The 144,179-nt window shown below is 39.8% G+C and overlaps 2 protein-coding genes across 5 annotated transcripts in view; both read right to left on the bottom strand.

The window, feature by feature from the left end:
* The window catches only part of ARHGAP15 (Rho GTPase activating protein 15), a 322,265-nt gene extending 255,272 nt beyond the window's left edge, over positions 1-66,993 (bottom strand). Inside the window, exons 1-7 of the mRNA XM_039702307.1 lie at positions 66,764-66,993; positions 66,250-66,310; positions 49,377-49,556; positions 19,419-19,493; positions 16,256-16,317; positions 14,894-14,981; positions 8,287-8,376 (exon numbers count right to left, since the gene is read on the bottom strand). Of these exons, the coding sequence (XP_039558241.1) occupies positions 8,287-8,376; positions 14,894-14,981; positions 16,256-16,317; positions 19,419-19,493; positions 49,377-49,556; positions 66,250-66,273 (519 nt within the window). The 5' untranslated portion in view covers positions 66,274-66,310; positions 66,764-66,993. The remainder of the gene's footprint in view (positions 1-8,286; positions 8,377-14,893; positions 14,982-16,255; positions 16,318-19,418; positions 19,494-49,376; positions 49,557-66,249; positions 66,311-66,763) is intronic.
* Positions 66,994-80,978: 13,985 nt separating this feature from the next.
* KYNU (kynureninase) lies at positions 80,979-142,354 on the bottom strand. 4 transcript variants are annotated; one of them, XM_039702188.1, is made up of 14 exons: positions 142,011-142,354; positions 134,359-134,548; positions 128,975-129,095; positions 121,941-122,023; positions 116,202-116,263; positions 114,807-114,878; positions 113,224-113,298; positions 111,758-111,904; positions 105,438-105,536; positions 104,596-104,669; positions 87,964-88,016; positions 86,430-86,515; positions 82,524-82,754; positions 80,979-81,304 (listed from the first exon to the last, which is right to left on the bottom strand). In XM_039702188.1, exons 2-14 carry the CDS (start codon positions 134,525-134,527, stop codon positions 81,152-81,154), a joined length of 1,425 nt encoding a protein of 474 aa, XP_039558122.1. In that variant the 5' UTR covers positions 134,528-134,548; positions 142,011-142,354; the 3' UTR covers positions 80,979-81,151. The 4 variants fall into 4 exon arrangements, with proteins under 4 accessions (XP_039558122.1, XP_039558112.1, XP_039558102.1 ...); XM_039702178.1 differs by lacking the exon at positions 142,011-142,354 and adding an exon at positions 139,505-139,567; XM_039702168.1 differs by lacking the exon at positions 142,011-142,354 and adding an exon at positions 138,736-138,862.
* Between the last annotated feature and the right edge of the window lie 1,825 nt (positions 142,355-144,179).

Raw genomic sequence — 144,179 nt, 5'->3', positions numbered from 1 at the left:
TCCCTGCCCACCTTCCCTCTCCACATTCCTACCCACATCCACTGCCCACTTCCCACTTCCACTGCTTGCATCCCTGCCCACAACACTGTTCATAACCCCTGCCAGCATCCCTGCCCACCTTCCCTGCCTACATCCACTGCCCACATCCTCTGCCTGCATCCCTGCCCACCTTTTCCCTGTCTACATCCACTGCCCTCATCGCTGTTCACATCCCTGCCTACCTCCCCTGTCCACATTCTTATCCACATCCACTGCCCACTTCCATTGCTTGCATCCCTCCCCACTTCCACTGTCTGCGTGCTCTGCCCATCTTCCCTGCCTACACCACTGTTCACACCTCTGCCTGCATCCCTGCCCACTTGCACTGCCTGTATCCCTGCCTACACCACTGTTCACATCCCTGCCTGCATCCCTGCCCACATCCAATGCCCACATCGCTGTTCATATCCCCTGCCCACATCCACTGCCCTCATCCCCTGGTGCATCCCTGCCTACATCTCCACCCACCTTCCCTGCCCACATCCAATGCCCACATCGCTGTCCATACCCCTGCCCACCTTCCCTGTCTGCATCCACTGCCCTCATCCCCTGGGATGCATCCCTGGTGCATCACCCTGGTGCATCCCTGCCTGCATCCCTGCCCGCCCGTGCGCTGCCCACGAGATGGCAGCAATATGTTTATGAATAATGCAGCAGAGGCTGCAGCCCCATTTCGCATGTGGGAGCTGCAAAGCGCCGCTCGCTCCTTCAGCTGCAAAACAAAATAACACCGCCCGAGCCCCCTCCTCCCCTCCCCAACCGCACAACCCTCTGTGAATTGGGCCAAAAAAAAAAAAAAAAAAAAAGGGGAAAAAAAATAAGCTGCTCTTTTGTCACACTGCCCGGGCTGCTTTCTCATGTGGGGTCAGCGTTTTCCAAAGCACAAGGTGCTTCCTCTGCTCTCACAGATTTCTCCAGGTCCTTGTGCTCAGCCGTGCTTCTGTCCCTGACAAAATTATGTCACACGCACATTAAGCATTAACTGCTGCTATGTTTTATTCCTGCAGCACAGAAAATGCCTGTGGCTTGAAATAAATATTTTCTTTTCTGATGGACAAATAACATCTGCACTGGTGAAAGCTGCAAGCGTGGCTGTCACAGGCTAAGTGATTCAGATAATTTCTTGAGAAGCACATGTGTATGAGCACACACAGGCACTCGTACCTATCACAGGCACTCACGTATCAGCACTTGGATTTGCCAAAAGATGGGCTCTTAAAAAGCATAGTGAGCTATTATAACCATCACTTTCAGCAGACAGACTTCTACACACACATTATGTCAGACTGGGGGAACACAGATCATGAGTTTTTAAAATCAGCTTGCTTTCATGGAAAATTAGGCTTTTCAATTGGATTTTGGAGTTGTCCAGCATTTAGCAAAGCCATGGGCTGCAGTGGGTACCACACAGAGGTGATGTGCAGTGCACGGACAGCAGCAGCACAGCACCCTGTGCAGGGCAGCTTCTGCTCCAGCCAGGCTTTCAAGACTTTCCAAAATCTCCATGAGTTGTTGAAGTTACACTTTTCAAGAGATATTTTTTGTCTTGAATTTTTTTTAGGACAATAATGGAAAAAAAAAAAAAAAAAAAGTAGTACCTGCCCAGGTAAGATCATCTTTAGCTACGAAACAGCCAAAGTTTTTTGAGAACTTGGACTCTTATTTCATGAAGCCAACTATAACAAAATATTGCTTATCAGGAGCGGACCTTACTATTGCTGAAAAGTAACAACTTTTTCACATAATTAAAAAAGTGGTAATTAGGATTTCAATTTTCTTCTTTTAATAATGATAACAACAAAATACTAATGTTCTGCTAGTGTTGCCACAAAATACACAAGGCCTTTTTGACATAACTGAGGGGTTTGTTTAACCCCAAAGCAGACTCAGCAAGGGAGAGAAACAGATTAACTATAATTTTGTGGCACCTCTAACTTAACTGCTTGGTTTGTCCTTTTTATGAATAAAGTTGCTGTTCCTTGAAATCCTTGAAATCCCATTAGGTTAAATTGATAGAGAAGTTCCTTCAAATTCCATTACAGAGACTCAGTTTCCCAAACTTTTTAAATGCACAGAGTTGTCATTTGAGTGCCCTCCTGTTGATCACTTCTCTATTTCCAAATTGATTATAGCTTGAATATTGAAATATCAAAATATTGAAATGTTTTTGTATATGTTACAGAAAAGTTTTTTTTTCATTTTTGTTAAGGTTTCCTATGCAAATGAAGCCGAATTCCTTACAGTTTGTGTAAAGCTTTGCTTGTATCACAGAGGTAATGACATCTGTCCCTCTTTCTGTCACTTTTTTTTGAGAGAAACAGGCTTTATTAATGATATTCCTTAGAACATGAATCACATCAAGAATTTCTGTGTCCATCACTGAGTAATTACTGAGCAATCTGAATTCCAGTTAATTTTCCATATGTTCTTTGGGCTAACATGAGTAAAATCAGATTGAAGAGAGAGACACTGGTGAGAAAAGCCTGACCATTTCTCACCCAACACTTCTGAAACAAAGGTGGAACTGTATATTCCAGAGTGCTCCAGTTACCAGGCTCTTGCTTATTCTCAATTAGATAAATATCTTTTCTCAGCTGATTTTTCTGCCTGTTCAGATTTTTACTAACCAGGAACACCTCCCTGGGTCCCAAGAGCAGCTACTGTCAACACAGGTGATGTGGTTACTGTTAAATCTGCCTTTTCCATACGTAAAAAATAAATTCAAAGACAATAAATAAAATTACCAAGGATATCTAAAGGTCTCTCTTCATCATCACCTTAAAATATTATATTAAAGCCTTTAGAAGACAAAGTGACTTCTTAATTTTATAAAGTTTAAAATGCGTATTGTGTGAAATTTCCTATTTCCTGCAAAACTTTCCTCACAATCAAAGCTGGTTTTCCTCTTTCACTATGTGCTATCACTCTTACTTTTCTGTTTTGATCACCAAAAAAATGCATTAAAACTTACAAGATCTTCAAAATGAAAGAAATTAAGAAAAGGACAACTGAATACATGAAAAAAAAAATCATTCATGGGTTTTGTTGGAATTAGGTTACAACAGAAAATAGTAGATATGTTGAGAAGTCAGAAGATTAACTGCATTCATGGATTACTGAATACTGATTACTGGTTTTACTGAATATTTTGGGAGGAGCTTTGTCAGTAAGGTCATTAAAAAGCCAGTTAGAAGAGAGAGCTAGAACCATAATTGTGAGGCTGTTCCACATTGCTGTGTTCAAGATCTCCCATTTACAACAATAAAAAGAGTATTTATGTAAAATCAGAGAATGGTTTGGATGGAAGGGACCTTAACTGGCATCGTTCCATGGGCAGGGGCACCTTCCACTCCCACCCCTATCCAACCTGACCTTGGACACTTCCAAGGATCCAGAGGCAGCCACAGCTTCTGTGAGCAACCTGTGCCAGGGCCTCCCCACCCTCATAAGGAAAAATTATTTCCCAATATCCCATCTAAATCTGCCCTCTGGCAATGGGAAACAACTTCCCTTTGTCCTGGAACTCCAGGTGCTCAAAGTGCAGGTCCCACCTCCCTCAAACTGCTGGCCACGCTTCTTTTTGAAGATGAAAACCATTTCTTGGTTTTGTGTTTAAAAAAAAAAAAGTAATTTTAAGTTTGTTTTGTTAAGAACCTCTTTCTGACACCACCTAACAACTGTGATGTGGCCAAGTCTTTTAATTAGGCAACAGCATATTCAGGTCTCTGGGATAAAAATTAAACCTCATCCACAGCAGTGAGGTCCAGAAGTGGACAAAATGGTGTTTTAAGATCACAAGACATCCATCAAATGCATAGCAGATTAAAAAACAGCAAAGGGTCCTGCACAACTTGGATTTGAAATCAAGAGCCCTCTCAGGCTCAGGAAATGGGACTAACTCTGGGATAGGTTTTGGGTGGGAACAGGCTCCAGCTGCTGATAAGGACCACCACAAGCCTGTAAGGTGGCTTTTTTAGATTTCCCTCCTCTGTGCAGCACTTATGTTCAAAAACACACAAAGAAACCCAAACACCAATCCCAACCCAAGCCCCTCCACGTCGCGCTCTCAGTGCTTCCTCTAGAGAGATCGTGGAAACAAAAATGATCCCTCCCATGGCAAAAAGCAGCAACTTAAACCATTCCTGGGAGGCATCCAGACACTATCCTGATCCTGTAGTATGTAGAACAAAATAGCTTATCATTCAGATTACTCGCTTGGACAAAGCTGGAGAGCTTCAAGGACAAGGGAGTTACCCAGGATCAACGCCATAAATGTTATTATATATGAAACAGCTGCAAGATAAATTCTTTCATATTACACATAGGTGCAGATGTACTTTCAGCTGTCTTGCTGGTGGAGCAGTGTAAGGCTTATAGAGCTTTCTCAGTTTGTAAAATAGTCTTAGTTGTGTAGGATTGAGTAACCCCTTACAGCTGCGGTGCATTGAAACAAAAAACGGTATCACACCACATCTGTGGCAAGAGCCCAGCCATAGAACTCCAGAAATTCCTCATATGAAACCTTCCTAAAAGTGAACTTGGTGAACGGGGTAAAATTATGACTAAAGAAACCAAAAAGTGCCTGTTAGTTAAATGAACTGCGCTATTAAGAGAACAAAGACGCTTCATCGATTTATAAATATGCTGCTGGCGACCTTTTTTGTGCTTTTCACCTCTCTCCTAGATTTCCTCTTCTTTTTTGAATTATCTGAGAGAAATCTCCCAAAACCTCTTCAAGGAAATAGTGTACAACCACAGGACTTTGTGCTAATGAACCCCCAGAATTAAAAATCCAGAGGTCAAGAGCACATCTTCCATGGAGTCTGGGCTGAATTTCAAATTAAAAAGCTGTTTGACATAGAGAAGAGGTTCAGTAAAACAGGGGGAAGAATAAGACCCAGTTGAAAAGTTTACTAAAAGTAGGAAATTCGGCATATTGGGAAAAAAAAAATCTGCAAACTAGCCTAGTTACTGGTGTTTCCAACACCATATCAACACTGACTGAAAAGCAGCCCATTAAGTTAGTTTCTTTTTTGATAACTCACATCAAAACACACCTACCCAATATCAAACTAAGCCAAAAAAAGGCAAGAGGAGAACAACAAAGTGACACAGGGGCTGTTTCTGTTCCAGTTGCTGACTGACAACACTGCCATCCCTTAACATGGTTTTATTTAGTTATTACAACCATCTTTCTGTAAATGACACTTAGGATTATTTAAGATTATGTTGTAATCCTTTTAATCCTCAGTGCTTTAAATTTCAGGCTAAACACCAAAGAGCAAACTAGCACTTAGCAGAAATATTTAAAGCATGTGATTTAAACATAAATCTTCTTTTATTCAGCACTCCTCCGATGAAGACCTAGTGCATCACATCACTCAGCCAGCAAGAACAAACAGTACCGTGTCTCACTGCAAGCTGCTACCTTACCCCACACCATGGGAAGCTGTTTCTAACCAGGTCTTTTCCTTGGTGCCAGCTACACCATCAATTAAATAAATGAAAGGAAACCAGGAGGTTATAGTCTATGAGATGTGCATATTTTCAGTTACTGTTGAGGAAAAAAAAATACCCCTACATAATGTGTTCATCAAGAACAGAAATAGATTGCATGCACAAATTGGATAGTGTGAGACAGATCAGACTTATCCTGTTAAAAAGGGAGTAGCTCAATTAAAATGAGAGGAGTAACACTGCTGAAAACATCATGATCAAGACCAGAAACCCAAATCTTCCTGCCTGAATATCATTCACTTGCAGTTCCCTCTTTTTTTCTCCGTGCATCGATCACATTTCCAATTAGTTTTTCTTTATGATACTCCTATGCTCCATCTTCTTGCTGCTATCCATTAACTGTCATCTGCTTAGATTTTAAATCCAAGATTTCCTTCTTTTTCTTCAACCCAAAATTTCAATAGTCTTTTTCCATTTATGATCTATAATTCATGAACTCAAATTGAGTACCCTGACTAAATCAAACTCAAAATTCTGCACCTACTCCTCACATAACACATTAGCACAAAGCAACCACGGAATGAGAAAAGAAGGTTTTATTAGAAGGTAATGAAACAAAACACCAACTATGTTTTGATGGGCTTTGAAGATATAATTATACTTATTTCTGATAATTTCAGAGTTAAGCAGTTAATGTATTTAATCAAATAGCAATGCAATGCATCTATATTTAGGTTGAAAAAAAATAAAGAAAGCATTAAAGAAAGACACCCATGATGTTTTCATTAGAACAAACCTATGAATAAGTAGACACACACTATCAATTTTATTCCCACCCACGAGGAATAAGTAGATCAGAAGTGTTTCCTGAAATATTCAGCTCCCAGGTACAAACTGACCTCTCTGCTTTCGAACTGGCCTTGGATTCCCTCCAGACTATCTCACAAATCCTCGCTCCCTCTCCAGTCCCCTTCCCACTCTATCTGCTCATGTAGCACCAGTCTTGTTCAGTCCCTTCCTCTCCCAAAATGTCACCACTACTGGTGCCAAAGCCTTCTCCTCTTTCGCTCTTACCATCTGGCACAATCTTCTTGTAGCTCTCTGTCTAAACAATGCTCCATCCCTCTTCAAAATGTGTCTTAACATATGTCCTTCCTCCCATGCTTTTACTTCTTAATGTCTCTCCCACTCACTTATTGGCTTGATGAAGACACATTTTAATGGGTTCAAACAGTAGTGCATGAGTTTCCTTTCTCACATTATTCTGATTCAGTTACACCTCACACGAACAGAAGTGAGAAGAAAATGCACTGCGGAGCCTTCGTAACACCAGTTTGGTAAATCAATAACAGAGCTTCGTTTGTCTTTACTTTGGAAATGTATTAGCTCAAATGAATCACCGCCCTGAAACGCGTTTCCAAACAGGAATTTTGCTTATTGCAAAATGAGAAATAAACCCTAGAAGCTCAGAAGACCTGTCAGTGTGCTCAGGGGGTTACAGGAGTGAAGGCTAAGGTTATACTTAATCACATTCCAAGTGAAAAAGCTGAAGATTGACAGCAAAAACCAAAATATTTATTCTAAAAATACCTAGGAAATGACAAAGCCCCAAGTGTTGTCTCAAGACAACCTGAAAGATGTGGGGGGTATAGAAGCATAAGTCTCGCTGTCTCAGAAAAGAGGAACATTTCTAAATATTGCATGTGCTTTAGAAAGATGTCTAGAAAAATAAACCTTGAAAAAACCTCTGTAACACCCAGTTGACCCAAAGAGATTTCTTTTTAAAAAGCCATGTAGAGGCCCTTAGGGGTTTTTTTATGTGTAGTGGGTTTTTTTTCCTTCCATCCCAGACCCAGACACAGTTGGTTCCTCCAGCATGTTTCATTGGTCATGATGCCAAAGGACTCTCTGGTAACTAACAGGATCTTGACCCTGACATGTTCCTTTCTGCATCTCTCCCCACTTTATTGCTTGTATTATACCATTTTAAATGTTAGAACTCTGGGAAACAACTTGGCTCATAGAGAATAATATTTTGATGTGGCTTGATGCAACATTTAGTGAAACAGAAAAAGACAACAAATCCTTTCTACTGATATTCATGGGAGCTGGATTATGTCCAAAACCTGAAGATGTTGCAATAAACTATTTTAGCCCCTAGATCCTGGAATGTTAACCTTGCAGTAATGCTTTTCCCCTCCTTTCATCTTCTTGGGCCTTGATCCTCCCTTTCAATTCAATGGGATTTGGACGAAGGAATTAAATAATATTATTTTCCATCAATGAAGAATAGTCCTGTGAGAAATACATGTCCCTCTCTGCTGGCCCTGACAGAGGCAAGCTTTTAAAATCCTCCCCTCCCCTTGCAGAAGTGAACCTGGGTCATCACCGTCTGAGGACCCTGAGCAGCAATAAAAATAAACAGAGAAACCGCACTGCGCTGGAGCCGTGCTTGTATAAGCAGTTTGAAGAAGTTGTGTTTATGGAAGTCCTCTAGGTCAAGATTCTAGGCCTGAACCCAAAGCAATTACCTACTAAGTTTTAAAAACAAATTGAATATAGAGCATTAATCAATAAATCAACAGGTTCTCAAGTGTTTAGGAGACTCAGTCATCAGAAATCCTTCTCTTAGAAAAATAGTAAACCGATGCTGGATAAAGTGTTACACTCCTTTACTGGTAAGAAAAATGCTGTATTAAATCAGGATCTAGTTATTAAAACTAAGGAAATAAAGCCTACCTCTTCACAGAGTTCAGACTCAAATGAGCAGTGGAATGCTTTGCCCCTTACCTGAAAGACATTCTTTCTGCTGGATTTCTCTGAGGTCCACTCTATGCGAGCACCACACAAATCCACACACTCAGGTTTATATCCCGGCTTCTGGAAAGGAAAAGAAAAAAAAATCAACATGAATATGGCCTGACTTCTCACAAATGGGGACAGTTATCAGATAAAACAAGAATAGATCACGTTAAAGTGACAGGTTGTTGTAGCACAGCTGCTGATATTACTGAAAAGAGCTCATTATATGCCCTGGTATTGTTAAATAACCACTCTTGGGGTGTCTTAGTTCAGAAACAAGGTTCTTATATTAGAACATAATCTTAAAAACAATTAAATGGTTTAAAAAACAGTCTGGTGTAACATATAGTAGATCAAAACACAGATGCAGACACATGGACCAGCTATTTTCAATGCTTACTTTGCCAAACCTCTTGAAGAGTCATTGAGTTTAAAGGAAAAAATTTTGTGGGTTTTCCAAATGCAAATTTAAACTGATGCAACTGGAAAGGACAGAAATTGGACAAGAACATACATCGTATCTCTAAGACAAGCTATCTCCTTTCTCCAAACAAATTATCATTTCCTGCTCCTAAAAAAAGAAGAAAAGGCTTCGAGGGCATGTGTGACACCCAGAAAGAGCTCAGCACAAGGGCTGATACTTCTCAGTGTCAGTCCACGCATCCTGGAGTGACACAGCTCTGCCTCCCCTGCTCCTCCATATGGATGCAAGGAATTCAAAGAGCAGATTTGTTTGCCTGTATCATTTACGTTGCTGGGAGTTGGTGTAAAGCACAATAATCCTCATTTGCCATCGAAGCTCCTTCTCCAGGGACTCTGCTTGTGCAGCAGTTCTGGCAAAGCCTGTGTAGTTCAGAGTAGGCTTTGTAGATTGGGTTGCTGCACATCCTACTCAACAGTAAAAATACTACTGTTAAAGTAAAAAGCACCACTAACTGCCTTTTGGGGTAGGTGATGGAGTGATAGCCACATAATTTAATTAATCAGCCTGATGCAGCTGTTTTCTCTGCTGCTCTTAAGCCGTAGTTACCCTAAAAATGTCATTATTGATACAAAAAACAGACTTTATAGAGTTAAGAATGGCCAGTCCAGCACCAGCCACAGATTCAGCTTTCCAAAAACTACTCGCTGGATTTCTCTGATGTTGTTATTAAAGGCTAAAATATGTGTGTTCTCCAGGATGCCTTTGAGATGGGAGGAAGAGAACCTATTTAGGTTAAAAGAAGCAAAGAGATCCTGGTCAAGTGATTTGCAGGCATAGTGTCTGGAAGTTTTCAGTACTGGGATTGTAATTATATTCTCCATTTGCCAAACCATAAAACCACAGTGGTTAAGCTCCACTGAAACTGACAGTCCTGTGTGCCTTCGTTCCTTTCTTCTTATTATTATTAATTTTTTTTTAATAGAAGAAATATACTCTTCAAAACAGAAGGATGTTCTTGTGGTTAAACCACTGGAAGAAAAGAACTTGGATTTCTTTTTCCCCACCTTTGCCTCAAATTTCCTGCCTGGCCTCTGACAAGAGCTTAGTCTTTTCAAATTTTTAATAGCAGATCAAAACTGCAGCATTGAGACTTGATTTTGCAAAAAATGTTGGGAAATTTAGTCAGCTAATATTTGCATGGCAAAAATTATGAAGTTGGGAAAAAAACCCCCAAGCACTAATATATTAATGCAAAAATATATTCAAACTGTGGAGGAAATGAATGAGTTCTCAATATTCCAATACTTTTATAAATAGGGTTATGAGGCTCAGATCATCTCCAGGACTCCATGCAATGCACCACACAGGCAGGTCTGCAACTCATCAGGAACACACAAGACAGGCTTCTCAAAGTGGGCAATCTTGCTTTCTCTGAAAAAAAGATTACCCTCATGGGTAGTTTGAGTTGGAAAATACTTTCACAAAGAGGGGCAGCTGTATTCCACCAGCAGAAAGAGTTGCGAAATTTTGGAAACGCATTATGAGATTAAAAGAAGAGATTAACATGCAGACAAAGAAACAAAAATAGTTTTTTGATAATGAACATTACAGGGCTACAGAGCATTTTCCTCAGGAAAACTGGAACACTGAAGGGAGAAAAAAAACAATGAAGCCTAGAGAGTTGTTGCAGGAAGATGGAACAGTGAACTCAGTAGTATCTCTAATTTCTATTATTGTACAAAAATATATGCAACAGCAGAAGCTGGACCCTTCTGTGCACCCAGTGAACACAGAGTGCAATCTTGCTGCTGTTGCAGTATTCTGGAGTTTGTTTACAGCTCTGATTTTGTAATAAGCAGAAGAAAAGTACAAGCATGTGCATGTCCCTCTCCAGAAAGGATGGGATGCAGGCTTGTGGTGTAGGGAAGATGAACAGGCTTCTGCTATGTGCAATAATTATTTGGGTCAGTCTCTTTCTCTAGAGGAAATAAATATGAATTGAGCAACCTGGTCTAGTGGAAGGTTTCCCTCCTCACAGCAGGGGAGTGGAACAAAATTATCTTTAAGGTCCCTTCCAACCCAAACTCTATGATTCTATGAAAACTTATCCTTTGGAGAATTTATCAGTTTTGACCACAATATGTCTAAGAACTCATCAGTATGGCATAAAAGATGAAGCTTCTGATGAAAACTTCATGCTAAATCATTCACAGAATTCCCAGAATCACCAGGTTAGAAGAGACCTTCAGGATCATCCAGTCCAACCCAACCCCAACACCTCACCTAAACCCTGGCACCCAGTGCCACATCCAGGCTTTGTTAAACACACCCAGGGATGGGGACTCCACCACCTCCCTGGGCAGCCATTCCAGAACTCTTTATCACCCTTTCTATGAAATATTTTTCCTAATATCCAACCTGTATTTCCCTTGATGCAGCCTGACTCTGTGTCCTCTGGTTCTGCCAGTGCTGCCTGGAGAAGGATCCCAGCCCCAGCTGAGCACAGGCATCTTTCAGGAGTTGTGGAGAGTGGTAAGGTCACCCCTGAGTCTCCTTTTCTCCAGGCTGAGCATCCCCAGCTCCCTTTTCAGAGTCATTGAGCCTGAAACTGCCCATCATTCTTCTGCTGCACACCTGGGGAGCACCCACTGAAATCCAACAGAACTCCAGAAAATGTACAAGGAAATTCATTTTGGCCTAAACATTTCCCTGCTGCAGAGTTCGCTTCCCAGGTTATGCAACACTCAGAGACCCTGGGAGAGAGCGAGTTAAGGTGACTGGGAAGCCTGAGCTCTCCATGTCCTTGCTTTGTGCTCTGCAGTCAGAGCAATTATGTTATATCAATGTTGTTGCAGGGGGTTATGCTGTAAATTGATACAAGTGTCTGCTAAGATGAAATCTTCCTAAACATGAATATGGATTTCAGCAGCATTTTCACTCACTAAATTACTTTGCAGATGGGCTAATAACCTGAGGTTAAAATAACCTCTGTTGAATAAACTATCTGAGGGAATAAACTGACTACATTTTCTTGGTCAGAAAGACCAACTGATGATAGAATTAAATGCTGGTAAGGAAGAATGGAGATGTGATTCATTTAGACCACAGTGCCCTTAATTTAAAATAAAGAGCTAGTCAAATTCATAAGAATGGTTAAAAAAAACCCAAACAAACAAACCAAAAAAAAAGTGCACTAAAGCCAGGACCATAAAAAAAAAAAAAAAACCAAGGCAGCAGCAAAAGCTAATGATTTAGCTACATGGGATGCAAACTTGAATTTTCAGTAGTATTTGTAAACAATCTCATTTTCTGAATCTCTCCTCTGTGTGCTTTAATTGCTGTGCTCTATTACTTCCAATAACTCCAGATTTTGTCACCAACTTCACCAGAATGCAAAGCAATGGATCCCAGTCCTCTCCATGCAAAGCAAGAGCAAAGTGGCCACAGTGAGTCCTGCACTTACAGTCATACACAGGAACACCAAAACCTTTTAGATATTGCCAGTTCTTTGATTAAAACATTAGTAAAGATTTAGACAAATAGTTTTAGATCACCTCTAAATGCTATTTAGTTCCACTGTCATGAAAAGAGGTATTAGAGGTGCTCTCATTTCCCTCTCTCCTGCTGCCTTTGTTTTGTGAGGTATCATTCCTCTTTTAATGATGCTGTCTTAGTCCAAAATTTTACTCAAAGTACAGTATTTAATAATTAATAATTAATGAATTAATATCTTTAGAATACAAAGGGACTTTAATATTCTTGTTAAGTCACATCATTTTCCTGTTAACAATAAAAATGCTTTGTAATAATTCATACTATCATGGATGAACATAGCTTCTCTTACATTATTTAATTAATGGTTGAGCTCCCCCATTTCCAAAGTAAACAAAAACTGGGAAAATAAAATAAAATCAGAAAACAAATGGCTTTTAATGAATCTTTTTTTTTGTATTAGTCCCTTTCCACTATCAAAATTATATCTGGTTAAGTGGTTTGCAAAGGAAATAAGCACTGCATTTACTTTATCAGATGAGATAAGCATGGCAGTTTAGCTTTTTTTGACATGCAAAACTTGAGTTTAGGAAATTGAGTTATAAGATTATGAACACTGACAGCTCTTGTTGTTTTCAAGCTTTACCCAATTTGTTTATTTACTGTTGCATTTAAGTTTTATGCAACAGACAGCAAATGTAACTTCAACAGATTTTTCTCACCTAGTGAACGTTAAGTTCACAGCCCCAATGTTTAAATCTAGCATGGAATAAAACAAACAAAAAAAAATTTTTTTGCCCTCCCTATAATGAGAAAAATACAGGTTCAATATGTGTATTTTCTTCCTAACACAGGAGATTTTATCTCACTGATAAAATGAGCACTGGTGGTGACTGAGGCTTCAGGGAAAGGGACTGACCTCTCAGAAGGTCCCGTTTCATAACCCACCATCACTTTTTTAGTTAAACTGTTTGAGATCTGGGCCAAAAATCCCATTCTCCAGGCAGGTCTGGTTTTGTATACAAATCTCTAAAGAGCTAATAGGGATTTTAACCATGCTGAGGAGTCTCAGAGCAAAATCAAGCCTCCTGTGTGTTAAATTTCCACCAGTTCATCTATCCCCTGAAATTTGGGTAATGACTTGCAAAGAGAGGGAAGAGGTAGAAGACAGAGGTGCAAGACAGTATAAGAATAGTTCTAATAAGCTTTCCACCAGTTCATTTATCCCCTGAAATTTGGGTAATGACTTGCAAAGGGAGGGAAGAGGTAGAACACAGAAGTGCAAGATAGTAAATTATAGGAATAGTTCTAAGTTCACCTTAGACATTTTTCTTTTTCTTAATAACATAAAAATCAACTTCAAGAAAAACAGGTGATTCTGAAAATAATAATAATTCAAGCTTTTCTGTTTTCATGGCTGCAGAGAAATTGTATTTTCCAGCTGGACTAGCATAATCACAAGCAGAAAGTTCCAGATTTCACCCTTTATTTATTTGTATTATTTCATATCTTAGTTCTGGGGTCCTTTTTCTACAAAGCTCAAAAAATGTAAGGCATGAAAAGGTGCTCTTCAAGGCTGATTTTATGACAGGTGGCATTGATAGATCTAGGATTTATAGAAGAATGGTTTGCATCACCTGCCACAGGGAAAAATAACTTATTGTTTGTGACTCCTGCCAAAGAGAGCACCTTTGCGGCCACCCATCAAGCCAATGAGATTTGGCAGGTTCGATCAGGCCTTGAGAGCCTTTCACAACAGGGCTTTGTCAAACCTGTCCCTTCATTGCCCACAGTGTCACAGAGCCACCAAATTTCCCTTCTGCTGCCCACGCTGAGGTTTGGCTGTGCCCAGCACTGAGGGGACCGCTCGCACAGCGGACCTGTCACTTGTCCCCAGACGGAGATTGGTGGCCTTTCCTTGGGGCACAATAAAAAGGTACTGCAAATTTCACTTTGTAGTAACTACAGGCTACAGAAATTGCATTAGCTGCATTAGATGGAGTCGTAGAAATATTCAGGAAGGTTAGCGGGATATGGTGGATGTCACATTTATACTGCGATAAAAAATCACTTTGCTAACTTATAATGTTTTCTGCTTTGGTAACACCCTATATTAAGGTGCCGCTTATAAATAATTTATTATTATTTATTAATGTATAAACCACTTTATAGGATGGTAGATAACAACTTAAATTCATGTATTAAAGATGCACATGCATGGTTTAATACAATTTACGCCTCACAATATCCTTTGCAACAGATTCTCATCGCATCATCTGTTCAGCATTTATTACTAATGCATTTTATAACATACTTTATAATACATTATTTGAGGAAGTAGCTGCATTTAGTGATCATTTTCATAAATAAGAATAAAGCATTTATAAGTGGCACCTTAATTTAAAGTGTTACCTTCACATTACTGGGTAGTCACTCACCATTTGTCTCACTTTGCAATTACTCTCGAAATGCACCTCTTAATAAAGGACATGCTGTGTCCTATTTCTTCACATACACTACATCTGATTAAGAGTCTATCAAGGCATTTTTCCTTCAGCTGCTTTCAAACCTTTGAAGTTGCCAGCTCAGTCTAAATTTGTCTTCTGTAAACACCAAACTTTTTTCTATTGAAATAACAGTTGCCAGGAGACTGAGGATATTGGATGGTTGATTGCCTACCAGGTTGGCCATCGCCGGCTGCTTGGACTCTTTGTAGAATTCCATCTTCCGAGCAGTAAGAACAATCCAGGAGGTGGACCAATTTTTCCTTGCAGGAGGTAAAAGATATTTCATTTGTAGACTTGGCTTTTAATTATTAAAACATAATACATATTAATATGTATATGTCAGAAACAAAAATGGTCTAAAGTCAACACTGTCAACAAACTTCCATCAACACTGATGGAATTGCATCACCCTAATCATACCCAAAATGTAACCTATCAAAGCTTGAAGGGCTTCTCTCTCCTCATTCACATTTTGAAGCCCATTTGTGTTTCTTTTTTGCCATGGTGTCAAATGAAAACAGTGGGATTATTCACACATGCTCAAAGTTCACAAGAAGAGGACTCTGAAATAGCTGGTGCCCTTCTGGTACCTAATACTTAAAATAAAACTGAGAAGGAAAAATGTTGATCTGACTAGACAGAGCTCATTAACAGGTCTATTTTGAAAGGTCCCAAATGCTGTCTCCTTTTGCCTAAATTAAAAGTTTACACAAGTGCAAGGAAGATAAGAACAATATCTGAGCAAGGTTTGAGTAACCATTAAATATCAAGAGTTCACGGTGCAGCCCTAGAGAGCTGACAAACTGCTGGGGATAGGGAGAAGTAAAAATACACATAGATATGTGAAAGAATGACCCCTGATAGGGAAAAACATAATATTCAACTCAGAGGAAAATGCTATTATATATGTTATCTATAACAGGTTTCAAACCACTACATAACCATAAACCTGATCTGATAAAAAGCTATTTTTAGATCAACAGCTCAGGTTTAACTTTTGAATTTAGGGGTCATAACATCTGATATTTACAGGAAAATTCATAAACCCACTATTGATCTGCTTCACATGGTGAATATGAATCTATTGGTATGCACTACTTCAGATCTTCATAATTTTTCTGTATTTTTTCTTTCCATTTAAAAGAGGTCCTGCAAGTGTACAAAGGTGTAAGTGGTCAAGTGTGCTATGTGCAGATTTAAACAAACTTTCCTATGAGTTGGATAGGCTGGATGAGTATGGATTACCAAGGGACTCAATGGTAATACACCTTGGAATATATCTTAAATCCAGTACCACTTTATACCAAACGACCCCAGTTATGGATAGAATGGGTCACCCACAGCTCCTCTGGGCAACCTTTGCCAGGGCCTCACCTCCCTCACAGGCAAGAATTTCTTCCTAATATCCCATCTGACCCTGCTCTCTGTCAGTTTGAAGCCATTCCCCCTTTGCCTGTCATTCCAGTCCCTTGTCCAAAGTCCCTCTCCAGCTCTCTTGAATCCCCTTTGGCTCTGTCACACTCCCACGTTATACCTTAATTTCTTGCCACCATCTGCTATTTTTGCTTTTAGAAGATATCCTTCCTTTGCCACTACCTGCAAGAAAGGAAGAAGGAAAGTCATAACCACATTATTTCTTGAGCTGAATAAAACTACTTAATACATACATAGGAGTCTGCATCCAGATTCTCTAGTGTGGGGGATCTTACCACTAATTCTCAGTTTAATCACCTCGTTTTTCTGGTATGTTCCATTCTTTTGAATATTTGCAAACAATATTCAAACAACACTTAAAGTCAACTACTGCACAAAATTAACCACAATAAAAATCCAATAAAGTTTTATTTTATTCAATTGATTTAGAAAAAAATTATGTAAGTGTGGGCAAAGTTTCTAGCTATGAGTAAAAGAGGATTTTAAATGCATTGCAGGTAAATTATGTTAAAAATATAATTTTATATATTGTGTTTCATTGCTAGCTGTGAGGGACACAGCACACTACACCATGCTTGAGTTTTGGTGTATTAGAAGCAAGACCTAGGCTTGATTTTTTTTTCTTTTTTTTTGCATTTCAATTCATGCTCTTACACCTCTCTGAACACCTTCCTTAAGCCAGACCCTTTGCAGACCCTTGGCTGAAACATCCTATTTTTCAGCTGCGATAGGAGTTATTCTTGTCTATATAAATTTATATTTAAAAGCTAAAACCCAAAGAAATCAAGATGACTGTTTTTCAGCCAAACCCAACAAACTTCCATCTCATCAGGTCTCATCAACTAAGGATGTCTCAACTGTGTCACTAATGAGAAAAAGAAACAAAATTGTGATTAAGAGCAAGTCTGGTTTTGCTTTCAAACACTACTGAGCCAGTGCCCGACTTGGATATTAGAAACTCCACATGGTCTTTGTAGTAAATTGCATCACAAGGCAATTTCATAACAATTTCAATAGAATTTTGCTGTCTGCAAAGCCATTAAATAGCAATAAAACATGCTTTAAGAGGCAATATAAGGATTTTTAAATCAAACATGTCTGTTATTTTGACTGTACAAAACAGCATTATTTTAACAGCGTAGTATATTTCACAATTTCCTCAGATTTTGGCGGTGGTTGATATACGACATGTAAAGACATATATACTGTGTAGATATCTGTTTGTACCTGTGGAAAGGCCTGTAGGCCCTTGGACAGTGATTTAAGTGACATTTTCAAATGGGTACAGGAGGATCAGCGTGTGCTTTGTCTGTAATTTGTACTTATCTCATGTAAATTCCTGTCATGCATATCATTACCACAGAAAACCCAGAGAGAAAGTGTGCAGGGATTATTGTGCAGAGTTATGTCACTATTTATCTAGTGATGGATGGGTGAACTAGCAGAGCTAAAATAAGATTTAATCCTCATCTCCACCTACTTCTCCATTTTTTCCCCCCCTTACACTGTATTTTTCTTCCCCTTCTAACCTTCCTTTTTTGTGGTATAAAACTTCTGGTCATTGGCCAGGGCCAGAGATGCCAAACATCATATGAGAAAAGTTATTATTTTTAATATTTCTATCCATCTGGAAACAGACACTGGGAGGAGCATTGGCTAACCATTCAAGCTGTTGATTGCTTCTCTGAATCAGATCCCAAATCTCATGTTTTCAAAGTTTACAAACCACTTTCCCAAACTGCTATCTTAACCAATCCATTGGTTGAAAAATATTATTTTTCAACATCAGATCCGAATCACCTTTTTTGTCAATCTTGGGAAGTTAAGAACTGGATGTGCTTCCAGATGAAAATGTTGCTGCTCAGTCATATTTTCCTTATAATTGTCTTCAGCTAGGATATCAAATTCACTAACAAATATTGGGTATATAAAATATCCTGACTTAAATTACATAGCTCAAATCCACCATTTGCTATAAATTAAATGGCTCGAAATTGAACAGTAAAAAACTACAAGAGCTGCAGTTATCATGAGCCCTCTCAATGCTAAGAAAACTCCTTTCACATGCATTGCTTTAATTAAATTAGTACAGGTGCTGTACTTAAAATTAGCATGGCCTCCTGTAATTGATAACGTGCACAGTTTTCTCTGTAATTAATATAAAGGGCATGCATGGAATTATGGAAAAACTACCACAAAGTAAAATAAAAATATATCTAGGATGACCCCAATATTTTTATAATTTTTTTGGGGGGTGCTGCATTCCCCTTGTTTAACATCCGTTAATATCCCCCTTTTCTATGCTACTTTTTTCCAAGAAAACCCTTCTAGGACAGCTCAGGATCAACTTTCCATACTTCTACAAATGGATGATATTGGATTGAAAAGAATTCCAAATATATCCTAATGATACATTCTGATTCTGTCTCAATAAATATCATCATCTGTTGTTAAGCTGCTGCCCTTCCTGCACCTTTTCAACATGTGGAAGGTTGATAAAATGACCCAAAATGCCCTGAAGAATTAGCATAGAAATAAGAAAATGTAATTATTTTGTGGAGTTTGTGTTGATTTATTTTTAAATTGTTTTTAGAAGAATAGTACAGATGAAAGTACATAGTGTAAATATTTGAGTTTCTAAATAAGAAATAAAAAAATACTCTCATTGTCATGGGCTAATATTGTTAGAAACTATAAGAAAACATAATTATCACTGTGTCACAGGTTTCATAATTTTCTTGAGTAGGATTCAAACGTCCTGAATGTACCTAATCCTGAAAAGTTTGTGTAAGTAACAGTACTGCTGATACCAAACTTTCTTTAATTAATCTGTATTTGCATATTCATTTTATTTTAGCAGAAAAACATCTGTTTCTCATTCCCTCTAGATTCTTATAATGTCAAGAATTTATTGTTTTTAATTTCATTATAATATTTCTTATACAAATGAATAATAATATTAAAAACACCTTAATAAGGGCAAAGAGAGGTCAAAGACTTCATCATAATCCTTTATGCCAAATATTAACACAGATGAAACCTCAGTCAAGTACAACAGAATCAACAGCAAAGTCAAATCATATAAATGACTTTTCACCTTCTAAAATTCTTCTTTTTATTGATTAATCAAAGTCCCTCACATCCCTTAACATCTTGAGGCATCCAAATCCTCACATATTCATTCCTTAGTAAAGCAAGTGCAAAATTTACATTATCAATAAATAACCAGAGTGATTTATCAGCTCCACAGAGCAATTCCTTACCGTGGGATCCTGGGTGCTGATGATGTCTGTAAACGTCAAGTTGTGCTGGGAAAGATTTCTTCTGTGACGGTTTAGCTGAAAAAGAAGAAGAAATATTTACGTTCAGACAGGATTCAAACACATCCAGGTAAAGGTGGACCCACACATTTAATTACAGGGCACACACAGGGTGGAGGTTTGGGGTTTCTTTCTGGTGTTCCTCTGAGCCCTGGGTATTTAAAATGTACAGATGATACACTCTGGTATAAAACTCTGTTATAAATGTGTTTCTTTGTGATGTCATATTGGAAAATTTACCCAAAAATTAATCAGCTGATAATAATAACCTAAATTATGTGGGGCTTTTTCTCATTAGGAACCTCAAAAATGGTTTAACTGCTTAGGTGCTCTTAAACCCATTTTAGAGAAATAGGAAAGCTGTGATTTTAACTTGAAGGCCACAAAAAGCAAAACAATGAAGAAACCAGAAAACAATTGGGCACAAGCACACAAAAATCCAACAAGTTTAAACTGCTTTAAAGGCTGTTTCTAAAGTCTCCATGATTGAAAGGTTACAGCAATACTGGACTCTGACTCTACAATTGCTCCCAAATACTGAGTCCTTGATTTCCTCCAATTCTCCCTTTTCTTTGAGGAAGACAATGTAATCAACTGAGACTTAATTCTGAAAAATTATTGCTTTATTCCAGAAACTATTAAAACAAAAGTTACTTCACAAATCACGCATTTGGCAGAGCTCAATAGCATTTTACTTCCTTGAAAATCTGCAACAAAGAACAGATCACTCAAACGTATGCAAGTGTATGTGAATACATATATACACACACACAAAACTTTTACTGTTTAAATTCAGTATCAACCAAAAAATATATAATTATGAGCTGAGATCCTGTAAAATTTAGTGATTATTTCCTCTTTTAGCTGAAGCCACAAAGCAAACAACAAAATATAGTCTCAACTAGTTTCCACTGTATTCATCATAATGCATTCTCTTTTCCCCTATTAAAAGAGAGTTAACCAAAAGTCATAATGTATTCTGTTTATATTCAAGTGTCTGAATATAGAAAATGTTCTTAATTAATCCAGAGGGCCATGCTCAAAAAACAGTTAAACATATTATGATCCCATATTTTTTCTCCACACATTGCTTTCATGTTTATTTGTAAGCACTAAGGTTTTTAAGCCTTGAAATCTATATCCTAGATATTGCTCTACTCTCCTAGTCAGAGCTAATGAGCTTAATGAATTACCAGTTCTAAATTTAATACAAACATTTCAAAGAAAGAGATAAAACATTCTTCACAATTCAAAAGTTTCTCTGACCTATTTATGAAGAATATCACTTAACAATTTCATTAAGGGTGAGTAACAGCTGGTGACATGGCTGTGTCCTAAAGTGTTTTTCTCTCTTAATATTCTGCATCTTAAGCAATCGAGCTTTCATAAGAAATACTTTAGTTAGTGGCAGTCCCTCCTTTGGGGAGAAAAAAAATGTCAGACCACATTTTCTGTATTTTGCAATCTTGTTTTCAGGAGTGTCATGTTCCTGTTTTATTAGCATGTAGGGTAAACAAGAATGATTTGCTGATGCTATTGAGAGAACTTCTAAGATTACAGTCCTTCTATTTAGATTTTGGACGGAGCTTAATATTAATGCAGGCAGAGACGTGTATATAAATTCAAAATAAATTAATTCCATTTATCTTTTTCTTTATCTTTACTGTTAGACAACTCTGAAGGTTCTGTAGTGCCTGAGACATATAGCTAAACTATTCAGGTCTAGATCACAGGAACTCTTTCTCACCCAGATCCCCCACATCCTAATTATTCCTCAACATACAACAGAGTGAATTGCCTGGCGATGACTTCTCAAATATATTCTTCATGCATCCAAATTCAATAACAAGGCACACCACCACTCCACAGTGCCTGCTTTAGCATTCAGCTGCTCTCTCCAGGAGCCCCACAGGGCTGTTGGGGGCCCTGTGTGCAACTTTGTGAAGTGTGGAGCACCGAGCTGAGCTCTCGGCCGCTCTCTGGTTCAGCGAGCAGAGCATTTGCAAAATAAATGCTCACGTTTGATACTTGCTAGAAAATAATTTATCCAGAGAATTTATCCTAAATCCATTCACATCAGAATGAAGAAATGAGTAAAAAGTCCTCTTTTTGCAGGCCTAGAAAATTATTGGGGTGGTGTAATTAAGGACACTATTCAAGATTTCCAGGAAATAGGAAACAACTAAGGAAAATAAAATTCCAGGTGTGGATGCTATTATGTCCTTTAAGAAACCTCTTTATGTATGCAATGAAGAAATACTAGGGAAAACTGCATGAAGGCAAGGAAAAGAGTAAAACTCTTACACAATTATTTAATTGATACTTTTGCTAGAAAGGTGTTTCTTTTTGGTAGCCTACTAATATGCAATCTCATGCAAAGAAAGTCTTCAAGCTCCAAAGTCTGAACCTAATTACAATTATACAACCAAATCCACAATTATGTAGGCCAAGATCCAGCTCTTCTGGAAAAAGACTCCAAATATTTTGTTCACAAGTGAAATTAATGGAAACTTAATAAAGTTCTTTCTGTTTTCTACCAGCCTTTTGGTTTAGAAATAGAACTTCAAAGAAAATTAATCAAAACTACTTGAAAAAAAGAAACAGTATCATCAGAGCAAATACATTCTTTGAGACTGATATGATAAATTTCCAACAGGGCTGATGGAAATTTGGTCTTAAATATATTTTACAAATATGAGTGAATAGGTTAGTTGTATCACTTCTCCTAAGATAAATCCAGTTGAAAGTTAAAATGTTTTCAGCAGAACCTGGGTGACAGCAGTCAAGATGGCCATGTTTCAATATACTCACAATTTTCAGTGAAGTACCAAAGTATTCAAAGGGAGGTGTAGGCTCTGTTATTTTCATTCTTTCATTCAGCTTTTAATAGATAGAGCATAAAAGAGAGGGGTTGAGCATTTTTTCCTCCATAGTTCCATTTGATTACCATAATAAACTCAAGAAAAACCTAAATAATATCTGTCACAAGTCCTCTACCTCACCTCCTAGGGTACGATGAAAGGCAGAGATTTACAGGAGAAGTTTGTGAGATCCCTTTTTGGGAAAGGCAGCTTATCAGCAGTTTTCTGATTTGATGAACATTCTTCAGTCAGCAACAATGTCACCTGCAGCACTAAAAATCCACTCTGCGAGCGCTGGCAAGTCTGTGGGCAAGTCTGGTTTTGTTAAATTCAGCCTGAGCTGCCCCCCCTTCCCTTAGCTAAAGGGGATCCATCTCCTACCAGAGTTATTTCAGCATCTAAGCACTAATCCGTCATCATCCTTCCCACAAAGGCAAAGCCTCCACTCCGTGTGCCTGGTACCCCAGTGTGAAGGGACAACCATCTGACAGCTGCTGTTTGAACAGGGAGGTAAAACACAGGAACCTGATGTTTCATTTAATTTCTCTCTGTGTTCCCGTTTGTTCTTTAAATTCTCCCTCTTTTTCTGGGGATTCATCATGGCTAAGTCAGCACTACTCTTCACAGAGTGTGGCACTGATTTAAAAAGAAAGTTGGAGGATCCATTTGCTTTTTTTTTTTTTTATTTCCCATTACAGGCATATTTCTAACCTAATTCATCTCGTCTATGAGAAGCAGCAGACTTCTTTTTGATTTCCACCAAACCTAACAAAACCAACCGGCATTACTCAAAATGCGGCTCCAGTGCAAAGCACAGACAATTAATTATTTCCTGAAATGTCATTCTGAATTCACTTGTATCCCTAAGTAATTAAGATAATTGTATGACCTTTCTAGGTGGCTTTCGAGATTGTCAAGTAAGTTATTCACCACAGATTATTTATCCACAAACATCACCTACAAGTAGCCTGGGAAAACCATGGTTTTCTCAAACAAGCAGCACCTGGTCCAACAGAGCTCTGCTTTGGATGGGAAACCCTAAACTGGCATCTACCTGCTGTTTTTCTCCATCATTCACAGTATTACTGTGCCAAGGAGATGGTTCTCATGGAGGGTTTGATAGATTTCTACCAAAACCCCTTCATGCTGTTCATGGTTTGACCTTTCTTTTTAGGGCTCTAACTGTTGTTTTGTTTCATCCTGCCGACACTGCAACCATGTATGTGGAGATTCCTTTATAATTATCAAAAAAAAGAGAGAAATCCCCTACTGTTGAGCCCTACTGCTGCCCGATGCTCTGCTCTGGATCCAATCCAGCAAAGCACTCTGCAGTGGCTTTAAGTGTTTTTCTGGATCAGGGCCAGAACACTCCATTCTTTACAGGATCGAACTTACTGGTGGCAGCTTGAAAGTTTTGCAATAAAAGTACAAACTAGTCACATAAACTTTTGTGGAAACCATTCCCTCAACAGAGAAGGAGGGGTGACACCTGATTTAGTGATGTCTGTGGTCATTTCATCCCCAGTCACTCCCAAACTGCAGTGACAGCTCATAATCGCTCAGATAAAGAAACTTAACAGAAATGTATTGTAGCATTTCTTAATGGCCACATCCCTTGAAAGACACCTATGTAAAGGCAATGGCAAGGAGAATCCTGTAACATCTCACTCACTGCCATGCTCTAAGTGACTTCTTGGGCAGTATGGCAAGTCCATCGTTATCTACAGAAATTATTTGGAAACAGCTGAGCTATGATATGATTTCATGTCAGCTGTGAAAGGCACTGAGGAAATCCCACAGGCCTCCCCACTCAGAGATGCCCCTTTGTCATTTTCAAGGGCATTTCATGACACGAAAATTGTGAGAGCCTTCAAAGTGACAGAGGGCAGGGTTAGATTATAGGTCAGGAAGAAATCCTCCCCTCACCCAAGGATGGTGAGACCCTGGCATGGGGTGCCCAGAAAAGCTGTGGCTGCCCCATCCCTGGAAGTGTCCAAGGCCAGGTTGGACAGGGCTTGGAGCCACCTGGGATAGTGGAAGGTGTAAGGAATTTCTGTCCATTATCAAGAAGTAGAGGATGTCAAGAAACAGCATCAATTTTCCCATTCCTCCCTCACACTGCTGAAGATGCTCCCAGTGCAACCAAACGGTGCCATTTCTCAGTGAAAGACCCCTTCCAGCCCTGGGGAAAGCTCCATGTCCCAGTGGGATCCCTGCCCACAGCCACTGGCACTCCTGCCTTGCTCTGGAGCTCTCCTAATACCATCCTCCTGAGGATTACATTAGAACCATATAGTTTATGGGTTTTTTCCCCCGCTTCCTTGTCTCAAAGAAGTTTCTTCAGGAAAAAAGGTAATGAGACTAAAGGCAGTATAATATGATATTAAGTCTCATCACCTTTATGCCAAGTCTTGCAAGAGAGAGAGAGACACAAATTGCAGTTTCAGTCCTGCCCCCACCAGCCCAGATTTGCTCCTCACCCTCCATCCCCAGGCTCCTGAAAACTCATTACCATGCAGGTGACCAAACGCTTTGCTCAGGAGCAGGAACTTGCATGGATGGAGCTTTTGTGTGCTGGCTACAGACCAGATAATCTCTCCATGCATCATTTAATAAGAAAACCACTTCACAGTCCTCACAGGCCTACATTACATATGACATACTCTCAGCAGAATCTGCAGCCTGAAATCGGCGGAGGGAAGAGAAAAAGCAGCAAGCAGGATTGTGCTGCCTTCGCCCTGTGCGCCTCCCTTTGAGCACACTGCCCTCTACACTCAGCTCACTTCTCCAGAGCCTCTGAAAATAATGATAATGGTTTTGCTTCCCTTGACCCCTTGCTCCCTTATAAATCAGAATCCTATAGACCTTTCCCACAGTGCGAGGGTCCTCCTTTGTATCCGAGCCTGTGAAGGTGGGTATTTTTTATCAAGGCAATATAACCACCTGGGCGTGCTGCTCCCTGGCTTCAGGACTTGCTGTAGACGAGCACCACGGTGCCTCTGCTGGGGGAGTATCTCCATTTATCTTCATTCATGAAAGAAGAGCAAAATAATTACTCAGATCCTAGTTTAAATTTCAGCCCAGTATTAAGATGAGCTCATTCTCTGTGATCAGAGAATCATTAATCACGAGTTTGATTACCATGCAGGGCCTGTTTGAAACTATGTTGCCTTCTTTCCCCAAATTATTGAAGGGGTGTTCTAAATTTGAGGTATCCAGTTTAGGCTAATATTTCAGTGCAAGAATTAGCCTTCCCTGGTACTTTTCTCCGTTAATGGCTTGTTGTTTCCCATGAGCAGATTTTTCCCTAGAGTGGGAGCCCTTTTGTTCCTCTCTAGTCACTCAAATGGCCTTTGAAATTTGTCCAATTGATCCTTGCTTTGAGGGAGTCCCAGCTGATGTAGCTGGCTTCATTTTTAGCATTTTCAGGAGCAGTAGAAGTGCCAAAAGCCTATGTAGAAGAAGAGACAGCTACAAAAGGTCCTTACCACCCATATGTGTTCAAGGAATCCTAGGGCTGCTCTAAATTCGACTGCGGGTCACTTGGATTCGTGTACCTTGGGATCCAACCATCACAAAGGAACCAACAGCTGTGCTGCCTCTAATCCGCAGGATTTCCAACTGGAAATCAAACTGGAACCCGGTCTCTATGCTTCAATATGCTTTAATTGCATTAAATACAATCCTCATTGATTCTAGCAAAGAACATTAAAAGTGGGACTCCTGATGTATTTCTATTTGCCTTTTCTGTTACAGCCTGTAATATGCAACAAAATGCAGAAAGGTACACACTGTGACAGCATTCATCCAGCCATACATAAAAAGGTATATTATGAAATCTAATGTATTGATAAGTTTCCTATTCTGATTTTTCTATTCATCACACAGCCATTACTTTTGGTTCACTGTGATATTTTAATATATTTATCTAAATTATTGCAGATGATTTGGTAAAATTACAGATGAGTAGTGCAGCAATGGTAGATAAAATATGGAGTAAAAACAGCAGGAATAAAAATGCAATAACTATCAGAGCTTCACTGTTCTTTGCCTCTGACATCTACGTCTGCAAAACTGCTCTTTGATGTTATGGGTATAAAAGGTAAAAATCAAAGCTAATACAGACATAGAGTAATGATAGATTATCTTTTCATGTCCCCTCTGGATCTTAGAAAAATAAAGACAATAAATGTGAGAACTCAGCTGTGACAGCAAACTGTGTCAGCAACTCTGACCTGAAATTGCACCCCAGAACTGTAGTCTCAGGGTAAAAGGAAAGCAAAAAAATATCATTAAAACTTACTAAGTAAATGTGCAAAAACATCTACAAGAATTTCCTTTACAAAATCACATCCAGCACATACACTACAATCAAAATTCTCTGAACAGCTCTCTCCTGAAAGGACTGTCTTACAGAAAAGCGTAATTAACATTGATGTCACACTCCTGCAAGTCATCCATTGCTGTTTGCCATATAAATAGCCTTGTAGAAAATAATATTAATATTCCTAGACAAATGCTCAGTCCTCTCTAGTGGACCCCACATTAGCACACTGCTTTATCCTGCCTACCTAATTCCTTCTTTCAGATTTAAACAAGCCAAAAACTCACCTTATGCTACTGCAGAAGCAATTTTTATTTTTTGAAGGTTAATCCAACTCAGCAGGATTTAGGGATGGCACTTTTGCTTGGTCGTAGGCATGTTGGCTCAGGCCAGACAGCTGTTTGGACATTCTCCACTGGGAATCTTGCCCTCAACACCCACAGTTGATGCACATACATGGTCTACTGGCTGCCTACTTCCATGCCCATCTGTTCAGATGGCATGGTGCCCACTCACAAGTTCGCTGGATCCTTGCCCTTAGTGTGTAGATGCCAGGCAATGATGGGCTTAGATGGGCAGCCTGCAAAATACTGAAAGTGATCATTTTTTTCCTGTAGGAAGTCCTTCCTCTGCAATAGCACTGAAGCATGGGCACCACATGCTACCCTACACTTAATAACACCTGTGGACATATATGTGCCAGGAATGGAAAGGGAGGGGGGGGGGAATGTGCTTGGGGGGGAAATACAAAGTGGAATGAGACAAAAAAATTGCAAGGATTCCTGTGTAAGAATATATTCTCCATTGCCCTGGCAGTGGAGGGACACCCAGGGTAACTGGGAACAAGGAGGCTCAAACATCAGAGCAGCACAGCCGTGGCCACACTGTCCAGAGCCCAGCCTGGTTTACCCTGATTCCCACTTCTGATACCCAACTTCCTTCACCACTACCTTGGGTACTGCACACCACTCACTACACACTCAAAGAGTATAAAAACCAAAACCAAATCCTACCAAAACCAGTGTGAACTACACCCAGACCTGTCTAAACTTCAACACACATTCCATATACACCACACAGCAAAAAATATTCCATGGGAAGCCATGGCACCAGTAAAGGTAGATAGGAAATAAGTCATTTTAACAAAGGTCCATTTTAACTTGTGTCATTGCCCTTTAGAAAAATAACTGAGAAAATCCTATTTGGTAACAAGAGATTATTTCACATAATTTAGTAGATAAGAAAAGTTTCTCTTTTTTTTTTCCAAGTCCAAAAATCAACCTTATTACAGCTATATTAGGACAAAGCAGCAATTTAAATTAAAATATAATTTTCTTCCCTTGTTCAATTAACAGCAAATCAATATACAGCAAAAATTTTATTGCTTGGAATAAGATACTCAAAAAATTAGTACTTTGTTAAACTATTCCAAAAGGATACATTTTATTTACATTTTTATTGAAATTATTTGTACTTTGTGCCTATAAATCCCCAGGGGTCCACAGGCCATCCATTCTTTAGTTGCTCATGCATTGTTTGGGAGTCTTTAGAAAAGTCGTAGAGACTCTGATTAGATAAATTAAACCTTTAGAAGAAGGAGGGAGGGGGAAATCAAAGGGTGCTCAAGCAGAGAATATTTCCATTGTAGTCTTTCAGGAATCCTCCTTCCTACCAACACTGTGGTGACCAAACTATCAATCTTACAAACATGCATGGAAAAATTAAGAAACCGAGTAACGAGTACCCATGAAACACATTGATAAAATTATTCCAACAAGTGGGTTTTTTTCTCTTTTTTCTTCCCCTTCCCGAGTGCACCCCAACAAGGCTCCAACAATGCTCCAACAATTTTGGGTGCATGCGAGCAGGCTGGAAAGAGAGATGAATCTACAAGGCTGGATCTGCAGCCTGGCTCAGGGCTCTCATGGAGTCAGCAGTGTGCTGAGCTTGGAGGCACACTTAAGCTGTGTCTAACTTAGTGTTTACTCTGGGGTGACTGGATCTGAGCGCTCTGTCCCTACCCCAGAGAATTGTTTGCTGTGCGGAGACATCAGTCTTGTCTTTGAGCATGCTCCACTGAGTCACTCATGTGTGGCTGCTTGATCTGTTTGGGTCTGGACATATTGTCAAATCCTTGTGTCCAAGTTCCATGGGAGCAGTGCCGAAAAAGTCCTGGCTTCAGAATGGAATTAGATTTATACAGAACACAAGCCAAAATAGTCGCTATGAACATCCGGTGACAAAAATCAAAGAATCGTAATAAAAGTGGTTTGCTTTGACTCTCAAGCTTAGTTCAACTTCTTTAATCTAAAGGGAAAAAAAAAAACACTAAGACCAACTCCTTTCTAGCTTTTAGGCTCTTGATTCCAGGCAAAGCAGAGGCGAAACATTGGCTTTTACAATGCAAAGCCCTTTGTTTTCCTCTGCGCAGAAATTCTCACAAAGAACCTTTTTGTGTGATTGAAAGGAGTATCTTCTAACACAGGTCACGGCTGACAGCCCCATAGCTAAATCTTATTAAAAACTGTTCAGAGACCAAAATTAGAGACTGTAATACAGAACCACTTGGATACCTGTCAGATTGATAATATCTAGATGACCATCTAGCTTGCCACCTGCTCTCCCTTCCCTTTGCACTAATAACCTGAATAAGCTTGTGAATACTTTTTCCCCAGTCCTGTTGGCTCATATTAGTCTTTCATACCATCAAGACCTGCAATCTCTTAAAAAAGTCAGTTTTGCTTATTAGAATTGTTCAGAGGAGCAAATTACAGATTGCAGCACAAGAAAGGATGAAGCAAAGTTTTCAAACAGATTTTCCCAGGTGCCATTACAAGCATTAACACGAAAGAAAGAGTAATCAAGATAATAACTGATCTACTTCAAGTAGCTTTTTAAGCAAATGACTAATTTTGCAAAGGTCAATTAGCAGGATGACTCCTTCCTATTAGATCTGACACCACAATATCGAGCTAGGAAAAGAATGAAAATATTTAAAAGCCTAACTTTTCTCCCCTCTTCCTTGGAGATTTCTCAGTTTTATATTTAATCACAACCTTGCAGCAAACCAGGTAGGACAGCAGTGATTGCTAGTGCTGCTACGCAGCCATGGGATTCTCCACTTACAATGTGCCTTCATTTCACACAAAATTAATATCCTAGCATTTTTACCACAACCTGCTGACACAGTAAAACTATGGTAATGTAAAGGTTAGGGCTTGGTTAGGGTTTTTTCAAATACCAAAGTTAGTTCTTCAAATTTGTATCAGACTTCAGGACTCATGAGGAGATTCTTTGTCATACACATTCCCCCCAAAAAAAAAAGTACAATCTATTTGTGTCTTGGCAAAATTAGAACTACAGTTGCAAAACTCTATTCTTCATATTGCTTAAGTGCTATTTCATTATTTTCCCTTCAGAGACATAGAGACATTTCAAAAAATCTACTCCCAGACGTGGGCCATGTCCTGAAGAGAACACTGGGGACAGGGAATTTTCCTGATCCACACTGAACCTCCTGGTATTACTCCTGTGGCATCACACTGACAGCAAACCACATAATGCTAACACAGCAGATAAAGAAAGGAAGAAATGGAATTATCCTGTTTGAAACTTCTGAAGCGTCTAGACAGACTGAAAATTGCCCCTAATTCGATTTTCCTAATTCTGTTCTAATATTAAAAAGTCACCTATTTTTCAAAATGTTTTAAAAAATACTCTCAGCAATACAGACATCATTCACTGCCATCCAAGATGTGGGCAGTGTACAAAGGCAGCACTTACCCCAGAGAAGTAATTCACCTTTTTAAAAACCCCAAAATTATACATCTATATAATTAATTCAAAAACCTCAACCAACCATCCAGCAACTCAAGAAAACAAATGAACCAAACATTGTTAGAAGCTTTGGTTGCACACAAAACCAGGACTTTAACTTCATATTTCCGTGCATATATCAGGTTGTACATATATTTATACCACACTCTCAGCAAAGTCACCAATATACATCGTGTAATGCAGGGAAAAAGGTTTTGATTTATCACTTCTGTGCTTGGTTTCTTCCTCTTTCAGCCCCAGCTCAACAGAGGCTTTCAAACAGCACCTGCCACCAGATCGCTTTGCTTCTCCACCCCACGACATGGATGAGGAATCAAGATGGCACCACTTACAAAAATGTTTATATAAATATTTTATCCAAACTATGCTGGACTTAGCATATGCTGGATATTTCTCTCTGAAATCTCCCTGGAAGGGACACATTTCTTGGTTGAAGGCATGAAAACACAATGAATTTACCAATTCTCTTGGTAGTTTCCCACTAGTCTTTTGCAAAATGTGCTGTAATTCTCATTTTATTTTGGGGGGGTTCCAACTTCCTGACATTTCATCTTGTATACCCATTTCCCACTACATTAGAGAACTCTGGTGCCCAATGTTGTCCAATAACGTAGGAAAGAGAGAAATAATTTGCCTTTCAATTTCTTTCAATAATTTAAACATGCAGAAGTCTGTAGGTCCTTCATCGTCAAGACAATTTTCCTAACCTCACTTTTGTTGTTGTTGTTTTTTCCTCTTCCTTGCAGAATCTTAATTATTTTAGAATCACTATTCTGACTTTCTACTCATCAGTACCACTGATATGAACATTTGCCATCTCCCTGCTTCATTTTCACTCACAATGGTCAGCTCAAACTTCTTGACCCCAAAACACCCACAAAAGCAAAATCACAGAACACAGTTCCTAATTCTGGGTGCAGCATGGCTTGTTTCCCATATATACATACATTTGGATAAATTAAAATGCACTTTCAGCCATTAAGCCATCCAGATCACTCTCCACGAGTGCCTTTACCCAGACCTATTTGCCAGTCCATCAATCTTTGCTTTATTTTCAAATGTTATTAGAACTGTTCTATTTACTTCCATATCATGGATAAAAAGAGTGATTAGTGTCAAGCTTAATACTAGTCCCTGGAGAACAACTCTAAAAATTCACCCAGTTGATGATGATTCCCCAGGGACTACTTTCCAAAACGTGTAAATTAATCAGTTCTTAATCCATTTAATGTGTGCTTCACTGATACAGCACATAACTAATATTTAATCAGAATGTCACATACTATTAAGCCGAGTGACTTAAAAACTTTCACTGCACAAGTATGGCTCCTTTTCCAACCAGACTTACATCAAAAAATAATCCATTTGGTTGCATTTTTAAAATTTGTTAATTTTTTTTCATTTATTATGATTGACATCAATGATATTCCTATTTTTTAATTGAACCCTGGAACACTTTTCCATTAATTGACCCAATACTCTTACAGGATAATTTGACTGTGAAATTTTCCAAGTCATGCCATTTTCCCTTTCTGACTACTGGCATAATGATTGTCCCCTTTATTAATTTTCTAATTTCCATGACAACTAAATATTTACAATTTAAATGAACAGACCACCGCAGAAAACTATGCAAGGTTGTAGTAAGACATTTATTTAGGTTTCCTAAATTTTTGCCAGATATTGCTAGTTTCTTCTGAAATGAACATTCAACAGGCTTTGAGACATCAATAGGATACAAAGTTCATCATCACTTTCTCAGAATCAAACCATGTGATTTTAGGAAAACACCAAACAACAACCACAAAACCCCACAAATATTTATTCATTATTCTGGCTTTTCCTGCATCACTCTTCTAAGCCTCATCATCTTAGCAGTGAGTCTGTAGCAGCACAGAATTAAGCTCTTAAAAATAGAGATAAAACAAGTTATCAAAATTATTCCTGTGCACGGAGTTCAGAACTTAAAGATTTTGGAAACCTTCAGGACTCAGGGAATGCCCCCCTTTTGTCCAGCAATGCAGGGATTGCAGAATTTCTCTCAGGGTACAATACCTGGGCTGAAGTTGGTTGTAGGGAAGGTTTTATACACATTTTAACATTTGGCTGCTTTCCACTGTGTAAAGGACCTGTCTTTGCCTGTAACAAGTGCCATCACAAAAACCAGTCAATTAGCCAATATAGCCCAGTTTGTCACTGCCTAGATTCAGTAACTACAGATTTATAAACTGCTGAATGCACAGTACACCTGATAGAACAAAACTATCTGGACTCTACAGCTTCCACATGCTAAAATAATGAAGTTGATTTTACAGTACCCTGTGTTTTATACAATCACCTCTTTTTCTATGAGGAAAAATCAAAAATGGATATTTTTGATTTGCCAAATGAAAAATGGGATATTTTCTCTCATTTATACAGGTGCACATACAACCAGGAATGCAGAGGCATTCCTGCGTACTGGGTCACACTGATTTTTTAAACATCTTGCAGGTTTATGCATGTGTGTGGTTACAGTGGAGCATAAGGGAAGATAAATCCACCTAAATTATAATTCCTTCAGTCACTTATTACACATTGCCATAGAAACGAATTCGCAAACTATTTTCCATGTGGCTCTAAAAGTATCCAAATTCATCTTAAAACGTTTTACTGTCGGTATACAAAGGGCCATTCACTTCCCAGCTCAAATACCCAAAATACTGTAAATGGAGTCTGACCTAAATAAATGCTGCTCCAGATCTGAAGATCATCAGATCCATTACACAAAGCCATTCAGGCACAGACAGAGTGGTGGTTGCAAATGTTCAGATAGATTAGCATAAAGGCACATGTATCTCTAATAGGTTAATAAGTACAACCAGTGGGAAGTGAAAATGGTTGTTTGCCTATAGACTACTGTGAGAGTTCATCATTTATGGGGGGAGTGCACACAGAAACGTGTGACAGTGATTTCTCTTCCCCCGCTCCGCAAAACGCCATTATTTTAATAATTATTGACAGATTAGGAAGTAGCCAAATGGCGTGGATGGAATTTTCTTGAAATGGTTTGGAACTGCTTTGCAAGTGATATTTTGCAAGCCTAACACCCCCTGTTTTGTAGGTCACACGGATATCCACAGACTGTGGATACTGAAGGCGCTTGTCCTTCAGCCTTCTGCCTCACCACATGATTGAGCATCCATATACCTTACAACCATACACCCTGTCGAGTGTTATTCTCTTACATATCACAATTTACCTCGCTTCCTCCACTCAAACATGCAACCAAGCTGAGCAACAAGCTGCTTCAGCTGCCATGTCATTTCAGTTTTTACACATCTTCTCTTTTTATGTGTGCTCTACATCTCCGTGATGTCTCATCTCCCCGTTCCACTGCCATAGGCTACGAGTCAGGAACAAAGCTCAGGCTCAATGTCAAACAGAGTGAAAATGGGAAAATATCATAGAAGAGAAAATTAATGGGCACAAACACAGCTCTGAAACTTCCACCCTTGTGGGCTTTGCAACTTCCCATCATTTCTTGGCAAAATATGAAGGAGAAGGGAGTAATGGTACTTCTACAGAAAATGTCTCAAAAAGGTATTTAGCTAAGGAAAATATAAAGTTATGCTTGCATATTAAAAAGTAAATAGTCTTGTAAATGCGCAATCAGGCCCTTTAATTTGAAAAAATAATTTATTTCCACTTTCCATAATTTTCCTGCTGTCCCTCTTTCCTTGCTTGACCACCATGGTTTACAGAGGTTCATGTTTCCAAAAATGCCTCAGTAATAAAGAGTCCCAAGTCTGACACACAGGAACAGACCCTGAGGCTGGAATCATGGCTCCTCTGCATGAACTGAGGTCTTGCTCTCATTTCAAACAGGGAAATTTCAAGGAGAAACACACACGAAATCTCTCTTGTCAACAGGTTTGCTAGTTATGTCTTTAAAACAAATATGGTGCCTTTCAACTTTTCTCACTGGGTTTTTTTTCTATAATAAAATTTTTGGTTATCAGGGAAATTATGATGTTTTCAACCCACATCATAAAAATCAAAATTAACCACATACCCCACAAATCCCAGTACTCTAGAAATGGTTGATCCTACCCACATGGACATGGCTGGCAAGTTCCATTGTATGGAATCAAGGTCTTGGATATCATTAGATATTTGGCGACTGTGAAATCTAACTCATGGCCTAAGACTTTTTAAAAAATATAGATTGTATTTTTCTGAAAAAAACAAACAAACAAAAAAAAACAACCAAAAAAACAGAAATCCCAGGTTGCAATAATGCAAAGGAAAAATGGGATGCTTCAGTTTTACTCTTTCTGAAAAAAACAAACAAACAAACAAAAAAAAAACCAAAAAAACCAGAAATCCCAGGGTGCAATAATGCAGAGGAAAAATGGGATGCTTCAGTTTTACTTTTAAATGGTAGAATTATCTTGCTCTAGAAAATATAGTATTGTTTAGAAACCTGTATCTCTCACCCCCAAATGAGCTATTTTTTTTTAATAGCACTCCTGTTTTTGTCAGTAGCCAAAATCCAATTCAAACACAAATGATAGTATGTCAAATATTAACATTGGTATTTATCTGGATCCAGGTACTTGATTTATCAGCTAAATTATTTATCCAAGAGGTAACACCATACTTCATGTAACCCCATTTCATATTATGTGCAAACCTTACCTGAATATATTATGTGCAACCTTAATAAACCTTTTCACTTTTCAATTTCAGTCCTTCATTTTTTCACTGTTTGAAACATATAATTTATTTTTTGTACTAACATGCCATAACTGAGCTTATTGCAAACTGTATACATACTTGTTAATATCTTTCAGATGAGCAAATCAGAGTCAAAAACTAAAATGTCTTTTTTTTTGGGTGGGGGGTGAATTCATTCATGATGCATTTTCAGTCTGTTTATTAAGTAATCATATCTGGGTACAAGTGTCAACACAATTTACGTTTTGAATAATGTGAAGCAGATAACCTCAATTAACAAGTAATTAGAGTCATTTTCCTATTAAGCAGTTTCCCTAATTGTTTTTGAAACCTGGAACTAAAATTGTAATAAATAATAAGAGGCCAAAACATGTCCGTGCATTAGTTTAATCCAGGCTCTTCCAGTGGAGCCTGGGAAAAAAATCAGCAGAAATAAGGGCTGACTCCTCATGAGATATTGAGAAAAGAGGGAAATATTTTGTAGCTGTGGACTCTTCATAGTGTACTCTTCAGTTGGTTTTTTTGGTTTTTGTTTTTTAATTGATATTATTTCCTTTCCCTCTCTTTTTTCACCCCCATGATTTCATATATGAACTTTTAACACATGGGATATTTGATTTAATCATTGCTGTGGACTGACTTGAGCCCATCAGGGAAAAGCCACTCCCCAGTGAACACAGAGGGTGTGATCTCAGCTGAACTACATTTTATAGTAATACAAATTAATTTGATCCCTTGCATCCTACCTTGTGAGCACACCATGACTCTCTCTATGTAAAATAATAAATATCAACCTGTTTCTTAACACAAATAGAACAATTTGTGTATTTGCTGCTGGTCACAAAAAAAATGTTCATTATTTGAATACCAGTCTTTAAATTGATACCTGTCATATCTCAAGTTCAAGAAATAAGCTTAGAGAACATAAAAATTCCACATGTATTTCTCTGCTCACACCGCATGGTCTCATGGAAAACACCTAGGCTGCACTCTGTCGCAACCAAAAATGGGGGAAAATAATTTTCTAGCTGAAAACAAGAAAAGATCCAGCAGCTGCTCCTCACCCAGAGCCAAAATAAATAAGTGAACTAAAAACTAACAGAAAAGCTACACAGAAATCTCAGGGAAAAAAAAAATGAAAAAGGGAAAAGAGCAGGTGCAATAGTATGGGGCTGCCCCATTCCTGGACTTGTCCAAGACCAGGTTAGATGCAGCTCTGAGCAACCTGGTCTGGTGGAAGGTGTCCCAGCCCATGGCAGGGGATGGAACTGGATGAGCTGTATTGTCCCTTCCAGCCCAAACCATTCCCTGGTTTTATGATTCTATTCTCTTCACCCACAAACTCCAGCCTAAGCCAGAGCCTCCTGACCTGCATTAACATTCAACACAATTTCAGCTGCTAGGAGATGCCATTTTCACCTGAAGGAGAGGAAAGAGATGGAATTCTTACAGCCCATGAAGGAAGCAAGCTCCTCAAAAAGGCTCTTGGCACATTTCTAACTAGACTTCACCCTCCACCCCACAAACACTTGGCTGTTGGCTTTAAGTCTACAGGAAATTTTGCCAGCCTTGGAAGAGTACAAGATTTCTATTTACTCCATTTTTTACAAAATTTCAATAAAGCAGCAAATCAAAACCAGACCCCTCAAAATAAAAATTAAACACCCTAGGAAGACAGCCTGAGAAATTCCAGGAAAAAACTGGCAGCTACAGAAGGACATGATCTGTCCAGAAGGAATACAAACATTTAAATAACTTGCTGGAAATTAGACTTTGTGAAAAATACCATTGATTCCTTTCAAGTCATTTTATTAAAAGGTCTATTAATGCTTGGCTTGCACTTTGTGGCCATGAGAGATGTTGGAGCAAAGAGCTATCAAAGGTGGCTATCAAAGTTGGGTTTTTTCCATTTAACTTTCTCTAACTATTAAGCTGCTCATTTTGTGGAGACAATCATTAGTGTCTTTAATGTGAAACAAAGCTTCTGGATAAGAGCTGCTAGCTGAAGATCAATATGAAAGATATCATTTCAGTTACAGCTTTAATAACTGTAACAATAGGGAGCCTGGCATTGCAGGCTTTATGCATTAATGTAATTTAGAATCTACCAGGTACAAATCTTATCAAACATTAGCAGTGGCTGCGTTGGGATTTTCTAGGTAAGAAAACTGTGTGATAAATGGGAAGTATTTGAAAGGTAAACTTTCATGTAATCAGGCTCATCTGCCATAAAAACATGAAAGAATTTACATGAAGAAAGTGAAATAAATAAACCAAAACAGCTTCTGGAAAAAGGATGGACATTTTTAAGGAGCTAGTGGTTCATGTGCTCAGAGTGCACTAGAATGTCTCTCTTGTTTATACCAACACAAATATGATCCACAAAACTGGAATTTCAGCCAAATTCAGTGCAACTAAAGACTTTATGCAAACCACCATACACAGAAAAACAAACCTACCTGGATGTACAGTCAGCTAAACCCCAAAACCAACGAGGAGCTTTTCCCCTGGCTGCCAATAAAGCACCAGCACCAGAGACCAGGAGCACAACCCTTCCTCCAACCACAATTTACAGCTCCACCCAGAAAATTTGCATTTCCCACCCCATTTCTTCCCACCCACCTGTCTCCAAATCTCTCTGCTCCCTGCTTGCTCCATGCTTTTCACAATGGGCCCAGTTGCCCCAACCTTTTCCAGGTTTTTGATATTTGCATGGTGGTGTCATCCTTAGTCTGCTGCAACAGTTTATCTACAACCATGTTATTTCTTTTCACAACTCTTCAATTTCTTGATTAAAATTAAATTTAAAAAAACAAAATGCAAAACTCAACACACCACCAAAGGGAAAAAAAAAGAAGAAAAGAAAATCAGGCCTGAAAATGTTAAACCACAAATTTTGGATCCTCCCAGCAAAGTTGTTCTTAAAACCTGACGCAACCAATTGGCAGTTCTTTAAACAATTTGTTTAACTTCTGTCCAAATGTCTTCAGGTTTTAGTGCTTACAGGTGGCTACTTTAGATTTACACTTTAATTTTGAGAAAGATCTAAACTGGGAACACTGAATTTTCGGTTTATCATTTGCTGATAAAAAATGGAAAGCTCAAAGTTAAAGTAGCCAACTACTGGAAAGAGTTGGCACCTGGCATTTTAATTTTTAAACAATGGGGGGGGGGGGTTTGGAATGATGTTATAAAGTAAGAGTCTGACTTCAGGACCACAATCAAGAAGAATGAGCTCTTAAAGATGACAGAATCACTGATGGGAATCTCAGTTGGTCCAAAATCCAGGTTTGGTCCAAATAAATAAACAAAAGTTTGGATGCTTGTCTGGGTTTTCTACCTGCCTTGGGGCTAGAGATGTCATGAGAACAGATTCTCTCATCACAGCTGCAGCACTTCCAGTCCTGGCCCTGGATGGAATATCCAGGAGAACAATCTTTCTTACAGAGCTCTGGGGCAGGGGAGGGGAATAAGGGAAAATAGGATGAGGATTTCACAGTCTTTCCAATTTGATTCCAAAACTGAGGTAAGATCCAGAGATTAGAAAGGAAAACACATTTTTTACTCTACTTGGGTTTTGGCTGTAGTCTTCAATGCTACTTTTTACTGCAACTGGCAGAGTGTGTGGCAGCTCAGAGTCAATAATCACAAAAAAGAAAGGTGCAACTGCTTCTAAAGTTTAGGCATATTCAGTACTGTCCTAAAATAACAAACATAACTTAGTTGTATTGTTCTATGACATGTAAGTGAAAAAAAAAGATTTTTTTTTTTCAAAGGCTGTATATTGAGAAATTAAGCTCCTTCTTCCACTCAAGGTGCTGGGTTCTGGGCCCTTTGAAGAGGGAGGTTCCAATCCAGCTGTGTGTCTATGCAGGCACACAACTAGAATCATGGATGATAAAGACCTATTTCCATTAAGGCTATGAATCACACCAAACAGGAAATCAAACAGAAAATAAAATATTACCATGTTAACATGACAGGATCAGATCCTGAAAAAAAAAATAAAATAAAGAAAGGTTGACTTCAAAGGAAATTTGATCTGATTTAGGGCAGGAGAATTCTGCTGTCAACTATTTGTCTAAGAATAGGCACATTGCCTAACAAGGACACTCTTGTCTGTTTTAAAACCCCTTCTCATCGCATTAAACAACATTTATTAAGCGTGTGCATACACAGTGAAATAGCACATGTATTTAGGGCATGCACAAAGTAATTCGATCCCCATTTCATCTCATTGGTACTGCAAATGTTTCACTGCAGTAATAAAACAGACAAAAAAAATAAAACCTAAAAAAACCCCTGGTTCTTTACCTCTGCTGTCATGTTGCATTGGGTCACTCGGTGCCACATGATGTGATATCATGTAGCTCAATGCAAGGAGACACATGTCCCTTCTCATTGGAAATTTAAAGAAATGGAGCTTACTTTTCCCCTTTGGGAAGCTATGCAGGTCAGGTGCCCAAGACTAGCTATGGGAAGTTTGATATAATCTCAGTTTCAGTACCTACATATTTCAAATCTGACGGCATTTTTGAAAGGAAATGTGTTAGATGCCACAATTCAGCTGTAACACAGTATTTAATAAAGATAGCGTAAAAGGAATATAATTCCACAGCTTATGTTCCCTGTCACGGTGTGCACTGACACAGATTTCCAGAGAGACTCCTTTAAACAACACTTTTTAAGCATACTTTTTGAAATATACAGCATGGAACACAAAGGCCCTCAGAGAAACCTAACGCTGCTGAAAGCACAGGGGTATAGAATCAAGGGAAGAGAACTGATTAATGATGAAGCCAAAATAAGGTTTTTTTGGATGAAAAATAGTGAAACAGTTAAGCACAGAGAATATAGATAAGGCAAATGTACAGGACCTGGGGCCAAGTTCTCCTCTCAGTTACACTAGCATAATTGTGGAATAATTCTGTTTTAATTAATAGAGTTAATATGATGAGAATGGAATTATCTACATAAAGAGCATGATTGAAACGTTACAGTTGAACCAGCTTTGAGGCAGCCTCTTTAATGCATGGAAAAGAAATACACATTCTCCACAGTCCCACTTTACAGGTAGAGAAACAGAAAAAAGTACTAAAAAATCCCTTTGGCTGGCAAATGTCCAGGCTGGGACCAGGGAAAAATGACAAATTCCAGTCCAGCTCCTTCTCCACTTGGTTTTTGTAATGAATAAATCAAACTGAAGGCTGTCTTGGAAGCCAAGTGAAATATTATGTGTATAAAATTATCTTGCTAACATCATGGCGTGTTACTGTCTTATTCCTGAATAAAAAAGATGCAGCTTTATACTGTGTTGGTCTGTTTAGCATCATGATGGCAACTTCAGTGTCATTAATGTGTCTTTGTATTTGGATGCCACTTCTTAGAGGATAAAACAGTCAAAAAAGAGATTTTATGAAATAAAATTTTCCTGCTGGTAAAAAGCACAAGGATATATTGGTATGGACTCTGAAATGATGGTAATACAAAAGCACTGAGATGAATGTTATTTGAATCAGATGTTAAGGTAGAGAAAACAATATTATTTGGAGGGTTGTTTCAAACCTCATGTCCAAGTTTTCTTAGTCTGCTGCATTGACTTACCAGGACAACTCAAAGCCACACTCTGCAGAGATTTGGAGCAAGGAAGTTTTGAGCTACAAACTCCTGATTCAACTCCATGATGGTTCCTTGGGTTTGAACAAGATAAGGTGAGGGAGAGGAACATTTAGAGTTCGCCTCATCTCCCCATTTTCACCCATTTCTGATGGAAAGAATGAAGAGAGGTGTCTGTTACTCCTTTTTCCTTCTAAGTTCCTGTTGGTTCCACAGCCCCAGTCCCCAGCTGTCAGTGAGAAATGAGAGCCTCAGTCTGCCCTTAACAAGTGCTCTGCCCTTAAACAAGACATCACATTTTATATGATGTGGACCAAAATTTATATTAGCACGAATTTCCACTGCTCTTCTATAGATTATAATAAATCGATAATTACTAATCCAGAAACTCCCATTTACACCTTTTCTTTCCTGTGTTCTGTGAAGAACTACCAACACTATCTTAGAAGATATTTTTTGAGTGTTTCTCTGTGTACTTTCCTATCAGTGTCTTGATGTTAACAAATGAGGGTGGGAGTGAGAGAGTGGCCAAATATCTTGAAGGGTGAGTTCAGGGTTCCTAGTGCTGCCTCAAGCTCTCACAAGGTCCTGCCCTGAGCAGTGACACCCCAAAGCCCCAGATCCTTGAGAAGAACCAGCACTGCCATCTCATGTCTCCACACTGCCAGCATCAGACACTAAAAAGGCTGCTAAGAGATTAAAAGAAAATATGGAACAAAAGAAGTCAAGCATGAGTTTTAGATGGTAAATTAAATAATATTTTCATAACCAAGTTTTCACTTTTTCCCCCTCAAGACATACATTACAACAGAGAGAAGTGTCTCATCTGAAAAGAAAAAAACACTCTTTAATTTTTTTACCCTTTTTTAGATGTCCTATCAGCTTAAAAATATTTTTATATGTATCTACACCAAGCTTTCTATGAAACTAAAAGGGATTTGTAGACTTTGAGGAATGCATTGATCTTCTCACAAACCACCCAAATTGTAGAAAACTCTATTAATGATAAAGAAAATGTTGCATATTTTCACTAGATGTTAGGAAAACAACGGGGTGGGGGGAGGTATTTGTAAGGAGGATGCAAAACTTCCTAACAGAGATGCAATGCTTCGTAACAGAGCATTCAGTTAGGAGGGTATTTTAATATTGAACATCCTTTCAAAGAATTCCATTTTCAAGCAGCGCATGATGGGAACGCCAATGTTTTAGAGACAGCTGATCCTCCAGCTAGCATGTCCCCAATTTTTAAAGGGGAAAAAAAAAATAAAAAGGGGAAGGGGAAGGAAAGGGGGGCTGGAAGGGCGTTTGGCACGGGGTTGTGGGTCCGTGGCATCAGCTGCTCCAGCTGCAATCCCTGGTGCTGCTCTGCCCCCTGGTGCTGCCGCGGCCGCAGAGCATCCCCCGCCGAGCATCCCCCGCTGTCACTTCTCACTTCTCCGCCAAGTTCAAGGTCAGTGCCTAGCTATTTTCAGCTCATCTCTTCTTGATCCATGCAGAGAAATGACAAGGTAACGTGATTTGGGGTCAGCTGTATTACAGGAACCGTTACATAAACGGAGAAAGTGGAAATCAATCCCGGCTGACAGTGTCTTCGGGATAATCAGCGCTCACTCCATGCCGCTGTCAGCTCTCCTGCATCAAACACCATGTTACTTCTGTCACATCTCCTTAACAAAACCAGAGTCTCACTTTTGGCAAAGTAAATAAATATTTCACTTGGGCTTGCATTTAATTCATTGTTTGGAGAACTTTAACACTTTGGACTTGCAAAGAGTCCCCATTTGGAGGAGAAAAGACAGCTTACCCTGTCACGTCCATTATTGCTTGCAAAGGGCACTGGCAAAGATACAGTGGACTCTTATGAAACACCCCATTCCTCATATTTTGTGCTTGATTTCTTTAAGCAGACGATTGTCCTCCAAATCTCCGTCACCGAGCGGACCTCGGCTTCCCAAAGTGCTTCACCTAACCCACGGTCACCCCGGCCCCAGCCCCATCACAGCTCTTCCCCCTAACGTTCTAGGACACCTTCCCTCAATTTGTCTGATTATTATTGCTTTATCTGAGCCATTTCCTCCCCTAAGCAGACATCTTCCCTAACGCAGAATTATGAACATATCATTTCACAAGATGCGCCGCGTTAGCCGCGTCTCGGTGACAGCACATGGTGCGTCGGTTTAGGGGGAGAGCAGCGATTCCATCCCACCCACCTTGTGCTCCCATGGAACTGCCAAGCCCGCCGAGCTCCGCCGAGGAACAATTTGCCATAATATTAGTTGTCAGTAAATTCAAAGACGGAGCTCCTAAAGCTATAAAATGGATTAGAAGCAATTTAAAAAAGAATTAACAAACTAGAGTAAGAGTATACTGTCAACAAACAAATGCTTCATCATAGCACTGTAATTTGGAATTTTAATTACCCCTCTGCTTCTGTAACAAAACAATGTCTGAACTGGCAGCCATTTGAATCTCTCACAGGTCATTGAGCATTCTAGTTAATTACTCTATGAATAGCCTGTTTTTCTCCCCTCTGGAAACACGTTTCTAATGGCAGTCAAGGTCTGACAAATGTGTCATCTACATAATTAGCTAGGAAGCAACACAAAACATTAAACATGCTTTGTGCCGACAACTATCAAAACATTTCATTTGTTGTCAATTATTCATTACTTTGTAGGTTCTGAAGGGGTTGTTATTATGAAAATAAGTCCAGATGCTAACAAGGTTAGAGTTTTTTATTCAAATTAGTAATCAGAGGACTAACTTTAAAAAATGTGTCTTGTGTACGTTTATGGCAGCGTTCAATCAGCACTAAATTATAAACGAATTTAGCTAAGTTCAAGTGAAAATAGCCATGGCAGAGCACATACACTAATTTGTGGAGTTGCAGCTCTCTTTGAAGTTTTAGGATCTAAGCTGAAGTAGCAAACTTTCAGAACCTTTGGCAAGACTAATTTGTGCTTGGTAAATAGAGTAAAGATTTTCACAGCGTGAGATAATGTAAGATTGAAAAAAAAAAAAAAGGAAAAAAAAATGGAGGTTTTTGAACCTTTTTTCTACCCTTCTGTCACACTGAGTAAAAGTCAAAATCAGCAATTCTGACCCCTATAATATCTTGTCTGAACTTCGGTTTGGCTTAACAAGGAAGCCAAACCAGTTACATTCACCACTCCCTTAATAGAGCTGAAATGAATTTATCCTTGCTTTCAAGAAGAAATAGGTGCTGGTTATTTCCTTTTTCTATGATCTCATTATGATGCTGCCTGTCAAGCAACACAGCTGAAATTGTACAGTGAAACTGTGGGGAGGAGAAATAAATGGGGAGTTGAACAATAAAATTAACTTCTTCCTTTTTAGCCAGGATTATTTCAGCTGAAGTGCTATGATGTAAATATACAATAAAGAATAACTTCTCACAGGGCATATTTAAGAAAATAGAAATGAAAAAAATGTTATTCACAAAAGCAAAAGGCTTGTTTTGAACCTGAAAACACAGGTTCACACAAAATATTGGTCCTGTAAAAAGGTTGGGAGGCAAATCTGAGAAAAATCACTTATTAAAGGTCAGCTGAGCCCTAAAATGGGCTCATGCATTAATATTCCACTTTCAGCTTTTAAGTCAGAGGACTTTATGGTATGGAGAACATACATAAGCACAGAGGGGCACATCTGTGCAGGCTGAGGGCCTCTGCCCTGGAGCCAGAGCAGCTCCTCAGGTAGGGAGCAAGGGACACAGGCACTGAAATGGGTGAAAAACTGGAGCCAAGGGCCGAAGGAGACAGTCTGTGAGCACCACGCTCAGCAGAAAGTACATCTACATTTTCACAGCACAAAACCAGTCTGAATACAGTAAGGGCACATATGACACACTTCATTTCTCGTTTTCCTGCCCTGGAAAGGATAATGACTAATGTTGCTAAACAGACTTGTTTTAATTTAGAAATATTCATGCTCAAGAAGTGAAACTGGACTGTGTTTGTGGACCCACAGCTTTCACACCTACCCTGAAATGCTTGGAGCTAATAAGGTGTAAGTTTGCATTTATTAATAATTCCCACCCTTGTCATGGGAAACTCATATATTTTTCAGTATCTGTCCCAGTGCTATTACAAGATTTGTGTACACCTTGAAGGGAAAACAGCATTTTTCTTTTATAGAGACAAACGTGGCTGCATCTATAACAGACCAGTGTATGATGACAAATTTTGCAGAGAATAAAGCCTGGGCAGTCACTATTAGATCACAGCAAAGAGAATATTCAAATCTGCATCAGGAGAAGGTTTTCTGCTTTTAGAAATTTTTTCTTGGAGGAAATAGCAAATCTTGACAAAATAAGTAAACTTGGGGAAGAAAAAAAAAAGAGCTATCTTCAAAACTTTCCCTAAATAAACTACACTATAAAAGAAGCTCTGATGATCTCGCAGAGATTGAAATAATCCCTTTTTGAGCTAAAACTACCCATAGCAATGAAACTGAAAATACTCTAAAAGAGGGCTGGAGACTGTCTTGTAATTAACATTAAACAGATAACATATTTACGAGGAAGTCAAAATATTTTGGAAGCCGATAATCCTGTAAGCCTTAACGTGGTATAAAAACAACAAATAAATGCAAAGTGTTACTGTTACACATGCCTGCCTGATCAATGGTTTTCACATATTGATCTATAAATGGAGTTGACAGTCTGTGTTGGCTGCACATTTTCCAAGCAGCTCTATTTTTGTACAAAACCAATACGGGCAATTACCTTTGTTTGAGATGCCAAGTCTTATCAATTCAATGTGATTTAGTGTCATTTTAATTAAATATCAGGATCTACTTCAGGACAATCTATACAAACAAAGCCTCAAACTTGACTATAAGCTTGATTTGAAGTAAACATGTACAAGCCCTGCAATTTCAAAATATGGCTCAAAAACTCTGCTAAACAGAAGGTTTATATTTTTAGCAAATTTATTTCTGTCTTTTTGGCTAGCCATAACTTTGGCAAGTGTTCTATGATCACAGGAGTAAGAAACAAAAGAAGATTGCTTCCCATTTCTCTGATAATGTATTAAGGAGATAAATAAACCTACCAGTTTGTTTAACCTAATCAGAGAAAGCTCTAATACATTAACATTTTGGAATGTCTAAATAGGTTCTAATTCTTAATATAGACACCGATAAAAAAGACATTTCATTGTTTGAAGTTGTTCTGAATGAAGCAAAATGCACTTCCCGGGGTTTAACAGATGAAAATAGCAAATATTCATTTACATTGCTAGTTCAGACAATACCATTAAGCACAGAAAGAGCCCTCACTTGCCACAGCCTGTGTCCAGCTTCATGATTTGTGCTCTTTAGACTCTACATTAATATCAATTTCAACCTTTGTACAAAGCTCAGGCATTTCCATTGAAATAAATAACATAAATCCCAATAATCTCTTGCTTGTTTAGTTCCTGCCTCCCACATTTGCATCTACACCACTATAAAATTCACACGTGCATATGGCCCTGCTGATGTATGATGCACATCCTTCCCTGTCACCCTACGGAAAATAATCTGTTCACCTTCAAAAGTATAGCCCCAGGTGTGCTCAAAACCACCACAGCACATGCCTCAGACTGCAGCAAATCCCTCAGAGAAAATTAGGCATTTTTCTCCTCCATAAATCACCACTCATCTTTCTACCTTTGTGCCTGGTTTACGCCCTTTATTGTCCAGAGTGGGCATTTCCTCTTTCCAAATAAGTTCTAGAAATCTATATTTCTATTGATTGTTCAAAATGTGCCAAAGGCTGATTGCCTTAATCCACTAAAGTCAGTAGGTTTTGCATAAGTTGAGTAAAAAGGATTTGACCCATTTATTAATAGAACAGAGTGTATTGCACACACCAAACATGGACAGCAAAAGGGTGGTATGAAATCCTTTATTCAGCTGCTTCTAGTTTTTTCAAAAGAAAAATCTCTCCAATAACAGGACAAAAAATAGTCAATGTGAAATAGAAAATAAACATAATCAATGGATGCCTCATGGATTATATCCATCATCTAAACAGAGGCAGACCGTGAAAACAGAAAATTTCCAAGTAGAAAGATGAGGATAAATCCTATTTCTCTTCAAGCACAAAATAATTAGCTTTGATTAATATTCTGGTAATATGTGTCTTTTAGCAGAGATCTGCGTGCCTCTAAATGCAGAAGTGAAGACTGTGTAGAAAAGTGCAATGGGAGGAGAGCCTTGATTTTTAAAATAACATTAATAAATTTATATATATATATACACATATATGCCTGTGTCAGCTGGACCCTTCTTTTTCAAGACACTTGGAAGGATAGGAGCTACTCCCCTGCGTTACTTTCCCCCAAATCCTTCCCAAGTCACATGCCCAGATATGTCAGCACACGGCTGATACACACAATTGGTATTTCACTGTTCCTTTAGCTCGCTGCGTTTAAAGCCCACAGTTGAAAGCATTTGGATCCTTAGGAATTTTGCTTTTACTTTGGGCGTTAGCAAACAACTTTAAGAGGCTTATTTAAGTAAATACGCCCAAACACTTTCAGCCTGTCAATATCTAGTCAGAAAATTCTGCATGGCAAAAAGAGATGAAAAGAATTGAAACAGAAAGGAAATTAGTAGCATGGCAAGCTTTCAATCTATTATGTCGGAGCCAAGTTTGCTTGGTAAAATGACATATACTCGGTAAAATTCCGCTTTTATGTAATTAGCTACTAAACAAATGCAACACAAAGCAACTTTCCAGCTCCCAGCCAGTGAACATATATTGCACCTGGTGTGGTTGTTGGGATACAGCAGTGAATATTTATGTCTAATTTAACTTTTTAGAGCCCTTGCTCTGTAACCGTCCAGCATACTATCCCCCAAACTAAAGTTATGTAACAAGGTAATATCAACAATGAGAAACTGCATGATAAAATCCTGCCCAAAAGTGAAAAATGCTAATTTTGTCTCATTTAGCAGCTGGATACAGAAATGCTCATTAGTTTTAAGAGGGTTAATCCTTTTAACTTTTGCATATTGATATGCCAATTATGCCTAATTGTACAAGAGGCATCAGTCAAGGTAATAGTGCATAAACACATGAAAGTTATTAAGTACATCCCAACATGTAATAAAGTAGGTGTTAATTGGTAGCTGAGTTCTGCAGGCTATTGAGGTGGATAATTCATTGAGAGATGGATCACTTGTAATTTCTCTACATAATTCCTTTTGCAGTCTCATGCTGTGATGTTTTCATGCTTGTCAAAAACAACTGCAGCCTAGTGCCTTTTGTTAAACACAGCCAATAAAATGTTAGGCACCATTAAATATACTTAACTTTTAAACTTTTTCAAAGGTACAGTTCTTCCTGGTATTACATTACAGTATTCCCAGTGAATTATTGTAAGCAGTGTTCCAAGTTTTTGGTGGAGGAACACTGCAAGTCAGATAAAAGGAGGGAACGTATGCAGTGTGTCTGGGGCAAAGAATATAATTTAAATAAATGGTAAATTAGTATCTTATCAGCTGTTAAGATCTAACCAGATTTTTCACTTTAGAAATATCAGGAGAAATTAGTTAAGTTACACCTGAAAAATTAATCACTAGAGTAACATATTTCTAAATAAGTCTAAATTTTGGGGTTTAATTTTGAGTTAAATGGAAATACTGAAGGTCTTGTGGCTTTCCTCCATTTAATAACTTCGTCAAAAGGCTGAATATTTCATAGGAATCCATTACATCAACAGCAAAAAAATAATGGTTGGCATGGTTGTGAGAAGTGGCTGAGAGCTGGGACTCTGTCCCCAGCTAACAGAGTTTTCCCCCTCATTTGCATTCTCTGAGAACAAAATGGATCTGGAGTCCAAAAAAGTGGCTAACATTGCATAAATAATTTTGTAACATCATATGGCCTCAGCTGCAAGTTGCCACCATTATGGAAGAAAATTAACCAGGGGAGACTCATACCAATCAGTTTGTTTAGTAGCTCACAAGGAGTACAGGGGCAGGGATGCAACTGGCAATAGAGTTCATCGCTAACTATTTAATTTAAAAAAAAATTCTAATGGATAAAAAAACGACTCAACTCCTTTGACTGTTTACTATTGAAATAACAGCATACGTTCAGTGTCTGATTTTTGTACAATTCATTGAGTCTTACAGCAAGACTTTTCTTTTTGTTACAAAGTTATTTGCAGAGTTTGAAATTTCCATTTCTTTTCTTCTGTCTGCTTTTGAAGTTTGCCTTTTGAGAAACTGTGATATGTATCTGAAAGTGCCATTCTCTACTTACTTAAGCCTTACTTAAGTGCTGTTACAACTGAGAGTTGAAATGCTGAGTAGATGTTATGATCAAGGCCACCAAAGCCAAATTCTGTATTTTGTGAAGGAAAATTGTTATTCCAATGCCTAGAGATACTCCTAAAAATGTATTAGTGACTTTAAATCCCTCCTTTCAAAGGATGAGAGTGGAACCAGTGTCTTAACAAGCATAAATAAAACTGTAGATTTTCTTAAAAAATTGAAAAACTCAGAAAATATTAGGAGTGTTTTACTTACGGGCTCGGCGACTTTCACATTCTCAGAGAGAATCATAGATTTGCTTTGGCTCAGCCTGTCGTGGTGACTGTTGGAATTTTTGATCCTCATTTGAACAGCCCCAGTGCTATGGTGGGAAGGATTAGGCTTTTCAGAGGCTGTATCAGAAGTTGAAGACCTTTCCATGGTTGCTGGGTTGACCTGAAGAATGTGAAATAAGAGCATTAATCTAGGGACTCCTCATACAAAAACGTATCAGTGCCAGGTCTGTGTCATACCAGTCAGGAGAAGAAGCTGAGTTGTCTTGCTGGCAAGATCTTGATCATCTTTGAACACCAGGATAACTATCAGCTGTGTCAGCCTGCAGTTTTATTATTGTCCTTATCACCCTCCCATCCAAACTGCCTTGGAAGAGTTAGTTTATGTAAAAGATTATCCTTATCTCAAAAGCCATTCTCCTCCATGGTGTAATCTCCCTGCAAGCCTCTGCCACGTCCAGCTGGCAGCCACTCCACTTTGTCTTTGGCCCTGCTCACACGACACATTTTAAATCTTGCAAAGGGAAAGGACACGCTGTGAAGCCAATTAACATATCTTACCTCCACAGTCCCACATGGGCCAGCTACAAGTGCATCTCAGGGCCATGCTGCAACCCTGCTAGTGTCCCAGAGCCAAACCTGGAGCTGATAAAATAGCCCTTAATTTTCACAATCCACCAGCAGTATGGACGAGATTTTTGTTTCTCTGTCCATTTTTAAAATCTGAAATTGAGAAATAGCTGAGCTCTCAAGCCCTTGGATGGGGAGTGGACCTAGAGGGATCACAGTGCTGCTGTTCAAACTCCCATTTTAGTGTTAGAACAACTCAACTCACTCCCTTCTAGCTATTCAATACATTTTTTGTAGGCAAAAGTTGCTTTATATTTCCTGTAGAAAACAGCAAGACAGTGATGTACAACACTTGCTCTGTTTTCCTCCCCCCTCGCTCACCCTCGTACTACTACATGTAGCTCGTGGGTGCAGCAATCTACTGAGAGTCACAAAAAAACTGGCTCTTTATATTGCTGTGTAACCACATGAGAAAATGTGTAAGGAAGAAATACTATACAAGCTGAAAAAGCTGGTTTCCCAACTATGGAGCCAGGGAAATGGAAATCCATTTAAGTGCAGTTATAGTATAAACTGTTGAAGAATCAGCGTTTTCCAAACGGGTTGGAGAGCATGGCTATTTCTAGCAACATCCTGGCAACTTCTGAAGATTAAATTCCTTGATTTCAAGAAAGCCCATTACTATGAAGACATCAGAGCAGAGAACACAACATCCTGGTGTGAGGGTGGGAGAGGGAGATGGGGAGCTCTGCTGCACATCTCTGGGCAGGACCTCAGCCTGGGCAGGTGGGAGGACACAGCTCCCACAGCTTCAGCCTCTCAGCACTGATAAAACCATCCCTCACAGGAAAATGCCCTAAATGTAGAGGATGATAATAACAGGTAGTGCAGCCAGAATGGCTGAGGGTGGAAGAGACCTTAGTAGGTCATGTGGTTCAACCTGTTCAAGCAAGAACACCTAGAAGTGGTTGGCCTGTGTCCAGAAGGCTTTTCATAGAACCACAGATTTTTTGGGGGATTGGATCAGATAAAGATCACACATTTCCAACTCCCCTGGCGTGGGCTGGGACCTTCAGGGGAATTTATATGCATTCATGATAGCACTCTTGATAAAAGAAAGGAAGTCCTTTAATATTAGCCCATTACTCACTCAACATGATGTGCCATGATAGAAACACTGAACTTAATCCAAAAGAATCCACACCAAAAACAAAGCTTGTGCCCATTGGCTGTTTCCTGCATTGACTCAGTTACTCAAGGATCCCCACGGAAGTTGAATCTCAGGTTATAGAAATTAGATTAAAGCTCTTTCATGTTACTTAGGACATGCCGCTGCAGAGCTGGTGTATTGTACTTGAGAAAACTCTTTCATGGATCTTTGGTGGGCAGCACTGTGTGTTCTGCCTCCCCAAGACACTTCTCACCACCCTTCAGAGCAGTCAGCACCCAAATCCATGTCACAGGGATACTTTGCCATTTTGGCAGGAAGGACTGCAGCAGCTCCAAGAAGGAAATTATTTTTTTTTCCTCCTCCTAAACTTGGAGAGTCAAACCATTTTGTATTTCATGTTGGTATCAAATCAAAATTGCTTCTCAACAGATTTTCAGTAGGCTCCAGGCTGGAGAGCGGATCAGACTCGAGAGACGAGAGCAGCGCTGGCTCTGTCACGGATCCAATGTTTGGCTGGAGCACATTGCTCAGATTTTCTTCTGAAATCTCCCACCTATAAAGCTCTGACATATCCCTTCTCGGGAGCATTATGAGTTTTAATTAGGTAGTCTCTGTCTGGTGTCGTCAGTACACGACGTGCCATAAAAAAGTTTAATAGTGTGACAAAGTCATGCCCTGGATCACAAGTAGGGACACAGTCAGTAAAAGGCAGGGCTGTGAAGACTTCTGAAACTCATGGTTCTAATCTCATTGAACCTTGGTTAATTTTCCTGAAAATTTGAACTAATTTGCATACCTCAGAGTATTACAAGGAGTCTTTCCAAGATACTAAAATTACAGGAACTACTATAAAAGAAAACAAAAACAAGACCCAGAATGGAGCATTTCCACCATTAGATTTGTCTTAGTGTAAAACACAGCGAGATCCTGCAGAATATGGAGGAGGTCTGGCATAATATGGAAGAAAGGTACAAAAATTGTGCCCTTAGGATTTTCAGGTAGGAATCCTTTGCTGTCCAAGCTCCAGGCAGGCTCCTGACAGCGTTACCAGCCCTACGTGCCAGTAGATGGCACCCTGAATATGAGCTCCACAAATGCAACAGCATGGCATTTGCATTTGCAAGGAGGGTTTGGTAATCCTCGTAATCTGCCCTGCCCCTATTGTTTGTTCGCTTTTTTGTTCTTTTTTTGAGGGGTTTTTTTTGTGTGTTTTTTTTTTTGTTTTTTTTTTTTTTTTAATAACAGAGGGGAAGGCCATCAGGAAACAGATAAAATATTGTCAGAAAACATAAAAAGGAACCTATCTTCTGCATTTATGAGTTGGTGCTTCCAAATTGTTATTAGAAGCGTCAGGGCCAAGTTTGGGCCCATTTTGCAGGGGAATTTGTTTTGCTTCCTTTGGAAGGCAGAGCTGCCAAGCCCCGTGCAACTGCTTGTGTGGCACTCCATGTCCATTATATAATTATCTAATTTGCCTTTTGGCAAATAGTTAGCATCTGGATATAAATTTCAGTTTTGAAACCTCCCACGGTCGATTTGCTAGAGGAAGGCATTAAACCAAGACAGAATTTCTCCTCCTCTCCACCTTGTTGTTTAGAGTGCTCCTGCAGTAAAGGGGCAGGACAACTTTGAGACATTAACCTAAGAGAAGGGAAGCAAGGATACACACTCATAATTCCTCTTGGAAATACGTGGTTTGGTGCACTGTGGAACAGAAGGGACAGGCTGGAAAAGGGTGAGGAATAGAGGGGCAAGAAGAATCCTTGACATGAGGACAGATGGATGATGCAGGGAGAGAAAACTGATTCATAGAGTGGGGGAAAGAGGTTGCAGTAGGAATGAGGAAGGAGAAATTTAATTTCTGGAGAGTTGGTGAATCACTTACTTATGGGGTAAGAAACACCACCAAGCTGAAGGAACAAAATCACATTTTTGGTTGCAGCAGCAAAACCAATTCAGTCCTACACAACCAGTCAGTTTCGGAGGTACTTCAGGAGGTCAAAAGCCTTCTTGGAAGGAAGAACTGGTTCATCCTTTAATAAAATTTGCAGCCTCAGTGGGCCAACTCTCGCAGTGACTTTTCCCACAGATGGGTCCATGTGTTTGGAATGCTCCAGGAGGATGTAAGTCTGCTCCAGCAAGTAGCATAGCAACCTCATAGTGCAGCAGATTGAGTTAAGCCAGAGCTCAGGCACCAGCTACAGGGGAGAGCTGGCTGATAAACATTCAAGTGGCATTTGACAGTTCCTAAAGAGTTTAAAACTCCAATTTCTAAATGTACAGCTGACTTTCAAACACATGGTGTGGAAATTATGAGGGTTGTAGAGGTGAAAAACAGAAAGGTTATTGAGGATACAAATCCATAGACAGCAAAGCCATCCCACTTCTGAGAATCCAGCCCAGGTTTAGAGAATTGAACAGCAAATGGTGAGGATCAGATCTCCTCCTTCCCCACAAAGTAGTGGGAATAACCAAAACTATTCACCAGAAGATTTTCTGTAATGTTTCATTTAAAAGTAGAGCTTTCACAGAATCATTATATTTGATAGTGAAAATATGTCAATTATTTTTGTTTCATGGGGAAAAAATATTTTCTGTCCTTTTGAAAATAGAAAGGACATGACAAAATAAACAAAACGAAACCAAACCCTTCTGTTGCTATTTAGAGTTTCTATCAAAAAACCAAATATACTTTTTAGGTTTTTGAAAAAATGAAGATAGTGAATTGCTCTTATCCCTACCACTCTTGCATGTCTTGTAGTTGAACTGTGGTTTCTGTCTCAGAATGACGGTCTGTAAGTACTGCCCTCCTACAGCATGCCATGGACCTAGAATGAGTTTCATATTGAATTTATCAGCATTTTAATCCATTTTATACATGCTGCTTTGTCCAAAAAATGAGCCTGTAATGAGTGGACTGACTTGTATTAGCCAAGAACTTTATTTCCTGAGTTTTACTGCAGTACTGGTAAAGTCAGTATGTAGATTTTCTACAAAGCAGAGAAATAATTCTTCAAAAAACAAGAAGATAGCAGTATTTCCAAATTTTGGCCTGAGCTATGCCTACATTTCCTACAGCTACATACAGTAGAAGACAGAATGGAAATTACAATTAATCAGCATCTTGTACCAGAGAAGCTGTGGCTGCCCCTGAAAATGTCCAAGGCCAGGCTGGATGGGGCTTGGAGCAACCTGGGATAGTGGAAGTGTCCCTGCCCATGGCTGGGGGTTGGAACAAGATGATCTTTAAAAAGTCCCTTCCAATACACATCATTCTAGGTTTCTATAATTAAACAGTTGTAACAAGCACTTTTCTCCAAAAAAGTGGAAAAAAGGCTAATTAATAGAACTCAAATTTGTTATTCAGGATTATGACTTTAAAATAATATATTTTTCAGTATTTCTAAATAAGCTTTTAATTTCTCCCACGTTTTCTCCTTATGACTTGCACCACTGTCAAATCAGAAGCATAATGAGCATGAAAGTTCTCGACACAGCAGAGTGCAAACACTGCAAAACTGAAGTGCATCTTGTTGCATTGACTAATTTAAGTACTTTGCTCAAGAACACACAGTACTTGAAGAGCATGGACAAAACCTAATGCAAAATATCACAGAAGAATAAAAATGAGCATTAGGTTCAGCATCACAGCAGACCTGTGAGCCTGCAAAACCACAAAAATGGAAGCAGAAGTTGCAGTTAACAACGGAAAAAAACAAGAGAATGCCAGACACGTGGTGAGTTGGAGCACTCCTGTTAAGGAGAACGTGCCTGTGAAAGTGCTTATCACCAAAATCAACACACCTATAAAAATAGTGCTGCTGTTAGGTTTTGCCCTTGGCCTGTGCCATGCTGATATCTCTGCAGAGGCACAGCTCAGGGCAGCGAGTGCTTGAACACACACACAACGATGGAAAATAAAGGTGCACAAATGAAAAAACTACATGTAAAGAGAGAGGATAGCCAGTAAATTGCTCCATAGTTTTGGGGTTTTTTTCTGGGTTTTTCTGTTGTTTTTTTTTTTAATAATTCCTATCTGCACTTCGCTGTGTCTATTTTATTTCAGCCCCCTGTGGCCAGGGCAGGGACACACACAGGAAAGGCTGCTGAGGGATACACTGTCCTGGGCTGGTGCTCAGGGGTGTCCTGAAGCCAGTTATCTGAGTACTGGAGAACAGAGAAATCCATTGGACTGATAATACAAAGCAGATATAACCTTCCTATGCCTTTTCGTTTGAAAAAAAAAAATTAAAAAAAGATCAGGTATTCAGGAAGCAGAATTAATTTCAACCCTCACTCCTTTAATCAAAGCAGGAGATCAGTTATGACAGAACATCAGCACTGCTCTTTACCCCACTTTTGTCTCTTTATATCATATAGACAATAAACCAGAATTTAGTGACAGGTTCAGCCTGCTGTAAAGTGTTAAATGTCCTAAACTCAGCAGCTCAGTTTCCCTTATCACCCAAAATCGCAATCTCATCTCTAACTTGATGCACCCTACAAAAACCATGTTCATCAGCATTAATCATCACACTCTCTTTTAATTTTTTACCCTGTTGCAGCCATATTAGAGTTTGGCTGGTGTCTCAGAACAGAAAACACACAGAGCAAGGATCATGGAGGTCCTCTAAAAGCTGGCTTTGTAATTTCTCTTTTCTGGTCCAGTACTTGTGGACTTTCTGCAAATAAAAGCAGAAATGGCCCACTCCAATTTATATGTACAGTCACCCAACTCTCTGCTGTGGTCAAAGAGAAGAGCAAATAATCTTTTATGCTTTGTCTGGAGCCATATCTCACTGTCCAGCATTTCTCTGTCACCATGTGTGGCTTAAGCTGCCTGAACCATTATTCACAGTTTTTTATGCTCTGAGGTATATCATTCAGTCTCTATGAAGGATGCACCTAAAGGCAAATTTCTCAACACAGCCTGACCCAAATCATAGAATCATAGAATAATTGAGCTTGGAAAATGCCTCAAACACCATCCACTGACAGGTCCATCACTAAACCAAGTCCTGAAGCATCACATCTCCATGTTTTTGAACACTTCTGGGCACTGTGATTCCACCACTTTCCTAGGCAGCCTGTTCCAATGCTTGATCACCCTTTCAAGCGAAGGAACTTCCCCTAAAATCCAATATAAACCTCCCCAACACAACTTTCAGCTATTTCCTCTTGTCCTATCAGTTAGAAGACCATCTAAGTAGTTACTCAATAGTAGTCACTCAGAGTAAAGCATTAAACAAGTCTCTAGGCTGAAAAACCTGTTATCTGTGAGATTTTAACCTGATCCTTGGTGTGATGACAATTTCAACCTATCTGATTTATTCTTTTATATTAAAAGAGAGCTATATTTTACAACTCTTGTTTAGCAACTACATAATTCTCACAACAGAAATCTCATGCACCAACCTAATATCCAGTAGGAACAAAATGTCTTTTCATGTAACATAATTCCTTTCTGGCTTGTGCAATACAGAAAAGGTGGTTCCAGGCAGGTCTTACAGGCCTGATTGTGATTTTGAGTTCCCAGTGAACCAGCTGAGGCTGATGGAATTACAGCTGAGCAACAGCAACATTAAGAACCCCTGAGGAGGAGAGACAAAGCATTCATTGCATTATGGATCAGGCAAGGAAATGCACTTTGTAACAAGAGGGAAGGGCACAGACTTGCCCCACTGTACAGAATCAATGGTTTTGTTTAATTTTGGGTCTAAGAACATACTTAAAGTTTGGTTTTTTGATGACTCAGTTCCTAAGAATTAAAGTATTGGAGCATGGTGCTTCATTTCTCTTTCCTGAGGGTTTTCCACACAAATTAGGGATATTTTATTCTCTACTTACAGCAGGTCAGACCCACATAAATACAGTCTGCACCCCACAATACCTTACAGACTTGTACAATTGCTGCTTCAATGATTTCCTGTGTGTTGACAGATGGGCCAAAACTATGAGTGGCTTATTGATGTGAAGATTGACTTCAGCCTTTTTCTATTTTTTCAACAAGTAATAGCACACTACAAAATAATTTTTCAAAAAGGATAAAATATAATAACAAAAGGCTTATATCAAGTCAGAGTTTCTAGCAAGTGGCAGAAAAATGTCTTATCCAAATATATTCAATGGAAATATTATTAATCTTTACAAATTTTTTGCTTGATTTTCCTCCAGGATTGGATGGAAAGAAACATGAAGAAAGAAAATGTATGTGCCTCTTCTGGACTGGTAATCGTTATTAATGAAGGGCCTAAAGACCTTCTTTGTGTTATTCTGGAATTTCATAGAAGATGATAACCCCAGAGTCTGTTCCCTTCTATACACAGATAAACCCTTAAAAAAGCAGGACAGATGACAAAGGAAAACAGGGAAAATCTGCTTGGTCTCTATAGGGCAGAGACCTGCTCCCTCTGGAAATGCATTCCTGTCTGGCTGGAAATGTTCTGAGAATTAAAAAGAGAGAAGAATGGGAGAGTTACTATTCCAAAGTTGTGTGGATACAATGACAAACCCTTCACATCCACATATTATGACTCCAGATCCAACTCTAATCCTGTATTGCTCCATGACCTGCTGTCTGCAGGTCTTCCCTGCACAAATAAAACTTTCTTGGAAATATCACTGGGATATTATTGAAAACAACAAAACCACGTTTAATAGGGTAAAGCAAAGTCATCAAGTGACTTTATGGTCATGCCTCCTCTTAGCACTACTTAGTTTCCTAATTATGTTACATGGGAAAGTCTCAGCAAAGGTAGCAGTTGTTTCAAAAGTTCTTCTGTCCCAATTTATCATATGGGATAGCATAATGGAGTCTATTTTCACCATTCCCATGTCAATTCACTAGCTCAGCTTCCAGTGGAACTTGAAGCTAAAAGTATCCTTTGTGTACAGTTTGGCCTGCATATGTTCTGGGAACAGTTGTCCATAGTAGAAATTCAGTTGAATATGTAAAAGAACATGCCTGAGGAAAAAAAAAAAATGAAAAAAAAAAAAAAGCCACTTCTAGGTCTTCCTGCTGGCAGCACCTTTCATTTCTTTCTGGATTGCTTCTGATCCACAACACCTGCCTCTATTTTCTGTGCTGTGCAAGCTAGACTACAATCCTTCTTTTGGAGAATACTGGTTCCACAGATGCAGTATTAAAAACCAATCTGAGTGTCATCCCATGCACAGCACTTCCAATGCTTCCTATGGCCCTGAACAGCAGGGCTAAAATGGTTTGGACATTAGACCAATGGCATTAAGTAATTTACAGCAGCATAAAACTCAGTAACAATTTATAATTCATGCATTTAATCGGTTTAACACTAAATATGACCTAATAAGTGCGAGAGGAGAATGCTTGGTTATTCCTGACCTGTCCTACTCATAAGGAGAAAAAAATTTTCTTCTACCTCCGTCCTTTACTCTAAAGTTTTACTTACTCCAGATAAATATAGAGTAGAGCCATGGCTTTGCAAACACCTCAAGACTGACCAGTCTAAACTCATTTCACACCTGCACCTGATGCTTGTTTCATGGTAACTTTTTAGTTTAAAGCTGTCTAATTCTGAATTTAAAAAAAAAAAAAATCAATGTTTTCTCTAGGAAGATCACATAAGAATCACAAATTTTCCCCGGTGCTTGAAAGAAATCTGTTCCTATAGCCTAAATGTTCAGAAAAGTGTTGTTACTTTTAATGTTGCCAGATCTGGAGTGATGAGATACTATGGGAAAGGTTATTCTTGCAGTATTTACAGATACAAGCAGAAGCAGAAGTGACAGAAATTTCAAAGTAAGGCTGCTTGAAATACTTCCAGCTCAATTTTGCAGAACTTCTCCTCACAGAGATTTGGATATTCATCCAAGCTTTCCATGCTTACCTGAACTAGACATGTGGTGATGGTAATTTTGGAACAGCCCAAACTCTCTGGAGAAGTAGAAGAGTTTGTACCACAAGACAAACTGATGTATTAGAAAAATATTTTTTAAACACCTGAAAGCTTGCTGCAGATAGCCAAAGAAACAAACTTCCTGTAAGTTCTAAACTTCAGAGCTTTGCCACCAGAAATTTTGGGCTGAATTTGACAGGGGCAGGACTGTCACAAGGCCTGCTTGGGTCGGGTGTGACAGCCCCTTTGTGCCCTCCCCACAGCTCCACTGGATGATTCACTGGGAGGAAGCATTTAATGTTCATCACTGAGTAAAACTACACACAAGTTTTAGCCCTCCAGCCCTCAGTTCCTGCAGCAGCACCAGAGAAAATGCCTTCTTGAGTTCTGTAATGCCTTTGGTGAAGCAGCAACAGCAGTTTTAACCTCTTAGAGTATCTGAGAGTTCCTCAGCTTAGCAGTTTCAATGCACATTTGCTATGTCTTAATGCTTTTTGCAGTTCCATATACCCATCATCCCACAGAAGACATCTGTCAAACTGAGATACCGAGATTGTTGAATACCAAAAGGCTTTAAATCTTCTCAGACTTTAAAAATAAATGAAAGAATAACGTGAATTTATGCTAAACTTATTTCTCTTTTTGTTTAAAACTTACAATAAATTTTTTTAAAATTTTTTTTTGGCTGACCCTGCCTGCCTCAATAGTTCTACAGAGAGGAGACTTGTCCTTTACCCGGGCAGAGAGATGCCCTCCCTCCCACTCCTCCGGATGATGTTTGACTTCCTGTGCTGTGCACATGAAACAGTCCCTCCCACCCTCTCCCCATCTCCCATCAGCTATATCTGCAGCAGTTTTTGTGCTGTGTGATCCTGCAGCTGTTCCCTTGCTTCTTCTCACTGCTCCCACTTCCCATCTGAGGGAGGAAAAAAAAATCCTCCAGACACTTTTAATCTGTTCCCACACTCCATCCCCACTTTCCCCTGCAGAGCTCCTGGTGCTGCACTTCCAAGAGACGCTGCTGTGAAATGCAGCAGAGACGGCACCTACAGCTCCAGGAGAAAACTTCTGAGCTGTGGCAGGAACCAGGAGGGGAAATTCTTTGTGGTTTGCTTTGAGCAAGCCCCTCTTCTGCATTTCACGGGGCCCCCAGTTTGCTTTCTCCTGCAGCAGGAGTGCCTGCCCCAGCAGGCTGCTCCCCAGCTCACATGGCAAGGAGGAGACAAAGGCCCTTGTTCTGGGTGATAACATCTGATATCACATCGTGCAGCTGAGATGTCTGCACTGGGAAATACCAAGGGTGCTGTGCTGCCAAAAAAGTCAATTTCATAGACTCATGTAATGGTTTGGGCTGCAAAGGACCTTAAAGATCATCTATTTCCAACTCCCCTGACATGATTGCTGTGATGATGCACGTAGTTTGAGCATAGGCTCTGTTAGTTATATTTAAATATTTTGCTGCAAATGAAATTCTTTAGCAAGGGACTAGAGAACTTTATCTCACTGAGGTGGTTCAGGGTGATTCCAGGAAACTTTGTACACATTTTCTGCAGACCAGAAGGTGACAGCCACCTGTGTCCCCCCCCCAGATGTGCTACACAGAGCCAAAGCAAACACCAATGGCACCAGGAACACAGCAGAGCCACCTGCAAGCACCAACACTCACAGTGAGACAGTCACAGACATTCATCGGCCCCAGCACTGTTCAAAAAATAGCAAAAGTACTTAATGACTACTGCATTTTCCACTGGGTTTATGAGGTAGCATCCTCAAACCCCTTTTTGGATGAAACAGCTGCTCTCAGCTCAAATGAACCTCTGCAGTCCTGTGCACCTGAGTTAAAATGTCCTTAGACTGCATCAGCATTGTGCCCTAAACACCTGAATCTTGCTGCAGGGTACAACTCTGATAAGAAATATCTTCATTTAACTTCTTTCATTCTTTTATTCAATATATTCTTATATTCTATATATTATATAGAATATAATTTTTGTTCCATGACTCTGATAAGAAATATCTTCATTTAACTTCCTTCATTCTTTTATTCTATACAATTTTCGCTCCACATCTTAAGAGATTCCCTCCTTTCAGCTACCCCCACTCTAAGAAAGGTTTCACAAAACACCCAAACTTCAGAAGAAAATGAAAGCTAGAAAGGAAGTTTTCAAACTCAAACTCTGTGCAGCAATTCTGAATGTCTCAGGTGTCTGTGACTGCATCCTACACAAGCAGGAGCTAATGCTGGACTGTCCAAAGGAAATTCAAGAATAGGTTGAAGACATCACTTCCTCTAAGCTTCTGCTGAAGCTCGAGGCACTCCTTGCCTTTTCCAGGGTTTAGGATTAATCAAGGAGGAGGAACTGACATGCTTTCACTTGGGCTGTTTCTGCTTTCTTTGGCACTCCCAGAGCAGATAGATTAATGGTGGATGGATTAATGCTAAATGGGTTAATTCTAAATCTAAAAATCATCACAAGAATTTGATTACTGGTTACTATACTTTGTTGGGTGTTTTTGTTGTTTTTTCCCCCGATAAATTAACCAAGAATGCAATGTACTGCTGATAATGTTAGTCTCTCTGGATCAAACCTCAGCACTACCCAGCCCAACACACAAATGGCAGCATGTGCCAGAACCCTGGGAGATGGAAAGGCTGAGGTGACACCCTCCCAGGTGTAAAATATTGATTAATTCATAGCAAAACTATTTCCTAGGAATACATTTTTGAGAGAGAAATGCATTTTTGAGGAGGCTTCTGCTGGTGTTTGCTGTGGGTGACCATGGTGTGGCCATGGGGCCCTCCTGTGATGTGTCTGGGCTTGGCTCTGAGCCCCAGCTGCAGCAGAGACACCAGAAAGCTGAGAGCCCCTGACACCCAGCAGGCTGGGGACAGACCCACCAGCCATGGAGGTGGCAGAACCCTCTCAGAGACAGAGCTCCAGGGCTTCAACTGCTTTCACAAAATATCTTTGTCATTTCCTTCCTCACCCCGGAAGGAAGAGAATTTGTAACATCCTGAGTAGCAAATAAACAAGTTCAGGTGCCAGGGCTGTGTCCTGCCCAAGAGCACTTTCGGTAACTGGTATCTGCTTCAGCACCAAATACAGAAGAGGTTTAGCTCAGGGTGTGGCAGAAAAAGAAATCCAAAACAAAGAGCAGGCACATCTTTGACACATATCTCTTTAGGTCTAAACCACATTCACTTTAGGTTTAGCTCAGGGTGTGGCAGAAAAAGAAATCCAAAACAAAGAACAAGCACATATTTGACACAGGTCTAAACCACATTCACTTCTGTGTTGCCTTCCTCCTCATCTCAAGTTGCAGGTGTACTGAAAACTGATGGATGCTTTGCAGAAGGAATCTTAAGTCCCTTTAAGTTCATCTGCTCGAGGACTGTGACTGCTTAGTGTATCAGGCACAAGGTTTGGAAGAAATATTCATGAACACCACAGTAGAAACCCACAATACCCAGCTCAACAGCAAGTGAATGGTTTAATATCTGCCAGTCTTCAATGTCAGGAAGAGTTATATGGATCTTAAACAACCCACCACCAACCACAGCATCATGAACAGTTATTTTATTGAAGAAATGCTTCAGTAAACACCTGAGCACTCCCTGAGCTAATGAAACACACACAGTAGCTTAGCAGATAATTTGGAGAACACAAATATCTGTTTAAACCTCTGTTACCTTTCTTACTTAATTCTGAAAACATTTCTCATAAGTAAGATGAGTGAAAATATAGACAAATTAATAGAAAAAGGTCAAAAATTTTAGGCATATATGAATTTTGGTTCCTATTTTCTGCAAACATGATTTATTTTACATGTGCCAGATGTCAACAATTCCAGATTACCTCAATTTGAACCAATAATGCCCTGAAAAATTTCTCCAGCATGGCCTGGCTGCTTCCACTGACAGCTCTTGCATGGCCATTGTCAGTTTGCAACATCTAAACTATCTGTGCCCAGAAAATTATTTCCTAACCTTCTTAATGAAAATCCAAGTGCTTTCCTTTTGCTCCTGTCTCAGCCAGCATGGAAGTTTGTAAACCAGGGAGCTTCAAGTTGTGACAAAGATGATGCAAGACTCTGTGACACTCACTCTTTAGGTAAAAAATAGCTCAGCATTGAGGAAGTCCCAGTGTAAATGAGGAGCTAGCAGTGCTTGTTTTGTAGTGAGCCTCCAAAACAACCTTTTTATAGTATTTCTCAAAGCAGGGAGGACTGACAGAGGCATGCTGAGGGCGTGAAGGCACCATCCTCACACCCAGCACAGCAAGGAAACCATCTCTGTCCTTCAGGGGCAGGTGAGAGGGAAATTCAGATTCACTGGTGGAAGCAGACCCACCTTAAGAGAAGGTTTCAGAGCAGATAACACCAAAATCTCCTCACCTCGCCCAGAACCCCAAATGCTGAAGGCAGCAAGGCTTTCAGCCCACCCTGACCTCAGAGGTCACGACACCAGTCTGATGGTGACTAAAGCTGTTGGAAGCCACCACAGAATGGAAAAGGGACAGTTTTGTGCAGGTTGTGTAGCCAGGTAGGGAAATCTGCTGCAGTGCTCTGAAAGGCACTAGAACTACCATGGAAAATCTGGGCCTAAATTGCATCCAATCTGCTTTCCTCAATATTTATACTACCAAAAAATGAAATCAGGAAAACCATATGCATATAACAGGATCCATCAGCACTGATTTCTGCCTTTGTAGCACTGAGAAACAGGTTTCATGCATCCCATATGGAACTCTTAGGAGGTAAGTGGAAGGTAGAGACTTAGGCTGCAGCTCAGGTGATGCTGTATTTTGTTTTTAAAAGCGATCAGCCCAAACAGCACCAATAGAGGATTAGCACAGATTCTGTACAACTGCTGCGCTTCAGGTTAAAAGTTAGGAGCACACTTAAGTACTGACAGACTTCTTCAATAACAAGAGATGGGTTTTAGCTCCACACAGGCTTTAACAGCTCATTAAATGGTTAACAGCTCATTAAATGGTTAACAACTCACACTGATTGATCTGATACAGCACAGAGCTATCTAAGAAAAAAAAAAAAGAAAAATAAGTATCAGAATTACACATAGTGAGCATTAAAAAAACCCATAAGCTCTGCCTATAGCCCACTGTCCTGGATGTGATTGAGTAAAACACATCCCAATACAGCAGTTACCATGGCTCACAGCTTAGTAGCAGAGACCCAAGTTTTGGGCAGCACAGCCAAAGCCATTCTCACTGCAGCACTGGAGGTCACAAAGGGAAATCCATCCCACTGCATGAGATGGTGCTTCTTAAACCCTTCCTGAAGCTCATCGCTGCAAAGAAGTAATAATTGATGGGACCAGACACAGAAAGAGAAATCCAAACCAGAGCTGCTGGAATTCTCCAGCACCACGTTGGAGGTTGTGGACTTTTGACACCAGGAGGAGAATTCAAACATGCCTCTGTCACCATTTTATTTTCTGTTTCCTGTTTCACTCCAGGTACGGAGGAACATACCCAAGGCCAGGATATAGCCCCTGGTGACAGGGACTACTAAAAGTCATGCACTCAAGCTTGGTTGGAAGAAGGAGAACCTCTTCCAAACCAGGAGGTCTTTGTGTCAAAGCAAAAAAGAAGTTTCTACAACAAATGCTGTGAAAAAACCACAATTCAATAATGGAGTATAGCAGGAGCTTTAAAATACAGAGTGCTTCTGCTGTTCACTCTCTTTGGAAAAGAAAATGAACAAATGTACATCACAGATGTAATTGGATGGAGAGGTAAACTGAACAAGACATGCTGCTTTAAAATGAATTTGCTTTGGACACAAAGAGGTAAGTTGCAGAGAAAGGGACAAAATAAAGACATAAAACTCTGAGAATTCAAACTGCTTCACCAAATCTCACAGCTCTTTGGAAAATGCATTTTAAATTACTCTAAGACTCTGTAGCAGAAACATAAAAATCACGACAAACACAGCCCAGGAAGAGAACATATTCTTTTTATACAATTTCCCTGTCTGTGCTGATTTGTGTAAGCAGGCAGGACAGCTTTTTTTTATTCTCCAAAAAGTACAGAAAATATGAAATGTGATCTTCCAACATTACACTAAAATCTGTCTCCAATTAGTATGCACAATTCCAAAATGAGCTCCGAGCCACGTGTGATATCTTTCAACTCTGACCCATATTTCCAAAAAAACCCCAAGTTGCCTGTTTGGAGAAGGCAATCAGTTACAAACAGGAGCACAAGTCACAAAGTTTGCAGCAAGCTATGTGTTACTGGGATAAAAAACCTTCAGCATGAAACAAGCTAATTCTGGCTCTTCTCTCCTTTATGTGGCCCATAATCAAAGTGCTTTATTGTGTTATTTGAGCATCTTCCTGAATTACTATTTCTTTGCAAAGCTGTGCAGGCCAAAAAGTTGTTTGCCTACCAACAGCAAAGCAAAGGTGTCTTTGCTGAGGGAAAGCTTTGAGGACAGGTCATACAACCCTTTTCTGGCCAGCTCTGAAGGATGAATTAGTCTGGGTTTAAACAGCCCATGCAGGAAACACACAGCCATGACATCTCCACTGAAGAGCTCCACCATCAACTGCCCATAGAAAAACCCAGGATATTTTATGTAAAATGTCCTTTATGCCCCATGATCTTTTCCTAGCTGACAAATAATAGAGTGGTATCAAACTTCTTGATATTGAGTAGGGCAAGAAATCCCTCTATCAACATCTTCAGACTCTAGAAGTACCAAAACAACTACATACCTGCCTTTAGCACTGACTTTTACAGTATCCATGGCTACTAATCACATCCCTCATGGTCACCAGCACAGGAGCCAGTTCATCAGACAGTGCTAAACTGCACTCAGGAAGGGCAAATGCTGGGAAAAATGATCTAATCTCATTTTCCAGCCACTGCCACAAACTTTTCTACATTTTTGGGGAAAGCTAGTTAGTTCCAGCTGGGGTAGGAGAAGGTATTAGTGGTTTGGGGTACTAGACAAGATCAGGTAAAGTTGCCGCTTGCCTAGAATACTCACATTTGCTAAACTGTGAGCATTCATTTAAAACATCATTTCTCATCTATATCCTCTACACTTTTCTCATTGCTTTCAAATTCACAAAGGAGTATAGAAATAAAGTAATTGTGCAATTAAACCAACCTGATCTGAATGCCTACAAAACGCTCGTAGCTATCATTATTTTAAAATTTTTCAGCAACAGGTTTCCCAAACTGCACTGAGATGGATCAGAGGCTCCTTACCTGCAGCCTCAGGGACGTTGTCATCTCATCTCAAGCCGCCATCAACGAGCAACAGTTTTAACTATTTCAAAAGAACGGAAAAGATCAAGGTCACATGTCTAGAGACAGCACTTGAGTTAGTCCCACAGCTCATACAGAGTGAAAAAAGCAGGGAAAAAGTAAAATAAAACCACTTCCTGCAAGAGCAGAAGTGAACCATCTCACCAATGAGCAACTTGCTGCTAGAGGTTAGTGTAAAATTCTTCTGGATTGGAGAAAAAAAAAGATATTTTAAAGTATGAAAATAAAGCAAAGCAGGTTCTTTGTGAAAATTGCAGCAAACAGAGAAGGTTAGCTTTTGTAAAAGGTAAAGATGAGGTTTAAAAGGAAATACTGAAAGGAATTACGATTCTAAGCCTTAAGACAACTTCCCTTTTCTTGCCTTCAATGAAACCCTTTGAGTACTGAAATAAATAGCTTGCAACAAATCTGCTTTGCTATTTTGAAATATAGCTTTAGTAAGCAGGACACTTACTGTACTGTTATTTAGGTTAATAAAGTAGCAAGTTCTGGACAATCAGAGAGTTTGCTTCTAAAAAAAAGCCTGGCAGAGGTCAGACAGGGCAAACACTTCTGTTTCTTGAACTTTCTGCTTTAAGACTTCTCCACGAAGCAGCCCTTGGAGAAGCAGGGGCGCACACAGCTGCTGCCCTGCGTCACTTCCCGCAGCATCCCACACCCCAATGGTCCCTCCCAGGCAGGGGGAACCCAGAGAACCACCAGATTCAGGCACAGCTCTGGGCCTCTGGGGCTCTGGAAACGCCCCTTCCTTGTAAATGTCTTCATCAGCATCTGCCACGTGGCTGGTTTTTTTCTTTCAGCAAGGAACAATCATATTTTTCTGGTATTTCTAGGTCATGTTGCAAACTGGAGCAGCGGGGATTCCCGTGCAGGGCAGGGTGGTGGTGCTGTGGGCACAATCACGGTGCTGCTCAGGCTGAAGAGCTCTCTGGTCATGCTTTGGTAGAGAAAGGGGTCCTTTTGTAGTTGTTCTTTCAGCAAGGAACAATCATATTTTTCTGGTATCTCTAGGTCATGTTGCAAACTGGAGCAGCGGGGATTCCCGTGCAGGGCAGGGTGGTGGTGCTGTGGGCACAATCACGGTGCTGCTCAGGCTGAAGAGCTCTCTGGTAATGCTTTGGTAGAGAAAGGGGTCCTTTTTCAGTTGTGTGCCACCAAAAAAAAAAAAAACCCCAAAAAGAAAAAACCAAAAAAAAATAAACCACCAAACACCACACAACCTGAGAAAATCATGGCTGTCCTGATATTCAGGGTTTTGTCCCAACAGCAAGGTAAAATGAGCTCTGTTGAGAAGTGGAGCTCCTCAATAAGCTCTGTCCCATCTGTGCAGAGGTCGAGCAACAAAGTCCCCCTAAAGGAGAATCCCACAGAAGAACCCATGGTTGAAATAGAGGGAAACAGAGATAATGGAGAGAGCAAAGCCATCCTAATGGGAGAAAAAGGGGTCCTTTTTTTTGTGTGTCCCAAAAAAAAAAAAAAAAAAAAAACCAAAAAAAAAAACAAACCACCACCAAACACCATACAACCTGAGAAAATCATGGCTGTCCTGATATTCAGGGTTTTGTCCCAACAGCAAGGTAAAATGAGCTCTGTTGAGAAGTGGAGCTCCTCAATAAGCTCTGTCCCATCTGTGCAGAGGTCGAGCAACAAAGTCCCCCTAAAGGAGAATCCCACAGAAGAACCCATGGTTGAAATAGAGGGAAACAGAGATAATGGAGAGAGCAAAGCCATCCTAATGGGGACAGGAAACGAGGGGTGGGCTCTGTGCCTGCACTGCAGCCTGGGGAGCCCTACAAGGGATTGTGACAAGGCTGCAAAGAAAGGTCTGATTTGCAGGTGGGTCATTTCCTACTGCAGCAAGAAAAAAGATGCAAAAAAGTTCCTGTAAAGAGGAGCTTTAGTTCACCATACATTTACTGAAGCAGTGGGGAAGCAAGAGTTTCAGGGACTCAAGGTAAATCCAGCGATGAACAGGGGGACACAGCCCTGCTGAAGGGATGGCAGAGCTCCTAGGCTACACAGTGACCCTTTTATTATTATTTGTTTTTTAGTAACTTCTACAAGATCCATTTCATGGCCAAAGATCCAGTTTTGCCAAAGGCCACACAAAGCCAGAACCAAGACTCTCCTTGTTTCCAAATGTGTGCCGAGAGTCAGCACATAGGGACCAGCAGGAGAGGGAGCTGAACAGCACAACAGCTGCTCTTCACTGTTCTAAACTATCATTTCTTTGGAGGCACTGCATTTCAGGGATGTATTTTAAAGTTGGACTTTTGAATTAAAAATGTGAATGTCTATGAATCATGATGAGGGGTTTCTACCAGGTTTGAGGAGGTGAGAGAGCTATACAGTATTTTTCTGTGAACTAACCATTTGTAGTAACCACTTCAGAAGCACTAATTAACTGCTAACTTTTTTAAAAGCAGTATATATGCCAACTGATTTTGTCATACGAAATAAATTTTAATTTAAAAATCTATTGTTGTTGTGTGGATCTCAAGATTTTCCTCAAATAAAATCAATGGAAGCACTTTTACAAAATATTTGTGAGCAGTGTGGACAACAGAACCACTAAAATATGAAGAGCCATCATCAAACCTGTGAAATGCTGCAGCAGAAGTTGCCTGTGTTACCTGGTCCAAACCCTAGATGACTGGGGACATGACATTTTTCATGAAAACATCTTTCACCGCACACCTAACATTTCACTCGAGCTGCAGACTGCGTCTGAGCTCCTTCACATCCATTTGACAGTATGTCAGCAGTGACAAAATTCTATAAAAGGATGGCAGCTTTGCATACAGCTCAAACTTATGCAGCACAAGCTTCCTGTGTGATCTCTGAAAGGCTGAAAATACTTTAGATGTGGGAAAAGAAAAAAAAAAAAAGCCAGTTGAACGAAATCTAAGCGCTCATTTAATCTAAGTAAAACTAAGCAGGAAACAGAAGCTGCATAGGCACTACCTGGAGCAGATTGCTGTGCAATAGGTTGGCCCTTGTGTTTGCTGTGCAAGTTAAAGATGGAGCATCATTTCTGAGGCGCTGATTTCTTGTCCCTGCTTCAGTGGCTGATGGCGTCATTGCCTCTGAGACGTGTCACCAGGCTGGTGAGCATCCAGATTGCCTCATCTCATACCTCAGAGAATTAAAGCTAAAAAAGCTGGTTTAAAAAATCACTGTTGACTGAAGGTGCTGAATGCCCAGCAAATGCTGTCAAATCTGTTATAACAAATTCAAGAGGTATCATGAGCTTCCTCAGGTGCATAAGCAGCTACTCTGAGACATTCTGGACCAGCAGTCTCCTGAGGGGGAAAGCAAACTTGACTTTTTCTGTCATTTTTAGCCTAGTTCAGCCTTTACTCCCTGTTGTGATGACTGGCAGGCAGCCTGGTGTCTGGCTTGTACATAATGCAGACACCCAGTAGCAAAACTAATTCAGTGCTTAAATCAAGCCATAACAGACAATACAAACCTGACAGCACACAGGCACAGGCCTGGAAGGACAACTGTGCCTTGTTGGATGAATGTGTTCATTGCCTTTTTGCAGAAGAAAATAATTTTTGATTAATTAAAATGCCTAAAGAGCCAAAACTTTTCAATTCATTGGGAAAAAACCCTAGGAAACCAGAAGACTCAGTGATGATCGTGGAATGGTTTGGTTTGGAAGGGCCCTCAAAAATCATCCAGTTCCAAGCTCTTGCCATGGGCAGGGACATCTTCCACTAAACCAGATTGGTCCAAGCCCCATTCAGCCTGGCATTGGACAGTTAAAAAATAATGATTTTTTTCCCCACATCTTTCATCAGACAAATGTCATTTTTTCATAAATTTTAGAACATTTTAAAAGGAGAAAAAATACTTTATTTTCTGCATGGCCAGTTATTCATATACTTGCTCATAGCAATCATTTGCTCAGAATGCTGATGCCCATTCAGCAGCCATTATTTTTTACTTTTTTTGCTACGAGGGCCTTGAATATTTAATCCCAGCAAAAATGTTTCTGGAAGCACATTCTGATGTGTCAAGAAGGCCAAGCTTGTGGCCATGTAACAGCTCCAACAGCTCACAGCCCAAGTGAGCAGCAGCCTCTGATATCACCTGCTTGGGCTGTAAGTGCTCATTATCCAGGAGCCTGAATGTAAATGTCAATGTAAATATATAGAAATGGCTGAATTCACACAGTCCTCTCAACCACAATGTGCATTATAAACATTCTGATGCCATCTTCCAAACCCTTTTAGTCTGAGCTGACTTTTCCCCCCAAACAATCCATTTCACTTACCACAGCCTTCAAAGTGCAAGAGATGTTTTAACAAAGTGGTCACAGGTGGTAGGAAATAGATCTTTAGAGATTCTCCAGCACTTTAATGTTGGCTCTGTGGAAGGAACATATGTGCTGTGACTTGAGGTCTAAAACCCAGAACATTTACATTTTAGCAGAAAAATGATCTTGCATTAAATCACTTAATAGCTGAGCCACTGAAGTTTTGACAACAGATAGACTGTAGAAAGCAGCAGAGAAGTTTAGGATAGAACTCTCTGAACATTTACTCCAAATAAACTTTATTTTGTCTTAAAATAAGATTTGGATTTAGGAGTATTCACAGCTAAGAAAAAAACCTGCATGTTTTGGTTTAACCTCATTATTTTTCAAGCTTAGTTACTGCTATCTTTTCATTGTTAAAGAAAAAAAAAATAGGACACTAAAGTTAACAAAAACTACTGGGTAAGAAAGTTCTATAAAAATCCAAACAAGTCTTTTTCTCTCTCTTTCCCAGGTGTTTTTACAGACCTTACCATTTATTTTAAAAGCCAGCCTTGCCTAGAGCTATATTTAATAACTTAGAAAAGCCACTCCAATCCATTGTATAGCCATACTGTACTAAAAAAAGAGACAAAACCCCAGCATATGTTGATGCATTATGTAAAGACTTTCCTTGACAGGATTTAGTTACATGCAAGCTTGAAATGCAGTGTAAATGTATTTTCTGGAGTTCTAAAAGTACTACAATACCAAACTGCCAAAAAAGGTGGTTTTACACACTTTATCACACAATAAAGAACCTTAAAGGAAAAGGGTTGTGCTCTCTGGGAGACAATATCTTCATCTATAAACCTTTGATCAAGTCAGAGCTACAAAAACAGTCAACGTTTTCATGGTGAAGGAAGATTCTGGAAGGAATATGTCAGTCCTTAGCACAAAAATGATGCTCAGCCAGTGTTGTTCTACCTCTGTTGAAAGAGTTTCAGCTACCTGGTGAATAGTTTCCAGTGGAGAAAGTCCCAAATCCTGTAAAACCCCATGATGAGGATGAACAGAGAGGATGATGTTCTGAGATATTTTCTCCTTCTGCTTCAGCCTTTGAGGAAAATCAGTCTCATTTCTACAGTACCAAAGTCCCCATTCACAATAAATAACTAAACAAATAAACATAAGCAAGCAGCCAAACAAGCTATTCACAAAAACAATGTGTCCCCATCCAATCTAGTGGAAATAAGAATTGCTGAAGCCTTTTCCTGTCTCTTGCTAACAGAGGCTTTATCCAAGTGGCAGCTCTGCTCTCACCCATGCTGCCTCCCAGAGAGCATCAGAACTGTCCAGGCACTGGTGCCAGGAAAAAGAAAGCAACAAATTCAAGGGAGAGTCAGTTGCAGGATGTCAAACTCCTCTGCAGACAGATGAATGTCCTCTCTTGTGTCCAGAAGCTTTCAGGGGAGACTGTGCTGCATGGAATGGACTGGGAAACATCAAATAAATCAGTTTATCAAAGACTTGAAGCAGTTAGTTGAATTAATTAATTCCGTATGTCAGTTCCAATCCCTTCCTGCGATTTTATTTGCTCATGTAATACACAGATCCTTCGAGTTTGTGTGCATGGCTCTATCCCTTTGCCCTTTTCCTCAGCTCCCTCCTTCTGGCAGGCAATTGCTGTATTCTCACAGGATCTGGGAGATGTCAGAAAATCAGGTTATTGGTGAATGGGTGAATCCAGATCTGAGGAAGGAAAAAAAGAAAAAAAAAAAAAAGAAAATAAGAAGGGCATATTCAGAGCAACTCATAGCCACCAAGCTGAGCATTAGATATGTTTGGCTGTTTGCACTTCTTGGAAGACTTAGTCACAGCAGCCACCTACAGAAAATAAGAATGCCCTTACTCAGAGCACTTCAAAATGTGTGTGGAAATACAACGAATTTCAGCTTGCTCCAAGCACACAAAAATAGAAAACAGATAGCCCTCATTCTATAGCTCTTGAGCTTGTTCCAGTTTTTCAGTTCCTTTTCATTCTATAGTCTGTGGTCTCTGAAGTCAGAAACTTCCTTTTCCCTTGTTTCTCAAGGCCATGTTGTCCTCTTTGCTCTGGCCCACGCCTGTAATATTGGGTTTTTTGGGCCCCTTTTAATTTTGTTAATCTGCCAAGTCTGATAGAGACTCTCCTGAAGCAGGTGCCCAGCACTGTCTTACCCTGATGCTGCAGCCACCTCCGTAGGTTTTCATGGAAGAATCACCTCCAGGCTGCAGCAGAAGGAGCCTGGAGCTATGTTTTACAACATCTCCACTCTTGCATGAGGTGTGTGGGGGGTGTTTAGCAGAATTATTGCAATGCTAATTTCTTCTGAGCCAGAATTGGACCTTCTGAGCTGTGAGAAATGTTCATCCAGACCCATTATTTCCATAAGTCCAGGCAAGCCCTGCAACAAGACAAAGTGTAATATCAGCAGTTCCAAAGAAAATGGTATTTAGAGCTATGTAATAATTTTACGAGTATTTAGGATGTAGGAGATAGTGAGAGAAGGAGTCTCTGTTGCATCCTCTGGGTTTTTATAAAGGCTTAATTAATTACAAACCTTTCAGTCCACCTCCCCACCTGTGTCATCAGCTCACCTTTATTTCAAGCTGCAGTTATTGTAACCCTTCTAATTCTTCTGAGCAAAAAAACCACTAAACATTAGGCTTGTTGGGAAAAATACTCTCCATGAGGCTTTTTAATCCTGTTTTATTCTTCCTGTGTAACGGGGTCTGCAAAACCAACTTGCACTCATTACTTATTTTTTCACAGAGCCAAGAGTTCTTTTTGATAACCTTTAACAGCGACAGTCGATGGAGGCACCAGCCCCTCTCCCCCTGTGCATAAGCTTGCAAATCTAAAATAGGGCCTTAATGAAAAGAAATTTAAATATTATAACTCTGCAGTATATGTCATTATGATATATTGAATGCAAAGCAGCTGTTCCTGACAGATTTGGCATATAACAGGGGTAAAGTAATTTTACACAAATCATTATGTTCATTATTTTAAATTAATAGATTAAAATTAGTCAGTGATGTTTTGTAAGGCCATCTTACCCGCAGAGCCCTTTATCCTTAAATTCTAAGAGGTTTTTTTTTGTTGTTTCTCCTCAATATTCTGTGCAGAGAGGACGTAAATGCCCTGATCACTTGCAGCATAAGCCCCTAAATTCATGGCTGTTGAGCCTTTTCCAATATAAGCACCTGAAGAAAAGGTACTTAAGGGAAATAGAAAATGACATCATTTTTTTCCTGATCTTTTGAAGAATGATTTTTTTCCCCCCACCATCCTACAGGAACAGATTCTGGACTAATTTTTCCTACCAAAGGCTTTAAAGTCTAAAATTCATCAAACATCTTGTCCTCAGAGACAATGTCATCCAAGTTCAAAGGATCTATAGCCCAGCAAAGCTGATGTCTTATTTCAGAGCTAACGCCTTTGTTTTCACTGAATGTTTGATTTCATCAAATTAAACCACTGCTTACACTTCCCATAAATGTGAAAAAAAAAATAAATTAAAGACAGAATCAAATGCTTCTCTGGAGAGGAGCACACATATACATACACATGCATGTACATGTATATCATATACATTATTTTAGTATGTTTTTCTAATGTTTTTTCAGGATGGACCTGTTATATATGTCATTAGGTTTTTCATATGCTTTTGAAGAGACTTTGAATTGAAAATAGTAGCCTACCAAGACATTTGTTTTAATGATCATCATTATAATTAAGAGCATGCTTTTCATAACTAAATATAAAAAGAATTTTTTTCAAGTTAAGTCTGGGTCTGATTACTGATGGAACAATTTCAAGATCTTTTGTTGAGAAGCATTTCAATATTCATTCAGAAAAATGTCAGAAGATCAGACTTCAACAGAGAACTTTGGTGATTCATACTTCTTCTGGTATTTTATCACTTCGGCTTTAATATCCAGTTAAAGAGAGAAAGTTTGAATAAAACAAGAATACTAATGAAAATCAAGCAGTCATATGCTACATCATCTTCCACAGAACTTAGGATATTCCAAAAATTGACATGTAGCTTTATCCTTCATCCATATCTCATACAGAGCAATGCAGAATATTTCATTTAGTAGTTACATTTGAAAAGTTGAGAGTAACTTCTCAAAATTCAGTGTACTTGTCACTGCTGTATTAATGTAGAAAAAATTTATCTTTTCTAATCCAAGTTCTTTCAAAATCAAATAAAACTTAAATGTCATAATGAGGTTTATAAAGTCATTAAATTAATCTGGCACTGTACTGTATTGAAACTAGAAGTCAAACAAAAATCAGGGAAATAGTTTAGTGGTGGACTTGGCAGCATCAGGTCTAAGGTTGGACTCAGTGCCCTCAAAGTCTTGTCCAACTGATTCCATGATTGCATAAATGATTCCATGATTCTATAATAAGTGGGATTTTCACATCAGTTTAAAAATAAGAAAAAAACCCACACTGTCAGGGTCAATGAAGAGAACTCGGAAGCAGGTGAATATGTTCTTTCACTCACAATTCCTCTAAATGAGAACTTGGCGTTTTTTCTCTATAAGCAGGAGCAGTACAGAAAAGTCCAGAAGCATCCTTAAAAAGGAAGGCCCACAGATTACCCAGTTGTGAGGTGTTTTCCACAGAAGAGGAGAAGAATTGGCAGCATCTGTTGTCATTGTGGTCTCAGTGGTTTAAATTAGATATCACAAAACAACATCTGATCATTTTGCACAAACCTTCAGCTATGATAAAACTGCTTCCATTTCTTGACTGAAGAATGGCCATATCTGAATACTGCCTTTAACCTCCCAGGTGAAAATTAAAATAACACACTCATTAAGAAGAAACAGGGTGCTGTGTGCTCAGTGAATAAAACAGAAAATACAAGAAAAAATATTACAAGCGTGTTTCTGCTGAGATCCATTGGTGACACTGAGAAACTCCAAGTTCTTAATGACCTGTGCTCGGGTGTCAGAGGGAACTTTGCAGATTTCCTTTCCCAATTACCTTTGGAACAGCCACCCCAGCCCAGGCTTACAAAACTGAGGCACCAGGAACATCCTTGGAGTAGAAAAGTTGCCGGTTGAACTCAGGAGGTTGGATTTGGCCCCTACTGCCAAAATTATGTGGCAACCCCCACCCCACCACACTTCATTCATGTCTTCAAATTCATCCCTTGCACAGGGATGATACAACTGCCACTCACTTTTATTTCAGACGAAGGGGTCCCGGTGCTGTTTGCCCCCACGGTCATTTCAGAAGCCTGTATAAATCTTCCTCCACATGGGAATAATTTTGAACATATTGAATAATGATTTTTCTATGTCTCTGCCACTTTGATGTAGCCTCTGAGGAGAAGGAACTATCCTGGACAGACCACTTGGTCATGTTTTAACAATTTGAGGATCACTTCAAAATTCCTCAGTAAAATATAAGGTAAAAAAATAAAAAAAGAACATCAGAATTAAGTTCAGTTGATGAGGCCCCACCCCCCTCCCAAAATTATAATGTAGCAACTTTTTGAACATATACTTGAAATTCACAATTCGTTCCTAATTTTAAAGCTGTATTTTATCATTTGATTAATTGCTTAAAACTGTACACAAAGATAAAGGGAACTTTGAAATTCATACCTTGGAGTATTAACATGTACTCAGGACTAGATGTAAAATGTCAGAGAGAAAAAAGATCTAATGAACTCTTTATTGGTGAAATACAGTATTGCAGCTGCCCAGAATTTTAAAAGGTTTGTAGCAAGCTCCAAAGCCAAATAACTACAGAAGTTTACTTACAGCAGGACTCTCATTCAGCATTTCCAATCTCTTCTTCCAGGGTTCTTTTAACATTAATAAAATGTCCAGAGAAAAAATAATAAAAGAAAAAAGTGCAACCGCAGAAGAATTTTTCTGTCTAGAAAATTACACTACCATAAGTTTTCCTTTTCCCTGATGTCTTCTCTGCCATAATAATGGTTTCAGGATTTAAATCCTTTGCTGCTATTGTGACTTCAAAGCCTTAAAACTGCAATTGAATGAAGTAGTTCATCTGTCATTATTCAAATATGAAGCAATTATGATGAAATAAAGATAGAATTCCATTGAGAAATACCCCAATCAATTCTCACTTATATTTAACTAGAAACATAAAACCATGCTTAGAAGAGTAAGTTTAGGAAATAAAAACTCGGGATATAAAAAATATGAATTACTGATCTATAACTTACTCATTTCTGAATAAGCTGTCTAAATATATTTCACAAATATTGACAAAAGTTTAAGCTTACGATGCAAAACTGTCTCTCAGCTGGTCTCAGAGAGTGAGCAGCTTTTCAGAAATAGATTTGCACCAGCTTGAGGGTCCAGAGGTTCAGATGGGAACCTGCAGAGGTTTTGGGGGGGTCTCTGGGTAGGTCAGCTCCTCCTGAAGTGTGTTTTATAGGAAGTAACACACCTGCCTGAGCCATGGCTTCATTATAACAGTGAACGTGGCAGTGCTGGGTGGGTGGTTGGACTCGAGGATCTTGGAGTTCTTTTCAAACCTCAGCGATTCTGTGACTCAGGGAAAGGTATTAAAATAAAATATTGATGTGGCTGCTTTGATGTCAACACATTGTCAGGCCCCTCTGTGGATTTAGCCCCAAAATGTTTCTTTTCACCTTTTTGAACCCAGGGGCTGGAATTTCACAGAGAATTCCCACTGTACCCAGTTCTGTTTGGGAATATCTAACACAGGTTAAAAAGTTAATTATTTTGTTTTAGTCTCTTCCATCCTTTCTTGCACTTTCTTGTTTAATCTACCAATGTATAATGATTTGCTGGTGAAATGAAATCAAGATGGGTCCTGTCACTGTCAGATAAGGACATTTTGGGGTTTAAGCTCTTCAAACGAGCCACATCCTTCCCATTCTCAGTAATGCCACAAGCTCAGGTGAAAAAATTACTGTCGTGCTTTTTCCTTCACTCAGAGTAGATTTCTCTTTTGGAAGACAAAGGCATCCTTTGCTGCTTGTGAAGGGAGACTTTGCCTTGTCTTTGGTGTTCCCATGGCAGAACAGGGCTAAAAACACACAGATGGATCACATAGTATTTCTTCCTCATATTTTCAACAGTTGCAGTGAGCTTAAGAGTTCTGTACATTTTAAATGTTGTTGTGCTGAAAAAGATCACACACAACCAGGGATCTGCATACTCACATTTGCCTTCATTTTGTAGGCATTTTTTCACTCTACCTGGGTATCAATTTTCTGTCATCTACACATCCTCATGTCCTGCAGTTCAATTTGGAAAATGTAATTTCTTCAGACAATCCAAGAATGAAATGTTATCACAATTAGAAAGCTGTGGTACTTAGTACTGAATTTTAAATCAGAGATGTAACTAGCAAGAAGCATTCGGGGTATATACAATTAATTGTTTCACACATAATTATTCCTGATATTACTCTAACTGTGATAACTTAAAGCATTTGAAAAAGCAGACTGCAATATTCTTCTTTTTTTTTTCCACTGAAGCTCTTTCCCTTGATATTCTTTTGCTAAATAATATGTAAAATACTGACACCTAATGTTAACTTCCAGTATTATTCATTTTGCAAAACTTTTACCTCAGGTAGGGAAAGATCATGTGAAACTGGTGCTTATGCTGCAATTTTGTTTCAGTAAAATGATTAAACTGCAATATAAGCTTCCCTTGCTTTTTGGAAATAATTTTCTGAATTTATTTATATATATATGCCTATAAACGCAAGGAGCTTTCAGTTTTATTATCACAAGTCACAGATAAAAAAGAGATAAAAACTCAAAACAGTTGAAATAAGTGAGTTTTGATGCACTGAATTTAATCTAATCCATCAAATGGAACACAAATACATATTAGTAAAGTCAATATTTGTACCTTTAGCCTGAAATGATACTAAAAGACAAAATATTATCAAACATTTATTATTAATCTATTAGCCTTTGCAACCTGAACTGCATATATTCAGTACTTACCTACTATGTTTTCCTCTGAGACACAAACAAGAGGTTCACTTTCCTCTGAGACACAAACAATTATTTTCACAGTGTGTGAATCAAAGGCAGATCTCAAAATTCTCAAAAATCACTGTTTATCTCCCCAGAACTGCCAAGACAGCTTGTCCAAACCTGAGGTCTAAATGCGATTTAGAAAGAGGTTTTGGAATTCTTACTCCTCTTGGGTTTGAGCTGATACCACAATAAGGTATTTTATAATATGATCGACATCTAGATCTGAATTTATATTAAGCTTGCCTAACTTTAAGGTGGAAGAGTGAGCTGGCATTTGTACACAAGTGCTGCAAAGGCACTGACACTGAGTCCAACCCCTTTTCAACACTGTGGACCTGCACATTTTTACATTCAGTGCTTTTTGCATCAACTGTCACTTCATGGAAAACAGTCCTTCTCTAATATCAGCTAAAGTGAGCTGAGCTGCAGGTGCAAGGATAAAAATAAACCCACAAAAATACAGATACCTGGCCTGCATCATGACCCAGCTCAGCTGAACCAAGGAGAGATGACGTCAGTGCAATCAAAACCTCTTGAGTGAGACAGAGCTTTCCAACTGATTAAGACTCCTGTGCTATTCTTTATAACAATATTCTGGTTAAAGGAGCTCTTTACATGTCTTTCTCTTCACGTGTGTGAAGAGAATGTGCTAAAAATACTAACAAATGCTGTATTTGCAGTTCTTTCAGCCTTCCCCTGCGTATTACAACCAATGAAATAGGCATCAGTGCAGCAAGGGTTTTAACACTACACATTTTTGGGGAATTTTAGAGAGCAGGTAGGTGCTGTGGAGGCCCTTGGGTTTCCTTGTGCAGCAGGAGGTGCTCTAAGGGTGTGAAAGTTTCACCAGCAAAAGCAACTCCAAGAGAAACTAGAGAAGACCTCACTCCCCCTTTACATGTCTTTCTCTTCACGTGTGTGAAGAGAATGTGCTAAAAATACTAACAAATGCTGTATTTGCAGTTCTTTCAGCCTTCCCCTGCGTATTACAACCAATGAAATAGGCATCAGTGCAGCAAGGGTTTTAACACTACACATTTTTGGGGAATTTTAGAGAGCAGGTAGGTGCTGTGGAGGCCCTTGGGTTTCCTTGTGCAGCAGGAGGTGCTCTAAGGGTGTGAGAGTTTCAACCAGCAAAAGCAAGAAACTAGAGAAGACCTCACTCCCCCCAAAATCCTTCCTCACTCTTGAAGCAGAATAAAGAGTATCATGGAATCAGAGTACTTTGGGTTGGAATGGTCCTTTTAAGGGGTCCCCCTGCCAAGGCAGGGGCACCCAGAGCAGGCTGCTCAGAGCCCCATCCAACCTGGCCTCGAATGTTTCCAGGGATGCATCCACCACCCCTCTGTTCCAGTGTTTCAGCACTTTCACTGTAAAGAACTGCTTTGTTATATCTGTCCTAAATCCACCCTTCTCCAGTTGAAAACCATCCCCCTTGTCCTACCACACCAGTTTGTCCCTGTCTTTATTACAGGCTCCCTTCACATATTCAAAGGATGCAATTTTCTAAGTGTTTCACACCAAAAATGAGACACATTGAACATCATCAGAGAGGAAGTTTCAGCTGATTCTTGGAAAACGCTGCGTGAATAGCTACAGACTTTAGGGCTTAATTGCCAATTATGCCAAGGTGTTATTTATGCCTTAAAACAACTTTGGATAAAGAGTTGCTGAAATGTAAGCAGTTTTTCTAAGTTGCTCTTGCCTGCCTGGTGCAAATCTCTGTAAAAATTCGGGCCACACGGTGAGCTAACAATGAGATGTTTTGCTGCTGCTTAAAGAGCTCAGGGTTCATTTTGCCTAATCCCAACTAAGCCTCAATAAAGCTGCAGGGAGTGCTCGTACAGCCCTTCACGCTGCCTTACACGGGTCTACAACTCTCCTCAGCTTCCTCCAGCTCCTCCTCTCCAACAGGACTTCCTAGCAAGATAAAATGTTTTGTTTTGGCCAACTGTATCACACCAAAGAAGGTATCTGCAATGTAAATTCACTCTTCAATTAAATCATTCATTAAAGCAAAATTTCAAAATATTGGGCCCTTTGAAAAACTTGGTGTGCAGCAGTTTTGAAACAATTCTTCAACTTTTACTTTTCAAGTATACCCTGTACTTTAAATAGAATTACTAAATTAAAAATGTAAATTGGACTGTATCTTTTAACAGTTGGCAATTTGTCTATTTTCCACATTTTATTATGCATAATTTTTATAATAAAGAAGGGATTTTTTTTTCATCCCTGTTCTAGTTGATAGCAATTTTTCCATGCTTCTCAAGGCTAATGCAATAAAACTACATAAAATGTTTAAGAAGAGCCCCATTAAAATATACAAAGCATACTAATTCATGAAGTCAAAGTCAAAGCAGAGTGGAAATATGAGCTTTAATAAAACTATGTCTGTTGTAAATAACTATTCAAGCACAGTCATTTTTTTGCAAATTGCATGGGATATAGCTCGGTCTACTCGAAGCAAAGAATCACTCAGCAGGATAAATGCATCTTAGTCAGAAATAGATTAAAAGGTACAGCTGAGCCATCAATAAGAACCAGATAGCACAGTATTATTTGCTGTTTGTTTTGAGGATGTAATTGCAGATCCCAGGATTTCAATAAATCTGTGCACATCAAGGAAGGAATTGTAGAGAGGAACTGGAGCAATGCGAAGAGCGTTTGGTTCTCGCATGTCACACTGCAAAACAGAGAGGGAGCATTCAGTAAATTCAGGTCACTTCTTGTCTATCTGTCAGGCTCTATTTTTAAATGCCACAACTTGTCTTCAAGGAAGAATGACTGGACTGACAAGGAAGCACATGCAAAAACCTTTGGGATGCTCAAGGAGCTACAGTGAGGAGCATGATTGTGAAAAATTTAGTAAGAAGAGTAGTTTTGCCTAAAAAATGATGCAAAGCTCAGGATGGGCAGGACTTTAGCAGTGCCATTGTGGGCTTCAAACCAAGTATGTAGCCCCAAAATTCACTTCAATGCCTATAGCAACCCATCGTTGAAAAGGCATAGAGGTGACAAAAAAAGAAAAAAAAAGCACAAAATTCCCCCATTCCAGTATGTGAGTGTCTTGTTCTAAAGGTACAAGTAATGGCACAGGCATTGCAGTATTTTTCTTCCCCTCACTGTGATTTTGAACATTTTCCTGAATATAATAATCTCTTATATTTGAAAAATATCACTGCATTGCAAAGACAAGCCAACAGTGTGAGGCCCCGTGCCCTGTTAAAAGCAGGAGTTCCTGGAATTCCCTGGCAGCACCAAAGCAGCAGCAGCATACGTAACCTAACAGAGGTGCCCTTTGGGGAGACAAGTGACCAGCAGAAATAAAACTTCTATCTCGTTTATATGGCATTATGCTATCAGCCTCACCTCCCAGCACATCTAAATCACCCAATGTATGGCCCTAAATTACACTTTTATTCTTTTGGAGCAGTGCTCGATGGTAACTGTGCCATCACAAGGAAGTGCTGCTCAGTGGCTGCTCTTTCTGAGTGCTAGAACACACCTCTAGGGAAATGGCAGCTTTTCCATTGCTCCATGACAGTGCTTCACAAAGCTTTGGTCATTTGTGGATCATGAAGGGGACTGATGTAGGTTCAAAGTTCCTTGTTGTGTAAATCTGTAGCTGTGCCTCCTGTCCTAATGCACCCATGATACAGCTCTAACCTCAGCAGTGACTCCAGAACTACTGGAAATAAGTCAACAGTGAAAGGGCAATACAGTCCTAACAAATAATTTATAAAATAACTCTATGTATTTGATTGCTTGCACAAGTAAAAATTGAAATTGTAAGAAATCGTCATCAGTCCTAATGGGTTTTTTCCCTTATATGAGACTACACTTGAATAAAAGCAAATTAATAGTTTGTTACTTGTAAAGAAGATGAGGTTTTATTTACTTACAGCCACTCCTCTCTTCTCCAGCTCTTTAAACACAGATTTGATTGGAAGGGAAAACGACAGAGTGAGCTGGCATCCTCTCTCCTCAATCTGGGAGGGTGTGATTATTCTTACAAAGGGCTTCTCTGGATTTGTTTTATCCTCACTGTAGTAGTGCTTTATCAGGTATTCCAGGTAACCAGTGAGTAGAACAGATTTCCTCCTCAATGCTTTCATTGTAGTTTGACTAAAAACCTGTGATGATTTGAAATCATTAGAATGAGAATGCTGTAGAAAATGAAAAGGAAATAAAGATAGATTTCTATATACATTATCACTGGAATCAAGTAGTAACACCAGAGAGACATTTTACATAAATATGCCAGGATTGGGCTTTGGAAAACACAGGATAATGTGTTTTAGATAATGACAGATATTTGTGCCTACTGTTTAGAAGTTTCATAAACATCTATGTCTGCAGAAACAACTTGCATACAAAGCCAGTTTGCACAGAGAGCATTCCTCTGCATGTCTAAAGAGAATCCATAAATCCTCTGTAGGTACAACAGGGCTGAATGAAACTCAAAATCTCATGAAAGTTTTCCATTGCATGTACCTTTAATACACACATTCCCCCTCTCTACATCTCCCTGAAAGGAGGGTGTAGCCAGGTGGGGTTTGGTCTCCTCTCCCAGGAAACAATTGATAGGAAAAGAGGGAACAGCCTCAAGTGGCACCAGAAGAGACTTAGTTTGGATATTAGGAAGAATTTCCTAACTAAGAGAGCGGTCAAGCACTGGAATGGGCTGTCCATGGCAGGAATCACTGTCCCTGGAAGTGTTCCAAACCATGTAGGTGTGGCACTTGAGGACATGGTTTGGTGGTGGGCATAGCAGTGATGGTTTAATGGTTGGACACAATTATCTCAGAGGTCTTTTCCAAACTAAATGATTCTACTAATCAAATCCAAGGGCCAAGACTGAAACATCATGACTGGTGTAGAAATTCTTGTCTGTGAAAGCACAAAATGCATACTAAGATTGACTTTACAGCTTTAAGTCTTGTGCAGGGTTCCTCTCTCTAACCCACATGAATTAAAAAAGAAAATCGCTGAATTATTTTTCAATAGCTCTGTGCTCTTGCACAGCTACAAGAACCAGTGAGTTTCAGACACTCAAAATATCATGAGGCATGCAAAAATGACTGCTTGAAAATGGCAGTGCTGTTTGGCCACACAAACAAGACCAATGTGTTAGAGGAGTTTGGGAGCAGAAGGTGAGACATCTTCTGCTTTTGCTCTGGAAAGGCTCCATTACAGGGAATGATGGAAATGAAACCCCAGAAACAATTTACCCCTGCTTCCTCAAATCTCCCTTTCCTTCTTCCCATGGAATTAGCTGCAGGGGGACATGATAAGGATACAGAGATGCAAGTGCCCAACAGCCACTTCAGATCACATCCTGGCACATCAGTGCTTGTGGACAGCTCTTTCTGCACTGACTGCAGCTGCAAATCAGAGGCAAAGCAGTGCCCTGGATGAAAATCCATGATCTTCACTCTCAAGAAATCACTGTTTCACACTAGAGAAGTAACAATTTTAAGGTTGCATATATCATTACCTGGGAAAGTGTAAAGAGAGCTACCTGAGGAATCCTACTCAAAATATAACTAATTCTGGTTTCCAGGAGCATGTGGAAATAATGGTTTTGTAGAACATCCCAAATCTCACTCTCTGATGCTATCACAACCACTAGATGCTGCACAAAACCGAGTACCCCTGCATTTGTGCTTGTGAAATGGAATGTGGATGCTGTAAGACAGACTTTTCATACGTGTAAATGTGCCAGGGACCAGAGCCACCAAGCAGTCAGCAGTTGCACAGGTCAACAAAAATCTAGGATGCTTCCCTCTCCACCCAGGCAGGCAGAGCAGGCACAGAATTGTTCAGTGCATTACTAGAGGGAAAACAGACCTGCCTCCTATTCCTCCAGGATTTGCAGGAGTGTGAGGGATGGATCTCCTTAGGCTGCATGCAAAAATCTGCTTCCACAGGCTTTGTGCAAGGAATACTTGGTCTCCTGGGTGAAATTTTTTGAAAAAGGTCTTTAAAATGTGTCTGTAGAGCGCTCCCCTTTTTTCCATAAAAGGCAGCAGCTAGTGCCATAACAGTCACTTTAAGCATTATTGAGGAATAACATCCATTAACACTTGCAGTTTTCATTGTTTCCATTGGAAACACTGCCTTCTGCTTAATGTGTCCCAGTGAAGGTGGCATGCAATTTCACTAGCCAGCTCTTGCCAGACATGAAAACTACTTTGTTTCCCACTGTATTAGAGCAATTAGCACTGGGAAATCCTGGCTGTGCCAAAAGGTAATGTGGGCAGGGGAAGGGGAGGCAGTGGAAACTGCTCAGCCCTCATTGTTGCAGGCTCCCTGCAGTGGGCTAAATGACACCAGCCCACACAAACCCGAGCACACACAATCTGGGTCATGGCAGAACAGCTTTCAGCTTATCTCAAAGGTCACATAAAGTTTAAAACAATATATTGGATGTTTAAGAACTAAAAAAAATAAATTGTCAGGCGGAACAAGAAGCATGGCTGTGCCCTTTGCAGTCCTTCAGTGTTGCATGTAAGATGGAGAGATCATAACCGGCAATTTTCTGACTTTGTTTGCTTAAGATGCTGTTTTTTCAGTAAATACAGAAGAGAGATGTGGACACAGCTCTTTGTTCCAGCATCGTCTCAGCCATTCCACTAGAATTAATGGAATGCTAACCAGAAATAAATTTCTGCCATTTCTATGCTGGTGGCAAAACCTTGCTACCCAAGGCTGCCTTGAAAACCAGTTGAGGATGATTTTATAGTAGGATATATTGCATACAACAGGTAAATCTGAATAACACCACCTTTTTTGAGACACAGAGACTGAAGTCTGATTTCAGGGGTGAGCCATCCCCATGAGAAATGCTGGAATATCTTGATATGAAACAGCTTGATATAAAATATCTTGATATGGGGAACAGTTCCATGCCCTCAAGCAGGGATGGGCTGTGCTCTCCAAAATGGATCAGAGGATTTCAGCACATGGATCACACCTTCAGAGGAGGAATTATCTCTGTATGTCAGGACTGCCCTTCCCACAGCCACAGTGTCAGTGATTCATGCAGAGATAAGTCAGAGGTGGGCTTTGCTCCTTTGACCACCAGAAAACTAATGATTCAATGAACGAAAAGACAGCTTGGAGCTATGCCACACTCATGGATTCTTTTTTTAGGAAACATTTGCAGATAGTTTCTGTCCCTTCTGCTTGTAACCAAAGGCAGAACAGATTCCTTGAGCCACTGGATCAGTTGATACAGTACAGCCAGGACACCTAATTTTCTTTCATAAAGAATATAAGTCTGCTTTGCTAGTGGAATATATGAAACAACAGCTCTAAATGCAACTTTTCAGGCTTACATGATTCCTTCATAGGAAGATGCTGAGCATAATCCTCCCCGTAAGTAGTATTGAGACAAGGCACTGTTGGACTTGGTGATCTCAGAGATCTCTTCCAATTTTAATTATTCGATGATTTTGAGCCATGAATATTTCTATGGGATAAAGGTGCTGTTTGTACTGAGCTCCTAAAAGCAGGGACAAACACATTGCCAGAGTTCAGGTTTGGAGGTGCAAACCTAAAATACTCTCAGTCCAACTCAGGGTTCTCCAGCAGAATTTGTGAGAGACATGGGGAGATGAGCATATTCATTAAAGGCCATGGTCTGTCAGGGCTGTGGAGTTATTTTGTTTGCTTTTCATTACTTCTCCCCTTCCATGTTCAAATATTTCACAGTTTTCTTTAAGGGAGACAGCAATAACACACATAACATTCATTAAACATTTTTATACTCTTAAATTCAGCCTCAAAGTAAAGCAATTACTTACCTCTAAACTGGCTTGCAGAGCACAGACCAGTAAAATTGGAGGATTTGATAACCGGAATCCATTAATTCCTTCACTTAGTTGTAATTCTGGAAAATGAATAACTTATATTAGTGTTTTTGATTTCTTCATTTTAATGGATTGGACCTTATCTTGAAGTCTGTCCTCACGCAGTAAAATATTTCCCTAATGTGGCCCGTAGGAATCGGTCATTAAAAGGAAATAGTAATCTATTCCCAGCTAATACTTTCAACTTCGAGAGAAGCCCAATTTTATCCAGCAGAAGACCTCATTAGCAGCTTCATGGAAACCAGAGAACTGCAATTAATTTGTTTAAATGGTGTGTGCTAAAACCACCTTTACACTTGAATCTCTTTTAAGGCTGGCACGAGGCAGAGGAATTCCAAGTCAGCAGAGGCACGCTCACGCGGAGCAGGGAATCGCGTTCCTTCACTTTATTGAGCTGATGAGACACATGGGAGGCTGCATATGCAGCTAAGTGTAGCTTCAGGCCAAGGAGAGGAGCTGCCTAGACTTTGGGCTGTGAATTTTCACAAAATCCATTTAATAAATCTACAAAAGCCTCGCTGTAAGTTCTGTGTCACCGTTGATATTTCATGCTCCAGCACCAGAGCGGGAGGACACGGCGGAGGAAACGCTGTTCACGCACAGCAGACTGGCTAATTTTACAATGCCCAACTTCTCCCCTGTAAACTGCTCATGGAAATGAATAAACAACGTTTTTTCTTCTTCTAGCAGTATTTCAAGGCAATTTGTGTCTCCTGCTGGCTTTCCATAGTGCCACTCTTTTGCATTTGGTCTGAAAACAAAGAGCAGACTGAGGCTATTAGAGAGGTGCTCTCCAGCCAAAGCCACATCAACAGGCGCTGCCACAGAAAATTAAAAATATATTAAAAAACAAAACAACCAATCAAACCAAAAAGCTCCTTTCTCATCCTGATCCCTCAGGATATTCTCTCTGCCATAGTTTAAACTGGAGCTGAACATTCTAGCTGTCAGATTTGGAAAGAAGTTCTCATTTTGTGTTGGGACAATAAACACTATTTCAGAGCAGGTTTGTCTTACAACCCATCCGTCCCTAGTGTAGGAAATTTGGAGATGCTGAAACATTAGTGGGATTTCATGACTTCTGTCAGGTTGCCTTACCTGAATTTGTATAATTTATCATTAATTCCAGTAGAACTAATGCTGAAGAAAGATATTACCCCAGTGACTGATAGCAGATCCTTGCTCCTCAGAGACTTATGAATTTAATTCACTGAGATACTTTGAAAGTTTCATCCATATTCTATATCTGCTTTTTGAAGGTATTTCAGCAAAATGTCTAGGAGCAGACAGTCAAACCTTTCTGCCCACACACAAATTTATTACAACATTTATTTTGTTAACTCCACTGCCTCACATATTTAGGATGAGGAAATGCAAAGTTCTGTCCTCCTCAAACTGCTACAGAAGTGAAGCTGGTTATATATTAATAAATCAAATAAGGTAAAATTGAAAGTGTATAAATACATACTGTTTTCCATGAGGAATCGTGTTTTGAAGTCATGGCCCCACCAGCCTATTAGCCTAAGATTTTTTAAAGAAAATAAATTAATAGCAATCTTAATATCTTTTAATTTAGCTTCAGTATTAAGAATTATATAGGATTGAGCAATATATAAATTTCTAATAATATATTTTATTTCTAACAATGACATAAAAATGCAATAAATTCTATAAAGAGTTAGCACTAAAAACTTAACATTACCAATTGAGAATTTCTCTTTTACTGCAAATAATAAAACACATCACATCTTTCAATTAACTATTGATTTTAACAGTATCCATTTTCTCTGAATTCACGTCAAAAACCAAAAAATAGTACAGAAATATTTCCACTGTTTGGTTCCAAGATATTAAATTCAAAACATTCTCCCCTGCTCTTAAACTTAATGAATACTGAAAGCAAAAAGGAGTTATAAAATCTGACTTAATTTCACCAAGAAAAGGATATTTTGGTGAACAACAAGCAAACAGGACTTTGGAAAGAAGATTGTGTGGGCATTGTCCTTACTGTGAGACCAGTGTGAATTCTGCATACACTTTTATTTTCCTGAACTAAACTTATTCTTGAAAAAACTTTCTTTAAAATAAAAACCAAACCAGTTAAATGCTATATTCCCTTTTTTAAGATCATCTTCTGAAAAAAAAACCCAAAAACATAAAATTATTTAAAAAATAATATGTCTGAGCTTGGACATTAAAACAACATTACATTACTAACTCATATTTAATGGAAACTATGTATGAGAGCATTGCTACAAACAGTTTTCTAAAGCAGCTGGATGCACTGGATCACCTACTGCCAGGACATTGCAGATAAAACCAATATTGCAAAATCAGGGACTTTTTCCCCACCTCCCTTGGGCTCTCCACTTCTTATCTCAGCACACAGTGATATCAGTGATTAATAATGCCACTACTACTTGAGATTCCCCTGTATCAATGCTTTTACAATATCAAGAAGTCCCCATCACAGACTCCTGAATTTCTCAGCTCTCCAGATTCTCCACTTCTTATCTCAGCACACAGTGATATCAGTGATTAATAATGCCACTACTACTTGAGATTCCCCTGTATCAATGCTTTTACAATATCAAGAAGTCCCCCATCACAGACTCCCTCCTGAATTTCTCAGCTCTCCAGACCTGGACATGTTGGACACCATTTCTACCAAGGCTTCGCTCATTTTTACCTATGCCAGATAGCAAAATTTTAGGGGTGAAGCCTGACAAAACTTGTAATGATAAAAAAATCTGTATGCAAAGGTCACAGTAGATCAGCCTTCCTGGAAGGAAACAGGGCAAAGAAAGTCATGGCCCCTCCCTAAAGCAGCATTTTCCAGTTTGCTTAAAAGAGCTGAGCTCTGCAGAATTAAGATCACATTTGAGTTAGAAACTTGTTATATGAATACTGCAGAGTGTAAAATAAAGTAGTTCGTATTTCTGTATAACAACACAGATTTTATGTTTACTTCTGTGAGCTGCATCTAAACAGAGGCTCTACAGAAAAGGATGTTTTTTTCTTTATTGCTGCATGATGTTTTTATTATTCTGAGACCCATGAAAATTAATAGTGCAATATACATCCATTTTAAATGAGATATTACATTGCCAAAATGAATACACCCCAAATAAAGTACAACAGAGCCTCTGCCCAAGTGACTCTGTTACTGATGCTTTGAATCATAAAAGATATTTCAGTTATTTTATAGGAACTCTATAATATATAGATAACATTGTTCTGAAAACCCTGAATATTGCATGTTCCTGCAACAATCTGCTGATATCAATACCTACACACATTCTATGAATTTCAAAGGTTTGAAGCAGAAAAGATATTCAAAAGGAAATAAAACATCTGGACAAATAGTCTGTGAAGGAGAAAACAATACTATGTTCCACTTGGACCACACCCAGAAAGCAAAGACAAAATACAGATCAATCAGACCATTATCCAGATCAGGGCTGATGAAAAGCTCCCTGGTTGCACTTCAAATGCTCAAAACTCACTAATTCTGAAGTTGGCTTCAACCCAGATCTCAGCTGCAGCACCACGGAGGCAACTTGGAAAGTGAAATTTCAAAACTTTTCCAAAATGACAGAATGAAGGATTTTTCTTAAAAACACAGTTTTAGCTGTCTTGCCCTTTCCTACCATAATCTGACAATTTGCTTTTCCTCTTTTTTATTTTTTCTCTTTTGGCTGTTCTAGAACTTCAGAGGTGTCACTGCAGGATGTGCACTTTGAGGCAGCTCTGGTCCTACACTCTCATTGATCTAATGGTCCATATGGATGTCACGTTATTTGACATTTAAGTTGACAGGCTTCAAAATGTGGAAATTAACAAAATCTTCACAAATTATAGCGATTTGCTGTTTACAATTTTCTGTGAAAATTTTGAAATGAAGGTTGCCACCGCTATGCCAAATTTCAACCTGTTGTGATGGGAGAGAGCTAAGGTGTTAAACCCCAAACATAACGCTTTATAAATGCTCACTAAAAATAATAGGCAATAAAACTGCACATTAACTTACTGCAGTAAAATTTCTTATTAAAGAGTTGTTACTCTGCATGCAAAGTGAGCATTTTGAACTGCAGTCGCCATTTCAACTGTTCCTGCCTCAAAAACAAAGGCACCAAGATCTAAATAGTTTCTGAATTCCAACCCATAACTTTTGGCAAAATATGTAAAGGGGAAGGCTCTGAAAAGCCATATATGATGTGCCTGTGATTAAAACCACCTTAAACATGCTAGCAATGGGACTGTCAAGTTACATGCTTCCCATGGCAGATAAAACCCATTGTGGGAAATGTGTTAAAATCAGTATCTAGGGAGATAAAGGTCTAATTTAGCAAATGTTCCACTACAAATTAAAAAATGCAAATTTATCCAAACTGAGCCCTTGTTTTAACACATCATTAATAAAAATCGTTATCTCAGTGATAGGTTTTGGTTGCAGCACCCTGCTGCCAGTCCCAGGTATCCCCAGCAGCCCCCCAAGGCTGGCCAGCACAGATGCTCCTGGAACACCTCCACAGAGAACATCTCTCCATCCTGGAGCAAAGCATATTTGATATCCATCAAGAAATCATGCCTAAAATGAGAGTAAATTAGTGCCAAACTAGCTGTGTCTTTTTCTGCAAGGTGAGCATGTTCTTACAAGCCCATTTCTGTTAGAAAATAACCTTTTAAATAGATTGTTCCATTCTGTGCCTCAAATAAAACCATGGCCATCAGAAAATGCCTTGGGTTGGAAGGCACATTGAAAAGCATCTCTTTCCAAGCCCTGCCATGGGCAGGGACAACTTCCACTGGACCAGGTTCCTGAAGGACCCATCCAACCTGTGCCATATAAAATTTAAAGAAACTGTTATTAGCTCAGTTTCATGAAAAAAGTAAGAATATAATTAAATATTGCTGAAAGGTTTTTTAATTCTTTTTGTTTTGTTTTGTTTTTCTCCAAAATTTTCTCTTGTTTTACAAATCAATGAACAAAGGTTTACTGAGCTGGAAAATGACTGCAGAAAGGAGCAGCATCCTCTTATTTAGTCATACTCTCTTTAAGGACATTTACACCAGGGAACAATCCCTTCAATAACTATTTTTATTTAGCTCATTTTCATCCTTCATATCTGTCTGCATTAGACTGAAGCACTGGTTATTCATAACTTGAGTCATCTCATTTGTAGTTGTACTAATGATGCAGGAGTGCAGGATATAATGATTGTGATGTATGTGCACTGTAAACATCAAAGAAGATCCAGTTAAAGAACACAGAAATAATACAAAAAAAAATTCTTCTGACCTTTGCTTCAGCATTACAGATGATCATGCTACTCATTTATAATTTACAGCCTGGAGCAACACGGGTCTCATTTCCCTTCTCAGCAAGAAAAAGAGACAGAAACTCTTGAGTAGTGATACAGAAAACATGGAAATGCCATTAATGTGGCCCAGCTTTTACAGTTCAGGGCAATGTGTTGAAGTATCCTGTCATTATATTGTGTGAGATAATCATTTCACATCCAGAGGAAAGCAAGTTGAAAAGCTACAGGAATACAGTGTGAAATTTGTAATACTTGATTTTACATCTTCCAGCTTCCCTGGGCATGGAGCAGTTTGTTTCCTCTCCCTTATCAGGTCACAAAGCGAGCTGGAAATTTCATAGTCATTATTTAGATTATATTAGGAGCATATACCAGCAAAGCATGTTATGTTTATGAAAGGATGGATTAAGCCAAATCATAAATGGGCAGTTTGGGGCCAGGCTGTGTCCACAAAGGAGCTGATGTAGCTGCTGGGTGGCAGCTAAGCTCTTCATTCACACATTGCTTTAATTTTGCAAAAGCATCCAGGTGTTGGCAAAGATTTCTTTGATTTTTTTCATGCTACTGTTCCAGCCATGAGAAAGAATCAGCTCTGAGGAGTTAATGAGACTTGTCACTGCTCCCAAAGTTCATTACACAGAGCCAGGCGGATCCTATGCCATGTCTGCAGAGGCAGCCTTGTGCAGGGAAAAGAATGAAAGGGCCAAAAATAATAATTAAGTTCAGTTTCCATCCTATATGTCCATGGCACAGCTGGCTGGTTGAGGAGCACATCTGTGTCTCAAGGCACCCTGAAGACCTAAGATGGGCAAGCAACAGACGCTGTCACAAGTTTAGAGGAAAGAGGTTGTGATTTAAATATCACTCTTTAAGCAGGAAACATGTGACAAAAACAACCGTGAGGTCTTAGAAATTAAACTACAAAAGGACATAGAAAGCCTGGAGGCTGGAGCCAGCCTGGAGCTAGGAACAATCCTTATCAGACCATGCTGAACCATTGTCATTCTGCCTAGGAGAACATGGTGGTACCATCCAAAGCCCAAGCTTTCATATTTCAAATTCCAGTATTAAAAAGACCCAAACCAAGCCAAAGAAATAAAACCCCAAACCAACAAATGGTACAATCAACTCCTCAAACCCAAAACCATTTCTAAACATGCCTTATACCCATATATGAATCTCCAGTTCAACTGAAAGTTTAATTCCATATTCTGAGGAAAATTCCTCCAGTTTCCTGGGCTCTGTGTATTGCAATACAGATAGAAAAAGTACCCAGCACTCAGGTCCTCAGCAAGAGCATCTCCTCATGCTGCTGCACTCAGTCAAAGGTCAATCCCAAAAACCAAACTCACAGAAACAGTTCTTTCACCCCCTCAAATCTACCTTGCTCTCACCCAGACCTGCAAACATCTCTGCAGAACCTCTGAGCACAGACCTGGTCCCCAGGCTCAACAGCTGGGCTCAACTCTTTGCATTCTACTCTGCATTAATTTTACTGCAGCTTTCTAATTGCATTTTTTATATGTTTTAATTTAACGTCTATGGCATTAATTTTATTGCAAGCACATGAGCCTGATTGTGTTTCTTTGGATTCAATGCCAAAACTCAGAATAAATAGAATGACACATACACACACCAACTCAGAAAACAGAAAAACCTGCTCGTTGCTTTACATGGCATATTTTTGGCTCACTGGCTGGAGTTTGAGAAGGAGTTTCAATTTTCTTTGCTATCACAGACTTGTCGGATCACTGATGAGTCATTTGGTCTCTCCATGCCTCAAGCCCTCATCTCTAGGAATTCTGCTCAGGACTGCTCTAACTCTGCAGTGAGGGATGAGATATTTGTTAAAATGTACTCATATATTTAACAATGAGGACCATGTAAGGATTTATGTGGAGCATCTTATACAGGACTTTTTGATATGCAGATAAGAAAAGGGGATTTGAAGGTAAAGCTGATGTCACTTGGTTTTTTCCCTTCCTGTCAGCCTTTCCCCAAATTAGCACCTCACCCTCCAAAGTTGTTGCCAGTGTTAGGTTTCTATTCATTTCAGAATCTAATATTTTTCTTGCTCTAGATCACTTAACTGGCATTTCTGATAAGGCTTAAAAAAATTTAAAAATCAATATTTCTATTGCTTAATTCCACATGGTATTTTACAGCTATGCTGAAACAAAGCAAACCCAAGTGGATGGACAATGTTATTCCAGCCCACCCCACCCTCTCCACACTAAGCACCTCAGCAGGGTCCTGCTCTCACCCAGAGCTTCCCTGCTGACAGCTCACTGAAAGGGAGAAAAGACATTTCAAATGATATTTGAGATGACGAGGGGTCTGTTTAATCAAAACAAAGAATAATGGAAAAATAACTCCTGGTTTCATCACTGAAATCAAAAATTCAGTGATTTTAACCCTCTTGTGTAGGTGAAATTCTTCCCACACTGAGAAGCTGTCTGTTATGGAGTATCCCCACAGTATATATCTATAAGGGCTAGGATTTGCACAGGGGATTAAGGGACTTATAGCAACTACCCCTGTTAGACTTCAGCAATATTTCCAACCTAACTCTCACAGTCTCCTTCAGAAAACCTTGCCAAGATTGCCAGAAGCTATATTTAAAGCCTTTTTTTTTTTTTCTTCATTTATATCTTTTTAGCTATCCTTTATCCCAAATGGTAAGCTTGGACTTGTTTCATTATTCTCTTCTGTGCAGTGCCTGTTAATTTTAAGTAGGATCTGTTGTTAGGATTTGAAAAGCTTTTGAAGCCCAGGTAATTATTAGCCTCAGACTTCTGTAGTTTAGGACTTGCTCACACTCTGCTGCTTTCCTTACCCTTTTCAACTCATTATAAATGTTTCCTAATTATTAAGCATATGTGACTTGTGAGCGGCGCCATATATTATTAATGGGCCAGTCTCTTAGAACTCAGTGGAAAAAATCAAAACTCCTTATGAAAAGTTGCTACTGTAAAAGTAGTAACTTTTCATATTTAATATCAATGAGGCTTTACTTTGTCAAAGGACCAAAGTAATGTGATTGTATTAGAGGCTAATAGCATGACATTTTTCTTCTGTTAAGAGGCTTGCACTTTCAGTACCATCTAAAGGGAGACAATTTTTCTCCTCTATTTTGAGGCTTGTCTTGGTTAAAAAATAGCTAAACTCACTTTCTGCCTAGCAGCAAGTTTTAACAGCAAAGACCCAAATCCAGAAAAACAGTCTCATAATTTAAACAATGACACTTAACTATGCAACTGCAATGGATGGAATTAAGAAACTTCTAGATTTGAGTGATCACCCTCTTTCCAAAAGTAGCTGGGCAGCTCTCAGCTCCCTGAGCTTTGCTGTTCTTCGGGGTGGGTGATTTAACAAAACTGTTGCCACAATTAGAGAGGCTCTCGGGTGAAAAACCTGGGCTGTTTGGTCAGTGAAGCACAAGGTGATTTGCAGCTCGTGGGTACTTGGAGACAGAGGGTGCACACACTCTTCCTGGATTGATTTTTACCTTGTTAGTGCTTTAGGCTCGACACAAGTGGGAATACACCAATTTCAGCACGTCCATCCATATTACCCCTCCAGGTCAAAACAAAAGGAGATTGAGTTCAGTTTTGCAGCAGGAAACAAGTTGCTGTGGCCAGGGCATGAGGAAGAGGAATGGCTGCAATGCTGCCAATCCAATCAGGGCCCTTTGGAGCCTCACAGAGCTCTCCACCAAACCTCTGAGGCGCTTGCGACAAGGGACAATAATTTCATTCGCCATGATTAGGCAAAAGAAAGGTACGATCCAACAGCAGACAAAATGGGAGCCTAAATTAAATCCCAGGAGAAGATTTCACAAAAAAACAAACCCCCTAAGGCTAATGAAGTTGAATTAAAAACTGTTAAATCAGCTTACGAACAACTATTATCACAAAGTGCTCATATAACACTTTCACTGGCCAAATATCAGATATATGAAAAGGGGGAATACAGCCAACAGTATGTTCACACATTTAGTAAGGGGAAATTGAATATTCTGCCTAACACCAGAAATTAAAAATCAAGCAGGGAGCCAATTTACTCATAGAGATATTAATAAAGTTCTCAGTGATTTTTATAAAGTACTGAATAGCTCTCAATTATTTTATGGTGATAAAAAAAAGACATGTTATATTCTTTAAGAATTCCATAATTTGTTTTATAGGCTGTTTCAAATAGATTAAATTAAACAAGTGAAAGCAACAATCCCTCCTAGAGCTACTTTTAAATGTGAATTCTGACTTAAAGGAGACTTGGGTAGTTTTGATTACTATGATACATTTACTGAACTGTACAGTCTCTGCAATTCCTTGAATAAATCTTTCAGGGTAGGATATCTAGATATATTTCTAAATAATAAATATATCTGACTGAAATACAATATAAAATTTTTAAGATCTGGGAAGTCTTTTTTGTTTTTGAATAGCTTGATCACAATATTAATGCCAGACCTTTATCTTATCAGAATCCTTATTAACTAAAATGTAAGGTATCACCTCGGCTCTTTGCCTGAAACAAGAAACAGTCCACATTAAATGAGGTTTTTTTATAGCAGTGGCTAGAACTGATTGAATTCATAGTTTCAAGTACCAGCAAATTGGCCACAGAATCCAGTAGTTGTGTTACAAAACATTTACTAAGTGAGACTGAAGGAGGAAAACTCAGATGTAGTCTTCTCAGCTGAAGTCTAAGACATGAAATAATTAAGGGAAAATAGAAATGGGCATCTTTCAGAGTTGTTTTAAAGAGTTTCTCTTCAAAAAGATTAAATTTCATCCATCACTATAAAACAAGAACAATATGACTTAGAGGCCTTTCTTTATTGTGCTGCAGTTGTCCAAATTTTCAGTAGCACATACATTTAAGAATTTTATGGGGTCTAAAACACATTTGACATGAGTCCAATGTAAGTATGTCATGTTTGACATGAGCTCCAGGCTCTTCTCACTGCAGAAACAGGTGAGAAGCATCAAATAAGGACATTTATATGAACTTATTCTCCTGTCAAAAAAGACTGTACCTGCAACTCTACCTTCAACACACACTGACAAAATCCCACAGTGTGTTGCTCAAAAGTCATCTTAGAAAGCTGTCAGTGAAAACAGAGGGATGCTGAAAAACTAGATTTCAGTAGGAAACTATTCCATTTTTGCTCAATAAACTGTACACAGCTAAAGAAAACACTAAATAATTCTTCACATTGAGCAGCTGTTTTTCATGGCATGGGACAGAAAGAACCTAACATTTTCCCAAAACTGTTGCACTGCTGTGATTAGATCAGTGAATTGATGTCATGCTGACTGAGAAATTAGGGAAAGGAAAAGGAAAGGGAAGATTCTGTGTTTCTCCCAGCATCTCCCTAGAAACTCCTCTTCAGACACTTGAGTGAGCTCTCTACAGCTGGAACTGCCCTGCAGTTTCCACACAGTGGAAGGCAGCAAGAGGCAGCTGCCAGCAAGCACTGAAAATTACTCCGGTGAAAAATGAGGAGTAGTCACTGTGACAGTAAAAATTTACCAGCAGCGACAAAGAGGTGTGAAAGTAAGTATTTCACAAATGGAAAGTGAGAGGAAGGATGGCTTACAGCGAGTGGGCAAGAATAGACAATATATGTCATAAAGGCCTCTGGGAAGCTCGTGATTGAAAGACATGCAGAGATGGGTAAGAAATAAAAGACAACAGGCTGTGGATGTCTTTTGCTGGACTTTAAGATAAAATAGATTTGATTAAGGGAGACAAAAGAAGAAGAAAAATATGAAGGTTTCTGACCTGGTGAGACCTTATCTTGGCTGAGTGTTGGAAAGAAGTTTTAACCAGGAGAAAGAGGGAGTATGAGTACTAGAAACTCCATGAACTTGTGGAAACAAATAGGCACAAGTGGTAAACCAAGGACAAAAAAAAAAAAAAAAAGTCAAACCTTTTCATAATGCCCCCATGCACAAATCCAGAATACCAGCTTAGCAAAAAGTAACAAGACTGAATTATTTCCTTAAGCTGAGCAATGACCTTTGAAAATGCTTATGGTTTGAGTCAGGTGCTGGCTGAGACATGAATCACAACATGAGCTGTGTGTGTGACCCCAGAGCTGCAGCTAAAGCCAGAGAGGTGCTCAGCCAGGTCAGGGACACAAACAGCTCTGGGAGACATCCCAGGCACAAAACCCCATCTGAACACGTAGCTGAGAATTACAGGAACATACTCCAGGGGACAGAAATGGAGAGAAAACTGGTGGCTATTAATGGCACAAAAGCATAAAGGCTCTTGCTGGTGCTTTCAGCTTAAAGCAATTTCAAGCCATACCATGACCTCAAAGAACATTCTATAAGGAGAAATTAGACACAATTTCCCACTGTGGTCTAATGAACCAATACAAAAGCATGAGCAAATCTCATTTTTAAAGGGCATGTGCAAACTACAGGTTTAACTGAGAATCTTAGGAGGAAAGCTTCGTAGAAAGTTCCAAAATTTCTGAAGTAGAAAAAGTGAAAAATTATCAAACACTGAAAGTGAGTCAACATCTCGTAGGAAATCCCAGATGCAAAATTGCATTAGTTCCAGCACATTTCTGCACAGAGGTAAGCTAGCTCTTAGTGGAAACAGCAGAAGATTTACTAGAGGTGTTTTTCATTAAAAATAAACTCTTTCCTCTCTAATATAGAAAGGTTCTGTGAGGTGGCTACAGAAACACACAGAGTAATAGGTAAGAAAATAAATAACTCCTCTTTTTGTGACTTACTAAAAAGGCAGGCAAAGAAGGTTTTCTTTCTATTAATTCAGCAGGAAGGATGTTTGATGCTTTGTATTATTGGGAAAAATCAAGACACAGCAAAGTGCTTTATAAACTACCTGCCTGGAAGTGGAGAACTGAGGCACACTGAGCAGGCAGATAACAGCACACGGCCTTTGAAATGCAAGGGAAAATCACAGCAACCACCCAGACTCCAAGGAGAGCCCCAGGATCCCTTCCTTGCTAGTTAGCAGGATGCAAGAGTCTCCCCCAGGCTACATTCACCTTTCCATCAGGCTAAGCCGTTGGTTCCTTTCATGTGTTTGAGCAGTTGTGTCTTACACCATCCATGAGAAAGCTCCAGGCACTGCAGATGGGAAAGCAAATGTGGAAGGAACAGAGCCACCTCCCTGTCATTCCCGAGGCTGGGAGTGGGACAGGACCACGGCACAGCACACCAAGTGATGTCCCTTCAGCGTGATCCAGGAGGAAAAATGCATGGGAGTGCACTTAGGGAATGAGAGCAGCACATTTCTTCCACATTCGTCCCACAGGTGATGTGGAGTTCACACACAGAGTCTTTACAATCACCCCAAAATCCTACCAGGGCAAAGGTGACAAAACAAAGAGAAAGACCTTCAAGAAGGAAAGAACAAGAAGGATATTTATAATGAGAAAAGATGTGAGATTGCTTGAAGATATAGCTTAATTACAAGGAAGGATTTGAAGGAAGAGTGAGAGAAAATGCTTGATAGAGAACAAGGAGACAATCATGGGAGCCACATAAAAGGAGCCGAAGAAAAAGAATGGGAATAGATGATGTGAGTGCACATTAACCTCTCATTTTTTCTCCCAGAGACTCACTCCAAAGTTAAAAAATGCTCTTGGATATTTGCCATGCAGTTGGTGAATCCGAGAACACACCCCTGCAGGCCCATCATGGGTCTAGATTGGCCTAATAAATCACTTGTCCCAAGACAATGCAATTAAGCCTAATTAGCCGATAGCTTTATTCCTAAACAGTCTCTTCCCAAGGGAGGTTTTAACTTTTGGTTTCTAAATTAGCTCAAGGAGCTAAATTGCTCTCATCTCCTTGGCAAAGCAACAGTTCATTTCTACCTTAGCACAGGATACTTCATGCACTCGGGGGACACGTGTTCACTGCACGAGTAGTTTATTTACATTAGCCCTCAATCTGAGTCCAGTAGGACCAGGGAAAACCCTTCTGGAAACAGCAGCATGGTCACTGCCATCTGTCACCACTGACTTTCCCACCTGGCTGCACTCAGCACAGCTTCCCTACGAGTCTCTATGCTGCTTCTCCAGATCCGCTCCTTGACCAGGACAAGGTGCTCTGTTCTGAAAAAGTTTCCAGTAGTGCTGAGATGCTCAGAGGAGACAAAATCAAGGGGTCAGTCAGAAATGGACCATCTTGGCCTATTATCTGAGTAAAGTCCGAATAGAAGACTCAGTCTGAGTCAAGAAATTCTTCCCTGTGAGGGTGGGCAGGGCCTGGCACTGGGTGCCCACAGAAGCTGTGGCTGCCTCTGGATCCCTGGCAGTGTCCAAGGTCAGGTTGGACGGGGCTTGGAGCACCTTGGGATAGTGGAAGTTGTCCCTGCCCATGGCAGGGGTTGGAATGAGATGAGCTTTAAGGTCCCTCCCAACCAAAATCACTCCATAATCCCATGATTCCTAGAAGCATTCTAAAGATCAACATTAGTTCTTTCCAGTACAGTAAAACAATCTTCCAAATCCTTTTATGACTGTCCTTTGCTTCCAACTCACGCTTCTCCAAAGTTACATTATTTTCAGCAGTTTTACGGAAGATTCAGATCTTTATTTCGGGGATTATGTGACTCTAATTCAAAAAAAGACTAATGTAATATCTCCTCATAAATCAAGAAAATGAGCAAAGAAAAGCTCAGTGAGAGCTACCAGTCCTAGAAGGTGTAGAGTAACCTCTTGCATAATAGTTACTGGAGAGAGAAGGTTTGAACTGGAGCAGGAAGGGGATCCAGAGCACCTGGGGAAAATGGGAAGGGGAAAGTATAAAGAGCTGGAGTAGCATATTTCTGTTTGTTTGACACCAGGGTTAGAGTTGACATACCAAAAAAGCTATGCAGGTCTCTATAAAGGAGTAGCAGGAAGCTGTTTGTGCTTTGGCATTTTCATTGGCATCAAAATACTAAAAGGGGAAACAGTGTAAGCAAAAGAGCTGATATCTCACCTCTGTCTGTGAAGAAATTGGCTGAAGATGCCTTTTGTTCCTCAAAGCTAATATGAAATTGTTACCTTTTTGCTTCTTGCTCTTTTAAAGTTTTTTTTTGTTTTGTTCTGTTTTGTTTTGTTTTTTATCCTATGGTAAAAGCCAACACATTCTTTGGACATTTGCTGCTTCCTGCACATGCAGCATTTCTTCACATCACAGAAACTTTTTATTGTTAAACACTACCTGCTGCTAGTGTGGGCTAAAGTCTTGATAAATCCCTTCATTTTAAACACTGCACAGTCTTCATTTAATCCTCTGCAAGGATTTATCTATTATTTTCCTGACTGCTTTACATACATTTATTTCCCTTTCATCTGTTTAAACTGTGCCTTATTTTTACTTAGTTTGCTGTCTCAGGGCTCTGCAAATTTGTCACTTCCTGTCCCTTTCACCCCCTGACAGCAGAGCTGAGCCTACTGCCCATCTACAGCTGCAAACACCCTGCTGGGAACACCTGACTCAAACATCTTCTCCCCCAGGTGCTCACAAACATTCACGTTTCATTACAGCCAAATTGCTTGGGAATTTAAGTTACCCTTTTCATAAATGGAGAATTAGGGAGGGAGCAAAAAATTTCAAAAATTAAAATAGAAACTTTTCTGGAGCTCAAACAGCTAGACAGGCAAAATTTCAGTATTAGTAAGTCACCTCAGTGCTCTCTGTGTGTTGGAAACCTCTCCCCTGCAACACTTACATGGAAACCTGGTGGCACAGGCTCAGCTTGCATTGACCTGATGGTTTCAGTAGTATTTCATAGCTCTGCTCCCTCCAGGTCCTTTTCTTTTATTTGAAACCTTCCCATAAAGAAATCACTCTCACACAATTAGCTAGGAATATATTGCGTTGTGATATATAGAGCAGGTATTAAAAAAGCTATTTGAGTATTAAGGGAGACTTCAAAGGAGGTGAGATCACGGGAGAATGGGGCTAGATCAGACCCATATATGTCAGATTGATTCAGTTTTGCTGCTCTAAGGACAAAGATGGGGACGAGCAAAGCGCTACACAGGCTTGGGTAGAGATGTTAACTGGGCTGGTTACAACATGTCACTTTTAGACCCATGGCCCCTGCAGTGAATTAGAGAATCATGCCAAGCTAAGCCAAGGTGCTTGCAGGACTGCAGGGTAGTGTTTGCAATGACACAAAACAACAGCAGGGTATAGGAGATTCTATCACCCTCAGTTTCCATCTGATCTAAAGATCAACCTCTGCCCTCAGGCATAAATCCTTTCCCCAGACACTGAGTTCCCAACTTTATGACACTTGTGGGAAGCTTGCACTTCCATGAAGAAGAGTGGGACTGGTTGGCCTTTTGCCTCATGTAGTGATGGCAAGGCTATTAAATACTTTAAAAATTCTATCCCAAGTTGCATTAAAAAAAAAACAAACCACAAATAAATGTTTTGTTGTTAGAGGGAGTAGCTGGAGAAGAACCCTGTTTCTTAAATTTGACATAAGACAAAGCATACTCACAAATTTAGGCAAAGTTCAACCAAAATATCTAAATTCCTTTGGTGATATGGAGTAGCTGGGTTTGGGGGCATTAAAAATGAAATATTGGACGAGCTGTTTTATTTTCAACAAGTCCTTTTTGCCCCAGCCTCAGACAGTAAAAGACAAATGTTCTGCCTCCCTGAATTACTGTCAGAACACACATTTTCCCATTAAGACACAATAGATTATTTCCATATTAAAATAACTACCTTGTCGATAACTTGCAGGAAATATGAAGGATGAGACAAATTAGAAAAATTTATATAGGTGAGCATAAAGTGACTCACACAAAACCAGCCATGAGTTAGAACAGTTTTTCAGACAGCTCACACGACAAAAGGGTGTCAGCTGGATTGGAATTTAATTTCCTGCTCATGTGTGGGCTGAGGTGCAAAGAAACAAGTGGTTGGTGCCTCTGTTCTTGACTGAAGTTGTGTGGCCACTGGGTGTCATCCTTGATTCAGTTGACAGCCAGAAACTCTGCAGCTACAGCGCAGAGCCTGCAACTTCCCCAGCAGTTAAATTCCACTCTATTTGATTGTACAACATACAGCAAATTGCTCTGCATTTAAATCAGCTATACAATTGAATACTTTGACATAGACAAATTCTCCTTTGTCTCAGTGCCTTATTTGGAGACCTGAAATGGCTGGTTGCTGCAGGAAAGAAAGAATAGTAGTGCAACAGGGGCATAGGAACTACAGACAATTTGATGAGTGATTATCAAATCTTGGGAAATATTAAATAACTATGATTAAATAATGCAGAGGGTCGATGCAGGAAGTTTGGAATTATATCTAATTTGTCCCCAAGCTGGAGAAGCCTATTCCATATAGGTAATTTAATTTAAGATATTCAGTATCCAGATTCAGTGCACAAATTAATGACTATGTATAAAGGAGCTGGTTCAGGGAAAACTAATCTATACTCCTACCTACAATACCAAGCTAGTATCCTCAGAAAAGTTCCAAAATGGCATCAAGGAGGAAAAAAAGACTGAAGGTTCTTGATATTTAATTCGTTCCACCTATAGCTGTTCTGTAATTTTTCATATTTTTCCACTGTTTGGCATCTTCCCAGTTCCCCACAACCAGGATCCATGGGAGCCACACAACCAGGTGTGGCCATGGGATCAATGCCTGCACCTGGCAACAGGGGAGCAGGAAAGAGCCTTTCCAGAAGAAATATCCAGATATCCAGTAAGTTTTGCCCGTGCTCACATATAAGTTTGGAATCGGCTCACAACAGGTCATATGTCATCCTAATGAGTTTTCTGTTATGGGTGACTGAAAAGAACTTATCAGCATTATTTTGTTATCTCCTGGGAGTCTAGACAGTCTGAAACCAGCACACAGTGCAGCAAAGCTGCTTATTATAATATCATTTGTCTCTGGAACCTGATTTAGATTGCGTTCTTCAAGCTAAAATAAAAAGAAGTGCCAGCAATTTCTCCAAGCATTACAGCCAGAAATGTTTACATTTGTCAGTGCATTAAAATTATTTATCCCACTTTTCTTAATATACAGAGTATAGCCATAAAATGGTTTAAATAACAGGTATTTTTGTTAATGCAGCTAACCTCAGCTGATAGCTCAGCTTTCCATGGATTATACAGTCTTTCAGAACAGATCTCCATGTAATACATCCTAGCTTTACCAGTGGAATATAATTTTAATGAAAACATGCCACTACTAAAGACCTATTAGGCACAGAGTTGAAACTGTCTTTGATTTTGTTCACCAACCAAAGACTTCAATGATTATTTAAAATCCATTTTTAAAGGAAGATGTTAAATATTCTCTTTATATTAAGCAGCCTCATAGACATGATTTAGGATGCTTGTTTTAAATATTACCAACACTCTCTTTTATGGTTCTATTTAGTTAAGAACTGATAGCAGACTTAAAGGAGGAAATGCATTTTAGATGTGAGCATGTGCATTAGCAATTTCAAAATTTACTAAAGTTAGTGTAAAGCAACCCATCTGAAGTAACAAAGCCAGATAACCAAATTGTCTAAATGTTTACTACACCTTTCATTGAAGCAATAAATCAGTAACAAATGTTACCCCAATGAGTTCTTATTGAAACAGGAGTTTTCTTCTGTTTCTATAAATATATGCACAGATGCACATGCCCATATTCTATGGCTAGGAATCTACACAATTTCACTTTCATATCTCAATTCTGAAAGGGAAGCTGCTTTCCCATTTAAACTTCACAGAACCTTTTATTTGGGAATTTATTATTACAAATACTTACGCTGGCTTAATAGTCTTGGAATGCTTTTCATGAATGTAGGCACCAGCAAGGCCTCCTGCTCCAGAATTTAAATACTGCAAAGAATAAATCAACATGTATATCTCGTGCTCATTATCTGTAAAATATCACTTTCCTTCCCTCACCCTGATCTATAAAACAACCAATTTTAACATTTCTAGTGGTTTCTAGATGGAGATCTTAGCATTTGTAACAAAGTGCTGATGGAGATAAAAGCAGATATCATTTTTCAGATTAGTTTTAAAAGTATCTCTCTTGGCTTATGTACGGTATTTGAAGTCTAAGAGGCCAGAAAAATAAAGTACATCTAAAACAGGTCCATATATATTTGCTATATATATATATATATAGCAAAGTCATCAAACAATTTATCTGACTATGTCTGACAAGTCTTAATCTTACTTTGAGTCAAAGGAACTAAAGATACCTTGCTCTGTGATCTGAAATTATGAAAGTTAAACAAGAATATTCTCTTATTTAGGGACCATTTCATAAAATATTATAGCTGTGAGACCTTCTTGGTGTGAGAATTAAGAGAAGAGACCCTGATCCCATCCCTGATCTGTCCACAGGGCAGATATTTAACCACCACCACCATCCATCCCTCATCCACAAGACCTTGTAGGTCATTGCCACTTTTTGGAGCCACTCATAACAAAGGCACTATTAAAGTCAGTGTCCATCTCTTTGTTGTGGAGAATTCAAGGATTCAGCCAAGTCTTGCTCAGCTGTTCAGGTGCAGCTCTTATTCCCCTGACCTGTGTGCTGACCCATGAGATAAGTGACATTATGGAAAGCAGTCTCCAGCCATGAATCTGTTTTACCTTGTAGGAGCACCAGCAGGCAAAATCCACTCCCCAGTCATGCAAATGAAGCTCTACATTCCCAACAGCATGAGCCAGGTCAAATCCAACAAGGCATCCCTGCAGGAAAAAGATGATTATTAGGTTACTTATTAAGATAATCATCACTGTGATATTATTTTGAAATAAGTCCTTCAAAGCTTAACTTGCTCTCAGTATGTGCAGGCTACCTAGAGTCTTTTTACAGAAACAGAGAGTGATAGGATAAGTGGGAATGGATTTAAACTCAAAGAGAAGAGATTTAGGTTAGCTCTTAGAAAGAAATTTTTCTTCTTTTCAGTTACTCAGAGAAAGTGTGGATGCCCCATTCCTGGGAGGGTTCAAGGCCAAGCTGGATTGGGCCTTGAGCAACCTGGGATAGTGGAAAGTGTCCCTGCCCATGGTAAAGGGGTGGGACAAGTCGATCCTGAAGGTCCCTTCCAACCCAAACCCTTCTATGATTAATCTATCAAGTCCCATCTCTTCTTAGTGATTACTAGAAATAAGTTTTCTACACCACAGATACACTAAGAGATCACCAATTTTTCTGTGATTTTTCTTCAAGGATGCTTGGATAGGGTTTACACCTCTGAGATTCTGATTGTGCAGGGAAGTAGAATCACTTGAAACAAGTATTGAGAACAAATGTATAAATACAAATACTTCCTGTATGGCACAACAACCCCCAGGCAGAGACAAAGCAGTAATGGTCATAATGATGCCAGTTACCCATGAACAATTACATTCCAATACATATTCTTGCTCAAGGTGTCCCTGGTATTTAAACAAGGAGGGCCTTGCTCTCTGGGAATCCAAATGGATGAGACAGCAGCTTATGCAATGCCTTGATCTTTAAGAACTTTCATACTTGTCTTTAAAAAGAAGGAATCTGTCTTTTCTCTGTGAAAAGCCTTGTATTTGCCATATCCACAATTTTCACAGGACACTGGGAAAAAGTGGGGGGAAAACCCCAATATCGAAGGACTGAGAGATTTTTAGATCTAAAAGTATGAGTTTTACACATGAAATAACCACTGGATGGCAGCATTTTTAAACTAAAAAGTTATTCTAAGCTTTGCTATTTATTTAAGAGCAGAGAAATAAAACTGCTTTTTGTTCCTGGACTACAAATTAAATGCTATTTTACATTTTTCTTTTAAAACACAAACAGCTTGCTTGCAAGCAGCAGGGTAGGAATAAGAGTGAGAGCACAGGCTTCAGAAAAATCAACGTCCAATAATAAAACAAAGGGTTTTTTTAAGAATCTCCTGCTGTTTCTTGCATGGAGGGAGTCTTAACTAAATTATTTAAGCAGTACTTTGGTATATTTAATCTTCTGTATAAACTAGATAACAATTTGTACAGAGCAGCATTTTAAGAAGATGTGACACGTTAATTCTAATGGAGACATTTGTGAAGTTATCAGCTTGAAAAATTACTCCAAAACGATGGGAAGAAAAGTCATTGTCATAGCATTTGCATGATCTAAATGTTGCAACTAGAGTCCCAATAAACAGCCATGGTGGCTTGATTTCACAGGGACACAGAGAACTGAGTTAAGAGAAATCAACTGACATGGTGAAGCTAATGCAGAGAGGCTGGGACACACTGAATTCCAATGGGAATGCTCTCATTCAGGGACAAAATGGCTTTGGATCAGAGAAATAAGCTACAGCAAAGTAAAGTCAATTGCCAATGAATGAGGAGGTTCTCACAGGGTTTTAAGGCATTAACTTCAAAACTTCAGTTGACTGGATTTAAACCTTAACAGGTACGTACATCCCATACAAACTGTTGGAAGCAATTCTATGACAGATGCACTGGTTTCAGTGGAAACCAGGAATAACAGGTGAGGATCTTGCATAATGTGTGCGTCTGGCTGTACATTAACAAAACTGAAACAAACAAAAAAAAACCCCATAAAACCCCAACCCCCCAAAAAAAAAAAAAAAAGAAGTTGCTCATAAAGAAAAAGCATGTAAAAAATTTATTCAATAAATCATGTGCCAAAACTAGGTGTCCTACCCTTGTCTGTACGCCATATACTCTATAAAACATCATGTTCAACCACACAATATCAAATTATGAAAATACAGTAGGTGGAAGATAGGAGGAGACACCTTGGGACACTTGGATGCCCTCACAGTAACGAGGCTCCATAACCACATCCACACTTGTGACCTTGACATGGACAAATGTTCTTGGGCAGTGACAGTGGCCACAACAGATCACCTTGAACAAAAAGGAAGGTCATTGACATAATACCCATGGGCCATCCTCCTGAAATCCTTTAGCTGTTCCTCACCACTTCGAAATTGGTTGGCAGATCCTACTGGGCACTGTTTAACAATATTGAGGCATGGGAAATTCGGGTTCAGTGCTGGCAGGGTTCCTGCATCGTCTCAGAAACGCCCACTCGCACCAGTTTGTTCGAGTCGTCATCTGCAAGATGGGTTGTGCTGGTTTGCTTTCCCAGGGAGGTGTCTGGCACTTGAGTCACACAAACAGCAAATGTTTAGCCACACAGATTGCATGGAAAAAGTAAAACAAACTGAAGCAGCTCTCCCTGCACAAGCCACGCAGAACCAGGACTGCGTGGGAACGGCGCTTCCCCAGGCTGGGGGGAAACAGAGCTCTCCATCTGCTCCGGGCAAAGGAGAGGACATGTGCTCTCCCCTGCCTCTTCTGTTTTATTCTAACATCTAAAAGTCATTTCTGCCAAGTGTCTGGGTAGCTGCTGATAACCAGCAGGTAACAACTCAGCATGGACAATGACATTTGGAGAGAGGGAGAGAAATGACAGCTTCACGCCAGCAAAGCTGGGACATTTAGAAAGAGAGACAGGAAAAGAAATGAAGATGAAGGATCTTAAAGCTCTTCCTACTGGGACTCAAGAGATTAAAATATTTTACATAACTGTACAGAGTCAGTGGAAAGTACGATATAACTTATGAAATGAAAATTGTGTTTGAAAGGTAGAGTCTCCTAAAAGTCAGCCATTTCTTCACTTGTAGAAGAATAAAACAACTTGGCTTCCCCCATTCTCTAGAGCAAGCTTGAAAGTATGAAACAAGGAAAACTGTTACATCCTCCTCAGCCTGCTGATGAGTCTCTTGCACAATACGTAGTAATTTCGATTTATCTGAGAGACCTTAGACGGAAAAATAGCCTGAGGTAATTTTTCAAGCTTAATTTAGTTCATTTAATATTTAATGACTTAATGAAGCTGTCTATGTGCAGAGCTTTCACTCTGGGAGGAATCTTAATGTACGCAGAGAACTTAGGAAATTGGCTTAAAAAATGTAAAAGGAAATCAGTAACTTAATTCATAAATGATTGACCTCAAGAATCCTAGGACATTTTCCAGGCCTCCAGAGCTCACAGCTGAAATCTCTAGTCAAGCCCTGATAGGGCACAACACTGTGGGACTTTATTTCAACAGTACATTAAAAGAATTATTAAGACCATCTGCGTAGGACTTTTCTCTCTGACATACTGGCTGACAAGTGATTTTTTTTTTCTCCTCTCTTCTTCTCAAATAGCATTTTCACCTTGTATTTTCCCCTTCTGACTCATTTGCTTGTCAGCTCTCCCCAGCCTATTTTCTGTTCAGAAGTGCAGGGTCATTCACCACCCTTCATCCCTGGGAAGGAGAGGCTTGCATTTTTGCTATAAACATGATTTTTCAGTCTTGTCTGCTTTTAAAAGAACTTTCAGCCTATCTGTGACAATATGTTGACTAGAAAACTATTCTGGATTCAGCAGGTCCAGAAGCTCTTGAAGGAGATATGGTAAGTCCAATTAAAGACATGTATAGATACCTAGATGCTAATGACTCTGCTTCAGCAGTTGTTTGTGTTTTCCTCTAATCCAACAGCAGCTCCTAACCCCAGCTTTGGCCTGGGAAAAGAGGAGAGGAGCCAGTTCTTTGGAAACCCCCACTTTTCAGGCATTTTGATAACCAGAAGCCCAGAGTCCAAGATAAGCAGCAGGGAACAGAAATACTTCTTACCAACAGAAACACTTCATGAATCAACGATTTTGTGGCTATTCAAGTAAATATTTGTCATACCCAGATGTTGAAGTGTGGTGTAACAGTTTCTTACATAGAGGGTTTGTATAAACATATAAACATCACTTAACCTGTGGGCAGAATCTGTAAGGACATTGAGCTGAGTGTATCCGACAGGAGGGAAATAAAAACACGGCTGGCTCATGTTTATCAAGCCTTAAGGGTACTCAAACAGTTCTTCAGGTTGAATTAATTTTGCTTTTTCAGTAAACTAATGATATTTTAGTTCGTTAATCTACCTGGATCTCGACCCTGCATATTCAAACCACTAGAAATTCAATTCAATGGGCTTTTTTTTCTCTCTCTTGAAAAATCTGTGGAAGAGATTCATGTCTACATTATGTCATTTCTAACAGGCATTCAGATGGAAACAGGCCTTTGACATCTACCTGTTCCTGCTGGAATGCTGAATTGCTGTCACAAATTGTTCTCCTCTTCAGGAACATGATACAGACTCTGGGTAAAGTGTGTGGTGTTTTTGTATGCATCCCTGTGGAAGCCCATACCTCTGAGTTATTATTATTATTATTATTTGCACTGCCTTGCAGAAATTTTAATCTTTCTCCACCAAGTCCTGGTTATCTCCTCAGATTTTATAAACATCAGATGCATTTTCCCTCTGTATAATAAGCTGTGAGTGACTACTCTCTCCCAGAACACCACTTTGGGGCAGTTTAGAGCTATCAGTGAAACTGCATCTCTTCCACATATCCAAGTCTGCAGCCCACAGTCCAGAAAGCATCTTGGGAGAGGTGGTAAAGCGATAGGTTTTTCCCAGGTTGTTCATCTTTATGGAAAGGAAGGAAGATTTCTCTCTATCTCAGACACCTTTCAGACACATCACGGAGCGGCTTTCTGGGAAGCAGCACTGAAGACATGTAGGTGTTGGCAGCTCTGCTGCCACCGGGAGAGAGAGAGAGAAGAGCAGTGGGTGGCATCGTCCTGTTAATAACCTGTCTTCCCTTTCTAACATTCCAACACGGTGGAATTGTGATTTTTTTGTGGTCAGCAAAGTTCTGGCAGACACTCCAGGAAAGCACCATGACGGTGTTGCTTTTGGAGCTCCTGCACAAACCCACTTCCCCTGCAGCTGACTCCCCACATTTCTTTTCACCCTGCTTTTCTCCATCCCTGTCAGAAGTTGGTTTTGTTTTGTGCTGTTTTTAACACTGGGTTTTAACACCAGGTGCTGCTCTGTGAGAACATTCCCTTTTTACATCCCACGGGCCCTGCACCAGCTCTCACACCTGCTCTGCTCTCCCAGGGGGCACTTTACCATCTCTTGCTGTCAGCATAACTTACGCCCTGACGTCCAGAAAAAATTCCACTGCCAAACCTACAGCTACAGAAGATGTACAGTGTGCTGTGAGGCAGGAACCTCTCCAGCGAGTTAAACCATTAAATATAAAGAGTTAGCTGGTTTGCCAAAAACCCAGTGATAACAAATAAGTTTACCCTTCAGTGGTTTAATCTTGCATGAGATAAGCTGCATCCAGTAAAAGGCTGCCAGCATAGAAAGTCTGGTGACCTCCTGTTGATAAGACAACTTAATTAAAAACTATTTTCTCCTGGATTCCTAAGGCAATTGAGATGGGTAAAGAGTTTTACAGCTGTGTCCACAGAACACACTGCCTGCAAGATCTGAAGGCTGAGTCATCACTAAAATACACTCATCTTGTGATGTTGATGTGCTCCACATTGTGCCTGTCTCCAGAAAACTCATCAGTGCAGTCTGAGCAGTGCTGGCTCCGTGGGGATCTCACCCCCCTGCTCAGGGGGGCAAAATCTGCCATAACACAGCTACAGGAAAGGAGGAAAATCAGAAAAGTCTCATGCTGAAAAAGTTCAGAAAAAGCTCAGAAATCTTACACAAACTAACTTTCAAAGACAGCTTAGAGCTGTGATTGCCTCCTCCTCCTCCTTCATTGAGGCTCTTGGCATTCTACCCTTCAAGAAAAGCCATGTCAAAGTTAATAGTCATGAATTACCTTTTCCAAATAGTTTAACATTCATCTGCCTGAAAGATTGCTCCCACAGGGATATTTCTTCATGCAGCACACATTCCCCAAAGGTCTGGGCACAGACATTTTACCAGAGACCTACAAATTTCTGTGTTTTGTTCCACACAAAAAAAAACAAAAAAAAACACAACAAAACCCAGAACAACTGATTTCACAGAGAAAACTGATGTAAAATTGGTATGGAAATGACACATCTGGAGCAGTCCTACCTTTTTTTGGCCAGCCCTTGTTATTCTAGGGATGTCAAACAACTGTCCCGTGTAGTACTGCACCCCACTGAACAGAATGACAGCAATAGAGTCCCCTTCCTTCTCAATTACAGACAGGATATCTTCAGTCCTCAAGGTCTCCTCCCCCTAAAACAAAGTTAAAGGACACATTTTACATCAACTCTGGCAGAAATGGCATTGCCATCCCTTATTTCATAATCTATATTTTACCATGAAGGGAGATCAAAAGCAAACCCTTCTCTTGGTAATGATATACAAAGGTAGAGCTATGAAGTAACCTACGAGTAAGTAACCTCAAAAAAACAATCACTAGCAAGTGAGCCTTGGAGGTGCCTGTTATAAAACATCTATTCACTTCATACTCTAACATGCTTCATACCCTTTAGTATTTCTGACAGTTTTAATTTACAGTCAGAAATTCCTGGTGCAGACAGAATATCTAATGATTTTAAGTGGCATCTGAAATTTGTGACACCCACAAGGTTTGAAAGTTGTCTATCAGCTTCACTCTTTACTTTTCTGATAAACTTGGTATCCCACAGGAAGCTATTATATATCTGACATATTCATATTTCAAAAACAATGTCTCACATCATCAAAAGTACAAAAATCCCCAAACCTGTGGTCATTAAATATAGAAGAATTTCAACCACAAGGAAAAAAAATATAACCTCATTTTTGATTCTTTGCAGGAAAATTACTGCCCCATCCTCCTCCTGTCTTCCTAGCAAGGGATCTTGTAAAACATACCACCACCTAGGGATCAATTAGGCAGTGAAAACCTAGAATTAAATTAGACTTGTTACTGAAAAAAGCTTGGGCAAGATGGTTGAATTGCGAGGGACTGTTATTATCTCAACAATCTCTGCAAATCTATCAAGCGTTCAGGAGTGGGCTCTTTACTCACAAGATGACTCAGATTTCAGAAGCAAAAGGTCACCCTCAGTTTATAGTTAGGTGACAAAGTTCTTAATGCTGCAGAAGTGAAGCGAGGCAGCATTTCAAATTAATCTGAATTGCATATTACCAAGAGCAGACCTTTCCCTCAGCCCGTGCTGATGCAGACACAGTGGTGCTGGTGTTATGGCAATCTCTTACCTCAGGACATTCAAAGGACACTGGGAATTCTCAATGAGTCAAAATCATATTTTGCAGGTGACTCAGGATGCTGCCAGTTTTTTTTGGAAACAGGAAAAATAGAGAGAATAGCTTTTTTGTTGTGTTTGTTGTTCTTCTGGGAAAGTTAACTATTGAATCAGCAATTATAAAGTGGGGTCTTAATGTCAAAAATATGTGCTGAAGCACATCTGTTTATGATTCATAAATTTTATCTACATTTTAATGCACAGATTACAACTTCTGCACTAGAATATTTGAGAATATTCACATGAAAGGTGATTCTGCCCTTGGTGGCAGAGAGCAGAAGTGACAGATTCCTCACCAACCTGCCGTGGCTGCAGCAGGACCATGCTTTTCTCCACATCCAGCCCATGCAGTCGGAGCTGGGACTCCATAGCATACTGGAAGAGAATTCCATGCAGACAGCATTAACTCAAAAACATGATAAACAACTACAAGGAAAAAAAGGACAAACACATCATAACTTGAGAAAGCTGTTAAGATGCCTTGCCTTTCACTAAAAGTAATGCTTGAAAGCATAATCCAACTCCACTGAGAAATTCACAGATTTTCTTTGGATTAAAAAACATCTGAATTTAATTCACATAAGAATTAATTTAATGCCTTTTGCAAGGACAAAGTCAAAGCCTGAATGCCACAGGATAAATCCATGGAGCAGAATGAGGGTGGGGACAGAGCCCTTAATATCTAATGACAGTGAGTGGCATCCCTGCCCATGGCAGGGGTGGGAACATGATGATTTTGAAGTTCTTTACAACTTAAAGCATTCTGTGGTTCTGTGGTGTGATGGATGCACTTCACCAGAGGCCAGAAAGCCAAACCTTCCTTGGGATAACAGCCAAGGAGGACTGAGCATCCCTTCTCCAGGAGCCCTGGGTACCCCCATGCCCTGCTGCCAACACAAAGGAGGTTTGGCCAGCACAGACATCCTGCCCTGTGACATTCTCACCTCTTCTATTTGCTGCACAGCTGGAGGGAAATAAGAGCTTTAAACTCTCAAGCTATTTAAAAAATCCTAACTGTCGATTTTATCGATAAATAATGGTCCTGGAGATCAAATAACAATCATCAAATAACAATCATCAAATAGCAGTATAAAAGAGTTTAAAATTTCATGACAGGAACTGAAGTGATGGCAGTTGCAGGGATTATTACTGAAGTGCCATAGAAATTTAAGAGGATGGAGTGTAAATGTACAAGTGCATGTGGAACAAATGTAGGATTAATCTGAACATTACTTAGAATAAAAACAATTTGAGGTGTATACATCTGTGCCAGCATCTTCATTACAAATAAACCTGTTAGTAGCTCGAGTCACTTTTATTGCACCTTAGAGATCAAATTTGTTATCAATTTCCAGGAGTTTACGGTGCTGATGATAAAGTAGCAGTGCCCCACAAACCCAAAGATTAATTTGCTTGAAGCTCTGATGCACAGGCTATTGTCTCTTATTTTATAGCAGACAAATTATGTTTGAACTAGTAATCTAAATTGCTAAGAACAAACATTTCCATCTCTGTCTGGGGATATATAAGTGTTAATGTTGTGAGTTTGTATTGATTTGATTTCATAAAGTAAAACAGCAACAAGAATTAATAAAACATTTACAACTTTAGTTGATTTAGGCCAGTAGTTTGCTAGATGTCTTTAAAAAGACTAATAAATCAATGCACCCATTCATTCTTTTACTCATGCAATACTTCTTATTTGAACAAAAGGAATAAAGCTACAATCTGTAAAGTATGCTGAGCTCAAAAGTTTCTGACAGATTTTTTTATTGTAATGTTACTTGGACAAGATGAGCTAATAAATATTCAAATCATACTACTGATATTCTTTGGGAAAATATGATTAATAATACAAATATAGTGAAATATTAATTTCTTACATGGTCAGATGGAAAGGCTTTTGCTTCTAGAAGAATTTTATAACGTCTTGGAGTAGGCTTAAAGAAAGATAGCTGTTAAGGAAAAAAAAAAGACAGAAATATTGAAATTTATCTAAGCAGAGATGAGAAAGATTCTCCCAGCATATAACTTAATAAAGACTGCTTTACTGTCATGCAGACCTACAGAGATTCTCCCAGAAATTACAAATATTTCTTCGTCCATATAACATTTATCAAAGTAGCAAAGTGTTATAATACTGTATTTCACATATCCATAACAAAGGCCACCAAAACCCAGCAGTGAAAACTTGCGCTTACAAGAATCAATGGCAGTGCTTTGACTGCAGCCAGGCAAGCTGGGATTTCACCCAGCTCCATCCAGAAATCAAAAGCAGCAGCTGAAGAGTAGCAGGCAGTGAAATAGAATTAGATTTACATCTCTGCCCTTAAACTTTTGTTATGGAATCATCCTTTACTCCAAAACAAGGCTGACCAAAGACCTGATCTCAGCACCTGCAGGTGCGTGATCTTTTCTTCTCAGGTCCTGGCAAGCTGGGCTGGCCACAGTGCCAGGAGGACTATGAAGAATTACAAGCCCTCCTGCTCAATTTAGCTTGGATTACACAGCCCTCTGCATGGTCTGTGTACTCCAGAAATTCACACCTAATTCAGGGCAGAGTAGCCACCTGAATTCACTGTACTGAGCCCCACCCTGCTCCATGTTCATTAATTTTAAAAGGTCCAGAGGAGCAGATCCGAGCGATAAACCTTGTTGTGAGAGCCACACAAAGGGAAGCTTCACATCTACACTCAGTTGAACCTGAAATATTGGAGAGCCAGAGACAGGCTCTATGCAGCCACAGGGACACCTGAGCATAAATATGACACATTTATGGTTGCTATGGCATGCAAGTCAAAATGCTTCAGCACATTTTAGGCACATATCAAATAGCCTAAATCTAAGTGTCATCTCTTGTATGCAGCTGCATTTTAAGCTTTACTGATATTACAGCTTTGTCTGGCTCACAGTTGAGCTCCTGTTTCCTTAACTTTGAAATTTGCCATGGAATTGAAATTATAGAAGTTACTTGTAAATGTTTCTTAAATAATAAGATTTCCTCTGGCAACTGACATAGAACACACATGAGAACAGCTGAAACTTCCCCTACAGAGTCCTTGAAAATATTTCTCTGTCCAGCTTTCCTGTTCAGTATTTACTCAGGCCGGGTCTTGCACATACATTATTCAAGATACAACCCCCAAGGCTTAAAAACTTAATCTGTCTCCCAGAGCTGTCTCTGTGAGGTCCTCAGAAAACACTTTGCTTACACACACACAAAGAAAGGAGAAAAATACCTGTCAACATAAGATCAAATATTCATCATAAAGACATACCATCTGAAGGTGCAAGTTAACAGTCAGCCCATTCATTAAGGCTATTTCTTGTCTTTTGGCTCCTGAAATAATAAAAAAAAAGATAAAAAGTTTGAAAAATTGTTGGAGTTTTTCTTTAAAATTTCAGAGAAATATAGAACAGTGGGGAGAAAGCAAAAGCATGAATTCAGTCAATGTCTTTCCAAAGCATGGAAAGGAAACAAATGTTTGAGGTGTCATCAAAGTGAAATGAAAAGATTTCTTGTCTACACTGCACTCACAGGAAAATATTTATTTTTTCAGGTCAGACACAGAAAACAAAAAAAACAAAACTAAATCTTTCCATTTCCCAGCAAACCACCAGTGGATTTATTATCTTGAATACCTCAGACAAGTGAGGTCACAAAGACTATATGTAAAGCAAGACTTGAAGACTTATTTTTGTCAAAGTTCATATATAACACAAGTGAGAAAACATATTGAGATAATCATCTGTTGTAAGTGGTTACTGTAATGTCAAGATAAATCTCATTCCTAATTAAAAAATGCAATAAGCAAAGTTGACCTATTGGATATAACAGACCATTATTAATGTAGCAGCTTCACAAGAAGCCATACCCGCATTACTCCAAGGAGGATAATAACAGATGCCTTTAGACTACAGCTAATCACAGGCAGAGCTAATTAGGAACAACTAATTGTTGTTAGCAAGTATTTAGTAACAAATTCTCCAGCATTTGTCAAGCCCTGGTGAAAGGTTTTAGGTAGGACAGGGAATTGTGTGTTGGGCAGCACCAAGACATGGAGAAAATCAGTTCCTGTTTCCTTCTGGTAAGGAAATGCTTGCTGTCTGTTGTTGAAAAAGAGAAATTCATTCTTGAGACAAATCCATATTTTGAGAGTCTTCTTCAGATGGGAGGTGTGTTCATGCACCTGGTCCTGATCCTCACTCAGGCACAGATTCAGCAAACATGGAGAGGTTGCAGAGAGGGAAGGATGAAGAGAAGTGTAAGCAGGCAGGGAGGGCAACAGCCACTTTTGGAATCAATAGAGGGGAAGGAAAAGATGATTTTGGGATATAAAAGGGTAAGGGACCCACAAGAAAAGGAAAGCTGAATCCTGAATTTCTCCTGTCCCTGCCTTGGGGGACACCTGACACACTGCCACCGTATCCTAAACAGTTGAAATTTGCAGAGTGATTGCTTTGTCAGTGTGGGAAAAAAGATATAACCATGGGTTTAACCCAATACAGGCAAATATGGCCAAAGAACAGGGAAACCTATAATTACAATCAATTCATACATTCCTCCCAAGCAGGCCTTAGCTTCTGCCAGCCCAGGAAAACCAAGCACTGTTCTCAATGAGCTGTTCAAGGACATTTCCACTTGTTGCTGAAATCTTCAGGTTTTGGACAGAAGGATTTGGAAAACAGGGTCAGTGACTGGGAATGATCAGTCCCTGGGGATGAGCCACACAAAAATGAGATGTCATGAATAAGCTCCCTCCTCCTTCAGACACCAGGAACATCATCAAATTTGTAGAAAGAAATATATGAAGGACTAGTTCTTCATAGGGAAAAATAAGCTTTTTTCTTCACTTAAACTACTCTCCCTTTGCTTTCTTTTCTTCCCTCTGCATCTTAAGGTTCCATGCTGCTGGAAGAGGTCACCTTGGGGTTGTTCTATTGCAGATCCAGGAGACAGCTAGAGAGAGTGATTGCAGCTCAAAACAGTATTATTTGCAGTCCTAATATTTCTATGGAACTCTTGAGGCTGAAAAAAGGGACAGGATCAAGAAATAGTATTGTTCTTATTTGTCCCTCTGCTCCTTCTGTGAAATCTGTGGCTTTCACAGCAAATTCTGCACAAGCAACCCTCTGCCTGCTGTACTGATTCTGTATAAAACAAATGGTTAATCTGTAGATCACTTTTAGCTGCATGTTAGCATCCCAAATTAAATATGACACTACATTTGTCATGTAAGTCTTGGTCTTCCGTAAATTATATATTTATTAAAAGCCTTCCATTATTGAATTTCATGCCCACAAAACAAACCTCATCCATGTCATTGGAAAACTGTTATCCTTTATAACCTGCACTGCATTTCAGAAAACAACCTTTCCATGATCCAATTAACCTATTACAATATTCAAAGACCTGGCACACGGGAGACAAAATTATGTTTGCCTTCCTTATTTCCTAACTTTATACCATATCTCCAGGACAGGCTAAAACCTGTATGTTCTGCATGATAAATCTCCTCTTTAATAAAAGGAAGCAGTGTTTGCAAAGTACAACTTCAGAGACAATTATGATTGCGTTAGGCAGACACTGCCATCCTTCTCCTCTCTGACTGCTGGGGAAGTCTGATCCTCGCTGGAGTAAGTAAAAAGCTTTTTGTAAAATGATTGGAAAAAGGCTAAGGGCCCCAATTTTGAAAACATTTTGGTTATTTCAAATAATCCTTATCACTCAAAGTCACTCCAAATCTGCTCAGCGTTCAGTCTTCCCTCAACAGAGACCTGCCCGAGCCCATCGTGGAGCAGCAGCCACACAGTTAATCTTGTTCCATCAGAAGGTGATCCTGCCAAGGTTGTAATGTTTTAATAAAGTCTGGTAGCAGAGGCAGAGATTGCCTTCACTGCCTTCTGCCACTTGGTGTGAGTGCAGGAAAAAAGCTTTGGCCTCCACTGACCTTGACTCTTTATTTCACAACGTATTTACTACTGTAACTTTCACTGAACAAGAAAATGTGACTGCCTTTAATAAGCAAGGTGCTCGTGCACTATAAACCATTAAGCAGACAAAGGTGTTTTACAGTTCTGGGCCCATTCCTGAATAAGTTTTAGTTGTTACCACTGCTTAGGGTGAGAAATGACAACTCTTCTCCTCCTCCTCCTCCAAAGCACATTCAATACTGAATAAAAAACACAATAAAATTCTATTATTGTTCTTACATTAATGTCAATAAGAAAGTAATTCAGAATTCATTCAGCTACCTACTCGTACATAATCAATATTATTCTTTGTTGGAAAATGGTACTTAAGCATAAATTGTGAGGGCTGGAACTTTAAGATCCCTTCCAACCTACATCACTTCATTAATCTGTGGAATACTACATTGAAAAGAGCATGTTAACATAGCTTTTTTCCCCTCCATTTATCCTTTTAGCCCCTTCACCATTGCCTACAATTTTAAAAATTGGAATTTACTATGATACATCCATTATCTGAGAAATATTTTCATCTGTGTTCTAAGAATCACTCACCTGTGTCCTGAAAAAAGAGCCATGAGAGTATTTTCTAAACAAAACCCTGCACGCAAATTTGAGGGCCAGATGTGAGCCAGATGTGAGCCTAGACCACAATTTATTTTCTAAACAAAACCCTGCACGCAAATTTCACGCAAATTTGAGGGCCAGATGTGAGCCTAGACCACAATTTCCAATTTCATCAAACAAACCCCAAAAATTCTGGAGAACAGAATCCAAACCATGCCTTTTATCTTTGAGAAAAACAACAGGAAGCACTTCCCAGGAAATAATTTTAAAACAAAACAAAAAAAAAAATAGATTAGTGTTAACGTAACTTCAGTCATAATTTTTAATTGAATATTTTTTTACCATGAAGAAAATTATAATAAGTTCACTGTGGTTAAACAATGGTGATGTAAAAGCACTGGTGTCACATGGAGCTTGGTAAATAAAAGGAAAGTAAGGAGATGGATGAGCAATTAGCTGAAATTTAAGCGAAGCTCTCATTTCCATCTCCTTACACCTACAGTGAATCTTGTAGTTAAATTAATATTAAAATAGAGACTTAGTTGGCAGCCTCTACAAGACAGATGGTTAAGGGTAAAAGGGTCCCAGCCTCGTTCTCTGCTTTCTGCAGTGACTCTTAACCTACAGCTGAGGCCAGAGGGACCCTGGCAGGGGCAGTGGCAGCAGGTCAGGGCTCTGCCTGCCTCAGGGCTCCACATTCTGCAAACAAAGCAGAGGCAAACAGCCACAGAGGTGATGCAGAGAAAGATGATAACTCAGAGGCTTCCAGCTGTCCTTTGGGCTCTCTCTCTCCTGGTTATGTGAAGAACATCAGTGGTCATACCTTGATTACTAATTGGGGTGCCTGGGAATATGACATAAGAGAAATTCTTGTCTGCCTGCTTAGTTAAATTCAAGGTTTCCAGCTGAAAATTCCAAGGCACCTTTCCACATTTTCCTAGTTGTACCCCACCAGAACAAGAATATCCACTGGCCAAGGAAGATGGGTCATACTGGAGAAACCCCTAAATCAGCTGTGTTCAGCATTTCAACACCCTCCACTCCCTTTATATTTCCACATTTTTATGTCCTATGATGCTTACCAGATGACGTGCTGAGCTTGCCCTTGAGTGTAATGAAAGCAAGAGAAGTAACTTCTTAACCTCTTGAGCAGCACCCGGTACAACAACAGCAACTTACAAAATCAGACCTCCCAATCTGCATTTTGAGATTTTTATTTCATTGTGCAGATGGGATTTTCTACATAGCTCAGTGGTGCCCAGTGTAGACACACTTATATTTGTATTATCTCAGAGTTTACATCATGGATAGACCAACTACAACAATAATTTATTGCATTTGTTCTGCTCCAATAATAACACCCACAATTTTAGCTATTTGGAAACTTCATAAAGAATTCAGAGAGGGATTTTATTTATAAGTTTATAAATAAACTTGTCATGAAACATTCTTTAATGTCTCTGCTCCCAATTGCTCCAACCCCATTTGCTTTTCTTGAAGGAGAAAACCCATAATTTTCTCATTGAACACTTGTCTGCAGTTGGAGGAGAAATTACGATACAATATCTAGAATACAGTAGGTCAACATAAGGGTAATATTTTTCTTTAGTGATGGCACAAATGAATGCCTGATAATTCAGTTCTGATAGTCACTATTGAGAGTTGCCTTCAACACCTACATTGAAATATGGGCCAGATCTCCCCAAAATCTACTAACCTAGCCTTGACAACAGGTGGGAGGGCTGGGGAGAAAAAGACCCTGCCAAGATAATTTCTCTTCCCCCTTTAGAGACAACTCTGAAGGAAATCCCAGTGAAAGATTATTTCAGCAACTACATGGAGTAAGAAGTGATAGAGGAGGTTTGCATTCCCACTCAGCTGACTTCTTTCACGGCAAATTCACCAGGAGGAATCTCCAGAGCTCCTCAATCTCTGGAATAACCAGAAGCACTTCCTGCCAAAGTCCTGCAGCACTGCAGGCTCCTCAAGGGGGACAGCAGGGACATGGGAACACATCAATAGCAGGTCCTGCCCCAATTATCTGCTTCATTGCCATAAGCAGCTCTCAAATATGAGTCTGGATTTAGTGGCAGGGAAAAGAGGAAAAACAGAAAATTTCTAAATAGAAATAATTTATCAAAGGGGAAGGTTCATAATTTTACTTCTGGAAGAGCGACTGAGACTCTACAATACCAAATGCCTTTAAAAGGGCTTCACGTGTTAGTCCAAGTGGTTTATGATGCTCCAAGAAAACCCTCTGCTGGAATTAGTTTCATGATATGCACATCACACACATTCACCCCCTAAAACACTTGCAGCCTTAAAATAAAATTCTTGTCCTTGTCCATGCACAGGAAAACCTGCTTTCAAATATAAGAATAAAAGGAGCTAAATACAGAGTTTCAGGTTTTTGAGTTTTAAAAGAAACTAAACTTGTTTTTATTTCTGGAGAAAGGTTTTGCCCTGCGTGTCACACCTACCAACCAGCTCAGTCATCAGGTCCAGGATGCACTCATCTCCCAAAGCCCACGGGCGCTTGCCATTGAAATGGCCATGGACACCTCTGAAAAGGAATGGAAAAAATTATGAAAATGTGTGATATTCTACTTGGATCAGACCTAAGAACCACATCTGATTTGGACACTCCACATTTGGAGGGCGAGACTTACCTAAGCTGAGCACAACACTTTTCTCATACCATTAAACCTCAGAGCAAAGGCAATTTATTGGTTTATGACAGGATTTCAGTTGCTTGAAAATTATTTATTTTGGCCCACAAAATTCCTCTGGAAATTCCTCAGAGTAAAGATAATAGCTTTTTCATGAACCCCCTGAAAGTGGTTGCATGGGTTCTGGAAGACTCTGGGGACAGGAAAGCTGGGACAGGGCATTCCAGTGTGGGATGGCACCTGCTAAGCCAGGCTCACTGCACAGAGAGCAGAGCTCACCCCACAGAATTCCCCAACCTGCATTTCTGGCTGGACATTACATGGTGCAGAGGATGATAGACTTAAATACTGCCTTGCACCCACACAGGAATATTTCTTGTCAGAAACAATTTCCATCCTGCTGCATCTCCTGTCGAAGAAGATGCAGAAGAGCTCACTCTTCTGCATAAACCGGAGGGTATTTCATGCAGGGGCTGCACAGAGAGCAGAGCTCACCCCACAGAATTCCCCAACCTGCATTTCTGGCTGGACATTACATGGTGCAGAGGATGATAGACTTAAATACTGCCTTGCACCCAGACAGGAATATTTCTTGTCAGAAACAATTTCCATCCTTCTGCATCTCCTGTCTGAGCTCACTCTTCTGCATAAACCAGAGGGTATTTCATGCAGGGTCAGGTGCTTTCCTGCATCCACAGAGCTGCTTGCTAATTTTTATTGCTTCTCTTCTCCCTGAAAAATTGTTCTAGATCTCAGTGTGCACCAAGCTTTTTGAGTTGACAAAGGCTATTTTTAAACTTTATATTGCAAACTGCTCCTGTCTGCTGGGGATCATATGGTCACCTTAAGCTCAAGTGTGCTACTACTCTAAAGTGACAGATGTGTAAATTCAGTTCTGGATTAAGTGCTCTGAACTAAATTTTCCTTCAATTTTGACAGAGAAGAAAACTTCTAAATTTTCTTATATATCTGCTATGCATATATAAATAAAAGTTGCCTATTTTCTTAAACATGCAGGGTGTAGAGTACAGATTTAAATGCAAATGGAGGCAGATTGAGAAAAGTAATAATTGTGCTAATCCAGGGAAACATTGCTCTGGGCTCCCATCTCACACTGGATGATTTTCATATTTGCTGAACACCATGGGGTACTTGTGGAGCTGGAAACACCAGGCTGCATGAGGCTGAGTATAAAGCTGTTTCAAAATAAGGACAAAGCCAGTAGGAAGCCGGGTAGAGTGCAGAAGAAGACCTAAAAGCTTTGATGTGAGAAAAAAGGAAAAAAAAAGTAGTAAACCTTTTAAAGAAGAACTAGCTCACAACATTCACTCAAAATCACAGGAGGACAGCTGGCAGATTAAGGCATGAGAAAGGAGGATGCATGAGACACTACCCCATCCTCAAGGCTATTTAAAAGATTGGTTTCCCCTATCCACCTCATAGTTTTCCTTCTCAGGTAGAGTTTCATTCTGTCTCTTGCAAAAATTACCTGGGTGTTTTACAGTCTGACCCTTTTTGATTGACTTGGGTCTAATTCTTGCCTCATAGGGATATTTCCAAAAAATAACTAAAATCCTAAAAAAATAAGGGATCTGATGCTTTTAAAAAGCACAGTTGTATTAACCATTTTGAGCCTCTCATCTTTACAAAGCACCATTAAATTTTGGGCTAGATTAGGGAGTGCAAAGGTACAAATGAACATACCATTTTGAGCCTCTCATCCTTACAAAGCACCATTAAATTTTGGGCTAGATTAGGTCAACAGCTGAAGGAGTGCAAAGGTACAAATGAACACCTCTTACAGATAAAATAACATCCTCATGCTCAGCAAGTCCAATCCCACGCTGACAAGGAGGACCCTGCTCCTCAGTTTGGATGAGGTCCTGGTACAGCAGCTGACTGCTTTCCTCCATTTTACAATGGCTCTCTGATGAGCCCTCGACAGCAGAGATCAGGCAGTGTGAAATAGCCCTCATTTACAAGAGCATTTCATAGATGAGGAATAAAGGCAGTGGGTGGGGAGGGGAGAAAATGTGTGAGGGGCAGGAGTAGTGCTAAAATTTCCTCCCTTCTATCAGCCCACAATGCAGCTGCATTCCCTGAAGACAGGGGTCTATGTTTCACAAACAGCAAGACATTTATTGGTAATTTCCTGCCTTATTCTTAACTGTAATAGAGTGATCAAGGGACTTTAAGATAATACAGACTGTTAAAATAAAACCCCCAAAGATTTTCAGTGGCTCCCAGCCTGAGGGAATCTGTATTTCTGAAAGAGGATAGCAAATATAATAAGATGGGGAAAATAAGTCCTAACTACCTATGGGATTCTCTTTCATTAGCTTTCCCTGATTTTATAGCCATTAGTGTCATCCTAACGGGAATTTACTAATGAAAGTTCTCTCTGTCAGCACACAGGACTAACAGAATTTCAGAATAAATTTCCAAGTTATCAGGAAAACAGTTGTGAGATTTTGGTCATGAGAATGTTTTATTTTGAGAAGAAAACATGGACATTTAACCATATTGAAAGAAGGGAGAGGCAGCATTCATTATTATTCTTATTATTATTATTATGGCATAGCTTACAGCTTGCCTCCCTCTTGATGGCCAATATAAATGCCAAGAGACAAAAATTATTGCCTCTAAAATGGTAGTTAAAAGCATATTCTTGGACCCTTTTTTTATTTTAATCACATGAAACTCTGTAGACTTTGCTGATGGCACAATACATCCTATTACACTTAGGTTGTAAAATTCTATGCTCTGCCTCAGAGAATTTATATCTCTGTATATTATGCCACCCCTCTCTCAGCTCTGGTAGGCACTGGGGGTAATAATCTTTAAGGACACAAGTGCAGTGCTCCTGGCATTCCCCTCATACATGGAGAGCCTTTTCCCCCACTCCACTGCACCCTAGGTAGCAAAAGAGATTTAAATTGAGGTATCCAAATTAATGAATACAAAATTTCACCCATCAAATCACAGAGCATCAGACAAACAGATATTTCTTCAACTTCTATGAGAGTTTCTCATTGTGCAAATTAATTTTTAGTCAGTTACCATTTTATTTTCAGTTTGGCAGGAAATCACAATTCCACATTTTATTCGCTGAGGACTGGTTGATTTAAAGCTTGCTAGGGGAGCTAGAAACACATTTTTTGAGATGATCCCAGGGTTTCAAAGGCGGTGAGAAAAAGAATTTAAATTAATTGCCATCTTCAGGAATCTTCTGCGTTCATCCAAATCTTGTACAAGTGCAAATTTCCTTCTTGCTCCTTTGCCAAAAATGATGCAAGGTATTTAATGAGCCAGTACAGACTCCTAAGTTGGACCAAGGTTTCAGGCAAAGAAACAGCCAAAGAAAGGGAAGACATATCAAAAGAAAAAGAACTGTGTGGACCAGCAGATTAAAGAAAAAAACTAAGAATTCCAGGGCATTAAAACAGGAATTTGCAGCTCTACCACACTACCTGGTGAAAGGCAGAGTCCTGAGAATGGCAGGAGAGGTGGGGATGTCCAACAGGGCTTGACCATGCTGCACTCCTGTTTGCAGCCTTCTCATATCTTGCAGGATTAGTTCAGCACACAGACCCAAAGATGCCTTCTGACTTGCTGAAAATAGTCTTTGCTACTGCAAGTGTTACATTATAAAGCCTTCCTCAAACTGGGAGGTTGCTAATATCCTATGTCTATGTCAGCCTCTTGCCACACCACTTCAATGCTTAAAGTATATATAAGTTTTATTTCTAGCGTCAAATTATTAATTCCTTGTTGATATTTACTATGCCAACATGCTTTTCATAGAAGTGGCTCCTTCCCTCCCCTACACTGATACATCCACAGAGAACAATAATTTTTCCTTTCAGTCTTAATTTTGCTCAACAGCTCCAGTCCTCAAGACTTGCGTGCAGCAGGTTCCCCACTCCCCAGTCACCCTGCCAGCCCTTCACAGGAGCACAACTGGCTACAGCAGGCTCCCTTCTGTTTTAATTGTTCCACTTTAATGAGTTATTCAGTCGAGAGACATTGCCTGCTGCAGTGAGTATGCTCACACACAGTAATGATTCTATAAAATATTTTAATTACTTAACCAGTTCTGGCAGAGCAGAGGGGAAAACAAGGCACTGCAGAGCATCTCTTGGCCTTCATCCAACCAAAAAAAGTCCCTTCAAGTTTGGACTTTTAAAACATTGAGTTATTGGCTACTCTAGGCTAAACATGAGTGAACAACTCTTCATCCCTTTTCACCCCTTATTCAATAAATCTTGGATATAGCTGAAATCATAACTGAAAGATGAAGCCTCAGAGGCTGCTTTTAAATCCATACTAAGAATGCCAGTGGCTTGGATTTGTAATCTTGCTACATTAGCATAAGGAACAGTGGAAAGGGGTATGGAGAGGAAGAATACAAAATACAAATCCAGAGAAGGTATGTGGGAGGCAGATGTAGGATGAGAGCTGGAACCCACCAGTTAAAGTGGAGGTGAGGGAATGGAACTAAGCAGTAAGAGGAAACACAACAAGAAAGAGGCTTTTCCATGCTTTTCTCTCCCAGCTGTTTGTCTGAGAGTTACCATCACTACTTGGAGATAAAGCTACAACTCCCCTGCCCTTGACCAGCAGTGGGTAATCTTCCTTTTCACTCTTGGCCTTAACTACGAGCAGTGAAAGCCATTTAAATAGACTCACAGCTCTTTGAGAGGAGTCCCAAGACACAACAAACAGAAAATGCAATAAACCAATTTATAAGAAAGCCAGAATCTATACCATTGCTGACTTGATGGATGTTCCTAATTTGCATGCCATTTCCTAGATCTTGCTACTTATTTATCTAAGCCAGAGCCACTACATCCCACACTGCTGACACAACAGCCATTGAACAGCCTTCAGCTGGGAGCAGCTACCACCTTAGACTGGGTTTTGCTAAGCTGTCCTTGGTGACTGGAATAAAAGTACTCACTTTGTACCATTTCAGCCACCTATTCCTTTACATTCCATTCACCACCTTCTCTAAGCATACACTGTTCCCCTCAAAATTAACTTGATCCTACCCTGGCTGTCTCAGCTCTTTAGGTTCAGGATTTTATTCTGTTTCTTTGTTGATCTTAATTTGAGGGGTTTTGCTTAGTTGGTACTTTGGTTTTGTTTTAATTTGTTTTGAAACTTTCTGATTTATTCTGGGTAAGGCTTTTGAGGCCAAGCTGTGGTTTTGGCCCACAGCCTTTCTAGTTTTGCTCCCTCTCTTGTAGTGGCTTGAAACCAATGTTCAGCCATTTTTCCCCCTTAGACACAGATCCTGAAGGCACTTTTGATCTGAAGGAACACACTGCCTACCTTTTTCTTCCAGGTTTTTACAGTCACTGAGGAAAAACTCATCTTTCGCTGCAGCAAAGACAAACACAAGAATAGAAGTGAGGCAGTGTAAAGATACAGTGGAGGAGCTGAAATACGTTTGCAGTCCCAGTGCATCACTCTAAGAATGTTATCTGACTTCTGCCTTTTGAAGGAGCTCAGCTGTTTCCCTGACAAAGTGGCATAATAGCACAGAAATGGACAGGATTGCAATTTTTTCAAACGACTGGAGAAACTGCATTGCTGTGCTGCCTGAATAACCAGAAGGAACGAGCTCTTCCCAAAGTTCCACTCCTTCCCACTCATTCTCAGCCTTCTCACCTATAAGAATACAGGTGAAAAATAGGAATCAATAGAGCATATTGATGAGCTCCCAGCATTCATACATTTACAAGTGGAAGAGCAGCTACAGATTTCTCACATTTGCATTGAGAAGCCTCCATCTCGACCGCTCCTGCTGAAACAAGGCTGCCCACTTAGCAGAATTCATTTTTCCTCTTCTGCCTCTCCATATTTCCTCTGCTCTCTCACCATGAAATCACATCTGTTCCACTCATATCCCGCACCCTATAAAAGAGTTCATCTCTTGCCCAGCTCACTCACTCATCTGGATGTTATTTTCCTTTCCCACCTTCAGTTCCCTGTTTTTTACTCATCATTTTCCTTACTCATCCCTGCTCCAGCTGCTCAGGCAGGTGCTGGAGATCTCAAAGCACAGACTCTTAATGGAACAGAACATAATATTAAAAAAACCTAAATAAAGAGCAAAAAAAGCTTTTTCTTTCCCCCATGTATATCAAAAAGTTCCCCATTTGTTATGATGACAGTGTGCCTTTCCTGCAACATGGCTTTCTTTTATCCTGTCTCTTTTACATCAGGTTGATTTAGCAAAGCTTGTTGCAATTCACACTCGGCTCCTTATTGAGATGATATTGAGAAGACAGGAATGTTTCTTTCTAAATAAAATTAACTTGTCAGGCAGAGACCTGCTTTAACAGGAGCCAAAAACCTGCCAGCATGGGCTGCAGCATCACCTGCATTCAGTGCTTTTTCAAGGGGAACTGCTCGTTGCAAGGCCTGGAGTCAATCACATGCAGTTAAAAACATTAATTATAAAATCACAGGACCTGGAACCCCACCATATTCACCAGCAAGCAGCAGCAACCAAATAGGTTTGTGTGCTTTGTAAGGACATTTTATAAACATTGCAGGGTGGGGAGGGTTAAACTGCACAGGTCTTCCAGGTGAGCCAAGCAGAGCCACCACACACAGCACAGCTATCACAGCTGAAAGGGTCTATTCACCTGTTTTACTGCTCCTGCCTTTAAAAGAGATATAAACAGCACTAGGGAAACACTGAACATGTTTTACTCCTGGGCTGCAGCACTTTTAATGCACTCCTCTGCTGCTCAAGCAGTTCCAAGGAAGATCCCAGAATAAAAAGCTCCTCTGAAGCACAGGTCAGCATCTGGCACACCCTGCAGGGTACTCACGTCCGAGCCCACTTGTCCAGTTCTTCATCCAAGTAAGTTTTAACTTTTTTTGGCTGGAGTCCAAGAGAATTCCCAATAAAGTACACACAGCTCTCCTCTCCATTCACCAGGGTCAGGTCAGCTGTGGAGAAACAGAATGCACGTGGGACTGAGCACAGCAGGGTCAGCATGTGGGACTGAGCACTGGAGGGTCAGCACAGCACACGTGGACACAGCACAGGAGGGCCAGCAGCTGTGGGACACCCCCCAAGACACCTGTGCCACCCCCAGAGCTCTGTCTGTCCTCCATCCCCAGGCACATAACAGTCCCCACATGCTAACAGTGGTGTCAGACCCTGACCTCTCTCCCAGAACATCACTCAGGTAACCCTGAATTGCACCTAAGAAGACAATTTGTAAGCAACTATTCACCTTTTCCTCCTACAATTTTTGGAGCTGATGAGAGTTCAGACACCACTAAGTGCCCAGCTCTCAGGGGCTGTGTGAGAAGCAGCCACAAGCACTGATTTTATCAGGTATGTAACCAACAGTGAGTATTTTCCCAACCAGGCTATCCACTTTTCTTCCACCACCAGTATATGCCTACTCTCAGTGATGAAGCCTACTGGAATCATGCATTTAACAAAATCTAGGACTAGGTAAATCTTGTGTCTTTCATGTAAGTTGTCCCTGAATGATTAAATCTCTATTTAGAAAAAAAATGTAATTGTTGAGGAGAGTATTTTAAAGCAGTCTTAAAAGCTCTTGTCAGCAAATACTGTGGGCTGCACTTCATGTCATCATCTGAGGAGAAGGAGGAAATCTATGTTGACAAACCCTTTCAATGATTAGGAGAAAAGCAAGGCAGTAGAAATTTATAAATAATAGCTCTAGTGAGGTTCTGAACAATCTAATTACCCTGTGTCATCATCTATCAATCCAAACACAGCCTTCTTCTGTTATTTCTCATGCTAGAGATTCTTGGAGGGACAAGTGATGGTGACCTTCTAGAAGTGGTAATTTGCATTTGTCTATACCCATACTTACAATAACCCTGAAAGCTAATATCACATATAATTTTGATAAATATAATTGATATCCCTCAGAATAAGGATCAAATGAATGAGCATGTTAAGATACATGCTAAAAATGAACCATAAGATTGCAATTCAGTCTGTGAAAATTTTGTAAGGCCTGTAGAAAAACAGCCTGGAAAAGGTTTCTTACTGCCTTTTGCACTAACAATTACCAATTTCATTGAACTTCCCCATAAACACATTTTTCAGGAGTATAGACAACTTGGGTAATTTCTTAATTAAAGTTTTAGAGGCTTTTAAAAAGCATAAGTCAGGGAGCAATCTCAGCCTAATCTGTTTTGCAGATACTCTGTCTGTTTTTCATCTCCATTGTAATATGAATGAAAACAGAGAGGCATAAATATCATCCATGCCCCCAAATTGATTCTATTAAAAGTTCTTTTCCTACCAAGAAACACAATAACACTGTCCCCCTGGGGTTAGAGAGAAGGATCCTTGCTCAAGAATCTGGAGCTCGATCTCACCAATACTCAACAAGCAGTAAAAGAGGTGAGGAATTATCAGCAAGGCAGTTTTTCTTACACCACAGTCCTTTCTAAATAAAAACAGCCCTGTTCACTGTTTGAGAGACAGGACATTGCCTTTTTTATAAAGTTATTTTAACACCTTTATGCCTGTTCCTTCGGATATTCTTTTCTTGATGTATTATCAACTCTAAATCTGGATTAACTTTTTCCCTTTAGACAAAAAGGTCTTTACTTCCCTCTCCCTGACACCACTAAAAGATTCATTTTGGACCATTGCTGCTCATTTTTTTACCATCTTTTTAATTTCTCCTTATCAGCACCTCCTCATGCTCCAACAATTCTACATTCACTGTAATATTCTTTTTTCCTAGCGCTTGTCTTTCCCCAAATTACATTTATTTCTCACAGTATTGGCCCTTTTAATTCCTGAAGGTGCTATGGCTGATTTGAAATACATATTGAAATATTCTAACAGGAAATAAACACAACTGAGGAAATAAAGGCAAAGAATAAAAGAAACAATTATTGAAATGTGTTCTTAGAGTACCCTGGATCAAAAATACATTTGCATTAAGATTAATTAAATATATTATATATTCACACACCTACTCAGATTTCTGCAAACTGGCCAAATCTAATCACATACATTATTTTGCATACTAATTATACTCATTCATCTACATTAAAGATGCACTTCTATACTTTTTAAACCTAAAAGGAAAAACAAGTTTATTGTCAGAAATATTCAGTCCAAATAAAAGGGAAAAATGTAATGGGTTCATTAACCAGAAAGGAGGGACTAAATCTGCTTATCTGAGCCTTGTCCTTAGCTGAAGGATAAAAGATCTCCACTTCCACACCTGCCCGTACCCCCCTCACCAGCCCTCAAAAAGCCAGATTTTTATGGTTAACCACCACTTTTAACAATTTCTTCTGCACATACAGCTCAGCGCTTTCACTCCGGGGCATCTTTTTATTCCCAAGAAACCCAAACAACACCCTACTCCTTTAGCAGGTGACAAAGCACGAGCCATAGCCTTAATCAGATGTGGGAGTTGGTGCCCAGCTGCAGTCCAGGCATTTCTGCCTCCTCCTTCCCTTTAAGAGAGGTTAAAGAGACTTTGCTGTCAGCTCGGAGAAGAGCAACGGGATCCAAACATTTCCCTAAATCTTCTGCTGTCCTCTTTTCCTCATTTGCTCACCTGAGCTTTGCCCCTCATGCTTGTACATAAAACCTCCCAGATTTGCAGGGAGTTAGGCTGCTACTGGTTTCCTCTTGATGGATACAGCAAATAAACAGCCCTGACAGATTATAACTTGATAACTAAATTAAACTATTCTAATGACTTCCTAAATATTTTCCTGTACGTCATCTTACTGTTGTCTCCTATGGATGTTCTCATCTGCTTCTTGTAAGGTTTCATTTTAAAGCCTCATTGTAATGCTGTATGTAAATATATAAAGAATATTTGATGGCTAATATCTGGAATGACATTTATCTTCAGGAACGTGTTATCTGGCATCCGCTCCTGGGCGCAGATAAATGTCATGGCAGATCTGTCTCTATGGTATAGTCACACAATGTAAATATATATATATTTACACCCCTGCTGTTCTTCAGCAGGGAAGCTGTTCCTGATGACAGCTGAAGCACAGAAAGGAAGGACAGGAAAAAAAGGGGAGGGAAAACCCCCTCAATTTAGGAACACCAGAATGATGGGTTCTCTGTGCTTTTCAACTGCTTTGTACTTTATCTTCACTAAAACATATCTACCCACAGTCTGGGGACTAAATGTTATTGTAACTGCAGGGGGAAAACCCCACATCAGCAATCTTTGGGTCTAAATATTGTAGTAATTGAAAACCAAATAATAATGAAGTTGAAAGGGAAGAAACCAAAACTGTCACATGGGTTTCAAAACCTCTACATCTACTTCTCAGAAGATTCTTTAATCTAAAGCTGCTACAACTGTACACTGAAAAGTGACCTTTGGTGTCCTGTAGAGACATTTGACATTCTGCAGTCAAAGATCCAGCTGCTTCTGCTTGGGCTGGATTCCAGCAGCACCACTGCCATGGGAACATGCTCCTGCATCTTTCCAGGTTTAGTGGCACATCTTGCAGCACCGTGGTGGCAGCTCAAGGAGCTTTGAGTACAGAATAGTCAAATATCCAAACAAACAGAAGAAGTTTAGGAAATACTCTTAAGTGACCCAGGTAAAAAAGATGAAAATAAAAACTGGAAAATGTGAAAAATTAAAAAAAAAATGAAAAAGAAAAATTACAGGGGCACGGACGAAACACATAGTTTAAATATTTGCAAAGTGTCCAGTCCTGCTCTAAATAATAGAAACAGCACAACTCAAGGATTTAAATGTAGGGAAAGATAAGTCAATACCACCAGAACACAGAGAACTAAGATTTATCATCCCTGTGTCCCGAGGGCAGGAGCAGACTGCATTCCCAACACTCATCATAGCTCAGCAGGAAGATACTGAAGACAGACTGCTTCAAAAGATGTCCAGGAATTCAGACTACTGGCACCATTTTCTATCATAGTCCCTTTCTGGACACACTTTGGTGAATGCACCTGTAATTTCTCATTTACCATCAGTAATGTCCTTTCAGAAAAAGAAAATCTGCAGAAAATTCTGTCTGCATTCACTGGAAAATGAAAAAAAAAAATGTAAGGATGTTCTATCATATTTGTTCCTTTCATTTTCAAGAGATACATTTTGCCAAGGCAGGAAGGAAGGAGAATGACTGTGCCTGTGTGTGTTCATCATCTAAGGAAATAATCTGACATTTCTCCACTGTGCAGTGACCAGGGCTTGCAGAGCCAGCACAGCTTTTGCTCTCCAGGTAACGGAGATAAAAATAAACCCAGAAAGGGCTTGGAAAGCAGGAGGAGAGACCAGGACCTTGCTGCCTCCATAGGTGGCTGCTCCCAGGTGTCCCTGCATTAATTTGGCTAAACATGGTGGCTATTGCAGGTACCAAAAAAAAATTGGAGCTGGGTTTTTGGGTTTTTTGATGGTCTGGGAGTACTGACCCCAAGGAAATGCTTCCCTCTCAGCCTGCCACCCCCTTTTCCACCCCTCCTGCCTCCACACCAAGCCCTCCCCATGCCCAGACATGCCACAGGCTCCTCAAAGCAATCTGTGAAACAGAAAAGAAGGAGAAAAATGTCCAGAACAATTTCACATAGCTTCACTGAAGTCAGGTGCTGTCTATTTTTAGGCAATTCATGAGGAAAGTGGAAAATATCTTCAAATAAAAGGCTTCATTATGAATTATTTGCTCAGATCAATTATTTGTTCTGAGGCACAGTCTTCCATTTGGCCTCAGTGAGAAAATAGCTCCACCACCAGCAATAAGACATAAATGTTCACATAATATATATACTGCCTCTTTCATTAACTAAAATAATTGTAACCAGACAGATAATTCCAAGCTGAATCACACCAAGGAAGCAACTGCTCTGAACTACCCAAGCGAGGCTGCTGTTTCGAGCCATTAGACAGAAAAGCTCCTGCCTATAATTTTCAATCAGTCACTACATTGTTCAAAGCTGCTGACTGACAGCATAAGCACCACATAAGTACTGTATCCTCACATTTGATTCAGGATGGCAACGAGAACATAGAGCTTTTGGTGCTAGAATAAGCTGATGGATTGATTTAGCAACAGCGGGGACATTCTGTGCTCAGATATGACTACAATTGCTCAATTATCTCATAAGTGACGATGATTTCCAAAGACTTGTGATAAACACATGCCGAAGATGTGAAGCCCAGCCCTTTCCCCCTCCCTCACCCTCAGTAGCAATTATAACTCTCACTTGGAGGCAGATCCTTGACTTTGGGGACATAGAAACATTCCCGAAAATGCTTTAACTCATCTTTTTCATCTAAGTGGAAAGCAAGTTTTTTGTCCGTGGGACTGCATCCGAGCTGCAAGGCAGTTTGTTCCAAAATGCTTGCTGGGTGCATAGGAGAAGATGGATCCATTTTCAGGTCATTCAATTTCACCTGAAAATCAGAAATGGCAGTTTAGCTTCTGCAGTTTGCATAGTCACGAGTGGCTGATAAGCAGCCACTAAAGCAGCACCGTTCAAGATCCAAACTTACTTGATTTAAAGCTTTTAAAAAGTGAAGTGTCTGAATAGAATAGTAAACCTGATCAAATATTTCCAAGGCAACATATTGCTGTAACCCCCAAAGGGTTTTTTCCTTCTCTTCTACAGACACAAAGCTCTTCCCTTTTTAAACTTTATCAGCCTCTTCTAAGTTTTCCCACCAGACTGACAGCAGCTCCAAATGCTGAAGTGTCACTCACAGTCTGGAGACGTCAAAGCCAGAGGCAGCATTATTGTTTCTGCAGTCTGAGCTCCTAAGAATAGCAGGTGCACACATACACTGAAGTTGTTTCCAGGCTGTGCAATGTTCAGCATTTTTTGCCTCAAAAATTGGAGGGGGTGTTTGTATACAGCCGTGCTCATGTGCAAGGGCAGAGCAGGCAGGATGCAGGTGTCAGGCAAACACAGCTTTCAAAATCAGGGCCTTGAATTAATATTTCCTTTCAGCTACACCAAATATCCTGCTGGTTTAGATCTGTTTCTTCTGGCAAATGAGAGAAGCCCAAGTGAAATCAGAAATATGACAGACCATCAATTCTAAGAGAACACCCAAAATTAACTGCAAAATTTACAAGCTCGTTGATGTTGATATGAAAACAGTCCTGTAGCTGTAATGCTCAGAGACACAACTGTGTTCCAGACAGCACTTGTGCACTTGGCTTTACAATTGGCAGAGAAGGTTTGCAGCACATACTCTGCACTTTGGGGCAAGACTTCCCTGCTGTGTTTTGTGGCAGCAGGCAGCCAAGAGGCTCAGGGAGGTTCTTGGTGGCTGCCCCAGTTTAGGGAAATGTGTAGTTACACAACATTCTCTGCGTTTTTAACATCCCCAAGAGTCTTGGTGCAAAGAAATCCTCGAGGGGATAAACTGAAATAGGCTAGATTAGCACATAACGAGGAATGCAGGGCCACTAGAGAATATCACTTTTTGTCTCTGTTTCAGAAAGAAAACTCTTCAAGCACTAATCTTCCATAAGCTCTCATTTCTTAAAGCCAAAATATCCTACATATATCTATCAGAAACAAGCTGTGGATAGAACAACAGATGACTATTGAGAAGAGCTTTGTCAACACATATGGGAAGGACAACGGTTGGTATTTAAATATAAACTCCCCAAACAGCACAGCCTCCTTAGTGCTAGTTAACCCAAACCTGTTTATACTCTGGCCAAATGGCCAGCATGATGCTACTCACCTGCTTTAATCTGCTATAATTTGGTTTTATGACGAGAACATAATCTTTTACCTCTCCAGACCTGATATCTTACACAGTAACAATTTTTCCCCTCCCACCAGCACGCAGAGTTAAAACAAAAATAATAATAGCAACAGAGTTCTTTAAAACAATAAGTATGCATTTAGCTAATGTTCACCCTCCCCTGGGAGTTATTGGAGACATCTTATCCTCATTGTCCCCAAATTTGTCATTCCCACTCATTTACCTAATCATCATTATAGGTATAAAAAGGAAAATAAAATGGCAAACTGGGAGTTGTGTGTGATGCTCAAGTGGCCCCAACTCCCAAAGTGCCACCCCACTGAAAGCCCTGAGGGAGGTGTGACCAGGCTCCCTGTGCCCCAGGGAACTGCTCCTCAGTTCCTCCACAGCTGAGCAGCAGATCCAAGACCTCTGCTCCCTGCTGGGATGTCAGTCACAGATGTGCCTTCTGCGCCTGATTTGGCAGACACCAAGGAGGATGGCTTAGGGATCTCTAGTTCCCCCAGATGTTGTGAACCAACAAGAAAAGCAAGTTATGGTCACATCACTAATGCAATCACCTCATTATACACATAAAGTAACTTAAGTTTCACTTCTCCAAATTACAGGATTAATGAGAGCGTCTTTCCAAGCAATACTTGGATCAGCACTTGGAAAGCAGAACTAGGTTTTGTTTCCAAAGATTGTTTATTTGATTTACAACTCCAGCATGAATATCCCGATGCCATTATCAAGGCATGTCCAGCACATACATAATAAAGATAGAGCCCTCTATTTTTAATAATAAGTACTTAATCTAAATTATGTAAAAAAATCCTTAGATGAGGGGTTGAAACCCATGTCTCCCTGACTGTCTCCTTCTAGGTAAAATAATTGCCAGTGCAGTATTTTCTGTAAAATCTCCTTCCGACTCAAGTTAATGCCTGGATTTTTCCTTTTTTAGTTTTTTTATTTTACTCCCTGGTGACATACCTCCTGGAGGTAAGGAGCCTTTTCAGCTCTCTAAACAGATCAATCTTGAGTTAAGAATATTTGTTAAGTGATGCTCAGCCCTCACGGTCCCTAGGAAGTATTGCCATCACCTCTGTCCTCTTCTGAAAACAGCCTAAAGGGGGTTTGAGAGCCTCCAGCGTTCATCTCCTGGGACCACTGAGGTAATTGCCCTGAAATTTGTGATCAGGAGGTGGATGATAAGGGTGCTTGAAGGACTGTTTGTCATTATAACCCCATTCTTGTCATCCATCCTGTGGAATCCGTGCTCTACACCACATGAACACAGCACAGCTCCCTATGATTTATCTCAGGAGTTACCATTTTTCAGCAAGGACACCCGGTTACTGCAGTGGATTTGTGGCCATCATCTCCCAGGTCATCCACTGACCCACCTGGCAAGCACAGGTGGGTTTTGGTTCCATTTGAGGCCTGACCCAAACCTCACAGAAATCAGTAAGTGTCTCTATTACAGACAGCAATTCCTGGATCAGGCTCTTGGTTCCCTGTCATTGCTGCATCTGATCAATGACTTAAATTTATTGTGATTCATATTGATATTAGATTTTGACAAAAAAATATAATATTAAATATAGAGATCTAGAAGATAAAAGAAGATTAAGTGCTCAGGGGTATCTGATTTAATACAAATATTATTAAATAAGGTAAATCTACTAAAATAAAATCAATCAAAATCCTTTTGGGGAATGAAATCCCAGAGATCCAATTCTGAGACCAGCATAAGAAAGTACTTTTGCCCTTTGAGTGGGAATTAGGCTTCTCAGAGAGAAATCCCAGAAATGCTTGGGGTTGGCTTTTTCCACCCCACTTAACTCTGATTGGCATTATTGTATTTTTCTTTTCCAGAGTCCTGTGCAATTCTTTTACAGTAATTAATGAGTCATTTGTTGTTTTTCACATGTAGAACAAACACATTTGTATAAGAACAGCACACTTTATCTCCTTATAACGGAAAACAATATTCAGTAACATCTTCAAACTAAAATTCAGACCCATCAGAGGAAAATGCACTTCCCACTTTGATAAACATAGCTCCTAACCAATTTTTTATTTTTTTTAATGCAACTTAGAGAAAAAACCAAATATTTTAAGAGAAACAATTTGTCTCCACTACCTACTCCAAAAAAAGTTGTTCAGGTGTTTTCACATAATACCCGAACGGTTTGGGTTGGAAGGGATTTTAAAGGCCACTTTGTTCCAACCCCTGCCATGGGCAGAGACACCTCCCACTAGACCAGGCTTTCTTTCCTTGAAAATTTATTACAATTTTTGACTTAACAGATGATATGAAGTCAGTATATTTTTACTTTTTTCTTCTTTCTTTGTTCTTTTGCCCTTCCACAGGACTTGCTTGTACTACACCCTGATTCAATGTAAAAACTCAGCTATGACTGTAGGCAACCTTTTATATTCAAAAAGATCACATGCAACTTATATTAAGAAAAAAAGTAATTTTTCCATAATTTATCAGCCCAAATCAAACATTGGCCTCTACTACTTATCTCCCATTTTAAAGCTATGAAAGACAATGGGTGAGAATTAGTCAGGCACAAGTGACACGAATATCTGGGTGATTATTTCAGTTTTGTCCTTTATGCATAATTTACTGACTAAATTTAAAAAAAAAAGTGAATATTAGCAAGTCATCTTATCAAACCTCCTCAGGAAGGTCCATTATGCTTAATTATAAGAATGATAATTTGTCCTGGTTCAGATCCACTTATATCTTTATGGATCTCCCCTCTGTCTTGATGTCTTTGTAAAAAAGAAAAATTAAAAAAGAAAAAGTAAAGTTGCCTTAACCCTCCCCTTAAAAACATTTGCTTTAAATATTCCAAGATGTTACTCACAGTCTTCCTACCCAGCACAGTGCTGACAGGCACACAATGAATCCCTACTTTACGCTGTGTCCTCGAGGGAAAAGGGTTTATCATGGAAATGTCCTGCCCTTTCTGCCCTCCAATAGCTGCTCTCCGGGTTGGCAAACACAGCTCAGCCCACAGACCTTTGATATGTGGGGGCTGGTGTCCTAATGCACACTTTGGGGAGGAAAACTGGGGGTGTGCACACGTGTGAGCGGGGAAGTTTGCAGCACAGGTCCAGGCTGTCAAAATACACCCACTGAAAGCACCAATAGCGCCGTAATTGAGGCTGGTTTGGAAAACAAACAAAAGAGGAACTCCAGAGCTGCGCAACGTAAGGGCTGATCCTCTTCCCATCCTTACACCAAAGAAATTGCTTTGCTTGAGTATGATTGTGCAGAAAGAAGTTTCTGAAACAGCACAGCCCAAAACAGCATGCAGCCTAGATTACTTCAGGTTAAATACACTTCAGTGAATTTGTTTAAATTACGGAATCGGAGAGAAAGAAAAATCTAAATATTCATAACATCCCCAACAACAGACACGCAGCAGCAACCACCACTGTATAATTAAATAAGTTATACAACACAGTGTCACAGCTGCAGCAAGGGAATGTGACAGAGAGGAATTATAATAACCTCAGTTACTTAGAGTAATTTAGGCACTTATTGACCTTCGTGTCAAGAAGCGCTATGGTGCTAAAAGTAATTTTACATGGAAAACTCATCTTTTCTCCTCTACAGTGAAACCACGTTACCCTGTGGTCGGCAACCGCTCCTGGGAGGGGTGATGAAACTCCTGAGCAAACACTCATTGCTGCATGGAGAAACAGCCACAGTCACGTGCCTGGCTCCCCAGACTCTGACCCCACCAGCCACATGATCTCCGAGTTAACCAAAAACCAGGTGTATCAATAATTATTTGTCCTATTATTATCTTTTCCTTTGCCACCATGGCGGAATTTAAAGCACTGATTAAATTAAGAAGGCACCCCTCTTCCATATGGGCATGGGAAAATAAGCACAGCTGTAATGAAAGTGGTTTTAGACCAAACTCTTTTACTTTCATGAACGAGACAATCAATAGTGGAGCAGCAAGGAGCCAGTAGTGTTTGCAACCACATGGCAGAGGGAGTGGTGGGAATTTACATGGAATGCTGATTTGCCAGGGTGGAAAACAGAAGAACTGAAGGTGAAATCAGGAGTGAAAAGAGTTGATATCTCTCTTTTCTTTATAAACATTATCTCAAACCAGCCACGTGTTTGCTCAATCCCCTCCATTCAAGCTTGAGTGACACCTATTGCTACACGCGGCTAGAACACAGGAATATGGGACAAGAAAAAATGTTTCCATCCGGCCTCTGTCAAGCTTCAGAAGAGGGTTAAAAAAAAAAAAAAAGGCAATAAAAACCACCAAAACATATAACGGAACTGTGAGGAGAGATATAGGGGCAGGAGGGTCAGAGTTGTGGGCTAACAATATAATTCAGAGATACATCTCCATCCTGGAGTTCTGTGTGCCCAGACCCCTGCAGTAATGCTTGTTTATTATCTGGATTTCCATTTTCAGTAAGCACCAATAGATGTGACACTCTTGAACTGTAACATTTCATCTTCTTTGCTAGAAAAAATCCCAACAAAACAACCACACAGAGCACTTAATATTGACCCAAAATAGAGCTGACCTCTATCCATCAGTTCCTGGAGTATCATTGCCCTCTTTTGCACTGTCAAATGACTTTTTCTGGGGCTTCTCACTAACTCAGTTTGTTTACTCCACCAGCAAGACAATGGGACTGCTGCTCAAGAAACTTTATCCTGCCAGGAGTCTGGTCTGGGAAAGAAGCAGGAGATTGGGGCACTTCAGCTACTGAAGCAAAAGGGATCCAAAGTCAAACACAGCCCAAAAGGGGTTTCTATTTCTTGTTTGGTTGGCCATTTAGGTCAAACCAATCTGAAATACACTGCAACTTTTCAATTTGCCTTTGGAAATAAAACTGCACAAACAGTGGAGTGAAAATTTCCACACTGCATTTCCCTTTGAATGAGCATCGTGCATTTGAATCTTGATTGTGGATGGTGGCAGGAAAGCAGCTGTGCTGGCAAAGCCCATATGCTGGCAGACTTTTATGAGAATTGGAATATTGACCCCTTTTTCCCCAACTATCCTTCTCAACCCTTCTGCTGGAATGAAAGGATAACAGAGAGAAAATCCTTTGCCCCTAAGTTCAAGGATCAAACATCAGCAAACATATAGCCTGGATACATTTTTTTTTAGCTGCAGAATAAGTAAAATGGTCTGGGATTTTTTTTTCTTTTTTCTTGGTGGGTTTGTTTTTAGTTTGCCCCTAAGTTCAAGGATCAAACATCAATCATTTTTTTTTTGTTTTGTTTTTGTTCTTGTTGCTTTTTGGGGTTTGGGGGGTTTTTTTGGTGTTTGTTTGGTTTTTTTTCTTTTTCCTTTTTTTTCCCCTGTGTTGCTGTGAAGCAGCCAGAGGACAGGAAGAAGAGAAGGACCTGCTGTAAATTACAGCAAGACCAATGTACAGGGGAGTGAGGCCACACGAGATGGCCAAAGTCCCAGGGGGCACAGGTCTATGAGGCAGAGAATGAAACCGAGAGCAGCTCAGCTCTCACCCTCTCAAAGGAGCTGTTAAGAGCATGATGGGAAGGCAGGGACATCTGACAGTTTAGAGGAGGAAAAAGAAGAATAAAAGGAGCTCTGTGTGTCTGTAACTAAGGGCTGTGCAAGGTACATGTGTCAGAGAAGGGGTTGAGGGGTGGGCAGGAAAACACATTTCCCATACCAGCAGCTCCCTTGCCTTGTAACCACATTGAGCACCCACTGCCAGCCACATCCTTGGGTGGGCTGACAGTGCTTTACCTCAGCCTGCCCCCAGTTATTTACTGTGCCCATCTGCCACCCATCACTGCCCCTCCCAGACTGACCAGAGACCACTCAAGCTTTGTCCCTTGACCAGAAGGCACTGTGTGAGCTTTTCCACAGGAACACCAGTAAAAGTTGTAACAAATTCATTTAACAAAACATATGTCTTCTTCTGAAGGCATGTGACAACAACAAATAACCAAGGGCACCCTAAAGCAAAGTCAGCCCGTGCCAGATGGGATGCCAGGACACTGGGTCCACCAGGTCATGAAAGCTTATCTTGGCACTGCTAGCCCTGAGCCTTCTTGCTGTCAAGAGGATAAAATGATCCAGCAAAAAAAGGAGGATTCTCTGTAACAGGAACAGGCAGGTCTTACCCACAATGAGACGGCCTGGAAGACCCTCAGGCAGGAAAACTGTGGTTCTTACAGTCAGGAAAGGAGCAGCAAAGCAGTGACTGTCCAAGCAGCACATGCTGCACCTGCAGCACGGACTCTGCTCAGGCACAGATGCTCAGAAAAACCAGGATTGTCTGTATTTACAAGGCAAGCCCCACAGCTATTTTTTAAAGCATGCCATCTGCACCGTGTGATGGCACGATGCATTTCACCTCAGGCTTCACAGCAATCGCTCAGTAAACAACAGCATAAAACCTTTGGTCTCCTCCCTGCTGAGCTTGCTATAACAACTTTCTTATCACTTTTGTTTTCTCTCCACTCCATCAACAGCCCTGCTCTGACCGAAAACTTTGCTGTTACCTCATGTCACATTTAAACCCTGTGTGATAAGGATGCCCTACACCTGCACCTCACTTAACTGGTTCTCCTCCCTCCCTCTCAGCCCCAGCTGAGTTGCTTTTTCCCTCTGAAGTTATTTGAAGGGAACATGTATATCTGACCTTTTTGCAGGAGTGGATAGCTCTGGCCATCTGATTTTAAGTTTTGGTCTTCTGATTAAGACTAAAAAACCTCACTCAGTCCATTAAACTTTACTTTATAGAGACTTCACACCCTATAATGATGATCCAGTGTTTATTTTTTTTATTTATTTATGAAGCAGTCATTAGTAGCTCCTGCTAAATAATTAATTGCTCTTTGAGTAGCCAAAATGAGCTCCAGAAACCTTCCTCCCTGTCTGAGTGGATTTTCCCTATTTTCTTTTCAGTCAGACTGTTAGGCACATCTTATCTAAATAGATATGGGTTTTTACTGTTATGTCACCTGATCCTAGTATTGTTTTTCTTCAGGCTCTGTATTAATAATAATTTTCATTTCTTTCTGAGTCATTAAACATAATATTTGTCTTTTGAAATCTATTTGCAAAGTAGCGCCTCTATGAAAAAAAAAAAAAAGAAAAAAAAGAAAAAAAATCACAGGAATATGAAATTATTTACTTTTCTACAGTAACATTTAAGGAGAACTATTGCACTGCTGCACTGATAATAGTAATACCCAGAGAGGGACAATAAGGGAATGAGAGTCAAGTGATTTCCACATAAAGGAAACAAGAGCAGTAACTCCCCACGGCTCTGATAACTCCATGGTAGCTGCAGCAGCAGGAGAGCACATTTTGAATAGATGAAATTTCCTTGTGTGTCTCCAAGTTAGCTGCTACTAATAAAAGATGACTGTAGCCCGGGTGCCCTCACCTGCATTTCCAGCCTGGATGCACACACACATTGGTTTTTTTAAAAGCCTATTGCTATAAGGAATGGGTTATCTCTGTTGTTGATCTTAATATTTTACAAAGAATAAGAGATTTCCCCCACCTCTGCTCAAATATTTAGTTCAATGTTTGCTCCGGATAAGGACAAGGACAAGCAAGTACATTTGGAGCGGTTTACACCAAAGGCAGGGACAGGAGGGGGAACGTGTCTGTCCCTACCTGAAGGAGCAGTAGTGTGATGGCCAAGGAGGCATTTGAGAGACTGAAAGAAAATTGGGGGATGTGGGATCCCCTTTTCTCATGGCAGCTGTTTGCTATGTGTTATAAAACCCTAAAAATCAAACAGAGCACCTTGGGGATGGATTTCCAGCAAACCTCCTAACTGCTCCTACTGCAAGGTGCTTCCAAAGATGTTTCCGTATCAGATGTAGCCTCTTTCTACCTAGCCAGTTTGCTCATCTCCCAAGAGACCAGCTGCATGTCCAGATCTCACAGAACAACACAACCACCAACTTCTCCATCTGCCCGTGGCACATTTCCTGCTGTGGTCACAGAGCTTCTGAGAAAGGGGAAATCAGACACCAGCTGCAATAGGAAAACAACAACACCTCACTGAAAGGTTTCCCACAACACCAGAACTTTACTTTTATCCTAAATGTTTTGTGTAGCACGTCTTTTATGATGCTCTTCACACCACTGCAGGCTGACAAATAGCTGAGGACAGGAACTGAGCTGAGGCAGACAAACGATCCTGGTACCTTTCCCCTCCTTCCCCCTTCCCTTGTTTGCAGCTCCATAAAAGTGAATGCACTTCACACTTTTCACTCCTGTTTTTAAGCTCCTGCGGCAGGAACAAGGCTCAGAGATGGGGAAAGGAAGAA

The sequence above is a fragment of the Passer montanus genome, unplaced genomic scaffold (genome assembly GCF_014805655.1).
Source record: "Passer montanus isolate IOZ18808 unplaced genomic scaffold, ASM1480565v1 scaffold1, whole genome shotgun sequence".
NCBI lineage: Eukaryota > Metazoa > Chordata > Aves > Passeriformes > Passeridae > Passer > Passer montanus.
This window is presented reverse-complemented; position numbering and strand designations above follow the sequence as displayed.

Coding starts and splice junctions, on each gene's coding strand:
- KYNU (XM_039702168.1), bottom strand. CDS start 138,819: ATGATAAACCCTTTTCCCTCGAGGACACAGCGTAAAGTAGGGATTCAT. Junction 134,549..138,735: donor CTGTGCTGGGTAGGAAGACT/GTGAGTAACATC, acceptor TCTGATTTTCAG/GTGAAATTGAATGACCTGAA. Junction 122,024..128,974: donor CTGGACAAGTGGGCTCGGAC/GTGAGTACCCTG, acceptor ATTCCTTTTCAG/AGGTGTCCATGGCCATTTCA.